Below are 121,896 nucleotides of genomic sequence, written 5' to 3'. Positions count from 1 at the left end.
AACCTGCTGAATCACAATGGTGGTCTAGCATCCTGTTTCATCCAAACCCTCGATGCCCAGCAAACTGGGCAGAGAGGCCAAGGCCTTCCCAGATGTTTCTTCCTGGCACTGATAATCAGCATCAGCACCCGGTTATTACACACTGGCCGTTTCTGCATGCACAGCTTACCACAGATTTTTCCAGTGGTCCAGGAAGAAACATTTTCTGTGAAATTGCTCTATACACCTCCTTCCCCCCCCCCCCATTGTGTTAGGTCCCTCCCCACTTTGTCTATTCAGTTGCATTTATTCCACACTGCTGCTGAAAACGTATTATTCCTGATGATGGCGGGACGTCATCTGGGACACAGAAGAACAACCTTTTTTTTTAATTTCACACAAGCACTCTAGTATTACTGCACAGTGACGTTTTCAAGCAGCAATTCAAAAATGTCTCAGCCTCCATTTCTGCTATTTATTTATTTAATTTTTTTGTCTTGCCCCCCCCTCTCCTTTTAGGTTCAAGGTGGTACCAACCCAAAATGGAGGCAAAAATATCTCCTTAGAGCAGGTGCCATTACCTAAAGGAACAGAAACATGTAGCACCCACACACACACACATTTTCCTGTTAAATTTGATCTTTACTGCAGCAGTCCCCAGTTACATGCAGCAATTACTCCTAGTGTTCTTTCCAACTGCCTTATCACTCTTTTGCAATTGTTCCCCCACTTCAGAATCATCCTCTGCCCTAATGTTACATTGCTAATTCAATATGAAAAAGATATATTTTTTAACAAAAATCCTTTGTGAAAATGGAGGAGCAAGAGGAGGAGAAAGTGGCTGAAGGGGATTTGGGCACCTATATGGGGTGTGGAGGGCCAGTTGTTTGGGTGGCTACCAATCTTGATCCTCCTTGATCTGAGATTGCAAATACCTTAGCAGACCAGGTGCTCGGGAGCAGCAGCAGCAGAAGGCCATTGCTTTCACATCCTGCTTGTGAGCGCCCAAAGGCACCTGGTGGGCCACTGCGAGTAGCAGAGTGCTGGACTAGATGGACTCTGGTCTGATCCAGCAGGCTCTTTCTTATTTCTAGTACTGTCCACTCTTAGGGTGAGATGACAGGTATATGTGAAATGGCTGTCCTTGACCCTCCATTCTTGTTTACATATTGCTAGATTACCAGGAAACCAGGCTGCACTGAAAAAGCTCTGAAATTTGATAGAGGTATGGGTGCTTGTAATAGTGAACACATTTTGTGACAGTATGTTTCTTCACTGTATGGAAAAACACTTACTTTTGCAGTCTTCAGCTGACTGCCAGCCACATTCATTGGATGACCTTTACTTTTACAAAAACAGGATGTTGTACTGCTCACTCCCCCCTCCCTCCCAAAAAAGGCCTGGCACAACTCAGGTGTGAAATAGGCAGTCTCTAACTTTAGATTGTTCTTTTACTAATTGGAAAGAAGCAAATGTTAACACCAGTGTTTAAAAAGGGAGATGGGAAAAGTACAGGCCACTGTGGAAAAGCAATAGCTATTAACGCACACACAAAAATAATGTTGTCTTAATCTGTTTTCTGGCCAAAGGTGGCTGTCTGGAACTGTATGTCATTAGGGTTGCCAACTACCTGGGTTTAAAAGAGATGTCCTGTCCCTTTAATAAAAGGTTAATGTGTTGTTAGGTATCAGGTGGTGCTACTTATCTGGATGCCATGAAAAGCTGCACATTTCTGTACATTAAGCCTCTGCTAAGGAGCAAAACATTTTGCTCCAGGCCAATGGGATTTGCCTGGGGAGAGCACAGTTTGATTTCCAGTTGTTCCAGGCCATAACTCCTGAGTGTTGAACTTCACAGTCTGATTAGCTTCAGATTACCTTATCGCATAGAGACTCTCCTCCATAACATTTCCTGGCAACGTGATTTTAATTATTTTAATTTAAGTATTCAAATAGCTCCAAAACTGTCAAGGGGGCAGAACTAACTTATTTCTTTATATTTTGTGACCTCATATACATTGCATGTGCTGCCACCTATTGGAAACTGTTGGACTTGCATGCTTTGTAGTAGAGATGCAAAAGACTATGAGGATGGCAGGCTATATTCCAAAGCAGGGGTCTGCAACCTGCGAATCTCCAGAGGTTTATGGATTACAAATCCCATCAGCCCCTGCCAGCATGGCCAATTGGCCATCCAGCCTCTCTTCCTGCCCTATGTTTTAATCACTGGTTTTACATTTTTATATACGTATTTTACTTTGCCTCCTTTTGGACACACAGCTTTAAGTGATGGTGGGGCTTGTGTGTGCCAGCAGAGTTACTCGAGGCAGAATGGTTGCAGCTGTGACACCAGACTCAGATGTGCCCACCCCCTTCAGGGATCAATGGTTACATCAGCAGAAGAGAACAGGCAGTTCCAATGGTGATGCGGGTGGAGGAATCCCTGAAGGGAAGCTACTAAGCGGTAGCAGTAGTGGAAGGTGACACTGGTGGAGGATCTTTCGTAGACAACGGCAGTACCCCTACAGCTAATCCTGGTTACTACAGCGCAGAATGCTAAGCCACTTCTGACCAAACTCCAAAACCCTATGATGAGACAATCCAAAATGAAAAAAAGATACAGTGCTCAAAAGATGGTACTCCCAGGTCAGATGGCACTCAATCAGCTACTGAGGAAGAGCGGATGACAAATAAGAGTAATGCTGTTCTTAATTATGTGACTGTACTAAAGCCAAAAGAACATTCAGTTGTTGACATGAATGGAAGTAAAAGGAAAGTCCAAAATGGTTTGACGCATATAATATGAACAACGGAACGTGAGAAGAATGTATCAAAGTAAGCTTGAAACTGTAAACTGTTTAAATATTTCAGTCATGGGAATGAATGAGCTAAAGTGGACTAGATTAGGATATTTTTAGTCAGAAAATTACCAAGTGTTTTACTTGAGGAATAACAAAAACAGAAGAAACAGAGTTGCTTTAATAGTGATGTGAGATGTAGCACAGGCTGTCAGGAGTTATAATGCACAGTCTGACCAAATAATGTCAATTAGACTTCAGGAAAAGACTATCAACATAACCATCATTCAAGTTTATACCCCAAATAGAGATGCTGATAAGAAAGAAATTGATCACACACCTCAATAAGATGATCATAATCATAGGTGAGAGGGATACTAAAGAAGGAAACAAAGCAGAACCAAGTATTGTTGCCAGATTTGGGCTAGGAGCATGAAATATAGGCAACCAAATAGATGATTGTATGTATGGACATCACTGGATAGCCAATACAGAAATCAAATAGATTGCATAATTGGAAGCAGAAGCTGGAGCAGCTCTAGTCTCTCTGCTAAAACAAGACCAGGAGCCAACTGTGATGAACTGTTAATATTGAAAATTAGATTAAAGCTGAAGAAAAACACCAGAACATTCATAGTGCCAAAACAGAATCTCAGACCCATTCCAAAAGAGTTTAAACACCATGGAAAGAACAGATTTGCATTCAAGTTCAAGAGAATGTAAACCAGAAGAACCATGGTTTGAAACTAGAGATTTTATCACGGAAGAATGCGCAAAGACTATTCCCGTAGCCCAAAGAAATGAAAGCCTTGATGGATGACTGAGGAATCTCTTAAAATGGCTAAAGATGAGAAGCAAAAGTAAAAAGTGACAATCAAAAGTCTATAGTTTTCCAGTTACTAGCATATAGAGATAGTCTATAATAACCAGTGAAAAGAAATAGAAGAGAACAACAACAAAAAGAAGAATGAGAGATCTATTCCATAAGACCAAAGAAATCAAAGAGAGATCCAAAGCACAGTTAGACATGCTGAAAGGTCAACATGGGCCAATTATGGAAGGAAGAGCTTACCTCTTCTCTGCCCCACCCTGGCATCAGGCACATGCCTGAAGTGTTCTTGCTTTCCACAAGGAAAGCTGAGAGCATAAACAGGAGGCGCATGGCAACTTCTTTGCACGTTGGTACAAGAAAGTTTGCCATGCACTCCCTGCATGCGGAAACTTCCTTGGACGTCAGTACACAGAAGTTTGCCATGCCAGACCTTAGATGCTTCCATGCTATGCAAAAGGGGAAGGTACACACCAAGGTGAAAATGAAGAAAACTTGTACCAACAGGCTACAATAATGATTTCAAAACATTAGTTCTCCCACTGGAGTAGCAATTTCCTTGTAAGTAACCAAAATAATTTTACAATTTTACAAACAGTAACAAAATGTTTTGGAAAAATTGTAACTAACTGGCCTCATTAAACTTCACAGCTGTTAAAGGCAGATCAGGGTTTTCCTAGGACATTTCGAGAGGCATGAGAATAAACCAATTGCAGAGCGTTGTCCTCCCTGATTGTAACCATTATAGTACTTTGAAAAACCCTGATCTGCCTTTAACAGCCGTGAAGTTTAACGAGGCCAGTTAGTTAATTATCTAGAATCTGGCTAGCTGTTATATTTATATTTAGATTACAGTGCCGTGCCGTTCTAACTTGTGTTTATATATATTACTCCAATGGGAGAATGTAAACAATTTTTCCAAAACATTTTGTCACTGTTTGTAAAACTGTAAAATTATTTTGGTTACTTACAAGGAAATTGCTACTCCAGTGGGAGAACTAATTCTTTGAAATCATTATTGTAGCCTGTTGGTACAAGTTTTCTTCATTTTCAGGCCTTAGATGCTGGCATGCAGTGGCTGCTGCGTAATCAGCCATGGAAATATAGTAACTCAACAGATAAATTAAAGAAAAGTTGGGAACCATACACGGAAGAACTATGCAGAAGAGATGAAAGGATGACAAATTCCTTCAAAGAATTTTTTTTAATGATAGGACATTTTGGAGGACATTAGTTCATAGAGTCCCCATCAGTTGGACGTGACTTGACAGCACTTACACACATGCATATTTTAGTTTGGATTTTAATGGTTTTAAGGATGTGTTTTCATAAAGTTTTGTTCTTATTCATTAGCCACCTTGAGGGCCCTGACTGGGTGAGAAGCTGGAATATAAATTGTGTAAATAAAGAATAAGTATTCCTTCAACAAAAAATAAGTATTGTGTGCAGGGCAGTGCTTCTGCTTCATACTGCCCAATCTAGCCTTTGTCCGCCCCTCTCCACCCCTGGGGGCACACTCACCTTGCTGCGCAGGAGGCCCCCGGTGGGCCGCTCTGGAGTGCTGTGTTCTGAAGAAGGCTTGGTCTTCTCCTTGTTATTGTTGGAATCGTTGTCCTTGATGATGTCATATTGTTTGCAAAAGAGCGCAATGACCGCTAGGATGTCACCAGAGAGGTGGGTGGGGGAGAAAAAGACAGCATCGCTTAACTACCTTGCCTGGCTAATTGTTACCTCCCCCCAATCATCTCTCTTCTCAGCCTCTTATCAGAGGATCCGCCATATTTGCGCCTGCCTGCAAACTTGGTGCCCTGTGCGCAAGAGGCTTCTAAACACCCGCTACGTGCTTTTTATAAAAAAACACAAGTTGTACTTCGAAATCAAAGTCATGCACAAAAACAGAAGTTCACCAAATTATACAGTATTTATTTTATATAAACTTCCAGTTTCTTCTACACCAAATATTAACCCTTTTAAACCCTTCACTTTCAGCACTTGATCATTAAGCATCAAAATGAAATTAAATCTTTAGCATCATTACTAATAAATGTCTCACTTTTCTCTATTAGATCTTAATTTAACAATTCTTAATCTTCAAAAACACTAGTCATCAATTTGTTGGGGGTTTTTCTTCTATTTTATCTAGACATTCTATCAAGGGTTTCCGGTGGTCCATGAACTTAAGTTCTTTACTTTAAGTAGCAAAGTTAACTTGGTCATTTCAGCCAATTCTAATACCTTGATTGCTTCAGCACCAGAAAAGCAGAAAAGTGAGTGATTGGATAGGCTGTGGCCCACTACAGTTAGGGTTGCCAACTCTGGCTTGAGAAATTCCTGAAGATCTGGGGGTGATAGCTGGGGAGTGTTGAGTTTGGGGGAGGGAAGGGAGCTTGGGATGTTATCCAAGATAGTCCCTTCTCTCCCGGTCTCCCAAGCTGCCACTCCCTTTGGGGAAGTTCATCTCTATAGTGTGGAGAACAGCTGTCCAGCTAACTCACCTGCCCACATGAGCAGCACCACCACAATGATGATAATCTCCCCTGTCTGCAACTGGCGTTCTTTGTCCAACCCCTCCACAGTGATGTCTCCTGTATGGATGCAAAGACACATGGCTGAGATGGAGCTAAGACTCGCTGAAGTTCACTTGTGAAACTTATTTACCATTCTGGTGCTCAGTTCTGAAGCTTGGAGGGGGACGGGGCACAAAATATTCACACACTTGGAAAAACAGCACCCCTCCCTCCCTCCCTCCCTTGTACTGACTAGCTGTCAAGGTCACTATCATCAACTGACCGGTATAGATTCTCCAGAATTTAAGGCACAGATCGTTCATGTCGCCTGTTACCTGATCCATGCCAAGAATCGAACCTGTGACCTTCTGCATGCCAAACAGATTCTCTGCCTCTGAGCCATGGTCCCTCCCTCATCTCCACCCTCTCCGTCATCTTGCTTGATTGCTGCCAGGTCATGATAGACCTGGCCCCAGGAGGAGGCAGTTCAAGATTTTATTCCCTATCAGGATGGGTCCAGGGATTAATAGGAGATATGCCATAGAGCAGTGGTTCTCAACCTTCCTAATGCCGGGACCCTTTAATACAGTTCCTCATGTTGTGGTGACCCCCAACCCTAACATTTATCCATTTTACAGATGGAGAACACTGATGCAGAGAGTCTTAGGTGACCCCTGAGAAAGGGTCGTTCGACCCCACAAAGGGGTCCCGACCTACAGGTTGAGAACCACTGCCATAGAGTGAGACGGATGTATTTACAGATACTGATCCACCACACTGAGAACCGCCTCAGAAGTCAAACTTACTGCATGCTCAAAGTAGGTCTCCAAAGAACAGCAGCCAGGTTGGGGAGGAGACAAAGGGGAAGGGGACAGAATCTTTTTTTTTCTGCTCTGCCTACCCTGGTTGGAGCTGTTAGATGGGAGGCGATCGCTCTGCTTCAGGGTGCGGAAATGGACTCTCTTGCTGGCTTGGCTTTCTCCATAGAGACCGACACTCTGTACTTGTATGATGTAGTCTGCATCCTCCGCCAGGTCCCACAGCACACAGGCCCGGTTCGTGGTGTTCACCTCTCGGATGAATCTTTGCATCTGTCCGTCTTGCCGCTGCCAGAACCAGGGAGGTGATCAGAGGGGCCAGCCAGGCTAGGGGCAAGCCACTCTCCATATGGAGAAAAGGAGCCACTCCTAGCCTTCCACCGGAGGCCTGGTTTGGGGGGATTTCTCCCAGGGATTTCAGGGTCCTGCCATGGAGAAATAGGGAGCCCAGAGAGGTAGGGGCCTAAAGGGCCAATGCTGTGCAAGCCAAAGACCAGTGACGCTCGTCTCAGACTTACCTGCTGTAAGATGGCATAGCCGATAATGACATCTCCCTCGGGGACATCCCAGGAGACAGTTGCTGAATTTGCTTTGAGCTGTGTGACAGTTACATTGACGGGGGGAGGAGGTCTATCTGCAACCAAGAAGAAAAGGCAGAGGAGGTCAGGGCAGGGAATGGAAAATTTTCAGGTACTTAGTAGGCACTCCAGATTTGACAAGACTTGAGATATGTCCCTCAATTCAAACTACACCAAGCAGTGGCGGGGCTACCAGGGGATTGGGGTGGTGCGCCATGCACCAGGCGCACGGCTTTGGGTCACGTGGGGGGCAGAAAATTCCCCCTACCCCTCCCTCTTCCCCCCTCATTGGTCAGCCCCTCAACTCACCCCCCCCCCCACGATGCCACAACACACACTTACTTTAACAAATGGAGCAGGCTAGAAAGGAGGCCTGCCTGTGTTCCCTTTCAGGCTGCAAACAGCCTGGTGGGAACTACATTCCCCAGGAGACTCTGGGAAATGTAGTTCCCACCAGGTCGACTGCAGCCCTGGAAAGGGCTGAAACAGGCTCTCTTCTCCAACTGCACTGCTCCTTTGCTTTAAAGAAACAGATCTTCTTGATGAGGGGGCCAAAAAGCCAGAGTGTGCACCGGATGCACTCTGGCCTAGCTACGTCTCTGATACCAAGTCTTGAGAATTGCCGATTCACAGTCTTGCCGCTGGAGCAAACCTCCAACTTGTGCCAATTGCTTGGCTTGGATCATGCACTCTGCCTTGCACTCAGAGGAGATGCGCAGTCAGGGCAAAAGCTGAACTCTGCCCGTTGAAGCAGAATGGAGCGTGTCCTCCTTGCTGCCTTTCAGGAACTGGTGATGCTCACCGTGCACGGGTGAGCACTTCATGGCCTTCCAAACCTGATAGGACTGAAGTATTATTCGTTTTCCTGCCCAGTGGATGAAGGGGAGTCTGGAGTTTGGATTGAATTTGAGCCTATGACACCAACCTGCTTCTCTCCGCCCCCTCTCTCTGCCATCTGGCTAGGGGAGATACACATGTAAATTGTGGACCTTCTCTTTATTATTATTATTACTATTGTTATTAATGCTGCTACTTGCACTGATAATAATAGCTTCATTTATAGTCTTATTTATTTGTTTGATTGATTGGTTTGTATCCCACAATTTCCTGATGAGATCAGGCTCAGGGCTGCTAACCGTGCAGTTATATAAAATTATATAAAACTGTAAAACCTACTCATATATTTGTATTAAATATTTTTTTAAAAACCTAAGCAACAAGGAATGGGGCACTAATCAATAAATTCCCTCTTTACACTGTTGTAACCCACCTAAAGGGGAAATCATCCTTCTGTGGGTGAAATTTTCTCAGAGACAATGCCATCATCGGGAGATGTATAACTCTAATAGGGTCCAGCAAGGGAGGGCAATTGATGTAAGACCATCTCAACCTTAGGCCTGGCAGAACATCTCTGTCTTACAGGCAGAACATCTCTGTCTTACAGGCAGAACTGAGGTAAATCCTACAGGGCTCTGGTCTCATTTGACAGAGTTAAGAACATAAGAACTAGCCTGCTGGATCAGACCAGAGTCCACCTAGTCCAGCACTCTGCTACTCGCAGTGGCCCACCAGGTGCCTTTGGGAGCTCACGTGCAGGATGTGAAAGCAATGGCCTTCTGCTGCTGCTGTTCCTGAGCACCTGGTCTGCTAAGGCCTTTGCAATCTCAGATCAAGGAGGTCAAGGAGGATCAAGTTCCACCAGGCTAGGCCCAAAAATTCCTGGCTCTGGTCAAGCACAGCTAGATCAGGGGTGAAGCCAGCAGGGGCTGATGGGAATTGTAGTCTATGACTATCTGAAGTGCCAGAGTTGGACACCCCTGAGCTAGATGTTTTTTGGGTCAGAGATTACCAATATGCTGTTTCCAGTAGAGCACAACAGTCTTTGGGGAGTGTTCATTGGGTGGTGCTGAAACTCAAGGGAGATTACCACAATTTTAAACACTGCAGCAAAAATAGTGTAATACAAAACTAACAGTGCAATAGCCAAGGTGATCTCTCCCCCCTCCCCAATTATTGTATGTTACTTGAGTCTCGATTGATGTGGAAGGTGAAGGAATTGATTAATTCTTAATGCAATTGCTCCCTTCTGTTGTGGGGATGCCAAACTGAGTTTTCAGCGTAGCTCTCAGAGTGGAATTAGGTCAGAAATCCCTGGAGGCCCTTGCGTGGCAAAATGACTTTTCACTATACTGTAAGATGCGTGTGTCTAAAGATGGGTTTATAAGCCTTATTAGAAAAGATCAATTTGTGTCCTCTTGGGGGGGGGGGGGAAGGTTACTGTAAATAGATTGCAGATGTTGGGTTTTAATCTCAGAAAAGCGTACAAGATGAATGAAATCAAATCAATGGTGACATCTCTTGCTCCAGCATTAAACAGGAGTGGTTTTGGTGAGTTTGCTCAGTTGCCATTTATGGCTTGATCTCCTCTAATTCCATTCCACAATATGTCTTGAATTTAACAGCACATCAATACAGGAACATAAGAACAAGCCTGCTGGATCAGACTAGAGTCCATCTAGTCCAGCACTCTGCTACTCACAGTGGCCCACCAGATGCCTTTGGGAGCTCACGTGCAGGATGTGAAAGCAATGGCCTTCTGCTGCTGCTCCCGAGCACCTGGTCTGCTAAGGCCTTTGCAATCTCAGATCAAGGAGGATCAAGATTGGTAGCCATACCAAGAAGAGCATTCGTGTTAGCTAGGCTGAACATGTTTCCATCTAGGGTCACCAAATGGCATTTTTGCAGGCATTCCTTAATCAGATAAAAGTTGTGAATGTGGGAATGGCCATACAGAGACTCTACAACACAGTTTGTTGCTCTGCTGTTGGGGTGATCTGAGGCAGAAATATTTAGGGCAACATTTCTCTTATAAATCCCATCTTTCCTCACAAATCTTAATTCAGTGGCTATTATCTGACAAAGATAATAAAAACACATTATTTAGTAGCTACATTTTTGTGAGTGGTAATCAATTGCAAAAGGGGTTAATTTTGGGGATTATATTAGCGTGATGCTCCTTGTGGCCTTTTGACTATTTAAGCAACATCAATATTTAAGTAAGTAAGTGAGAGTCTAATAAGCTGCTTGAATTTTTCAGACATTCATAGTGCATTCCTAAGCACAGTTACACTCTTCTAGCTCCACTGAAGTCAATGGACATAGAAAAGTATAGCTCTTTATAGGACTGTACTGTTGAGGTACAATTCTGTTCCCTTTATAGAAAAGTGAGGCATAAAAACCAACTCCTCAAGAAATTCAAAATGACATGTATGGATCTCTCCTCCATTTTATCAGTACAACAGTCCTGCAAGGCAAGTTAGGTTAAAATAGAGTGACTGGAGCACGGTCACTTACAGCACCATCTAAGCAGATCTGTGCAGAATCCTACTTAGATTTTTCAATTGTTTACTCCTAGGGAAGTGGTAAGGAGAAGAAGAAGAAGAAGAAGAAGAAGAAGAAGAAGAAGAAGAAGAAGAAGAAGAAGAAGAAGAAGAAGAAGAAGAAGAAGAAGAAGAAGAAGAAGAAGAAGAAGAAGAAGAAGAAGAAGAAGAAGAAGAAGAAGAAGAAGAAGAAGAAGAAGAAGAAGAAGAAGAAGAAGAAGAAGAAGAAGAGTTTGAATTTATACCCCACCTTTCTCTCCTGTAAAGAATGTAGGAGTGCAGAAACACATCTGGTTCACCAAGCCTCTGCCACTCGAATGGAGGAGTGGGGAATCAAACCTGGTTCTCCAGATTAGAATCCACCTGCTCCTAACCACTACACCATGATGGCTCTATTAGTGAGTTTCATGACTGAGTGGGATTTTGAACCCAGGCCTCCTTAATCACTAGTCCAATTGTCTAACCGTCACAATACACCGGCTCTGAAACACCTTTGACGCATAGTTCTAGCAGCTGGAAGCACAAATATACGTGAGACAGGCTCATCAATTGTTTCAGACCAGCAAGGGTCACAGAAGTACAGGCTGCTTTACCATGACCGAAGCGGAAGACTCAGATTATGGATGCCATTAAAGATGGCAGATTTTTTTCTAGTAAATTTCAACGTCTTTTAAAAAATAATTGGATGGCAATAGGGGTAGAGAAATAGAACTGCACACTGCATGCAAACTTCTTAGAACAAGGACACGTGAGGCTGCCTTTTACTGAATCAGGAGGACCTTTGACCCTACCTGGCACTGGCAAGGTCAGATGAAAATCTTCCCTATCATCTCCTACCTGAGTCTTTGTTAAACTTGAGGTGGCAGAGATTGGACATGGGACCTTCTGCTCCATCTGCAGGCAAAACAGATGCTGTACCATTGAACCAAAGACCCTCCCCTGGGGCTGTTCTGAAGCACAACACCATCTCCTAAATGCAACTGCAGAATGTGGAATGTGCATTTCCAATACCCTCCTGGAAATTTTTCCATTTTACCTCAGTTGGAGCCCATTGGATGCAAGGGGTGGTGTGGTGGGTTTGGGATAGGAACCTGGGAACCTGGACATGGGGTGGAAACGATCTCCTATGCCCAGTGGTGGGATCCAAAAAATTTAGTAACAGGTTCCCTCACCAGCCCCCCTCAGCAAAGGGGGCAGAGGCGTACCTAGGCAAACCTGAGACCTGGGCAAAACCTGAGTTGGATGCCCCCCCCATGGGCAGCCACCCCACCACGACCCCCCAAATTTTTTTTGCACCAGGTCATTTCTAAATCATCATCACATTATAGAAAATGCCCCAACTCACAAATCTGAACACAGCAATGGTGAAACACACAGGTTCTTTGATAGAGACTGGTGAGATAAAAGGTACGAAAGGCTGAGAATCAATGAATTGCAGAACCTGAAAGGGATTAACCCAGTTCAGGGAGCTACATTATTAGTCGCAATTGCTATATGGAACCTTCACGTTCAAAGGCAGTATGCCTCTCAGGGAGGCAAGGGCATGGAGATGGAAAAGCGGACCCAATTAGTAACCCTCTCTCGGCACACACAAATAATTAGTAACCCACTCTCGGGAACTGGTGAGAACCTGCTGGATCCCACCTCTGCCTATGCCAAATGGTTAGGGGTTGCTACACTGGAAAGTGGGAATAGTGACACGGAACAAGAGCATCTTGGCTGCACATTAGTACTACAAAGGATTCCCTCGGGATGCTCACTGTGACAGCACATGTTGTCTCTGGGGTACAACTGCATCTTTCAGGACCATCATCGATATGTCTGAATTTTAATTGTGTCCCTCTTCTGCTTGGTACTGGGCCAATCTGCAAAGAGAAGGGATGTTTGCCTGCCCTTTTATGCAAATGGGAACAAGTCGGGGAGCTCCTGAGGATAGTTTGGAACGGTTTGTGGTATGTGGAGGCGGGACTGCACATAAGTCGCCCGAAAACAAGAGTATGGAGAGACCTCTGAATATTTTATCAGCATCTGTTAAAAAGACAAACGACCAGTGATTTCACCCACTACAGAAACTGCCAAGGCATAGAATCAAAGCTTCTGGAAGCAAAATACTCATGCTTGTAAAAAGGAGTGGCTACCAAGGGAAATAAATGGTGGGGATTCATTCTTTGAGGCAGGGGCAGCATCAGTCTGGGAATCTTGAGCCAGTTACGCGGCTGTTCTAGGTAGTCTTGAGATGTCTCCTCCAGTTATGATAAGCAAGATTGATGCATGTGGACTGTTACTCAGGGGTTTGAAGGGAGCTATTGGGACAGGAGAGATAAAGAGGCCATGCTGGGCTTTGAAAGTCTTGATGAGGAATCTGTGCTAGATCTGGACATTTGGAGCTGCCTTACGGTGAGTCACACCATAGACAGGGCAAGGTCAGTATTGTCTACTGTGGCTGGCAGCTGCTCTCCAGTTCTTCAAGCAGAGGAATTTTCCCATCACCTACCACCCGATCCTTAAATCCAAATCCTTAATTTTTGTTCTGGGTACTTGTGGTGATACCTAACTGTATAACCAGAAGACACGGCAATTTAGTCTACAAGAAGGTGTATATATGTGCAGAAGTCAGACGCTTACGAAACACAACAGGCTGTTCCAGCAACAACTACATTTTGCTGGGGTTTGCATCATATTTACGAAGGAGTTTGGCACAACAGGCTAGGTGTTGCCAGTGCCTTTGCAGGGACTCCAGGTCCCCAGTGGGATGATCCAGGTGGCCACGTTCAAGTTTTGCTCTTCAGAATAAAACGAAGAGGCTTGGAATTCTCAGCTGAGCATGACAGAATAGCTGTTGGCTTAATACTGTGGAGCTCCTCTCCCCCAATATAATACTATTTTCTGTACAAAACATTGAGATGTGCTACTCTGAAGCAGGGCAGTTTCCACAGAGAGCCGCCCTGGGCAGGTCCTGTCCCTGTTTCAGCACCAGCCTTTTAATCACTGTTTTGGGGTGCTGTCTGGAAGCCCCCTGGCTCCCTGCTTATGAGGTATTAGCTCCCTAGAGATCCTAGTGTGGACATCAGGAAGTGAGCAGCCAGGCACTGTCCTTTCTGGCCCAGTTCCTTGCAAATCTGACAAGCTGCAAGTGCCGGTGGATCACCCAAAAGGGCAGAAGGGAGGCAACTGACTCCCTGACCTCCTGCCAGCCGAAGACGTTTCCTCCCGGGAACTGGAAGCCTGCCTGCCTGTGCACTCCCGGGTGCCCTGCAGGGCGTGAAGCTCCTGCGTGTCCCCGGCTGTGGCTGTAGCTGTGGGAAGATGTTCCACACTCAAGGGGAGGCTGTGGGAAGATGTTCCACACTCAAGAACTGGCAGCGGTCTTCTCTTGAGTCAGGCTTTTACGTTAATGAAATTGGCTGGGATGTTCACTCCTGCCGCTGGGAACAGAAAGGCAGGGAAGGTTTCTGCAGGGGAGGGGGAGTTTGGGGTAAGCCAAGGCTCCTGCTCACCCTGACTGGGGGGGGGGGGGGTTTGCTGGGTGGCTCCTGTAGTCCCAGTGACGCAGCCCCCGTTCTCACCTGCTCTGTGGCCCGGGCCAACCCGGCAGCCCCCACCCGCGCCCCCTCCTGCCTGCCCTTCTCCCCCTGCACCAATGGGTGGCTGGTCTCGGCCCGGCGGCTGGAGAGGGCAGCCGCTCCCAGCCGAGAGCCCCGTGGCCGCCGCCTGCCCTGCTGCGCCCGGGCTGGGGTCGGGGGGAGGCCGCGCGCGATCCCGAGCCGCGACTTACTTGCGCGCACGAGGCACAGGTCGCAGCTGACCAGCACCAGGACGGCGGCCGGGTTGAGGTACGCGGGCATCGGAGCCATGGCCGCGGCCAGACGCAGCTGCTCATCGAGCCGGGCGAGGCTTCGGGGGCTCTCAAGGCAAGGGGCGCGCTGGGCCGGGGGTGAGCGCCGCGCTCCCCTCGCCCGGAGAGGTGTCGCCGCCGGCGCCGGCGCCGCCGCCTCCGCTTCCTCGCCGTTCCTCCATCCAGGCGGGCAGCAGCCCCCGACGGCCCCGCGCCCGGACGGCCCAGCCCAGCCCAGCCGCTGCAGCCTGCAGAGCTCCCTGACCCCGGCCCGCTGGAAGGACTGGCCCGGCTGGCAGCGGCGGCAGCAGCAGCAGCGGCGCGTCCCGCAGCGCCAACCACGCCGGGGCCGCCGAGCCCCGCCCCGCCTGGCCACCGCCAAGCGGCCCGCCTCCTCCGGGTCCCCTCCCAGCCAAGGGCAGCCTCACCGATCCCCGACCCCGAGCAAAGAGGTTGGAATGGTCACGGCTCTGGGGGAAAGGAGCTGCCCCAGGACCAGCACGCGACGTCCCTTCCCGCGTGGGACTGAGCTGCCACCAGGGCGTGGGGGGGTGCACTGCAAGGGGCCACGTTCAACAGTCTGCTGCTTTCGTCGAAGGGTTTCCCGGCCTGCATCAGCGGGCTGTTGTGGGTCTTCCGGGCTCTGTGGCTGCGGTCTGGTAGGTCTCCCTCCTAACGTTTCGCTCGCATCTATGGTTGGCATCTTCAGGGGCATCCCAGGTAAGATGTGCAGGGAGGCAGATCTTTCCACGACATGCCTCTGAAAGTGCCGCCATAGACGTGGGTGATACATTAGGAGCTAAAACTACCAGACCGCAGCTACACAGCTCAGAAAACTCACAACAGCCAGGCTGCAGTGCTGACCCCAAGTCACACGTGGGACGGAGGGCCAGTCGGTGCTTCCAGTTCACCTTCCAAACAGTGCTTTCTCTCTCAGTCCTATGACCCGTTCCCCCTCCCTGCTCAGAGTAACCCTGCACTGCCCAGTGGGCTCAGGGACAGGGGCAACACCTCTGCAGGCTACCCCTGCGAAGTTGTGCTACCACTCGTTTTTGTAGCTGTTCAAAGAAGTTAACATACACTATGCTACTTGCAGGAGTAGGCTCAGGGTTGGGGCGGTGTACAGTTTAGTTTGGCCGCCACTAGCTCAGTGCTCATCAGATAAGCAGTAGATAATTGACACCCACCTTACCTTACTAGAGAGAAGGGTGGATTCTTCTGAGGCACATTTTTTTATTCCTGGTCTTCTCTTGGTTTCCTTTCAAGGGTCACCTCACCTCAAAAAACTTTGGCACAGAGCTCAGCCCCCCAACCAAGGTCTATAAACAGCATCACTGATCTTCCCCTTTCCTTGTTACCCTATAAGGGTGATGCTGGTGGAAGCAGGGAAAATGCAAGCAGTTGGGTAGAAGTTGGAATGGTCACTATAATCTCCCTCTAGAAACAATATAAAAAGTTTCCAATTAATCACTTTTATTCCATTTCTGAATATAACATAAGGAAGCAGATCTCCAACTCCCAAAATGACTATTTTTTAGGACCCACTTAAAAAATTAATCTATAATCCTTTCCCCCATCCCAACATAAAAAGCCGGAACCTCATATCAGTTAACACTGAACACATATTGTAGTTCATGTTTAGCATTTATAAATATATGGCATTACTAAGTAACAGGTAGTATTGCTTGGTGATTTTTGCACATTATGCAGAGGCCACAAATCTACCTCTCCATGCTCACCTTCCTCTTCCTCTTCCACCCTCTGTGTCAAACCCTACCTGCGACTGACCTAAAATCATCTGCTTGTCATGGTTTACAAATGTGCAAGTGTCTGTGAGTACACACACAGCTTCTTTGAGGATTATTGCTGTGAATGGATCCAAGGCAATTTGGGAAGCTGCATATTTTTTTCAGTGATGTTGTGCAGAAGGGGCAATGATACAGTATTTTATATTTCTTTATTCACGTCATGCAGAGCTTCCCTTTCTCACTAAGACCCATGGCAGATTACAAAATGTAGAAAGCAATTAAACAGTACAGGGCGTCCAATAAACAGGATAACAATTACTGCATTAGAAAACAATGCAAGTCAAAAACTGACCAAGGTGTGACATGGCAGTAAAAGCAAGGGGGTAAATATAATAGACTCTACAACAAACTGCAATCTCATTCCCTTATAAAACGACCCTATTGAACTTTTCCTTGGAAAAGCACCGGGTGGATATTACAAAAAATATTTTTTACAGTCAGAGTAGTTCAGCAGTGGAATCGGCTGACTCTGGCAGTCTTCAAGCAATGCCTGGACGAAAACTCATCCAGGATGCTGTAGGCTGACCCTGCATTGAGCAGGGGGTTGGACTAGATGGCCTTTGTGGCCCCTTCCAGCTGTATTACTCTACATTTCTATGATTCCCTGTGCTGGAATTCTGATCCCTGTTTTTATAAAAAGGCCTTCGTGAATCATATTTGGCACACTGTGTAGAATGTTAGGGGTGTGTGTGTGTGTGTGTGTGTGTGTGTGTGTGTGTGTGTGTGTGTGTGAGAGAGAGAGAGAGAGAAAGAGAGAGAGAGAGAGAGAGAGAGCGCTTCTGGCAAGCTATTCCACTGGGTGGAGCCACAACCTACACAGAGCTGGAGGACAGCACCTCACATTTGTGTCAGAATGGGAACTGGAACCTCTCCCCCTTCTGATATTCTAACCACACCATACTAGCTATGAACATTATTTCTCAGCCTTTCAGAACGATATATCTAATTTTAAAGTATGTCCCCTTTCTGCAGATACTTAAATCTGTTGATGGGGGTACAGTCATACTTAGGGTATGCAGAAAAAATACCCCTGAAAGGTTTTAATCACCCTGATTCATAGAAAAGTATTATCTGTGTAGAATGGTGTGGTTGGCTGTCAGGCCAGGCCACGGCAGTACATGCCGGTAACGGCTGCTGGGTTGGACTGCCACCTTGGAAGATTTATCGGGCTGCTTCAGGGGCGGGCACTCCGGCTCTCTGCTTCCTCCCCCCATGAGGGGGAGATGAGATCCCACTCAACAAGGGAGAGATGGCATCCCACCCATGGGTTTCATAGTCCCCCCCTACTTGTCATATTCTGCTTCTTGAATCCCTTCAGTCTAAAGGTTGTTATCAAGGATGAAGAAAACATAGCTGCCTGAATAGGAAGAAAATATCGTGAGAACATTTTACAACTCTCAAATGAGACAAAACAGAAACCAGCATCAGAAGAAATGAAGTGCTCAGCAGTAAAGGTTTTCCAAACTCCCAGGGACCAATTTGAAAGAACAGGAGCCACTTGTGAGTCTATTCTTTTGCAGGGAGGCACACATAGGAGTGTGTATCTTGATCTCAAACTGTTCAGGGCTTTCAGGGTAAGAAGAAGCAATTTGAATTGTGCTTGGAAATGAATTGACAGCCCATGTACTTTTAAAATGGGCAGGATAAGTGCTCCATAAGCAATGTCCACATAACTGTGTGGCTGCTGAGCCAGCTGTTCATATAACAGTCTGGCAGTTGAGCCAGCCAGGCCAAACAGTCATCGGAGACAACCCCAGAAACAGCACAGTAATCTCTGCGCTGTCAACCACGGCAAGGGCTTACTTTTCAGTGAAGGTGACAGCTAGCAAACCGATAAAGTTTGGAGGTGACATGGGATAGTGTCAGACTTGGACCTGGGGCAACTGAGTTCCAATCCAATCAGGTAACTTTGAGCCCCTCACACTCTTTCAAATCTAATCCACCTCACAAGATTGTTGTTGTGAGAAAAAATGAAGAAGAGGAGTTTGGATTTATATCCACGTTTCTCTCCTGTAAGAAGAGTTAAGGGGGCTTACAATCTCCTTTCCCTTCCCCCCTCTCCCACAACACCCTATAAGGTGGGTGGGGCTGAAACAGCTCTGAAGAGCTGTGACTGGTCCAAGGTCACCCAGCTGGCATGTGTTGGAGTGCACAAGCTAATCTGGTTCCCCAGATAACCCTCCAAAGCTCAAGTGGCAGAGTGGGGAATCAAACCCAGTTCTCCAGATTAGAGCACACCTGCTCTTAACCACTACACCATTGATGGGGAGAACAATGTAATAATGGACTCTGGGTCTCCACGGGGGAAAAAAAGAGGGGCATAAATAAGCATGATTTAGTTATAAGAATTAGAAACTGTTACTGTTACCGCTGTGGCTCGGGTAACAATAAGTGATTTCAGCTCAGCAACGTAATGAGGCGCAGGAAGCTGGCGTTCTTCAAAGCAAAGGATTTTATTCGGAGGTGAGAGTCACAGCTCAGGCAGGAGAATCGCACCTTGCAAACAAGTGCAAGAACTTTTTTTCACAAACATCAAAGGGGCAAAGGGGCAGGTAGAAAGGGGAGGTAAGGGGGCAAGTCCCTTACCAAACACCAATAAGAAAACAACAATACAAAAGGAAGATACAATTACAACTTTTGAATGGGATCACGAAATCCCGCTGTCAAATGTCTTCCGACAAGATCTCACAATGGTGCTGAAGGGAGAGCAGATAAGGTCCATTCAGGGAATCTGGGTGGGCTCGCTACCACACCCAGCTATCTCCTTTATCAGATGGCTGTTTCCTTCAGTTATGTCCTGAGGCTCCAACACCTCAACTCCGCAACAAAAGAGAGTTCAAATTGTCCAATGGTGGTCCCTGTATGTCCTCCAACGGCTGGGACCTTTGGGTGCTTCCAGCAGATTTTAATTTGCAAATCCAAAGGGGTCTTTGTCCTCGCTAAGGAGTGGGCTAGGTGTTGGTCTGAGCTGCATTCCAGGGCTGACTTCCTTGTCCCTTAATATCAGCTTCTACAGGCTACTGCTTTTAGCACAAATATCAAAATAACTTTTCTACACTTAAACATTAGGGAAAACAATACAATACAAGCACATAAGAATCTCCTAACTTAACAATAGCAAAATCTTAAGGTAACTGGGGAACCTAGTTAAACTAAAATCCTAAACAGCGGGCAAATCATAAATTCAACTCTAAGGGGGCTTCTGAACCACACAGGTCTCTGCGTCCCGACACGGAGCCAGTGCAGCCATGTAGCTTGACTTCAGGAAAATATTTTGACTATTTTCCTGGGCGGTAACATTACCCGCTGGCAGGGCAACAAGAAGTGATTTCAGTGATTTCAGCAATGAGTGGGCAGCAGTGAGCGAACGAAGACACCCCCGATGAAGGGTTTCTCCTGGAAAAAAGACCCCTCTGCAGCAGCATGGGGGTGTGCCATAGATCTGCAGTGGGAAGAGAAATTGTAAAAATCACCTTCTTTCCATCTATGAACATTTTCCACAAGATCCAAGCCATGATCTTCCCGCACTCCTGCAAGGAGCTGGACTGTGTAATTGGGATGCGTATTACATGTGAGCACAGCACACGAAACTGCCTTACACTGAGTAAAACTAGTTGTCTATTAAAGCCTGCACAGTCTACTTGACTCTACAGGGTCTCTCAAGTCTTTCCTACTCTTTTAACTGAAGGTGCCCGGGATGGAACTTGGGACCTCCTGCATGCAAAATAAATACTCACCATTGAGTCATTCCCCCTTCCCTGAAATCTCAGTTCCAGCCCTGCTGCTATTTGAGGCACAGCAGCCATGTGCTGTCCTTGACTCTGACATCCGCTAGAAGGTGAGGACACATGCCACCATCATGTGATGGCCCTTGACCCTGACCTGGTGCAAACAAACTTGTTTTGCTGTCTGTCCCAGGCTCGAGGGCGGGCACCCATGGGTAGATGATGGGCGCTGCATTTGAGCAGCATATCTGCCCTCAGCTCTCACACAAGCAGATGTATAGTGGTCAGCTCTGCCTTTATGAGAGGAGCCCTGTGAAGCGTGTCTGTCTTACCAGCTTTGACTGAGATAAACCAAGCCAACGAGCAAAACAAGAGGACGCCACATGTTGGAGACCTGTAAATTCCAGTCCCCCAATTCTGCTTTTTGCCAGTTGTTGGCATTTAAAATCCTTTTGCCAATCTTGTCCTGGGCTTCCGATCCCTGGCTACTCGATCTCTCCAGCATCTGGAATCCTGAGATGGGGGGGGGGGGGGGTTTCAAAGGAGAAGTAGGTGTATTGCCACCTGCCGGACCCAGAGACTCAAACAGCTGCGTGGGAAGCCTCCCATTCTCTTTCAGCCTACAGCTTTTCCACACTCTCCTTTATGGATGTGTTATGGAGTGCGGCTGCGCGGCTGTGCCCTGCGTGTCCGTTTCCTCTAGGAAAACCAGGAATGACGCAACCAGGCAGCTGTGTCCTCTGGGATCTGGTAAGGGCAGAGTTTGGGTCCCCATTGGAGATAAATAAAGGACTTCTGCCCACCAGTGGGCTGTAGAAAGACAGAGGAGCTTGAAATTTAACTGCGAAGGATTAATCATTACTGCAGAGACCTGATAAGGCTAGGGCAAAGGCAGCCTTTTGGAGCTCAGAGCTGCACTTGGCCACGAACTAGTATGAGGGGCACCAAGAAATATTCTCATGTTATTGACACACCAGACCCCGGCAAATGGGAGGTAAGAGCAAAAGGAGAGGCTTAAGGGGGGCTGGCTCATGCCTGCCACTGGAGACCACAAACCAGCATGTCTCAGACTGACTGGCCGACTGCGTCCGCAAAGGGCAAAATGGGAACAGTGTGATATGAAGGGAAGTGGGAGCTCGGTCAGCATTGCTCTGGTAAATGGGAGCCACTTGTTGCCAGTCTGTGAGGATGATCTATTGGGAGTGGTTTACCGCCATATATAGGAAAGATCACTGCTTCCCAAAACAGGGCCTTATGACATAATCGTAGAGGGGTATGTTTAATTGGAAACAAGTCTTAGTTTATTTTGACAGTCCTTCCAAGTAAGTGTATTGAAGATGGTGGTATTAGTCCTGCGTCCCATGTACCTGTCTGAAGGACCATCTGTCGTCCGTGTGAGGGGCTTTCAGTCTGTAGGAAAGCATATGTTTTGCATTCAGAAGAGAGCCTCAAATGTAACTTTGGGCGCATATCCAGTTCAAATGATGACCTTCCTTTGCCCAAGACCTTGGAGAGTGGCAGCCAGTCAAAGTAGACAATAGATGAACCAATGAATGGCCTGACTCTGTAGAAGGCCTCTTTGTTTTGGCATATGTCTATCAAACCATTGCCTAGAAGTTAATCTGGAATTGCTTTCCTTTTGCAGTTATTTTGCCTGTGCATGCAAGGAGTATTACCTTTCATACTTTTACACTATGGGAATTTCATAAACAACGTTTCATTAGATTAGCTATCTGTCTATTGGTTTCTCATTGAATGTCTTTCTCGTTAATTCCTTTTTATATATCCAAGGAAATGAAGTTGAACTCATGAAAGCTTATACTGGGATAAATTCAGCTAGTCTTAAAGGCGCCCCTTCATTTTACATTGAATTGGCAGTATAAGAATCCAACAAAAATTGTAAAGGAACAAGTGGAATCAATAGTGATGTGTCTCGAGGTTACGGAGCACTGTCATCGATGGGCTATGTGAGTTTGGGCATAGCTATGTAGAGGACAATTGGAATCTGATTCTACAGAACATGAAAGACAACTGGTTGCTTCTGCATGGAATGTTTTTTCTCCATTTTGGCTTCCAAACTGGAGCGCTTCTGTTTGTGACCATCCATACAACCTATCCCAAGTGTCCTCTTCCCACATGTTCACTGTCCACACTACACTCTTTCCTAAACCAGCCTTTGTGGGAAAATACAGTATTGCATTAGCACTCTGAGTCTGTCAGGAATGAATAGAGTACAAAAGTTGTGCTTACTTCATTTCCCCATCACTAGCCTCTCCTGGGTGCTATTTCCCCAACATTATCTCATGCTGTGCCAATGCAGTTTTAAAAAATGGGAACTGCTATTGTGCTATCGCACTATATGATCTATTTCCACTTATAATGCTATAGGGCAGTGGTGGCGAACCTTTGGCACTCCAGATGTTATGAACTACAATTCCCATCAGCCCCTGCCAGCATGGCCAATTGGCCATGCTGGCAGGGGCTGATGGGAATTGTAGCCCATAACATCTGGAGTGCCATAAGGGTCACTCCCTGCAAACCTATAGGGAACATATAAAGAGAAATAACAAAAGGGGGGGACCCAATGAAGTCCACTTACAGCAGCACAATGACCTCCTCCCCAACTGTAATTTGGATTAATTATGGAGCATGTCTGGAAGGGAAATGTCTAAAGAAAAGAGCAAAGTGTGCAAAATACTCCCATGTGTGTAAGCTCTGTCACTAATGCACACGATTTGCAGCAGCAGTGAAAGTAATGTGGAATTGCTGTTTTGGAAGCAGCTAACGCCTCCCTTGCTCTGCCCAAAACTTAAACAAGCTTGGAGGTCTTCTTCACATATTCAAAGCAGAAACCCCCAAAGGAAGGATGCTGCAGCATCTCTGAACTGACCCTGCAAAACTGAGTGCTTAAAACTGAAAATGAAATGTCACACACACACACACACACACACACACACACACACACACACACACACACACACACACACGCGCGTGCATACCCAAACTGCTAGTCACCTGGTCTTGCTGGAGGGAATGTTTTACTCTCCTATAATACCAGCCTATGTCTATATCACAAGCCTTAAATCTGAAAGCTTCAGAGGAATCCCAGGAGGGTGGGAAAGACAATTTGGAAATCCCCTGCAGGGTACTGTAAATATTCAAGAGCAGGAGCAGGGTAATTCTCCCCGTTTCCTGTATTTTCTTTTGCCTTTAAGTGACTCTCAGTGCTAAAAAAATATTCCTCCTGTTGCCTGCTCTGTCCTTATTAGATTGCTTTGTGTGTGGTGGGGGTGGGGAGACAGTCTTCTTTTCCTTTGGATTAATGTCAAGGTAAAAGTAGTTTCCTGCGCAAGCACCAGGTCATTACTGACCCAAGGGCTAACATCACATCATGACATTTACTAAGCAAACTATATTCATGGTGTGGTTTGCCATTGCCTTCCCCAGTTACCTCCAGCTGGGTACTATTTTCACCAACCTCAGAAGGGTGGAAGGCGGAGTCAACCTCGAGCCAGCTAACTGAAACTATCAGGATCAAACTGGGAGCAGAGTTCTGAATGCAGTATTGCAGCTTACTACTCTGTGGCATGGGTTAATGTACAAACTCCTATTTTCCTAGATACCTGGGGAAAGTTCCCAGAGTAAACAGAAAGTCCCAACTTGTCTTTGAGTGGCCTGATTTTGCTGCTTTCATAATTGGCATGACTATTACTATTATTAGCTGCAGTGATCCTAATGTTCTACCAGATTAACTGGCACACCTTCTCCCAATGAGTCCGGCCATCATCGTTTGGTGAAGGTGCTGGTGCGCCCCAGATTCAGTCTTGGGTGTAGATACGCCCCTTCGAATGCTGAAATAGAATCATAGGTGGATTCCGCATGGGCCAAAAACAGTGGTGTGGCCAAGCAGTTGTGAGAAATGGGTAGCAAACCTTTGCACACACGTTTTCACACTGCTGTATTTACAGCCATCTGCAGAATCTGCCATAGATTTGGAAGAGACTCATTTCTCCAGTGGTAACAAGACCACAAGGACCATCAAGCCCAGCCATGCAGAAACACATAATCACAAAATCAAAGCACTCCTGACATATTGATCATCCAGCCTCTGTGTAAAAACCTCCAAAGAAGGGTTTTTTCCCACCACTCTCGGACGCAGTGAATTCCACTGTCAAACAGCTCTGACGGTCAGAAAGTTCTTCCTAATGTTTAGATGGAATCTCTTTTCCTGCACCTTGAATCCATTACTCCGTGTCCTGGTCTCTGAGGCAGCAGGAAACAAGCTAGCTCCCTCTTCGACATAATATCCCTTCAAATATTTAAACATAACTATCATGTCCCCCCCTTAACCTTTGCTTCTCCAGACGAAACATCCCCAGCTCTGTAAGGTAGGCCAATTACAGCTATATACAAACAAATAATTTTAAAATAATAAAGGTGTTTTTTCCCCTAGAGAAGTGGCCCTGGGTTGTTATTTGCCCCAGTGAGGAAATGATAGCTCGTTAGAGTACATGGGGCCCCCAATGGGGCAGGGGCAATTTATTTGTGTTATGTGCCACCCTTTCCCTCATGGTATCAAGGTGACTTCCAACATATATTGCAAATAAATACAGTAAAAACAGATTAACATCTAATTTAAAATCTAATCTAAATAAGCCCCCTGAAACCTTTTCAGATCACTAAAATGGTGTGGTCCTCCTCCTGATCTAAATCAGGCCTATCTGGGCCAAAGATTAAGTTCCTTGCACAGAACTCACAATACATATTTGGTTGCATAGACTGCAGGATGACATGGGGGGGGGGGGGACATCATGTTGTTGGGCCCTGAAATCACCCGAGAGTGCCCTCCTCCCCATGGCTAACAGCCAAACCAGCTCTTTGAAAGCCAGGCAAACCCTTCCTCTCTGAAGTGCTTCAGACCAGGCTTTAAGAGTAGCAAAGGTTGAACTCTGGCTCATTTAAATGCTACACCAGGTCTTTTATGATAGGGTTGCTTTGTGAGTTATTTTTAAGGGATTCTCCCCATATCACTGGGTTTCTATTTTACTCCATTTGTTAGTACCAAAAAGCACACAGAAATGTATTCTTTGCAGATGACAGGAATCCAAATTCTACCACCCCCCTCTTTCTTGGCAGTTAATGTCAACAACCATTCAACTTAAGGCCCCTTCTGCACATGTGGAATAATGCACTTTCAATCCACTTTCAATGCACTTTGCATGTGCAGAAGGGGCCAAAGTGGTGATATCTTTTGAATTAGAAGGTTCACACACTGTCTAGCATATTTTCACCCTCGTCTCCTCCAAGAACAACAGCTTTCTATGCCTCATTTTATCTTCAACAACTCTGTGAGGTCGTTTAGGCTGAGAAAAAGTGACTGATCAAGAGTTATTCAGCAAGTGTAATGACAGAGTCAGGATCTTCTCGATCTTAGTCTGACTCACTGACTGCTATGTCACACCAGCTTTCATAGCCACCTCTGCTCATGGACCCAATGGCACTTGTGTTTAGACAGACATACACCATACAACCCTACCATACCCCTTCAGTGGCTGGGTGCAGGCTGGGCTGAATTCTATGAGGAGTCTTCACCCAACTCTGCCTCACCACACCACACACTCCAAGTTAGGTGGATCTCTGGATTGGTACTGGAGATTTAGATGTGGCACCCGATGCAAAATGCTGTGGACAAAAATTTCAGGGACTGCCATTTCAAGTGGTAAACATGATTGTTTGGAGTTGTCTGAAGCTTGGCATGTTGTTTCGGCAAGGGCAAGCTAACTGCTGTTGTGCGCCATCCTTCTGCCCAGTACTTTCCTCAGGCCCTGATCCACCTGTGACTTTAAAGCCTTTTGTCTTCTAGTTGGCCGGTTACGAGGCAGCCCTGCCGATCACAGAGAAGTCAAACCCCATCACACGAGAAATCGACAAAGCTGACCCTGCACAGATTGTCCAGCTCCTTAAGGACTGTGATGCTGAGATCTTCCAGGAAGAGGATGAGGCCTTGGTCAACTATAAGGTAACTCTTCCTGCCAAGCACCCCATGCCAGAGGGAGGATCAGGATGTGATCCACTGCTTAGATCTTGAGCAAGTTTAGACCGCCTTTTCTTGGAATCCTGTAACGTGTCCAGGTTTGCCAGCCTGCAATCCCCCTGGAGTTCCTGTAAAGATCACTTCCAACTTCCTCTGGAGATAAAGGCAACTTTGGAGGATAAACTCTATGGCATCACAGCCCTGTTCAGCTCCCTCCTCTCCCCAAACTCCACCCTCCACAGCCCCCCTCCCATCTCCAGGAATTTCTTCAATTGAAGTTGGCTCATCATCTGGCAGAGCTGATACACTGTGGATTAGTTTCAATTTGTGGCACCCCAGCTTATACAGATTTGTGGGTCTTTCCTATGTTGAAAAGGTGAAAGGAGGGTTGTCAGTACTGGGTCGAGAAATTGTTTGATATTAGGGTGAGGCACCTGGAGAGAGCAGTGTTTGGGGAGGGGAGGGACCCCAGCAGGATATAATGCAGGGGCAGAGTGAGGGGAAACTGTGTCCAGGGCATGGACGTGCATGCCTTGTGCCCCTGCCTTGGTGCCGCCCGCCTCCACCCCGGAATGTCCTGGTCATGTCCCCACTGCAGCGTGTACCTGGGGCGTTGTGCCACCCTATCCCGAAGGCGCTACGCCATTGGTATAATGTCATAGATTCCACCCTCCAAAGCAGTCATTTTCTCCAGTGGGACTGATCTCTCCAGTCTAGAGCTCAGTTGTGATTCACGGAGATCACCGAACTGCACGTGAAGGTAGGCAATGTTAGGTAGAAGCCCTATTGTGTGAGTTCTTTTTTTTGTAAGACACCATCCTATCCCCACAATCCTATACCCTGAACCAGAGAGAGATCTATCTGAACTCCATCAGGCATAGAGGTTTCGTTAAGGTATCTGTGTCCCTTCAGTGTGCTTCGTTAACAACCTCTGGCCTGGGCCTGAAATCAGGGTGAGCTCAATGTTGAGACATAAGGTGCTCAGGTCTTTATTGTGTCTTCCTCAGAGGCTGTACAGTGACTCAGTACTGAAGACCATGATGGACATCATTGCAAAAGTGCAAGAGATGCTGAAGGTATGGTAGGTGGATGTACACAGTGCTAGATCCAGTGCACACAGTACACAGGCTAGGCCCAGCAAAGTTTTTGCAGCCACTGTAATTGAATGCGCCTCCTTTCCCCAACAGAGTTCTTAAATTCAAAGTTTGGTGAGTTTAGTCTGTCTCTTAATCAGGGAAGTCCAGCTTCTGTACTCTTGCCCTGTACCCTGTTCTGCACTGATCGCAGCATCCACACAAACTGAGCTCTTCACGGAGTGATTTGCCAACATCTATCTTCTATCTGCTTATTCCACTTTCCACTTTTAGGCTGATGGTGGTCTGATGGGATTTTTTTTTTCATACAGTGGAAAGAACAGAACGAAGGTCATTTTTAAATTCTTTATTTATTTCTCCCATGATTGAAAAAGCTTGGTTGATTGAGACTGCGTCCTGATTGTGAGGCAGCGAGCTAAGTGAGACAGCAGGGATTCACAAAGCTCTGTTCTGTGCTGTAGGGCTAGCTTGTCTCTCTGAGCTTGGTCATTATATTCTCCCCTTGCAATACATACTTGGTGGGTACCTGGAGTAGGCCCCCCCTCCACATTTACACTTTGCAAATGCTTGTGCATTTTGGCAGACGATGTACAAAATGTCTGCCATTTGTAGACAATGGCAAGTGGCCAGGGCAGGATAGGGCAGGACACGCCCCAGAGGCAGGGTAGGACACACCTGAGAAGGCAGGACACACCCCAGAGGTGAGGCAGGACACGCCCCAGAGGCGAGGCAGCAGTTTCCTTGACAGCAAGCCCAGTGGACTGGGATTGAATGTGGGTGGGGAGTCCCTCTTTAACAGTGCTTTGTGCAGAGTTTGTGCAAAGGATCCAGGTGTCAAGATTGGACCAGGGAAGGAGGTTGGCCTCCATTCACCCTTTCTTCTCTTCCTTCCGCAGGAACCAGACAACACCCTCATTGTCCTGAGTGGTGGTGGCGCTTCTGGCCGGCTGGCATTCTTCATGGCTGTAAGTTCCCCCCTTTTTTCACCTCTTTCCCCTCCTCCCTCCTGTGTCTGTAAATAACAGGCTTTTAAAAAGTGCCTTAAAATAGACTGTACTAGGGGTCTCCAATGTACATGGGGAGCTACCAAGGGTAATTTGTACAACCTCTAGAAGATAGAGTTACCAACTGGCAGGTGATGGATGGAGATCTCTTGCTGTTACAGTGGATCTCCAGGCGACAGAGATCGGTTCCCCTGAAGAAAATGGCCATTTTAGAAGGTGGATTGTATGGCATTAATTCCCACCAAGGTCCCTCCCCTCCCCAAATCCCACCCTCCTCATGCCCCAGTCCCAAAATCTCCAGGTATTTCCTAACCTGAAGCCGGCATCCCTAACCAACAATCAGGTCATTTGTTGCCAAAAGGTATCACCCATACAGACTTCAACATGAGCTTAGTGGCTTACAGTGGGGACGCAGCAGGGGGGTGCCAAGACAAACAAGGACACGAGACGCAGTCACCCGTTCAGATCCGTTTATTTTAACCACCGCAAGAGTGCTCCATGAGACATTTTGTTCCAAATCAGCCTTCCACTGGAGTGGACTGTGTCTACTAATGCCACAGACAGGTGCCAATCAATTACGCCCGTACCATATCAGTCTTTTGCTGCGTTACTTGGTTATGCACTGCTTTGGATTTTGCAGCGGGAGGGTGTCCAGCTGTCAGATAGATCATGTCCCATCTAAGCACATGTTTCCAGCACCTTAGTCGGTTTGTGGACATTTACATATTACCACATTGGATACGGACGGGTACATTCAGTTTGCTCACGCTTAAAAGTACATACTTTTCTTTAGCAGTAGGCTTGGTTAGAGCGTCAGCTACATTGACTTGCTTGAATCCACATGCAGCTTAGTAGACCCACATTGCTTACCAAGTTCCTGCGTTACCTGTGTTCATATTTCGCCCTATGTACTTAGTTCTAGCCTTTAGATTCTCTGTCTCTGCTAGATGAATGGCTGTCTGAATCCTCCTAACCACGGGGATTGGCTGTTGTACTCTTCCCCTAACTCCCAGTAACAATGCTTTCCAACCAGATCAGTTAGATGTTTCCAGAGATGGCACAGAACCTCAACCTCAACCGGATCCAATTTAACTAGGGTCTGTCTATGGGACTGCCAGGATACTGGTACATTGGCATAAGTCACTGAGCCCTGTGCAGCTTTTTTTTTGGATTTCTCACCGTCAACCAAAGAGGCGTTATCTGTTGTTGCACTGAAAACCGCGTTACTCTGTTTCTCTGCTGACCCAGTGAAATCCAAGTTCAGCCAGTTACCATTCGGATGTCATTATCACAGGTCAGATATATCCAGTCCTTTCGCGTTGGCTTAGCAGCGTAGCCGGTAGCAATACTGGCCAAAGAAGCCAGGTCGAAGGTGGCGTCCAGTTCGCGATGAAGTAAGCTTCCTAATAGAGACCTGTATAGTTCTGGATCCTGCAGTTTCTGTATCGGATCCTTTACAAGACTCTACAGTCATCCGGTGTACTTGTAGTTCTCCTCTTGATCTAACTCCAGCTTTCTTGACTACTTAAGCTATTTTTCTTCTTCTGGCACATGAGAGAAGCCTTGATTCACTACTTGTTTAATGTCATACTGCCACCTAGGTAGTGGGATTTATTTCACCTAGATCTTTTCCACACAAGGTTCCACTGCAAGGTTCTTTGTAGATGTTTTCCTGCTGGTCAGTCTTAGTACATACACAAATATCATCAGCATACACCAGTACTTAGTTTCTCTATCCTGATGCTTGACCTCTGCACAGGCATCAGCCGGAGAGTCTGATAAAACCACCTCTTTCAGTTTGCATCTAAGCAGCGGTACCAGTTCCTCCCCAGATTGGATCAAGGCGATACAGGGGAGCGCTGCAGCTTATAAACCATGTTTGGGTCGCCAGCCTTCACCAACCAGCAGAAACCATATAGACGTTTGCCTTAGGTGGGCATTGGGTAAAGCACATTTGAAAATCCAGGAAATGCGGCATGCCACCTCAGCATCATATTTGCTTAGCTAGAACGGGACAGACCAGTAAAGAGACTCTGTAGGTCTGGCTGTAGGGAGGGCCCTTTCTCCTCCCTCCGGTTTTTGAGCCAGGCAACAATTCTTGCCTTATAAATCCAGCCTGGCTTAACCGGGCAGCTTAGTTTTTTTCTCTGCAAATACCCTTAGGGCGATTATTTTTTCTGGCCGGGGGGTGCAGTTGCCCACAAACCCGCATTTTGTTTAACAGGGTGCTATGTTTCCACCTCCATAGCTTCCCTCCCAGCCCTCTCTTTCTTCGGTAGAGGAGATAAAATCTCTGCATGGGAGGAATGGTTCAAGAGCAGAGTCTGACACACATAGAGCATTCTGGCTGTGACCCGTACCCGGTCAGGTGTAGGGTACACCCTTGTTTATCCTTTTGGATGCGGGGATAGTTAGATTTCCACCTCCTCCCCTTCTGATCTTCACTGGGGAGACGGTTTGTTTATTTCTCGGACGTTTCACACACTCTCTGGCGCTGACCTTGAACAGCGGCTGGCAAATACTGTCCATTAACTATTTCAGGCTCAATTGATAGGAGAGTAACGCCTTCTGTGTTTTAGGTGGATTTTCTCCCAGTTAGCATGCTTAACAAAATTAGCACTCCGGAGATGACAACCCGTCCAAAATGATGAAAGCAGAAATCCCCTTTGCGTCCAGTGGTTTCAAGAAACCAGCAAAGGTCAGGTTGCCATGGGTCACCTGTCTTTCTCTGCTGTAGGTGGCACCAACACATGAAACCTACCAAAATCCTCATATTTTGACAAGTCAGGATTTTTTATACAACAGGAAAAGCGAGTTTTGTTTCACTACAGAAGACCACATTCTGTTCAGCACATATGTGGCTGTATTTATTGCTTCTACCCAAATTATTCTGGCAAATCAGCATCTAACAAGCATACTTTCTTTCATATTTTTTAAAATTGGCTATTTTCTTTCCGATCGCGTTCCTCATGGAGCTCCCGATAAGGATTCGTTTTGCGGTGTTGGATTCCCCTTACTTTCCAGCCAGAGACTGAAATTGATTACCTGTCCATTCTCCCCTATCCGTCTACCGCGCGAATCCTTCAGCCCAGCTCCTTCTCTATCATTTCCACCCAGTTCTTGAACTTTGCGATACCTCAATATCGACTTTAGGAAAGGTAAAATTAGCGCACCTACTAAAAGTCGTCACACAGGAGAACCATTACGTTGCCAGCTTTTCCCCTGGCCCCAGGTTGAGGAGCAGTCCTGCTGAGATCCATATGATTGGTTAGAATTGGACGGACAGACTCCTCTGGAGTACTTCTAGCGGTTGAAGGATCGCCTTCACTTTGGTTCTACCACACACAGAGCCTCTCCAAAAAAACTTTGCAGGGTTTTACCTTCAGACCCTTTTGCCCTAGGTTGGCTAGTGCTCTGAAGTTCCTTGTATCCAAACTACCCGCGATGCATTAATAGTAAGATGCATTGGTCGCGGGGAGGAACATTAGACGCGACACGGTTTGCTACCTTCTCAGACATACAGACGGTACCATTATCACTGTATTCTAAATAAATACAAGCCATTTAACAATTTCCCTTACGCACACAACGTTTTTAGATATTGTACATGTTTGATCAATAGTAACAACCTTACCCATCCGTCATTTTAGCGGCGTGAGCCAAACAGAGGAAATCCCAGACAGAGCATAAAGGTTGTTTTAATGCTTAATCCCTTACAAAGCGGAGCCGATAAGCTGTTCCTTGCTTCTCCACAGGACTGGAGTCCCGTTTGCCAAACTACGTGTTTGATGTCACAGAATCACGTAGATCCTCTGTAAACAAGTGCTCACAGTTCCGATGTGCATAGAACAGGCAAGAAGTCAATGGAGCCAAGTTCCATCTCTTAATGTCCTTGTCAGTTACCGCGTGAAAACCAAAGAAACGGAGTGAAGGAAGGCAGAGTCCCTCTCCCAGGACCCTTCTTGTCTGTTTGGAAGAAGCCGATCCAGTCCAGCACTTTCCATGCTCTGGCTAAGTGGCCCGGGAGCTCCACGCGGTGGCGCCTGGTGGCACAGGCAGCGGAGCCCGCGTGAGGGCAGACTCTCAGGAGTTGTTTCCCCTCTGGGGCTCGGCAAGCGGCCTGGAATTCCCTCTGTAACAAGTCCAGCAACCCGAGGTGGCGTGGTCAGAGTCAAGGTGGCATCCATGACTGTCTGGGAGGCTGCTGACCAGCTGACTCCCACCAGATAGATCAGCAGCCCAAGTCAGCGGAGTAGGCTTTATGGCAGGAGTCCCTCAGCAAGAACAGACCACGATCAGCCAGCTCAGAGAATAGCGTTGCATTTTCTGTAGGTTATCAGAGGCCGGAGTCCGCCTTCCATTAGCCTGAGGTAGTGCAACTGTCTTGTGAAGTAGGACTTCCCTCCAAGCAGACTCACGCTGGTAGGCCTCTGGAGTAGGTTCCAGCATTCCAGGCCAGGCCCAGCTGCATCTTTGATATAGAGCGGTTGGGGGCTTTCTGCCAGGATGATGGATGCTCTTGCCCATCCTCAATCTTATCTCCAGCCTTGGAGGCTGCAGCGGGTAGGGGCTGACACAAGATCCACAGAATCCCTCCATGGAGATGGGCTTTCGTCTTCCAAGACACCCAGGTCACATGGATTTGTACTCTGTCAGCCTTTCCGAAGATAGGCAAGCAAAGAAGCAGCCATGGTGCAGCGGGAACTATTCCCTTGCAACAGCAAAACAGCTACTCGAGAGTTAAAGGGCAGAATCTGGGCCCATAACCTGTCGGAAGCAAGCCAGCTTACATGGGACCGCCTTAGGGGTGCAAGGGCAAACCGGGAACTGCAAGACCTGATCACCCGTTCAGATCCGTTTATTTACTAGCACCACCAGAGTGCTCCATGAGACACAGCTATTTCCAAACTCCTTCACCGTGGACTATGTCTACTAATGCATACAAACCAGGTGCCAATCCGATTACCCATTACCATATCAGTCTTTGCACACGTTGCTTGGTTATGCACCTGCACTGGTTACACACGGCACTGGGAGGGTGTCCAGCTGTCAAATGGATCACATGTCCCATCTAAGCACGCATTTCAGGCTGGTTAATACAAGTGGAGATGGTCCTTTGAGAACTCTGGAGCCAGTCCATGTAGGGCCCTGAAGGTCCAAACTAGCATTTAGAAATGAACCCATAAACAAATTGGAAGCCTATGCAATTGAAGTACCACTAAGTCAACATTGTCATGGCAGCCCATCCTATGGAGGCTTCTTGCAGAAGTATTCTGCACTGGACGTAGTTTTGGAACTGTCTTCCATGCCAGTTAATGGATCTGTCCTCTTCTGCTACCTAATAAACTGATTTCCAGTTTTGTCAACTTAGAAGGCTGAAATTACCTCAGATTTTATGCAATCATTTTTGTACACTATGCTACATCATCATTGCTCCTAAGCAGGGGTCTGCAACCAGTGGCTTTCCAGTTGTCCATGGACTACAATTCCCATCAGCCCCTGCCAGCAAATTGGCCATGCTGGCAGTGGCTGATGGGAATTGTAGTCCATGGACATCTGGAGAGCCACAGGTTGCAGATCCTTGCACTATAGCATTCTTCTTTCAATCATTATAATGCAAAAACAATACTGAAATCACCAGATCTCAAAAACTGATATATTGCCGCAGGTCTCATCCCGTGATATCAGTACAGTACAGTAAACCTTTATTAGGCATAAACCCGTGATATCACTTTTACTTGCACCCTTCCACAATATTTTATCAAACCGTGGCATTTTCAAGTTCTTTTTTCATCAACTATAATTCCCTCAAAAGGGAGTAATAACTTTTTTATCTGCAAATCCACAAAACAACATTACGTCTGATTTCCCATGCCTTTATTTTATGCTCCTGAAAGCTGTAGTTTGACAAATCCATCAATTATTTGCTCTCTGTAATTGAAACTCTTCAAGGGTCCCATTAGAATCATCAATTATTGGTGCAGTTTTATCATTTATTTATGCATTGATTATTACTGTGCCCTTCCTCCACGGGAGGCATACATTGTTCCCTTCTCCTCCATTTTTTCACACAATCCTGCAAGATAGTGTAACCTCAGCTTGTGGGTTCTGTGGGGCAGTACTAGGAAGGAGTTGCAAAGAACCAAATTTAAACAAAACAGTTTACTTCTCTTTACAAATAACATTAAACATCAACATTTAACATTACAATTCAAGGTCCTGTTCAGGTTGCATTTCAAGTCCTTCTATTTACAGTCTACTGATATTGCCAAGTCCAAATTCTTCTTTGCAAGTTGGCTGGCTCCTGAAGACTCCAAGGGCTTGATGAACAGGTTGCAACATGATGAAGGTCTCCAGGAGAACTCTCACCCATTACAACCACAAAAGAAAACCCTTAACAAGGTGTTAAGGGCTTATAGAGATCAAGGTCCGAGTCTGGTAGCCTTGTCTTCTGCAAAGAGCTCTTTCAGCCTTTCTGCTGCTCTGAGTCTCCACCCCCTTACTGGGTCAACCCATTCTGGGCCAACCCATTCTGGGCATGGGGGTTACAATAGCTCAGAGAAAATGACTGGCCTAAGTCTTCAGAGTAAACTTTGTGGCAGATTAGGGAGCTGAACCAAACTGTCCTCAGTCCTAGTCCAACACTGTGACCCCTACAACGCCCTGGCTGTGTAAGTTACCTTTGCATTAGTGAAAGGTCAGCCGGTGGTAGTGTCAGTGGTTTATTGCCTTCACAAAAAATGTGCTGGGAAAATGCCTTTCTGTACATTCAAAAATTGGATTTGTAAGCCATTTTGAGCCATGAAAGAAAGGTGGGGTGTAAATATTTATCTAAATACATTCTTGAAAGACAAGATGAGTGTACAGGAGTGTAGGGAGCTGCCAGAGAATTGCTACCTTCCATGAAAACATTTTGAATTGTAGCCTCTTAGTCAGGGGAGTACATAAGAACATAAGAACTAGCCTGCTGGATCAGACCAGAGTCCATCTAGTCCAGCACTCTGCTACTCGCAGTGGCCCACCAGGTCCCTTTGGGAGCTCACATGCAGAATGTGAAAGCAATGGCCTTCTGCTGCTGCTGTTCCCGAGCACCTGGTCTGCTAAGGCATTTGCAATCTCAGATCAAGAAGGATCAAGATTGGTAGCCATAGATCGACTTCTCCTCCATAAATCTGTCCAAGCCCCTTTTAAAGCTATCCAGGTTAGTGGCCATCACCACCACCTGTGGCAGCATATTCCAAACACCAATCACACGTTGCGTGAAGAAGTGTTTCCTTTTATTAGTCCTAATTCTTCCCCCTAGCATTTTCAATGAATGCCCCCTGGTTCTAGTATTGTGGGAAGTGTAGCTGGGCTTCTCATTGTCTGTCTACTTTCTCTCCCAGGTGTCCTTTAACAAGCTTCTGAAGGGCCTGGGGCAGCCACCACAATATACATACATCATTGCTGGGGGAGACAGGTGAGAGTGTTTCGCAATGGGGGCTGAGAAAAATGGTCACTTTGGTGGTTGGGGGTTGCTAATTCAGTATGTGGAGTCTGTGGTACCCCCATTTGAGGATGTGGCCCTGCCAGCTGAATAAGGGATTCCATTTTGTGTGTGATGGGGTTGACGGGGTTCTTGGCTGTGGAATTCCACATCTGAGGGATCGTAATAAAAGCCCTCACAACCACCTTTTTCTCATAGGGCTCTTGTAGCATCACATGAGGGGACGGAGGACAGTGCGCTCCTGGGCATAGAAGATCTGAACAAGGTAAGACTGTCAGTGGTGGGATCCAAAAATTTTAGTAACAGGTTCCCATGGTGGTGGGATTCAAACTGTGGCATAGCGCCAATGGGGCTGGGCGGGGCACGATGGGGGCATGGCCGGGCATTCCAGGGGTGGGGCATTCCTGGGCTGGGCTTTGGCAAGGACGCAGCCGCTGCGCCGGACCTTGGGCAGGAAACAAATGCACGCAGGCACAGGCTGCCACGCACGCCGGTGCACCTCCTGCTAGACTGCTTCAAGTTCTGTGCGCTACTGCTGAGAGGAGGGGAGTAACTAAGGCAAAAATCATATGGCAAAATCACCAATTAGTAACCCCCTCTCAGCACACACAAATAATTAGTAACCTACTCTCGGGAACCTGTGAGAACCTGCTGGATCCCACCTCTGAAGACTGTTGAGATGAATTGTGTGTGTAAGGCAAAGTGTGGCCTACCAGCATCTAGACCTTACTAGTCCTGATCCCTAGAAGTGGCATACAGATAAGCCTGTCTGATGTGCAGATTCTGACCAAGAGAACCCTGATGGTAACCTCATGGATGCCTACTGCCTTCCCCAGGCAGAATAGACCAGATCCGCACTGTAAAGCTATGTAGCGCTCAAGGCCCCAACAAGCAAAGACCTGTTTTCAGAAAGGCAGAAGTAATTGGGCCAAAGTTACTATGCACAAATTGTGCAAATAGTAGAAGAGCAGCCTACACTGACCAGGATAGCCCAGGTTAACTCGACCTCATCAGATCTTGGAAGTTAAGCAGGGTTGACCTTGGTTAGTGTTTGATATGAGACCACTAAGGAATACCAGAGTCGCTATGCAGAGCCAGGCAATTGGCAACCTGTCTCTGAACATCTCTTGCTTTGAAAACCCTATGGGGTTGACATAACTTAGCTGTGTCCCCTTCCACACATACAGAATAATTCACTTTCAATCCACTTTCAATGCACTTTGCAGCTGGATTTTACTGTGCAAAGTAGCAAAATCCACTTGCAAATAATTTGTGAAAGTGGATTGAAAGTGCATTATTCTGCATGTGCGGAAGTGGCCTGAGACTTGACAGGGAAAAATGGTTAGGAGAGGCTGTGGCTCAGTTGGTGGAGCATCTAAATCCCAGGTTCAACCCCCGACAGCTCCAATTTTTTTTTAAAAAAAGGATCAGAAAGTCGATGTTGTATATGATTTCTGCTTGTGACCCTGGAGAGCTGCTGCCAGTCTGAGTAGACCAGGGGTCTGCAACCTGTGGCTCTCCAGATGTTCATGGACTACAATTCCCATCAGGGGCTGATGGGATTTGTAGTCCATGAACACCTGGAGAGCCGCAGGTTGTGACAATATTGCCTTTGATGAACCAAAGATCTGATTCAGCATAAGGCAGTTTTCATGTGATCATTGCCTTAACATTCCCAGTAATAATATGTAGGATTGCTTACCATACCACCCACCAGGTACACAACACAATGATGGAGATTTAAGTGTCAGGGAGTTCCATGCTCACTTTCCCACCACCCTGTGCAGCAAAAATGGTGGGTGCTCTGTCCCTGGAATGTGGTGGAGAGACAAGAAAGGCAGGCAGATGCTTTCTTGCAGCAAGGAGTGATGTACACACTGCTCCCTTTTCTCATTCTAATCTGGAGAATCAAGTTCAATCCCCACTCCTGCACATGAGCCATGACTTTGAACTGCAGGCTCTGCCCTGGGTGGGTCCAGCTTTATCCTGCCTATGCATCTTTGGAGGTGGAGCTTTGGAAGTGGAGCCAGCAGGATAAAACTGGACCCAGCCAGGGCAGAGCCTGCTTTAAATTGCAAGCTTTGGAGGTGGAATCTGCAGTTTAAAGCTGAGCTGGCCAATCCCAGTCTTAAACTATGCTCCCTGCCCCCGCCCCCTGAACTCCACATGGAGTTGGTGGGGTGCGCAGTTCAGTGCTGGGCAGTGCTTGTCCTGGGAGTCATCTTGAGTAGATATCCCCCTGGTGGTGGACTCTAATTTGGTGAATTGGGTTTGTTTCTCTGTTCCTCTACATGAAGCCTGCTGGGTGACCTTGGGCTAGTCACAGTTCTCTCAGAACTCTCTCAGCCCCATCTACCCCACAGGGTGCCTGTTGTGGGAGGGGAAGGGGAAGCTTATGCCACTCTGAGATTCCTTTCAGTAGAGAAAAGGGGATATAAAAACCAATTCTTTTTCCTTTTCTCATGCAGGTCTGCGAAGGGAAGAAAAAAGTCATTTTCTTTGGGATTTCCTGCGGTTTGTCTGTGAGTGATTCATTCAGGACTTGGGAGGAAGGAGGTGCTGTCGAGGGCTCCTAATGAGTGCCAGGAGGAGTGGGAAGGAATCCCCAATCTCTGGAGGAATGTAGGGAGCATAAAGAACAGATAAAGAACAGGATCCTTTATGAACTGGTGTGGCACATCATGAAATGATGTGGTGTCTCACTGGCTTGGTTTGGCTTATGACAGGCCCCCTATGTGGCTGGACAACTGGACTTCTGCATGAACAACCTGGACATTTTTGTTCCAGTGCTGGTGGGATTCAATCCAGTCTCAATGGCCAGGTAAGAAGATAGAGAACAATGGGGACAATGGCTTAGAAGTCGAAGTGCCCAGTCTGTCAGCATGGGTTGAGGTCTTTCTAAATCCTGGCACCCAAGGCCAGACTTGGCATAGAACAGTGGTTCTCCACCTTCCTAATGCTGCGACCCTTTAATACAGTTCCTCATGTAGTGGTGACCCCCAACCCTAACATTTATCCATTTTATAGATGGAGAACACTGATGCAGAGAGTCTTAGGCGACCCCTGTGAAAGGGTCGTTCGACCCCCAAAGGGGTCGTGACCCACAGTTTGAGAACCACTGGCATAGAAGGTTTGCTCAACAGGTCCCTTTAACCTGGAAGAGGTGGAGTCTGCAAACCCAAGACTTTTGTCACATGGCCTCTTATCTACTTGGTCTCCAGATCTCACAAGGAGACTGGTAACCCTAGTCTTTCTCAAGATGAGGGGAAGCCACACTGCCCAACAGACCAAAAGGGGGTTTGCGGGGGACACAGCCTCCTTTCAGCCAGCCTGGTTGGCTGTCTGCCTGAAAAGTCTGACAACATTTTAATATGCATTTCATTTCCCCAACCTAGCTCATGGATATGAAGTGCCGTGTTCAAATATTTACTGCATTTATAACTTGCCTTTCTCTCTAAAGGGGAATCAAAGCAGCCCCAATGTCTTCTCCTCCATTTCATCCTCACAATAACCTAAATCTAAATCACAAGCCTTTATTGGCATAAAATAAACATACAAAATCAGCATACAAAATTTGCCCATTATTGCTCACAATTATAGACACTGGTACTAAAATACTAAATACTAAAATATATACATGGTCCTTCTGTAACTATAGAACATTCCTTCAGCTAAGTTAACTCACTTAAACGTCATCGGATACTGACAGAAGCTAGAAAAATTACTGCTGGCTATATGTGGTCATAATACATAGACTATTTGGATTTGGAGTATTCAATCTAGACTTACGTCTATTATTGTTACTTGCTGGGAAATTTTGCTACATTCTCTACACACACTGTGGGATCCATGCTTGTTCAAAAGAAACTTGCTTATAGGTATCTTAAAGAGCATCAAGTTAGATTGTTATACAGAAATGGGATGGGAAGTGCAGATTGTGACAGCATTCCTTGATTTTTGCAGAACCTTTACACAATGAAAGAGGGTATGATCGAGTGTCTCCACCTGACCCATATTGCATGGACATAGCCTCCTCTGTTTATCAATTTGTTGAGATCTGCCATAGAGCAGCATAGAAGGCATTAGATTGAATCTGGCCAGTGTTAAAGCTCTTCTTAATTTAGGGTTGGTGATCCACTGTAAATAATTGGCCATGTGTCCTTGTTCAATTGGAATAAGCAGGGTCAGGGGGGAACACGTTTTCCTCGCAGCTGTTATCATATCCCGATACTCTTGTTCTAATAGCTTAGTTTTCAAGCAGCTATATGCTTCTGATAGGGAAAGAGGGATTAGGTTAAGTTGGGGTTGCCAATCTCCAAGGGAGGGCTGGAGATCTCCCAGACTTACAACTGATCTTCATGCGTCAGAAATCAGTTCCCATGGAGAAAATGGCTGCTTGGGGAGAAAGACCAAAGTAATTACACCAATGCGTACTTATACTCACAAAATGAGTAATATTTAAACCAATAATAAATTGGAATACAATTGTATCTATGTTTTCCCAGTAACAACTCAAGATATTGTCAGTATAGTTCAACAGGTAAGCATGTAGGCTATTTGGCTACAAAACCTCCGGATTTGGTTTTTATCATAAAACCTCTGGATTTGGTTTTTATTTTGATGATTCTTTTTCAAGCTGTTCTGTTCTGTGCAAAATCAAATATCAACATATATTCAATACACAGATCCCACTTGTTTTTACAGTTTTCAAAATAAAAGTCAAATCCCATAAACACTTACATAACTCATACAAGATTTTTTCTCTAGGAGTAAACCTATTATCCTAAGGTGGACATTATTATGGCATTACACCTCACTGAGGTTCTTCCCTTCCCCAAACCACGCCTTCTGCAGTTTCCACCCTCAAATCTCCATACATTTCCCAACAGAATTCGTGACTCTGAACTGAGAGTTCATGACTGATGGCCTGGCCCAAGTCACTCAGTAAGCTTAACTGGCACAGTTGGGAACCTGGATCTCTCAGATACTCATCTGAAGTTCTAAACACTACATCATACAGGTTCTCATCATACAGGTGCCCCGTTTTTGCCCTTCTACACCTGGGTAACCCTCCTATGGAGGGGTCCAGCCCAGTGGTGGGATCCAAAAATTTTAGTAACAGGTTCCCATGGTGGTGGGATTCAAACTGTGGTGTAGCGCCAATGGGGCTGGGCAGGGCACAATGGGGGTGTGGCCGGGCATTCCGGGGCAGGGCATTCCTGGGCGGGGCTGTGGCAAGGACCCAGCCGCTGCGCTGGTCCTTGGGTGGGAAACGAATGCATGCAGGCGCAGGCTGCCATGCACGCCGGTGCACCTCCTGCTAGACTGCTTCAAGTTCTGCGCGCTACTGCTGAGAGGAGGGGCGTAACTAAGGCAAAAATCACGTGGCAAAATCATCCATTAGTAACCCCCTCTCGGCACACACAAATAATTAGTAACCTACTCTCGGGAACCTGTGAGAACTTGCTGGATCCCACCTCTGGTCCAGCCGTTCCCCTCTTTTTGGGGGAGGGTTTTTAAAAATGGGTTTACCGGGTGCCTTTTATCGTATTAATCGCTGTTTTAATGGAATTTTAGCAAGTTTTTAATGAATATCTAAATGGATGGAGCCTATGTAATTTGTTGTGTATTTGTATGGTTTGCTCCCCAATCTAGTATTGTGTTGATTTATTTGTACACCGCCCGGAGCCCCTTGGGGATAGCGCGGTATAAAAATCCAAATAATAAATTAAAAAATTAAATAAATTTTAAAATCTGAGGTACGTCTCATAAAAGCTGAGGTGTATGGCCATGGTGTGAGGAGAGCCTCCTTGAAAAGATGTCAGATTGTGGCCTAGTCCAGCCAGGCTATGATCCAAAGGGCCTCAGTAGAGCATTATGACAAGATCTAGGGCAAAAGGCCATTGTCTCCTCTTGCCTCTCACCCCTTCTCGTCCCACATCTCCCTACAGGAATGAGAAGATAGAAGACTTTCACTCCACCTTCCGGCAGGTGGCCGAGCGGATGGAGAAGCTTCAGGAATCGCACAAGGCCTTCATCCTCAACCCAGCTGTTGGGGTAGGTGATGAGTGAATGTGCAGAAGCGCTTCCTGCTGTGGGCTTCCATACATGCTAGTTTTGGACAGGGAAAGTGACATCTGCCAATATCTGCATTGGTTTCAAATCTTCAGACAGGTAACAGAGATTGGCATTTGTGGGGAAAACTTGGCAGGCCTTGTAACGTTTCCACCCCCAGCATCTGCCAGTCCACCCTCAGTTCCGGCTCTGGCAATCAGCTCTTTACCCAAGTGAGAGAGGCCCAGCCATGCTTAGAAGCTAGGAGGGAAGTTGTTTTGGTTGAGGGAAGCCCATTCTTTGCAATAGAAATCTCTCACTGCTCCCCAACTCTCTCCCTCAAGAGCTTTGGAGCCTTTCCCCTTGGGGTCACTATCTTCCATCTTTGTCCCCTCACCAGTAATGCTAGGAGGAGCTTCAAATGGGGGCAGTTTCAGTAACTTTATCTGCAGCAAGGCAAACAGGGAGGAATCCAATCCTTTACCTCTTAATCAAGTACAAGCTTTATTCCGTCAGCATAACAGAACTGATGATAGCTATAATTGATGCAGAGACTAACAAAAGAAATGATAGCAAGGCTTCTACCCACTCTTACTTGGAAATCTATAGGCCCTGGCATCTGCTCTCCCCTTCTGCCCAGAGTAAGCAGATGGGAGTATGTCTGAGGAGGATGCTACTGCTTTCATTCACCTGGATGTGCTCACCCATCATCACCCGTCACCCATAGACAAAGAAAGAACACCATCTTTTCAATTCTTCCCTTACCCCATGTATGTAGCACAGTCCTGGCCAATCTGGGTTCTGACTGCACAGGCCCAGCAGAACTCAATAACCGGGTGCTTTGACATGTGAAAACCTCTGGTGCTGGGAGAAATGAGGATCTCCCAGCCTCCCTGGTGCGACAAACATTTGCCCATCTCAATGTATCTCTCAGTTGAGAGGTCTTGCCCTCATCCCGCCCCAGGCATGATCTGTTTCACTGCTCTTATTACGTTCACCTTCATCCCATCCTTCCTCCAAGGAGCTCAGGGGAGGCATGCGTTGTAGTTGCCTGCTCCGTCCAATACTCGCAACAATCTTGTGAGGTAGGTTAGGTGGAGGAATACTGACCTCAAGAGACCAATGGTTGAACTCAATATTAGACACCCTCATGTGTTCAGAGAACCAGGGAGGGGTGTCTTCATCAGCTGCTCTTTCTTCCTTTCTCAGCCTGAAGGTATCACTGGCTCCTCGCGGATGAAGGGCGGCAGCGCCACAAAAATTATTCTGGAGACTCTGCTTCTGACAGCTCACAAGACGGTTTCCAAGGACAGCGAGGTCTCAGAGAAGTGAGCAGGCACTGTCCAGGAGCCCCTCATAGCAGAAGACAGTAGTTTAACCTGCTGCAGGGTTGCCGAATCCATGTTGGAAAATCCTTGGAAATTTGGGGGTGGAATTTGGGAAGGGCAGAGTTTGGGGAGCGGACAGAGCTCAACAGGGACGTGATGCCACACAGGCCACTATCCAAAGCTGGCATTTTCTCCAGGGGAAGTGATTTCTGTAGGCTGGAGATCTGTAGTAATTATGGGAGATTGCCAGCCACTATCTGAAGTCTGACAATCCTAGGTGCCTCCCTTGAAAAACTGCTCAGCCTCCTGTCATTTCCCAGGTGCCTTCTGGAGATTCTACGCACCTATGAACGGGCCCACAAAGTCACCTATAGCCAGAGCAAGAAGATCGCAGCTCTGGTGAAGCAAGCAGGCACCAGGTGAGCCTGGGATGTGCAAAGGGATTCTTGCCCTCCTCCCAATGGGGCCAGGAACATCTCCATATCAAATAGAACCTCCTGCTAATCTGGCTGAATCCACATACGTGGGCAACATAGTGGAGTGCTTAGAGTGCACGATGAGGATCTGGGAGACTTCACAGGGCTGTTGTTGTTGCATAGAATGGAGGAGGGGAGAAGGGTGCTTCAGGTCCCCACTGCAGAGAAAAACGGGTCTAAAAATCTAAATAAATAAATACCTCCCTCTTTCTCCCACAGTCTGCAGAAGAAGGCCTATGTGTATATGGTAGGATGGCACACACTGGGTATCATTGCCATCATGGATGGAGCAGAATGCATCCCCACCTTTGGGGCAGGTGAGACCCACCAGCCAAGGGAAGAGAGGCTGCATAATAGGAATGGCAGCTGTGGGTAGGGCCCTGGTGGCATATCTTTGGTGGCATATCTGTGTTACGTAAAATGGGCCAAAAACAGGGTGGGATAGGGTGTGAATGGGGAGAGCTTGCCATGAAAAGATGCCCATGGTGGGAGTGAGGGGCTAGGGCATCCCTTCATTTATGCAGGTTAAGAGCTCACGTCCTTGTTTGTCAATTTGTGGCACAGACATCAATGATGTACGGGGCTTCCTTATCGGGGATTACAGTGAAATGTTTAACAAGGAGGCTGACCTCATAGCACAGGTGAGTGGCCCAAGGAGAATGAGTGATAGGGCAACTAACAGGGGAAGGGGCTCCAATCCCATCTTCTCTTTATGCTTTAGCTTTATTGGGAAGCGACTGGATACGCTTCCTTCCAGGAGCTCCTGAAAGGAAGCATAGCAGTTCCTATCTCCTAATTTTGCACTTTCCCTTGCTAAAGTTCTCCAGAGCTTGAGGCCTCTTTTCAAGTCTCTTGAGTCAGGGGGAATGACTCTTTGTGGCAGGGGAAAGTATTGCCATCCATAGCTCAGATCTGTGGGATCCAGCCCATATGGTTCCGATTCTTGGGCTATTACTCATCACGGAATGTGATGCCTAGACCAAATAGAGAACCCTCTGCTTGGTGCGTTACTTGTGCCAGTGTGTCACACACAATGTCAGGGGTGTTTTGACAGCTTTCGTCTGACGTTTCCTTGGCAGGGACCAAAATTTGCTTTCTCTGAAGAAGATTTTGTGAAAACAATCCTCCCAACATTGACGGAGCTCGACACTGTCCTCTTCCTTTTCACGGTAGATGGTGAGCTCTGATGGGGCCTGGGTAACAGGGCAAGAGGAGCTGGAGGTGGAAAGACAGAGGGATCTCTGGGATTTCAGCAGCCACTGAGGGGCTGGTAACTCAGTGGCAGGGCACAAGCTTGATATGCCAAAGGTCCCAGATTTGGTTCTCAGGTATCAGGGCTAGGAAAAGCTCTCTTTAGAGAACTGCTGCTGGTTGGTACAAGTGATATTGGGTTTGATTCAGAAGAAACCCACAAAGTCTCCCGATTGTTCTTTTTGGAACCTTTCAAAATTTAGGCAGTTCATAGGTGTCCCTAGCTCACCTTTTATTAGGGTTGCCAACCTCCAGGGGGGTCCTGGAGATCTCCAGAGTTCCCTTGGAGCAAATGGCTGTTCTGGAGTGTGAACCATCTTGCATTATACCCTGCTGATATCCCTCCCTTTCCCGAATCCTGCTTTCCCCAGTCTCCTCCCCCAAATCTCCAGGAATTGGCCAGTTCGAAGTTGGCAACCCTAACTTCTGTTTATTCAAGGCTTGGTACAAGGGGGCTCCCACCCTCCCTGTTTCTCACCTGCAGATGATCTTGTTGAGGTGGAGAAGCTGGCAGTTCAGGTGAAGGAGAGGACGTCAAACATGCACGCGGTTTGCCATGCCACAGTTGGGCAATACCTGCCGGTAAGAAGCCCAAAAGGTTTCCTTTAAGATGGTTTGTGTCCAGCAGGCCTTGTTTTTTTAGGGGATGGTTGGGTAGGGTGTGGAGGATCCAAACTCAACTCACTACAAAATGTAACATAGTATGACCCTCAGATTGCAGCGGTTGGGAATGACGTATCTCTCCCTTGGACCTAAGAGAACTATTGTTTGTCAGACTAGGCAACACCAACCTGGATGGAACAACTCCGACCTGGTCTGATTCTCTGTAGGGCCACTGCCAATGTTCATGCTTTGGATCAGTGGCTGAGCATCGTTTTTGCATAAAGAAAGGCCCAGCTTTGCCTGCTACAGAACCTCAGACAACAGATATCAGCAAAGACTCCAGTGGTGTAGTGAAATAGAGTGTTAGCCTGGGATCTAGACTATCCAAGTTTGAATCCTTACTCTGCCATGGAAACTCACTGGGTGACTCCAGGCCAGTCGCACATCCTCAGTCTGACCTACCTCACAGGTAGGGTGAGGGTAAAACAGGAGAGGATACTGCCTTTAAGTCCCCATTGGTGAGAAAATGTAAATGGTGTAATGTATTGTCGAAGGCTTTCAGGGCCCGGAACACCCACCAGAACCAGTAAAATGGTGTAAAATCAAAGAATCATAGAGTTGGAAGATACCCCAAAGGCCATCAAGTCCAACCCCCTGCCATGCAGGGACACACAGTCAAAGCACTCCTGACAGGTGGCCATCCAGCCTCTGTTTAAAAACCTCCAAAGAAGAAGATTCCACCACACTCCGAGGTAGTGCATTCCATTGCCGAAAAGCTCTTACTGTCAGGAAGTTTTTCCTGATGTTTAGGTGGAATCCCTTTTCTTGGACCCATTCCTCCTAATCCTAGTCTCTGGAGCAGCAGGAAAAGCAAGCTTGCTCCCTCACCAACATGACATCCCTTCAAATATCTAAACATGGCTATCATGTCACCTCTTAACCTTCTCTTCACCAAACTAAACATACCCAGCTCCCTCGTAGGGCATGGGACTCCAGACCTGTTGCTAATCAGAATAGATAGCCCTGGGGTTAGATAGGCCAATGGTATCAAGGAGCTTTGTATGGCCATGATTTCTCTGCCCACAAAGATGACACCACTGTTCAAGGATCAGGGCAAAGAGAAGCCACTCTTCTTGGTCAAAACCTCTGGGCAAATGCACGTGCTCAACACGCTCCCCTGACCCTTCTGCCACTCGTTTTAGAGCTCGGTCTTGAAGCTGAGGAGCTCTTTTGTCTTTCTCCACTCCTCCTCCCCTCCTCTGCCCCACAGGCCTCTCTTAAGAAGCTCTTCCCCTCCATCATCAGCATCATGTGGCCTATCTTGTTCCTAGAATACGAAGGGAATTTCATCCAGGTAATCCAAGCAGCAGGATCAGTGGGCATTGGTGGGTGGGAGAAAGATGTTCTGGGCCCAAAGGCGTCAGCTGTTTGGCTCAGTTATAGCAGGGCTTCTTACGGCTTCCTGGAGCTGCCAAGAAAGGGGCCCTGCCTAGGGCTGTTTCGCAGTGAGACTGAACACCACCGTTCCCTCACAGCCTGCTGTTCCCCATTTCCCCAACTCATTCTTCTTCTGTTTCTCGGCTCTGCACAGAGATTCCAAAGGGAACTGAGCACCAAGTGGATTCTGAACACGGTTAGCACCGGGGCCCATGTGCTGAAAGGCAAGGTCTTCCGCAATTACATGGTGGATCAGAAAGTCAGCAACTCCAAACTCTTTGGAAGAGCTGTCAGCATCCTGCAGGTATCAACTGGGAGACCAGGGGCGTATTGCTCAGGGGGACATATGGGGTCAAATGTCCCCAGGCTGCAGCCATTTAGTCACGTGGGGGGGCGGAAAATCGCCCCCACACCCCTCCTTCTTTGAGATGACCTGGTGCAAAAAAGTTTTTGGTCATGGCGGGGTGGGAGGGCCGAAAACTCAGATTTTGCACTGGGCTACATTTCCCCTAGATACGCCTCTGTGGGATTCTGCGCAGTGTAGCTTGAGCCATCCTGCACAATCAATTGGGGTGGCAGCTTGATTTGTACCATGTTCTAAGGAGGACTGTCCCAGCCACTTTGTCATTCTGTGTCATGGAAGGATGAGACGGGACCCTTCAGATAAGAAAAAAGCTCTGGAAAAAGCATCTTCCTCCATTTCCTGCAGCTGACCCTGTGGGTCCAATTGTCCATATTCATTTATTTCACACATTTGAATCCCACTCTCTTCTTCTTCTGAGGGCCAAGCTACGTGTTACAATTTTGACATGTTTATTTCTTTGTCTATTAGATGTTTAGGCTGCCCTTAACCCCTCGAAATGTGCTCGGGGTGGTTCGCAACATTCAATACACAATAACACAGAAAATAAAACAATATATACATCCACAGGTTTAAAACCAGTTTCCAGGTTGGGTGCCATACCGACAGCAATAAGACCCCAACAGAAGTGAGGGGGTAGAGGAAGTGAGGCCAGCCAAGACAGATAACTTTGCTGCCCTCAGCCTGTGGAACTGACATACGGATTCCCCAACCTGACGTTGAATCAGTCAGTTACACATCACAGTGAGAGTTCCCTATTGGGAACTCAGGCCCCAAGCTTGTGGGGCTCTGATTTGTCCTCTTGACCTCAACACAGCTTTAGTCTCACCTCCCAGCCCCATTTTCCTAACCTGAAATGGCCTTGGGGGGACCCTGGGTTCCCAGTAGGGCATTCCCAGATGATGTGTGGCTGATTCAAACTTAGGATGGGGAATGCAGACATGGCACATTGAATACTAACACGTAGTTTGGCCCTTGACAGCAAGTGGGAGATGGTTATCCTCATAACAAGCCTGCGAGAATTAAACAGACAGGGCTTGGCCCAAGAATGTTCAGGTCTCCCTGAAGTCCAAGGGCCGGTTACCCCACACAGGGTCTATGACGGTTGCGGGGAGACAAGGGTCCTCTCTCAACTGGTCCCAGTGGCAGGGAGTCGCTTCTTTTGCTAGCGTCTGACAGCCGTCCCTCCTGCCAGAGTCTCACAGGACACTCACAGGCCAAGTGCTTGGAAGTGCTGCTGCAGGTGATTTATGATCCTGAGCCTCTCTCTGAAGCGATCCGTGGTGCTGAAGTCTCCAAGCACATTGCTGTGGCAACGGAGAAGACCAGGGTAAGGATCTCCCTTCCTCCCTTTCTCAGAGAGGCACATGCAGACATGGACTGGAACCTCTTGCCAGGTCCATCCTTGTAATGTCCACCCGCTCTTGCACCTCCCAGTCCAACTGGTGCTGACCTCTTCCCCAGCTCCACATCTAATTCCTAGTCCCTCCCCTTGGGCTGGCTCGTCACTTATAGCCCAATTCACTTTATTGTCTGAGAACTGGAACGGACCAAACAGAGAATCCAGCCCTAAGGAGAGCATCTCTTTCCTCCGCCAGGTTGTCCCCACCGCTCTGCTCTGCCTTCTGCGCAACTGCTCGGCCCAGGAGGCCCACCTCCGCCTTGATGCTGCGACCACCATACGTGGTGCCCTTGATGCTGCACTAAACGCACCAGGACGCAAACGAGGGGCTAGCAAAGCAGATCCTGACGAGAACAGCACATAGGAGTGACTGTCAGCCTCTGTGGGTCCTAATGAGAAGTGGGGGGGGGGCAGCTGACCCTGATACTGCTCCAAAGTGCTGCACTGGGTGGGCAAACTGTCTTCCAGCCAGAAATGATCAGGAGAGGCTGCTTCTGGCCTTTCTTTCCTTTTCCCCACCTAGTGCTGCCTCTCTTCTCCCAGCCAGAGGAAGAGGCAAGAGCGTGTCTTGCAGGGAGAACGGCATCTTGGGTAGGGGCCTATTCTGTGGAGAGGGGAGTCTTGAAGCAGTTAAGGGGTTAAGGGATGCCTGATGGTTTGAACCATCCCAGAATCCTCTCTCTGCTAGGAAATTAGGCTGTTCCTGAAATTCCCTTCCCTCTTTGGTATAGCAGAGATCGATCCATGCAACTGATGGATTGCTGCTGTTCATTGCTCTGCCAGGGTGGAAGTAGCTGGGATTCAGAAAATCCTTTGCAGTCTCCCTCCTTAGAGGCAGATTTTTCCTTCGGTTCTTCCTGTTTTTTAGGAATGGGTGGGGAGGAGGGGTTTATGTCCTGCAATCTTCTCACTTTTTGTAATAAAACATGTGTCCATATTCTGATGCATTCTGTCCTAACTGGGTGTGGGAGAAGGCAGAGGGTCAATTTCCTGGAAAATCCCAGACAGGCACAATATTCCCCACCTGGTTCGGGGCACAGAGCGTCATCCTCATTCTCCACGAGCCCTCAGTGCCTCACATGGCAATAGAGTGTCTCTGTTTGGCCTGATGTGACTTCACAGTGGGAAGTTCTCAGAGCTGTAGAGAGGGAGGTTAGGTGCCAGATACCAGGAGACAGTAGCATTAGCAGTATCCTTTGCCATCCCCTGCCCTCTTTGCGCCCTGCTAGCATCACTGACTGTCTGCAGTTGCTGGGCTGGGGCAATGAGCACTGTGCTTGTAGACAAGATGGCCTGGACAGGCAGCGTGCCTTGAAGTTAATCACCATCTCCCTTCTTGCTTGGCCAAAACTCTCCCTCACCCATTTCATGCCAGGCTGCCTTCTCAGGAACCAGATCAGCAGGAGAGCCTCTATACCACCTCACTATTACCAAATTGTTGAGCTAGGCAGCCTTGCTAGGTAGCAAGGGGAATATTCAAGTTAGACCCAGCGTTGCTAGCACCTGCCACACAAATGAGAATGGTGAGCAGATCATCTGAAGGCCCCGGGTTCAGTCCCCAACATCTCCAGTTGAAAGGATCAACTGCTGGAGATCCTGAAGAACAGACAGTAGTCCCTCAAATAGGTCAATTATTAGACTCAGTGTAAGGCCCCTTCATGTCTGTTCATCCTTGTGATTTATGTATCAATTCATTGTTTAGAACTTTCTAACTCACCTTCCTGTCACTGGGACTCAATAGCAGATTGCAATATTAACTTAAAAACCTGAATATAATCATAATAAAAACACAGCAGTAGTTCTACAACAGCAGGCAACAACAGATCCCTAATATAGACAAAACCGTCTGCAAGAACAGCTTTCATAGGAGCACTTGCCTAAATAACTCCATCTTTGACATGACACTTCTAAAAGAAGCAGCAAGGAGGCTGCCTTTCTTCCATGAAGGAATGGACTCAAGCTGTTTGAGTTGGTCCCCAAGAAGTCAGAAGGTCCCTGAAGCCATCCCAATTCTCTGCCTGGTAACTTCCCACATTTCCCAGGGGTTAGTTCCCTGCTGCCACCAATTACTTTGATGCTACCTCTTGTTGGATGGAGTAATACCTCTAGGATTCTGTACCTGCACTGACATTTAGAGATTCTATCTAGTCCAAGGGTGTCCAACTCTGGGGCTTCAGGTGTTCATGGACTACAATTCCCATCAGCATGTGTGGAGTTTTCTGTGCAGGCAGGTGCAGGTGCAGTGACTTCATCAGGGGTGTCCAACTCGGGTCTCAGATGTTCATGGACTACAATTCCCATCAGCTCCTGCTGGCATGGCCAACTGAATTCCCCAGATAAGCCTCCACAGCAGCAGTGGCATAGTGATTAAGAGTAGGTGTACTCTAATCTGGAGGAACTGGGTTTGATTCCCTGCTCTGCCACTTCAGCTGTGGAGGATTATCTGCGGAATTCAGATTAGCCTGTCCACCCCAACACATGCCAGCTGGGTAACTTTGGGTTAGTCACAGTTCTTCTGAGCTCTCTCAGCCCCACCTACCTCACAGGGTGTTTGTTGTGAGGGGGAAGGGAAAGGAGTTTGTAAGCCCCTTTGAGTCTCCTTACAGGAGAGAAAAGAGGGATATAAATCCAATTCTTCTTCTACTACCACTCCACCATTAATATCCAGTGTTATGTTTGGTTCTGTGTTTTGTACCCACTGAAACGTCTGAATTGTCCTCAAGGGTACTCCCATGGAGAACATGCTATCACAGGCCCTTTATGAATGCAGTACTTACCCAGAGACTGCTTGCTCTGCAGTGGGATCTGCCCATGTTTCTTAGTTTACACATGAGTAAGTGCCCCATTGATTCCTACACATCTAGTCGCCATTTTGCCTGCTCCCTGCTTCCAGGTCGTCTTGGCAACCTCAATTTCAGGCGGAGGCATACTGCCTTTTGAGGGGTGGGAATAGCGCCTGTCTATAGCCATCTTGTGTTTGTGTGGAGCTGATTAGTGATTGTCTTGATTCTAGTGTTTTTCAACATTGGTAGCCAAGTTTTGTTTATTTTCATGGTTTCTTCCTTTCTGTTGAAATTGTCCATTTCAACAGAATTTAACAATTTCAACAGAAAGGAAGAAACCATGAAAATGAACAAAACTTGGCTACCAATGTTGAAAAACACTAGTGTTGAAAAACATTAATCAAGCTCCACACAAACACAAGATGACTATAGACAGTAAACACTCAAAGGGAACAAAGGCCAGGCTACTTCTATTCAGATGCCCTCACCTATTGACCTTGCTATCTTCATTGTTACTCACATGCTAATGGGTGGATCCCACTCAACACATGTAAATCTAGCTTGCTAATTGCACCCTTTACTTGTTAACAGACAATGGTTCTTTCTCCCACCCTGGATACTCCAACAGGTATATATACTCCACTTGCTTTTCTACTATCAGATCCTCTGAAGATGCTAACCACAGATGCAAGTGAAACATCAGGAGAGAATGCTGCTAGAACACAGCCATACAGCCCAGAAACCACACAGCACCTCAGTGATTCCAACTGTGAAAGCCTTTGACAATACAGTTATAACATCATTCGCAGGCCATACAAAATTATCAACTTAAAAATTAGCCTGCTATATTTGGTCAAACAACTTACGCCTAACGTGGTGGCTGGAACTGCTTCTCTTTGGTGAGGCGTGTGATGTTAGCTGGTATTGATGATGTTGCTACTCACAACTGCTTTTCCAGGTTTGCATTTCAAGTCCCACCTGCGGTTGCCTTGGCAAGGTCAGACCAAATGATTTCGTGGGCTTTAGCCTACGGGCCGGACGTTCCCCACTCCTGGTCTACAAGAATCCCACTAGTATACAAAATGCTGGGCAAGGAGACAATGCTCTCCTTTCAATTTGCCTTTGGATCACATTCAGGGAGAAAGGACACACTAATTGATTTGTATATTGTGTGCCCTCTGTGGGTGCACGCACAGCGGCATGAATTAAGGGGCATACTGCCTCAGTTTAGATGGTGAGGATCACAAAGGATAAGTGTGGTTCCTGTCCTGGGAAATCTGCAGTAGGATTTATATTTTCTTTTCCTTTTACCAATATAGTTGCTAGGGTTGCTCTGTCAAGGAAAAGGCAACTGTAACCCTTTCCTCCTGTGATTTTCTCAGTGGAAAGAGCCACCACAAAATTGCTTTTAGCCCTGCTGGCCATCCAAACAAAGAAAATCTAGGGTACTTGTAAAAGCAACTCCTGGGTAGTTTTGTCCAGCAATAAGACAAGGGGATGAAGGGATTGTACACATTCTCTTTCTTGCTCCCTACACCATCTCCTCCTTCGAAAAGCAATCCTGTAATCTCAACCACAAGAGATTCTCTGGCTGAAAAACCTGACCTTGGAGAAACTGAACTTCACAGCGTTGGCATGCTCCTGCATCTGCTGCGTTGCCAGGGATGCTTTTAGGCAGCATCCCCTTCGCTGCCATTCCTTTCCAACACAGACTCTTTGTACCTCTGCAGCATAGCTTGTACAAGGGGTCTGCTGGTTTATGTTGCTCAACAACAGGTAGAAGTGGATTTTAAAAAAAAGAATGGCAACAGTGGAGAAAGTCTGAATATCTGGAAACAACTCCTGATATGGGCTCGATCCAGGTCAATGGTGACAATCTTAAGAAAACAGATGCATTTCAGTACCTCGGCTCCATCTTACAGAGTGATGGCAGCATTGATGGTGAACTACGGGCGAGAGTCAATGAGACATGGCTGAGGTGGCAGGGAGTCACTGGTGTTCTTTGCGATAAGAAAATGCCTGTACACCTGAAGTCGAAAAACTACAAGACCATGGTCTGCCCCGTAAGGCTCTATGGGTCAGAGTGCTGGCCCATAACGAAAGCAGCTGAGAAACGACTCCATGTCATGGAAACGCGCATGACTCGCTGGACATTGGGTGTATCCCTCCTCGACCACATCACCAACGACAGGGTCCGAAAACAATTTGGCATCATGCCTATCGAGGCAAAAATGAGAGAGAGGCACCTGCGTGGATTTGACCATGTCCGACGAGCAGCCCCGGACACTGTCACCAGCACTGCCTATCACATTGAGGTTGCTGGTCGACGGCCACGCAAATGGCCAAAGCAATGATGGCAAGATACCATCAATGCAGATCTGAAAATTACATGCCTGCAACCAGACATCGCGTTCAATCGAGAGGAGTGGCGTTTAAAAATCCAAGCAGTGGACCCTGCAGAAGAAGGAGGAGGAGGAGGAGGAGGAGGGGAGGAGGGGGGGAGGAGGAGGGGGAGGAGGAGGTAACAATGAAGAAAGTAGAGGCTATTGTAACATTCTGCTTTCTTTTGTTATAATAACCCTCTCTTTTTGGATAGAAGACTGGGAAATAGAGTGGCAGCTACCTAAGTTGTGGCTTGAATTTGCCAACCAGTGTGCGCTGGCCAGGACCAACAGTTTCTGTGAATATTTCAGGGTACATTCATGTGAACTGAAAGAAGAATGCTGGGAATCTTTTTGTACAACCCTCAGGTCAAACCAGTCTAAGTAGTATTCATTAAAAGCCACCCTAAGCCCACAAGAAGAAAGGTGGCGTATATACTGAATTAAATAAACAGACAGACCTGTCTCTGCAACTGTACTAACACAAAAAGGCTTTTTACTAAATGCAGAAGCAACACAATCTGTCTCGCCATATAATCCGCCTGGGTTCCTGCGTAGGCAGAAGTTCCTTAAGGAAAACCTATGAAGCATCACTCACAATTAGCACCCAATTCTGCTTGCTGTTGAAACCTGTGGGCTCTTAAACCAAACTGCCCTGTCAAGTACTCCAGCCAAATTCTACTGGCAGATCAGCAGATTAATGTACTGAATATCACTGCAGCTAATATGAAGTATCTGGCCCTGTGCCAATCCTCAACAAGCAAAAAATTTAAAAAATGGGGACACCCAGTATACAGATTAGGTCAACGATAAATTAACCCCCTCCTTGCACCCCACCAGATTCTGTCTTATCAGCACATGTGTTCCTGGAGAAGCAAGGAATGTTGAGAGAGCAGATAAGTATTATTTAAGGCAGGGGCGGGGGCGGAACCAGCTTGCTCAAATGCTGCAGCAGAGAATCTGGAAGGGGGAAGTTTCAGGGGATAGGGCAGTGGTGGCGAACCTATGGCACGGGTGCCAGAGGTGGCACTCAGAGCCTCTCTGTGGGAACGCGCAGAGTCTCCCCCCCTCCCAATCTAGGCTGGTTTGGGCCGCTGGGCTCAATTATTAGCATTAAACCTAAGACCTTGTTTTGGGGTAGCAGTGTAGGTAACCCTATTAAGCGCTGTTAAACCCCACTGATTTTCATGCAAAGAACTAAAGCGCAATGCTTTACCTGGGAGTAAGCTTGGTTGCTGGCAATGGGGCTTACTTCTGAGTCATGATTCACCCGTTGGAAGAGTTGCACGGTTGCTTCAAAGCAAAGCCACCGACTTCCACCAAGCTTACTCCCAAGTAACGCACGCCTCGGAGCCAACTGTTTTTTATAAACTAAAACCTCAGTATTCAGGTTAAATTGCTGTGTTGGCACTTTGCGATAAATAAGTGGGTTTTGGGTTGCAATTTGGGCACTCGGTCTCGAAAAGGTTCGCCACCACTGGGATAGGGCGAGATTTGTAGCCTTCCTTCATGGGCCCCCTCAGTCACACACCCTGCCAACACAGATATTTCAAATTCAACCACAAGTCCTTGCCTCATCAGAAAGTCAGTGGTCAAAGCACTGAAGTAGGAGAAAGACTTGTGTTCAAATCGCCACTTTGACATGGAATTTACTGGATGATTTTTGTGCTGCTCACTCTATCAGACTAACTGACCCTACCCCACAGAAAGGAAAAGTGTTGTTATAACTACCTAAATATATAAGATTTCTTAGGCTGGAAGAAAGTGGTAGGATGCAAACCAGTACAGGTAGGTATACAACAACTGAACAGTTGTACCACACAAGCACAAGGAATGTGACATGACTGTTTTCTGTTGCCTCATTCTAGGGCTGCCATCTCCAGATTGGGAAATGTATGGAGATTTGGGGCTGGAGCCTAGGGAGGGCAGGGTTTGGGTAGGGAAGGAACCTCAGGGAGTTGTAATGCCATACAGACTGTTCCCTGAGGTTGAGGGTGGGCGGCAGCAAACCGGGGGCATGCTGGCTGCCCCCCCCCCCCAATTGCTGCTCCCTCCTTGGCTCAAGTGGGCTGCGGAGGGCAGGGGGCGCCTGGAGCAGGTGTTGTCCCGGGGCGCCATTTCCCCCACCCCATACGCCTCTGCATACAGTCTGCCCTTCAAAGCAGCCATTTTCTCCAGGGGAACGAATCTCTGTCATCTGGAAGAAAGAAGGCCAAATAGCCTGCACAAAAGGCTGGCAACAGCATTTGGGACCTGGTCAGTCATTTGCTGAAGTTCTCTGCTGAAAGAGAGCACTTTTACCAGATCTAAATTTAGTTTAAGGGCTTATCTGGATGTCATTATAATTCCAAAAGATCTCCAGGAGCTGCCTGGACATTGGAAATCCTAGCTCATTCCCATATACCACTGCTCACGGCAAAAGTTTGTCTCCAGCATCACCTATTCCCCTCAGTCCTTGAAGTGACACTCATCCTAAGCCCTTAAGCAAATGACTGACCAGGTCCCAAATGCTGTTGCCAGCCTTTTGTGCAGGCTATTTGGCCTTCTTTCTTCCAGTCTTCCCAGCAACTGCACTGTAAACCTGGCCCCTGTGGTTGCCAACCTCCTGGTAGAGCTTCAAGGTCTCCTAGAATTACAGAGATCTGTTTCCTTGGAGAAAAATGTCTGATTTAGAGGGTACTCTGTGACTGTATACCTGGCTCAGGTCCCTTGCCTCATCAAACCCTCCTCTCCCTAGATCCCACCCCCAATTTCCAGGAATTTCCCAAACCAGAGTTGATAACAGTACTGTGGTGTCTCAGGATTCTTGAACCTTGGCTTCTGCTGGCTGGCATTTTCTTCACCTGTTTGGAAAAAAACTAACAATTAAAAAAATCATTAGTAGACTTCTGGAAAGTCCTGCAGAAGACAACACCCAGGTTCTCTGAAAGAGAAGGCCTCAACAAAACCTAGCATGCTGAAAGTAGGGATATAAACAGGTCTGGAGAAAAATATCCTATCTCTTTAAAAGAGGCTTTATGTGTGGAAATGGGCAGGTTGAAGCTTTCTGTGGCATGAAGGTAAATATCATCCTATGAAGCCTAAAGGGACAGGACATTTTTTCCCTTCCAGGACAGATCCTTTCAACCCTAACTGGAAGGATAAATATAAAACCTTCTGACAAACTGAAGAACTGCCAGATATATATTGATATAATATATTAAGACTGTGCCCAGCCCTTGAACCTTACTTCAGATAGTGTTGTTTACAACAGATGACTTCTTTATTACAATCAATAGTTAGGCATGCTGAGGCAGCCATTTTGTGAACAAGCTCCAGAAATCCCTTGTATACCGGAAACGGAAACTTCAACAGATTTTATGAAGATAGTAACCTTTCTGTCACAGGAAACTTTGCCAACTCTGGCTTGGAACATTCCTGGAGATTTGGAATAGAGTTTAGGAAGGGGAGGGAGCTTAGCAGGATATGATGTCGTGAGGTCACCTTCCAAAGCAGTCATTTTCTCCAGAACTGATCTCTGCTATCTGGAGGTCAGTTGTATTTTTGGGACATCTTCAGGATTCACCTAATTACAACTGATTTCCAGACTACAGAGATCAGTTCTCCTGGAGAAAATGGTTGCTTTGGAGTGCAGAACCTGCTGAGACTCTTCCCTAAATCCAACCCTCTCTAAGCTCCATTTTCAACTTTCAGGAATTTCCCAACTTGGAGCTGGCAACAACCCTAATCACCAACGATAGGTTGGGGAACAGTAGAGCCATTGTGGTGCAGCAAGTAGAGCCTTGGACAAGACCCAGGTTCGAATCTCTATGCTGAAACGTCCATTGGGTGCCTACCTTAAAAGTGTAAGGATAAAATGGAGCAGGAGAGGGGGAAGTTGTGAACTGTTTTGGGTCCCCATTGAGGTTGCCAAGTTTTATGCAAGTTCCTCTAACTGTCCTTTAGTATCAGTCTGATCTGCAGCGAATATCACGTGATGTTATTGACGACCATGCCACAGCTTCAGCTGCCCATTTTCATATATTAAATCTCCACTAAAAGGACAGAACACTTGGCTCCTGGCCAGTTGGCAACCCTGTTCCCCGCAGGATGAAACCATCTAAATACATCACAATAAAAATGTCCTCATACTCCAGTATGTCCCCAGGCAGGTCTCCCTTCCTTCCTTCCTTCCTTCCTTCCTTCCTTCCTTCCTTCCTTCCTTCCTTCCTTCCTTCCTTCCTTCCTTCCTTCCTTCCTTCCTTCCTTCCTTCCTTCCTTCCTTCCTTCTTTTCCCTTCCTGCCTGGTTGGCGGTCTATCTCTTTTTCTGTTAAATCTCTTTTTTCCTGTTAAGTCTAATTTTCCCACCACTCTTACAGCTGCTTGTGCAATAGGGGGAAAATGCTCATAGCAAACCCCGAGTTCCGCCTCCTCCTCCCTCCTCCTCCTCCTCCTCCTCCTCCACCCTTTCCCGCTGCCCAGGCAACAGGGACGCACAGAGGACTTTGGAGCTTAGAGGAAAGCTGAACGAAGAGGCAACGTGCAGGTATGCCACCCCTCTCCACCTTCCCACTTCCACCAGCATCGAGCTTGTCACTGGTCACCCATCTCCCTTCCCCCAGCTTCTGCCCTCTGGGATCTCCATCTGTCCAAGATGCCCCTCCTTTGAACCTTCTTTTTAAAACTCTCGAAGGTGATCCTCAACCATGTGGTCTTCACCAAACGTCCTTGCCCGTATAGCCCCTGACGGTTCTGGTGGCAATGGCCTCTCAGCTTCCATGACTCTGGCAATGTCAACATGGGCCCGAAAGGAATATGTGCAAATATTTGAAATGTTGCCCAATTTCCAGTTTTGTCATGCAGATTTTGGATTCCACATGGCATACTGTGAGCAGGAACGCCCACCCATCCCTCTGACATTTGTAAATTTAGATGCTGGCTTCTCTGGCACATTTCAGTTCTGGCTGATGTTGGATACGAAATTGGATAAGCTGTCAGAAATGTCAGATACTAAACATCATTGTTAGTGTCAGAAGGATAAACTGCAAGTCTGTGACAGTAGAAAACAAAAGATCCAGAGGTTGATTAGGGCATGAGCTTTCGTGAAATAGAATCCACTTGCAAGCTACAACATTCTTGCAGATCCTAAACTGGACATCCTGCAAAGAATATAATTTCAGCACTGAGTATGAGCATGGGGAAGTCTTTTCCCTAGAGCAGGGGTCTGCAACCTGTGGCTCTCCAGATGTTCATGGACTACAATTCCCATCAGCCCCTGCCAGCATAGCCAATTGGCGAAGGCAGTGGCAATTGGCGAAGGCCGTGGCAATCCACCCGGCAAACATGGTCTGCCTAGTTACAGGGGTCTGCAACCTGTGGCTCTCCAGATGTTCGTGGACTACAAATCCCATCAGCCCCTGCCAGCATGGCCAATTGGCCATGAACATCTGGAGAGCCACAGCCAATTGGCCATGCTGGCAGGGCTGATGGGAATTGTAGTCCATGAACATCTGGAGTGCCATAGGTTCGCCACCACGGGTATATACTGTATATGTTTTCTCTCTCAGTCTAAGTAAAGTTCTCCTAATGTTTTTGTGAACTTCTGAGGTAAAACAGCTGGTCTATTGAGAGATAAACTATTCTAATTTGACATGCCGCACAATCCACATTTCTGCTTGCTACTTTGCTTGACAGGTTTATATATATACCAAATATACCTGTTGCCCTTCACTTATCTGGTGAACCACATGTGTTTCCTCACTCCTACATTCCTGCTGGGTGACCTTGGGCTAGTCACAGATCTCTGAGAACTCTCTCAGCCCCACTACCTCACAAGGTGTCTGTTGTGGGGAGAGGAAGGGAAAGGAGCTTGTAAGCCACCTTGAGTCTCCTTACATGAGAGAAAAGCGGGGTATAAATCCAAACTACTACTACTCTTCTTCTCCTTCTCCTCCTCCTCCCCATGCATGGCGGACTTTGATCTGGTGAGCCGGGTTTCACTCCCCACTCTTCCACATGAAGCCTGCTGTGTGACCTCGTGCTAGCCACAGTTCTCTCTGAACTCTCTCATCCACTTCACAAGGTACCTGTTGTGGGTAGAGGAAAAGTTTCTAAGCTAAGTTTCTAAGCCGCTTTGAGACTCCTTACAGTTGAGAAAAGCAGGGTATAAATCCAAACTCTTCAGCTGTTCTTCTTTTTCACCTCTCCAGGCCTCCCAATGCCTCCTAAGCGAGGAAAGAAGAAGCAACCAGCCAGGAAGGAACCCACAGTCACAAGAGATGTCGCTGAGGATGTTGTGCCCAGCCAGGAGGCTGCCCGGCTGCTCCAAGACTATGAGCGCATCTGCCAAGAACTGGAAGACTTGAAAGTGCAGCGGGCAGAACTGCGGGAGCAGAACGACTTTCTGGAGCAGGAGGACCAGCAAGTTCGGTCTGAGAGCCTGGAATTCACAAGCTATCTGGCCAAACGGGCCCAGAAGCGCCGGGATGCTGTGGTCTCCCTCAGTGAGGAGAACCGGCAGATGCTGCTGGAGGTCCGGCAGCAACAGCAGGAGGTGCTTGCCCATTTCCAGGAGCAGGAGGCTGCTCTGCGGGGTGAGCTGCTGCACAAGGAAGCAGAACTCACTCGACTGGGTTCAGAGCTGGAGGGTTTGGGGGAAGTCCGGGCCCTGCAACAGGAGCAGGAGGCCCGTATTCAGGAACTCCAGAGTGAGCTGGCAGCTGCCAGGAAACAACAGGTCGACCGCATCCAGGAAACCAAGGCCCACTTCTTGCAGCAGAAGGCGGCCTATGAGAAAGAGGCCCAGCAGCAAGTGGAGAGCTTGACTCAACAGGCACGAGAGATGGCAAAGCTGTGCCAGCAGGAACACAGTGAGGCGGTGAAACAACAGAATCAGGAACTGCAGCAGGAGCTGCAGGTGTTGGTCCAAAGGGCGAACGAGCTTCGGAAGCACAAGCAACGGCTTCAGGAAAAATCCCAGCGATTGCAACAAGAACATCGCTGCCTGCAAGAGATAGCCCTTTTGCGCCGCCGCCGTAGGCACCAGGACGATATTTCACAGGGGAGCAACAAAACCTAGCCAGGTTGCCAGGACAACCTGAGACACAACAGAAGGGTTTGCTAAGATCATGTAGATGGTCCACAGGAGAGTTCCCCAAGTGGAACTAGCCTCCACCCTGTCCTTATGTGGCTGAATCACTCCAATCCAGACTGAGTCATTGAAGAAGATAGAATCAGTTCCCAGGCCCCTAAAAGCAGCAGGGAACCAAAAGATTGGTAGCGGAGATGAATATGGCCACTTGATATGTTTATGAGTCTGTTCTTGTGGATAGGCACCACCCTTTTCTTGCCATGGAAATATGAATATTTTACCAGACTGGGACTGCTACACAGAGGAAGACAAATGGCAAACCACCCCCGCTCGTCTTTTGTCTGGAACACTCCCTGGATGGGGTCTCCATGAGCTGGCTGTGACTCAACAGTGCATTCTTATCTTCTTATATAGCCTGTGTTTCTAAAGGATAAGTCAAGATCTGCTGAGGCGTGAGAGATTCAAAACAGAAAAGCAAGTATTTCTCCACACAACACATAGTTAAACTGTGGAGCTCCCTTCCCCAGGATGTGGTGATGGCTGCCAACTTAGAAGGCTTTGAGAAGGAGCAGACGTGTTCATGGAGGATAGGGCTGTACATGGCTACTAATCAAAACAGATGCTGCTCATGATGCAGACCTATTCTCTCCAATATCAGGAGCATGGATAATGCAGCCGGATAACACTGCTGCAGTTGTCTTGTTTGTGGGTTTCCTAAAGGCACCTCATTGGCCACTGTGTGAACAGACTGCTGGACTTGATGGGCCTTGGTCTGATCCAACATGGCTTTTCTTATGTCCTTACGATTAAGTCAGATGCTTTTATTCAGACTTCACATGAAACCTGTCAGGGGATTGCTATCTAGGTGATTGAGATACATTCCCGGAACTGTGCAACTGCTTAAAATAACAAATTGCTGCTGCTAGAAAGATGTATGTAACCAGCCTGCTGTATGTATCCACTGCCATCTGTGCATTCTTTCCTTGATCTTTACTTTATGGCTTCACATGCTTTGTAGACAACTAGGCTTCCCCTGGTTCTCCTGTCCCATGGAAACTATGTTACATCCATCTCATAGGGCAGGAAGCCAGGTGGCTTTCTTTTGCTATCTGCCACCAACCTTGGGGCGCCTTAGCTCCACCAAATAGTGTTTTTTACAAACTCTTGGGAAAACGAGAGGGGGAGTTCTCTAGGGGGGATAAAGGGGACTGTGAATGCCAGCATCACAACTGGTTTTGCCAAGAGTGGTGCTTCGATGCCTATTCAATAAATGCTACTGATCAATACTTCAGAGTCCGTTTATTGGCTTACGGTTACAAGACCTAACAAAATCATAAGTAAGACCAGGTATGGTTAATAAACCAAGTTCAGATTCCACCTTCAGATCCTGGTTTGATGGACCTTAACTTACCATAGTTACTGGAATGGTCCATATGTAGACAGTCACACTGATTGAATCAGAAAGACTGTGGTTTTGCACAGTGTTTGAACTGGGGTTATAAGAGATGGGTTACTCAAATAGAAGGACATGAATAGACAGACCCATCTCTGATAGCGGATTACCACTGGAATGAGCTGCCTGGAAAAAAAGGGCAACTGCCTTGGAGCAGCAGTGGCGTAGGAGGTTAAGAGCTCGTGAGATTCCCAGCTCTGCCTCCTGAGCTGTGGAGGCTTATCTGGGGATTCAGATTAGCCTGTACACTCCCACACACACCAGCTGGGTGACCTTGGGCTAGTCACAGCTTCTCGGAGCTCTCTCAGCCCCACCCACCTCCCAGGGTGTTTGTTGTGAGGGGGAAAGGGCAAGGAGATTGTAAGCCCCTTTGAGTCTCCTACAGGAGAGAAAGGGGGGATATAAATCCAAACTCTTCTACTTCTTGGTTTGAGGTTTTCCAGCAAGGCTGGGCACATGCCTCTCATGGATGCTTTAAGGTCACAAATAAGCGGGATAGATCCCTTATTATTCCATTGTGTGAACATTGTGGCTATTTGTCTCTGTTGCTATGTTGGTTATATATGATTTAATGTTCACCCTGTCACTTTAATATATGCACATTAATTTGCACCTCTTGGTTTTTTTGGTTTTTGCCTTTTGCCTAGTAGGTTTCTTTCTGTTTCATTTCTGTTTCCGTTTACTGCTACCCTATTGTTTGTTGTTGCTTTTAGAATTCCCTCTCTGCCATGGAAGCTTGCTGGAGACCTTGGACAAATCAAAAACTCCCCGCCTAACCTACTTCTCAAGTTTGTTGTGAGGGTAAGACAGAGGTGGAAAAAATATTGAAAGTCACTTTGGGTCCCCATTGGGCAGAATGGTGAGGTATAAATGAAGTCAATATATAATCATTTTGGCAGGATTCATGGGCAAGAGCAGGAAAGGTGCTCCTCCACTGGCAGATTTATTTCATATATTCACTCATTACCTAATTGCAACCTGGAAATGAGGCAACTGTCAACTATAATTTAAATGTAATCTATAACAAATAACATCAAATGAAATAACCTGAATCAGAATGGATAACACTGCTAAAATCCGTGGAATACTGATGTGTGTGATGTTACCAATTTGTTCTAAATTTGCTATTCTCAGTTTAACACATGGAGTGAGAAAGCCTTTTACCTTAGTCCTAAAATAAACCGAGGTGTGAATTTTGTCTCCACATCGACTTTGGGAACACTATTAACAACAGCGTTCATTCTATTTTTATAAAGCATCAGATAATTAGTCTTGCAAGGTCAGTATAGCCTATTCTGACCAGAGAGCCAGTGTGGTGTAGTGGTTAAGTATAGTAGACTCTAATCTGGTAAACTGGGTTTGATTCCCTGCTTCTCTACATGAAGCCTGCTGGGTGACCTTGGACTTGTCACAGTTCTCTCAGAACTCCTTCAGCCCTACCTACCTGTAGTGGTGGGGATGGGGAAAGAAGGGAAGGTGTTTGTAAGCTACTTCAAGATTCCTTACAGTTGAGAGAAGCAGGGTATACATCCAAACTGTCCTTCTGTTCTGTCAGCAGCTCTCCTGGGCCTGCCCTGTCACCAGTTACCAGATCCTTTTCAACTAGAGGTAACAAGAATTGAACTTTGGACTTTCTGCAAACAAAGCAGATACTCTAACACTGAGCTCTAATAGTGTAGTGGTTAAGAGCAGGTGGATTCAAATCTGGAGAACAAGATTTGATTCCTCACTCTTCCACATGAGCAGCTGGACTCTAATCTAGTGAAACAGATATGTTTCCACACTCCTACATTGCTGCTGGGTGACCTTGGGCTAATCACAGTTCTTCGGAACTCTCTCAGTCCCACCTACCTCACAAGGTGTCTGTTGTGGGGAGAGAAAGGGAAAGGAGCTTGTAAGCCACCTTGAGTGTACTTATAACCCAAACTCTTCTTTTTCTACTCCTGCAAGAATAAGGGGTGTTTTACCCTTGCAATCAATCTCTTATCCTGACCTTTGCTCATTTAGGCACTCTGGAGGGCAGTTGAAAACAGACAAAAACAGGAAATGATAAATTGAAAATGAAATGAAGCTTTTGTTACACTGTGTTATTAATAAGTGGGGGAGTCATCTTTTAAATGCTGTGCAACAATGTTGCACAGCAGAAATAAAAGGCTCTTTGGTGTAAAAGACCGTTTATTCAGACATCTTAGAAAGCTCAAGTACACGCAGTGGCAGGAATAAGATCTCCCGCCAGAAACACAGGTTATAACTCTGTCCATCCCATCCCCCCTCCCGGATTCCCATGGGAACGGAGGTCTCATCTCCCTCGCAGAGATAAGGTCTCCGCCGAAGAAGCTGGCCCATCGCCCGGGCTGTGGAATGTACTCAAGGTTAGGCGGCTGCCCTTCTCATCAACACCATTGAATCCTTTACACTCTGCCTCCCTTAAAGAAGACCCCTCCCCCCCGGTTTATCTTGGAAAGGCGCCGTGGAAAGCAGAAATAAGTGAGGTGGAAGCGTCCAATATTTTAGGAATAAACTCCATTGATTATACCCAGAGGAATATCCCACCCAAAGAGACCAAATATTGTAAGCCAGCGTTTGCGATTAAATAGCCAGAGTCCAGGATGGCGTCCAATTTTAAGAATAATGCTTGTGGCCATCAATAATAGTCGGTTGGGAATTACGCCTCCGGCGGGTCGTTACCAGGCATGTCAGGAAACGGAGCCTCCCTTTGAGTAAACTGGAATGGAAGACAGGATGAATGTTACTAAGAGAGTTAGGCAAATCCAATCGGGCAGTGACATCATTAATCACTTTAGTAATCTGAAAAGGTCCTACTTAATCTTTTGCCTAGTTTGGAAAATTTATGCACGCCTCTGAGATTTTGGTAGACAAATACACCCAAGCGCCCACACTAGAGGGAAATCCGAGCGGTGCTTATCCGCTTGCAGCTTTTGGGAGTCCTTAGCCTGTTGTAAGGCAGTCTGGACCGATTTCCACCCTCGGCTAAGGATGAAATCCATTGTTGAAACTCTGGAGGATCCAATGCTTCCGGGCGGTAGTTGCGCAACGGTGGGAAGGAGCCACCAGACACAATTTCAAAGGGGTTTTTTGTACTGCTATGAACCGCATTGTTATAGGCGTACTCCGCAAACGGAATGAGCTCGCACCAATTGTCTTGGTGGTAGTTGGTGTAACAACGTAAATACTGCTCTAGGGTTCTGTTTGTTCTCTCCGACTCACCGCCACTTTGAACGTAGGGCGGCAACCGCTGGGGCGGCCCCTAACAACCCTAGAAAAGCTTTCCAGAACTTTGAAATGAATTGAGGGCCGCGGTCGGAGACCACCTTAACGGGGGCGGAGTGTAGACGGTAAATATGCTGATTGAACAGACGAGCCAACTTAGGAGCGGAGGGGATGGAAGCACATGGAATGAAATGGGCTTGTTTAGAAAATAAGTCCACCACCACCCACAAGACCGTGTTGCCATGACTTTCTGGCAAATCTGTAATAAAATCCATGGAGATGACTTCCCAGGGCTGGAGGCCACCGAGAGGTTTCAACAGACCATGGGGCTTTCCCGAAACGGTCTTGGCTTCTGCACAAACAGAGCAACCTTTAATATACGTCTCAATGTCCTTGCGCATCGCCACCAGAATTGACGGCGGGCCAAATGCAGAGTTTTTAGAAAGCCAAAATGTCCAGCCGAGCGGGCATCGTGGCAGGCCTCGAGAACCTGCTTGCGGAGGGAGGGAGGCACATACCAACAATCCCACCGCCGCCAAACGCCATTCTCCAAACGCTAACTGGGAGTCGCCTTCCTCCGCCGAGGCTCGCGTCGCCCCGCCTCCTCAAGTTCACGTGAGGAAAGGAGAGACCAGGCTGGGAATGGGCGGAGAAGGAGGAGTGGATGTCTGAGATCGGGTGACAGCCAGCCCCAATTGGGAGGGGAGAGAACAGTGCGTGGAATGTCCCGTAAGCCGGCTCCACCCTCCTCGGGTAGGCGCCGAGAGCGCATCAGCCAGTTTATTGGTTTTTTCCGGGGAAAAAATGGACCGTGAAAGAGAAACGAGAAAAGAAATCGGCCCAACAAAGTTGCTTTATGGACATCTTGAGGGGTGGAGAGGGCGCAAGTTCTTGTGATCCGACCAAACTTGAAAGGGGTGTTTAGCCCCCTCCAGACAGTGGCGCCAGGTGGAAGAGGCTACTTTAATGGCCGCAGTCTCTTTATCCCCACAGTCCAGTTGGAGTTCAGCACCAGAGAATTTCTTTGATAAATAAGCACACGGAACCAGCCTATCATCTTTATTTCTCTGCAACAGGGCTGCTCCAAGCGCTTTGTCCGAGGCATCCACGTGAACCACAAACGGGAGATCTGGGTCAGGGTGCTTTAGGATAGGTTCGTAGGTAAAGGCCGACTTGAAGAGCTGAAAGGCTGTTTGACACTCTTCAGACCAGGAAAGGGGGGCCCCGGGCTTGGCGGACAGTGGATCTTTACCCTTAGTGCGCAAGAGGTCTGTGAGAGGGAGAGTCAGCTCAGCGAATTGGGGTATAAAGTCACGATAGAAATTAGCAAAACCTAGAAAAGATTGGAGTTCTTTTCGGTTGGTGGGGGCTGGCCATTGGAGGACTGCATCAATCTTAGCAGGATCCATTTGCAGGCCCTCGGGCGAGATTCGGTAACCCAAATAGTCAATAGAGGTTTGATGGAAACAGCACTTGGAAAGTTTGGCAAAGAGGGAGTTGTTGAGCAAGCGTTTCAATACTTCCCGAACCAATGCTTCATGCTCTTCCATGGTTTGTGAATAAATTAAAACGTCATCTAAGTATACCACTACTCCCTTGTACAATAAATCATGGAGAAATTCGTTGATAAGGGCCATAAAAGCCCCGGGGGCCCCACTTAACCCGAATGGCATTATTAAGTATTCAAACTGTCCAAACTTTGTGTTAAATGCAGTCAAGTGTTCATAGCCTTCAGCAATTCTGACCCTGTAGTAAGCTTCTCTCAAGTCCAACTTAGTAAAGATGCGTCCTTTGCCCAATGCGTCTAAAAGGTCCTTGATCAAAGGCAACGGGTATTTATTGGACAGGGAGACTGCATTGAGACCTCGGTAATCTGTGCAGAGCCGTAAAGACCCATCTTTTTTTTTTTACAAACAAAACAGGAGCAGCATGTGTGTGTTTGGTAGCCCGCCGTATGAACCCATGGAAGGTTCTTGTCTAAGAAGGCACGAAGTTCCTTCTCCTCATTGGGACTCATACGGTAGATTCTACCTTTGGGCAGTTGCACCCCTGGCTGTATTACGATTTTGCAGTCAGTGTCTCTATGGGGTGGCAACTGATCGCATTCTTGCTCCTGAAATACCCTGGCTAGATCTTGGTACGCCGGTGGGATGCCAACAGAATCGGGAGCAATCGCTGATGAAGCCAGGGGTGTGTGTGTCAGGAGAAGTCGAGTTTTCCCCCCAATTCATGTGTTCCCCGCAGGGAGGGTCAGTGAATTCCAAGATCCTTTCTTTCCAAAGGAATTTTGGTTCATGTAACAACAACCATGGCATGCCCAGAACTATGGAGTGTTTGGCCACAACAGAATAAAACTAATTTTCTCCCAATGGTCGGCGAGCCGGAGAACCGGTTGCGTTTTGAACTGGGCCGGTCCTTCGCTCCCGAGGACTGCCGTCCATTTGGGTGAAGGGTATGGGCTTAGCCAGGGGGATTTGGTCTAGACCTAGCTCCTCCGCCACCTGGGGCCGCATTAAACAATGGGAGCAGCCAGAATCCACAAGGGCTGAGGCTATAATACGAGTATGCTTAGCGGGGTTGGCCAGAAACGCTTGGATTGTAATGGGAGCGCTGCCTTCACTCACCGCGTCTGAACCCATGTCCATTGGGGCTGAAGAAAGGCAAACTGCTGCGTCCCCCTCCTCCGGATTCGCCGATGACTGCTTTAGATGAGCCCGTTGGGGGCGGCCCAGATTTGCGCGGTGGCTTGGCAGATGGGGTGCGCGCGGCCGGAGTGGTTGGCTTCTGTTTTTTCGGGCAGTTGGTGGCTAGGTGACCGGGACCTCCGAGTAAAGACACAATCCCATCCGGCGACGGCGCTCGGAGGTGGTCTCGGTAGGAGCTGCTGCTGGACTTGGCTTGGTGGACGAGTGGCCGGCTTCGGGCAGTGGGCGGCCTCCGGCACGAAAGCGTACTCCAAGCGAGACGCTACTTGCCAGGATCCCAATGTAATCCAATCAGCAATAGATGCGGGGACCCGAATTAAAAACACTGTTTCACGCAGCTTGCTGTCGACAGCATCTGAGAAGTATTCGCATTTCATGCGCTCAGGCTACTCTGGAGGGAGTCGAGCAGCCGCCGCATCGAAATTCACGGCAAATTCTGCAAACGAGCGGTTGCCTTGCTGGATAGTTTTGATGGTGCGGATAGCTTCATTTTCCGCACCTGGATCTTGGAAGCGAGCCCTCAAGGCTTGGAGGAATGCGGGCATCGTGCGAGAATCTTCATCTTGCAGGTTCAAAAGAGTCACAAACCAGTCGGCTGCTGCCCCATCCAGGACTGAGCCGATGTCCCGTATTTTCTCGCGCTCAGACCGGTATAAATCATCATAGTCCTCCATGTGGGCATCGAGTTGCAAGATGAAGTAGGGAAGTTTGGAAGCGGTCCCATCGAAACGGGCAGGTATTGGAGGTCTGTAGTAACCCCTTTCCACGGGCCGCCTTACAGCCCGCAGGGGCGGCGATTCGCGCAGGTTGAGGGGCTGAGGCTGCGCAGTTGCGCAGGGGGGGCCGGAATCGGTGGAGGTATCAGCGCCCGGTGCCGCTGGTGTTCCGGTGGGGAGCCGGTCCTTGGAAGGTGGCTGGACCCAGCAGCGTCGCCCCTCGGCCGCCGTCTGTACCCGTGACAGCGTAAACTCCAACTTGGGTTGCCCTGGTCTGCTGCTTCCTCAGTTCCCTCTCCAAGGCAGCCAGCTCTCTCTCCTTGCGAGTCAATGCATCCTGGTGCGCATGCAAAGCTGCTTTCTCTCGTGCTAATTTAGCCAGGTCGTCCCGTTGAACAGCTGCAGGTAAGTTCACTTTGAGTCGCGCAAGGCCTGAACACTCTCACGTTTGGCGCTGTAAGTTCAGTTTGGAGTGTTCCAGGACTTTATCATGGACTGATAGATTCTGGCGCATATTGCCGTTGGAAGCGCATCCTTGGCACGGTCCAATTGAGATGGACTTCTTTGCGCTGCTGCTCCCGGTCTCTCTGCAGGTTTTCACGCTCTTGCTGCAGCTGTTCTCGTTCCTCTTCCCATAGCTGGCGTTCACGGGCCCATGCTTCTTGGGCATCTCGTAGTGAAGCCCACTTCCTCATCCCAGCTCTCTTTCGATGGGAGAGGGAACAGATCCGCTGGGAGGGCAGGCTTTCTCCGGACTCCTCGTCGTCTGGGCGTGAGGCATCGTGCCCACGGTGGCTCCACGGGCATCTCCGGTGCCGCCCGGCTGGTCCGGGATCAGGGGGGTCCGGTCGGAAGACGGTACGGATACCCCTCCCAATCCCTGGTATAGTCCCAGTGTCACCGGGTGGTCTTCGGACGGGCCCCAGTGCTGTGCCACGGGTGGTTCTTTGGGAGCATCACCAAAATACGAGTCCAGGAATGCGTTCAATGGACTCCTGGGTTGCCGCATGAAAGGTGGTCAGGCCCGTCTCCTCCGTGACAGGTTGCATCTGAGGTTTGTAATCCATACGAAAACGGGTAGATATCCGATCCACAGGCGCTCGATCCATAGACAGCGCCCCAAACGACTCATGTAAATCCCCATGGTCGTCTTCACGTCCCTCGTTCCAGCGAAGTAAAGGAAGACTCGTGCTGATACGAGGACGGGAAAGAGTCACCAGCGAGACCCGTTCTCCCGCCGGTTCCTCCAGATCCAGAAGGGACAGGTCGGAGCCCTCTTTGGGGGCTACCGCACCTTCCCCAGAAACATCCAACCTCTCCATGCCGAGGCACCAGAGGTCCACTGCACTAGGAATATAGGTGATTTTAGGATTCCTGCCACAATGTAAGGAATTCCATAGAAGCAGAAATAAAAGGCTCTTTGGTGTAAAAGACCGTTTATTCAGACATCTTAGAAAGCTCAAGTACACGCAGTGGCAGGAATAAGATCTCCCGCCAGAAACACAGGTTATAACTCTGTCCATCCCATCCCCCCTCCCGGATTCCCATGGGAACGGAGGTCTCATCTCCCTCGCAGAGATAAGGTCTCCGCCGAAGAAGCTGGCCCATCGCCCGGGCTGTGGAATGTACTCAAGGTTAGGCGGCTGCCCTTCTCATCAACACCATTGAATCCTTTACAATACACCTATTCTCAAAGAAAAAGGATTGCTGGTAAGGGCAGAGAAAAGACCCAACAGAGGACTTAAACATACCTAACTGTTGTGTATGCTGTGATGGTATTGAGACTAAATGTCAGGCATACAGAAGAAGAGTTTGGATTTATATCCAGTGGTGGGATTCAACAGGTTTGCACCACTTCAGCAGAACCGGTTGTTAAAATGGTGCTTGTAAACAATCAGTTGTTACATTATTTGAATCCCACCACCGGAACCAGTAGTTAAATTATTTGAATCCCACCACTGTTTATACCCCACATTTCTCTTCTGTAAGGAGTCTCAAAGCAGCTTGCAAACTTTTTCCCTTGCTCTCCCACAACAGACATTTTACGAGGCAGGTGGGGCTGAAAGTTCTGAGAGAACTGTGACTGGCCCAAGGTCACCCAGCAGACTTCATGAGGAGGTTCAGGGAAACAAAATCCTGTTCACTAGTTAAGAGTCCGCAGCTCATGTGGAGGAGTGTGGAATCAAACCCATTTCTCCAGATTAGAGTCCACCACTCTTAACCACTGTACCACACTGGGCCCTGTTCAGACTGGGATCACAGCACCCATGGTGAGGGTCTTAAGCCTTCTCTACACATCCAAGGTATCTTCCCAGCCTGAAACATCTGTAGGGTTCCATTATTTGCCCATTAGGGCAGCGGTTCTCAAACCTTCCTAATGCCACGACCCTTCAATACAGTTCCTCATGTTGTGGTGACCCCCAACCCTAACATTTATCCATTTTACAGATGGAGAACACTGATGCAGAGAACAACCCTGTGAAAAGGTTGTTCGACCCCCAAAGAGGTCCCGACCTCCAGGTTGAGAACCACTGCATTAGGGAAACTTATATATAGCCTATCAGCTACATGGACATTTTCTCAACAGAGCAATCAGCAGTTTTAGTTTTTTTAATGCTAAAACTGGAGCTGTATTGTGTCTGGAATTTATCAGGTGATCTAATATATCTTCCGGAATTAATTTCTGGGACAAATGAGTCAGTTAGGCCTTATGCTTTATGAGTCAGCCTGGCAATTTATTGCACTGCTTTGTCTCCTTGAATAAATATTAAAGAAAATATCTAGAAAATGCAAATTTTATGCATGTATCTGAGTATTGATCCAAAATAGTAATTTTGTGAGGAAAAGGTAATTTATATACACTTTGATTAGTCATTCAGTACCATTTGGAATACTGGAAGGGACGCTTAGATATCTTAAAGGACATTTAACAGCAACCATGATGAGCTTGTACAGGAAAATGCTCACTGCCACTAAAATTCTTAATGGCACTTATCAAAGATACCACCACTTAAAAGGATGGCTCATTAAGATCAGAGATCCAGCAGAAATGGCAATGCTGACTGAATATTCAGCTAAGAAACTGGACGGGGCAGAGAAGGAATCGGAGACTTTTCTACTGTTCTGCAAATCTTTTATTGATTTGTCAAAAAGGTACAATCTAAAATTGTATACTTAGAATGTGTTTCATATTGATGTGGTTATGACTGGGAGTGCTACGGTCTTAACAAACAAGAAACTACTCCTGGGCAGCACACCCCCAGATGCCCCTCCGAAAGCTCATAATGGCAGGATGATAAGACAGTGCTATTCCCTGCCTCTGAACAAGGACCTGTCAGCTGACAGGTACGACAGCCACTGCTAGGTCAGCTTTTGCAAATTTCATTGCCACCACTCTCCTGCCCGTGTACCAAGTCTGTAGCAATAAAGGTCATTAATTCTCCACTGTACAACCAAAGACATGCTGAACAGTCCAGATAAGACTTACACTGTAGTTTTGGAAAAGCAGCCTCACTGGGTACTTGAGTTATAGGATGGCAAAGATGAAGGGAGAGTTTTACCCCCAAGACCAACAAGAAACAACATAGATGGGGAACTATTTGTTGCCTGTGAAGGTGGAATTACTCCTATCTTTTTTGCTGCTCCGTCCTGTACAATATGGTCCAGAATGCAAAGCAGTTGTCCATCCCCTCTGCTATTCATGCAGCCTGGGTTTGAGAAACCACGGGCACAAGAACAGAAGATTAGACCAGTGGTCCATCTAGACCAGCATACTGTTTTGCACAGCAGCCAATTAGTTGCTTTGGAAGGCCACCAGAGAGCACACAGAGGCTAAGGTCTTCTCTGATACACTGTGCTCAGAGGGTTATCAGAGGTTTATTACCACTGAATATGAAGATTTCCTTTACTAATCACATGGCTAGTGGCCATTGAAAGAGAACATGGTTTCCCTGCCCCTGTATCTCTTTGCACCAGTGGTGGGATTCAAATAATTTAACAACCGGTTCCTGTTATGAGGGCAGCAGCAGTAGCCAGTGGTTGAGGAGGGAGGCAGCAGCCCTCTGGTCCATTCCCCCCCACCAGCGTTTCCCGGCTCTGCAAGCCTCCTCCCCACACTGGGCTCCAAGGCGCTAAAAGCCCTGTCGCTCCCCGCGAGGAGGGGAAACGACAGGGCTTTTAACAACCAGTTCACTTGAACCGGGCCAAATTGGCTGAATCCCACCACTGCTTTGCACCCTCTGGTCCTCCCCTACTCCATGCGAACCAAATCCAAACTGAAGCCCTGCCAATACCCCTCATCTTTCCATGCCCACCCCCATCCCTGTGATCCAGTATTAGAAAAAGAAGCATTTTATCCAATTAACAAGTCAACAGCTGAAGGGCTTCACAGTTGCAGAGAAGCCACGGAAGGAAGTACTCTCCCTTATGACCGCGCTTGTCATTCAAGGAGCCAACAAAGTCAACCAGTAGCCAGAGTACTTTGGGGGAGGAGAGGAAAAAATAAATGCTGTGCATGTTGGCTTAGAAGTGAATCCCACAGACTTCAATGGGGCTCATACCTATCTAACTGTCCGGAGGATTGCAGCATGAGTCTCTGAGACAACTAATGAAGCCGAACGTGATCTGGGGAGCAGGCAACACAGAATCACTTGCTGGCTTCTCTTTTTGATGCCCTGGCCTCTCCACTGGGCCCCAGTGCCAGGCTTCCGGGAAGCGGCCGGCTCTGTCACTTCCTCTCGAGGGTTGCTGCCGGACCTTATTTCCTCCCCTTTTTGTGTCCTGGTTTTACAGGGTGGGCATCATCCTCTTCACTGCTTTCACTGCCTGCAAGGTGAGAGCGGCCTGTCCTCCCTCTCTGCTGACTCTGCTCTGCGCCTGCCCTGGGGGACTTCTTAGTCTTCGGCCGCCTCTTGCAGCTGCGGCTTGTGAGATTCTTCTTGCGCTGCCTCTTCTGCTCCGTTCCTTTCTGCTGCAGCTTCATCAACTTCTCGAAGCTCTTGGTGGTGTTGGTGTTAACGTCGAACCAGTCCTGAGAGGAGGACACACAACACAGGACAGCGTTTTGTGTGAGGGTGTGGAAGGGGGGCGAGCAGAGCAAACACATTTGATTCGCAGCTGTTCTTAGTGAGCGGCCATTATCTACTCAACTGGAGCCAAGCCCTCTGTTGGGGAGGGGAGGATATTAGTTGAAAACAGAAACACCTACCTCTTCCTTGGCAGCTCCATTTAAAAAGAATCTCATGCAGCAAGGAATGGGGAAAATGCCTGGCTGCTGAGACCCTGTATAGCCCATGGCAGTTAGAACTAATAATCTAAGTCAGGGGTCTGCAACCTGCGGCTCTCCAGGTGTTCATGGACTACAAATCCCATCAGCCTCTGCCAGGGGCAGATGGGAATTGTAGTCCATGAACATCTGGAGAGCTGCAGGTTAGTGAAGGTAACACCAAGCCAGGTAGTGGCAGTACAACGAAATACAAATACAAATACAATTCACCCCCCTGCTGCATACAAAAAGACAACCAATTAAATAGTTATGAAATTTATAATAAAGTGTCACTGTGCAATTAAAAACAACAATAGCCTACTAGCTAAACTATTCAAATTACAATAGAACTCAAAACACATGAAGAAAAGCACATCTCTGTTCAAGACAACTTCTCTTAATATTCAAATCTTATTATAAACAACTCTTGTTTACTTTTGGACTAATTATACCTGATTCTCAACGTCTTGTTCATAATGAGATTTGAATATTAAGAGAAGTTGTCTTAAACTGAGATGTGCTTTTCTTCCTGTGTTTTGAGTTCTATTGTAATTTGAATACTTTAGATAGGTTATTATTGTTTCTAATTGCACTGTGACACTTTATTATAAATTTCAGAACTGATAGTCTAACTAACTGACCTAAGGCCAGACTTGGCACATGGTGGCCTCACATTTCTTCCCAAAGTAGGAAGGATGTGTGAACAAGGATTGGGGGAAAGGTTCACTCCAGTACACCATATTTCTCACCTCGGAATGCACCGTGTTAATGTGGTATTTGACTCCACTCTCAGACACAAACTCCTTTTCACACAGCAGACACTTGTATTTTCCAGCCTCAAATTCACCCTACAGTTGGAGGGGAAAGAAATAATTTTTGTAACTTTCCTAGCAGCAAACCTAAACTGAGACAAGAGGCGGCAGCCAGCACTTTCCGGATTGCTTCTCAAGTTAGGTCATTGGCTCTGTCTATGGTGGGAGGTGAGGAGGCCAAGGCAGAAGACCCATTCCCCAACACACAGCATGCTGAACTACACCCAACCTTAAAGGAAGAACTGGTACACCTACCAGAGTACAATTCCCCAGGTGGGCTTTCAGTCCTGAGATGCTGCTGTAGACACACTCACAACCCTAGAGCAGAATTAGAAAAAGGCAAAAGGGAATCAGTCACCACTCCAGCATGGCTCAAGGCCGAAAGCCAACAGGTCTGTGGGCCAATGGCTGCAAGTAAGGAGGGTTGCCGAATTGCTAGAAGCTATAAAAAGGCTGAAGATCTTGGCCAGCAGCTGCACTAATTGAAGCTGGAAACTACAGAGTTCCTATTTCAGAAAATTTGAGCTGGAAATGGAACTTGAAGGAAGATCCATTGGCAGCCCCTGCCTGTCACTTTAGGGGTTTCAACCCTAACCCCCTCCTTCTCTTACAACATGGCAGTAAGAAAATGACAGCTATAGTGTCACTAGAAAGGGAATAGGTAGCCCTGGCTGTAGAGAGAGAACAATTTTGGATTTATACCCCCCTTCTCTCCTGTAAGGAGACTCAAAGGGGCTTATAATCTCCTTTCCCCCCCCTTCCCAAACAAACACCCTGTGAGGTGGGTGGGGCTGAGAGAGCTCTGAAGAGCGGTGACTAGCCCAAGCTCACTCAGCTGGCATGTGCTGGAGTCTACAGGCTAATCTAGTTCCCCAGATAAACCTCCACAGCTCAAGTGGCAGAGCGGGGAATCAAACCCAGTTCTCCAGATTAGAGTTCACCTGCTCTTAACCACTACGCCACTGCTGCTCTCAGCAGACTAAACATCCCAGCAAGCCAGCTAACATCAGAAAGTGGACAGTTCCACTGTGTGCTCCCTAAACCAAGCAAGGTCTTCCATTGTTACCTGGTTGGGGCAGTGGATCCGTCGGTACATCTTTATCTCTGTTTTCCACTTGCACAGAACCTCTTGGCTAACAGCAGGCAGCCCTGGCCGAGTGTACTTCAGCTGAAACCAGAGAGAGTAGATCCAGAAGGAAGAGTGAACAGCAGCAACTGGAAAGTCCTGGAGACACCTGCAAATACCAGTCTATGCAGGCAGCCTCCATCTAACATGGTTACACTGTCTGTCTGTAAAGAGCCTCCTCCCTTGGTCATAATGATCTGTTGTTGCCAGAGATGTTCCCTGCCCAGTTAAGGGAGCCGTGATCATGGAGACACAGCCAAATCCAACAACCCCCTCAGAATGCCAAGAAACTCAGTCCTAATGAAGCCCATTAAGATTTCACAATGGAAAAAAACTAACATACCCAAGCCTGCAAATGGCCCTAAAAGTCAACCTGCAGCCTAGATACGACTTCCCAGCAGAAGCGGAAGTCTAGAATCTAGAGCAGGGGTCTGCCAACTGTGGACCTCCAGATGTTCATGGACTACAATTCCCATCAGCCCTGCCACTTGGCTATGCCCAGAGAATGCCACTCAATCCCTTCTTGCACCTTCCGGTCATCAGGAACAAGATCCTGCAGGACTTTCCTCTTTGGCCACTCCTTGGCCAGCTCCTCATTGGCCAGCTCATGCAAGTAATAGGCAGCCACCTTGGCAGATTTCCTTTGTACCCTGCCTCCTCCATGTGGTTCAGTGTCAGCATCCTTCTGGTGAGCAGGCCTCGCTTCTTCATGGAGAAAAGTCACCTGGCAAGAAGGACCAAGAAAGACTGTGCAGTCACCATTCTGCCTACCTGTGCCATGATAATCCGAAGAAGAAGAGGAGGAGGAGGAGGAAGAGAAGGAGTTTGGATTTATATCCCAGCTTTCTCGCCTGTAAGGAGACTCAGGGTGGCTTACAAGCTCCTTTCCCTTCCTCTCCCCACAACAGACACCTTGTCAGGTAGGTGGGGCTGAGAGAGTTCCAAAGAACTGTGACTAGCCAGGGTCATCCAGCAGGAATGCAGGAGTGCGGAAACACATCTGGTTCACCAGATAAGCCTCTGCCACTCAGGTGGAGGAGTGGGGAATCAAACCCTGTTCTCCAGATTAGACTCCACCTGCTCTTAACCACTACACCACACTGGCAGCAGCCCTCTCAGGGGAAGCAGCAGCCCTCTCAGGCCAACCTCACTAAGGAAGCAGGGGACAGAAGCATCCTTTCCTGCCTTCCCTTCCATCTGATTGAAGCTCTTTTGATGAAACATCCTGAGCAGACATAAACCCGACAGAAGCATTCTACTCTGGTGGCATAGCTGAGCTTTGCACCTTCCCTCCTTCCTAATTCTGCAAGCTCTGCAACCCTGCCAGGGGTAACAGACACTCCCCACAGAAGACCTGCCTTTTTGAAACAGGGAAGAGCAGACAAAGGGAAGAATGCTCACGTGTACGCATGTTTCCTAGCCAGTGCCCTTGATCACTGTAGTGACTCACCGGTCCGTGTTCAGACTTCAAGTGGTAAACGAGGCCCGCCTTCGATTTGTAACCCTTGCCGCAATGGTGGCACTTGAGAGTCAGCTTCTCCAGCTCGGCAGCTGCCTTCCCACACTTCTGGGCATGGTAGAGGTAGCCCATGACGCTGCTGAAGCTGCCTGTGCAGCCCTGGGGAGGCAGACAAAAGCGCACGGAACCACCGTTCAGAGAGCTATTGGGTTCAGACGGCAGAAAGAGTCCTTGCAATTCCTGCCCCTCTGAAACTGGTCATCAGTCAGGGAAAGCGAGTGTAAAGACTCTGTTTGTTACAGCGAGGAAGCCATCCTGCACTCTGGTGGCCTTCATGGTGCAGGTCTGGGAAGGAACCTCAATGGTGAGAGCCAAATGCTCCTCCCTCTCCAAATCAAACAGAGAAAGAATTCCTCTAGCCCTGGGGTCTCCAACCTGTGGCTCTCCAGATGCTCATACACTACAATTCCCATCAGCCCCTGCCAGCATAATTGTAGTCTATGAACATCTGGAGAGCCACAGGTTGCAGACCCCTGCTAGTCTAGCCAGAGTGATGCTGAGAGTCTTTTCCTCATCACAAATGCACATCTCCACCCAGGTAACCCAGAGCCAGCAACAGGATCCAAATGCAGGCCCAGGTGTAAGCTTCCACTCACCTCTTTCTTGCACTTCAGCTTCCCCATTTGCTTGAGCACTGTCCGCAGGCGATCTCTCTCGCTCTGTTCATCCAGCTGGTCCCCTGCCTTTACCACGGGCTGTGTGTAAAGCAGGGAAGGAAAAGGGTGACACTGGGCTATTGTCTCTAGGGAATGTCTCCGGATTATAGTACCACACCTGAAGGAGAACTTACTCAGGAGGACTTATTCTTAGAGCAGAAACTTGGGGTCCTCATTATGACAGACTAAAAGATGGCTGCGAATGTATTTGGTTTACAGCACTAATTGCTTCAGTTTTTGCAACCTGCAATGAAGCGAGGCTGTTGGTTGATGTGTAACATCTATCTTACCAGGCTATTGTGGTCTGCCATTATGTGGTACTTCATTCCTGCAACAGACCGCAGCTGCTTCCCACAGTGGTGACATGTGAAGTCCTCCTGGGAATGATACAACACATTAGCATATGACCCAGCCTGCAGGAAGTGCTTGAATCAGATCTTATTACTAATTTTTTCTCTGAATTCAAGTTGTGAAGATCCCCAAGTAACTGGGCCTTTCCTTTTTCTTTCAATCTCTTGTCTGTCCTCCACCCACCCACAGAAGAAACATTTTACAAACTGCCTTTCTTTATTCCACAATAAGGAACAGAGAGAGCTGGAAATATTGTGTAGAAAGCCCTGTGCCCAAACTATGCCAGAATTTGAAGGAGAAAGCCTGTGTTCTTTTGTACATTCTGTATAAACAACCTGGCATCAACAGTTTCTCACTCCTGTAGGATGAGATGAAACAATCTCCTGGGGCTATAAAAACTCAGCTGCAACTGCCCCGCTGCAGAAGCTCAGCTTTCCTGCCTTGGGTTAGGGCAGGGGTAGGGAACCTGCGGCTCTCCAGATGTTCAGGAACTACAATTCCCATCAGTTTCCTACCAGCATGGGCTGACATTGGGCCATGCTGGACAGAAGGCTGATGGGAAACTGTAGTTCCTGGAACATCTGGAGAGCCGCAGTGTGTCTCCCTGACCCCTGTTGAGAGCACTTAGGTGTCCAAACTCGGGTTGTTCTCCAGGATGTTAGTGGACCACATAGTTCTATAATCCCCTGCCAGCATGATGCTGGCAGAGGATGATGGGAACTGTACTCCATAACATCTGGAGGGCTGCAAGTTTGACACCTATGGGTTAGGAGAATATGGTCTGGACTGGAGGAAGCGGGCTTTCCATTGACTCACCTTATGGCAGTTGGTCATGTGCTTTTTCAGTCCTTCAACTGTCTTCCTCACTACACATCTGCAGGTCGGGCAAGTGACACGGCCCTTATCCAGAATCTCCAACTGCCACCGTTCCTCTGGAGTGCCTGCCAGAAAACGGGAGATTCCAGTTTTTCAGGGTACCCTGGAGAGGATCCACACAAACTCTCCTTTTTAAGAGAGGAACATGGGATGCTCTACATCACAATCAGGGGGATATGGGTGTTCTAACAAGGAGCTTTAACTATGTATACATTCTCTAACTAGAGTTCTCCTTGTGAGATACTACAAAATAAGATTGGCTCCAGATGCAGCTGAGGTCTCCACCTTCATGTACTAATAACAACAATACTAATTCCCATTTGATAGTGTGTTCAGAGTTCCAAGTACTTCACATGCTGTCCTTAGACCAGAGGTGTCCAACTCTGGCACCCCAGATGTTCATGGACTACAATTCCCATCAGTCCCTGCCAGCATGGTCAATTGGGCATGCTGGTAGGGACTGATGGGAATTGTAGTCCATGAACATCTGGGGTGCCAGAGTTGGACACCCCTGCCTTAGACGGTATTATGTAAAAGTAGACCCTGTGCAAGGACTGGGTCATTACTGACCTAAGGGTGATGTCACATCACGTTGACTAGGCAGGCTACGTTTATAGGTTTGCCATAGCTTTCCCCAGTTGTCTGCACTTCACCACCAGCAAGCTGGGTACTCATTTTACCGACCTCGGAAGGATGGAGTCAACCTTGAGCGGGTTACCTGAAACCAACTTCCGTCAGGATTGAACTTCAGTTGTGAGCACAGCTTTGACTGCAGTACGGCAGCTCCCCACTCTGCGCCATGGGGCTCCTCAGGCCAGTATTACTATACCAATATGATGGAAAGATGATTGAGGCCAGGAGAGAATGGCTTGCTTAAGTTCATGGCAGAGGTGCAGTTCAGGCTAGAAACCTGCCAGATCACATCTCGTTCTCGTAGTCACTGCACTATGCTAGCTCCCATAGTTACACACTCGAGGGGGTTCCTCTGCAATCACCTATGAACCTTCTGGAGCTGTGCCCACAAAGGAGACCAGAGGCATGGCTGTTCCTTTAGTCCCAGTGAAGCCTGGAGAACATCACCAAGGACCAAAGCTTAATATTGCATCTCCAACCACGGGGTTGTACAGCAACCAGTCCCCTGTGCTTTACCTGCTGCGTATGTTGGTGGGTCTTTTTTAACACATCGGCTTTTGGGTTTGAGATGAGGCTGTTTCCTCGCTTGCTCCTGTTTTCCTGGCACAGACAGAAGCAGTTGTGAGAGCTTGGCATGGATACCAGGACCTTCTCCATATGGCCAAAGCACCCCACCCCAATTCTTTGACCAACCACAGGGAGTGTCCAAAGCCCAGAAAAATACAAAAAGATCCACCCCGTGTGGGATTAACCTCCAAAGAAATGTAGTTTTGCACACGGTGAACATGTGCAAATACCCGCCTGTAAATGAAATTGCCTTATACTGAACCACGAGGAAAGGCGTGCTATGCATTTTAATAAATAATCAAATAAAAATGGGCCACTGGTCGATGAAAGTCAGCATTGTCTACTCAGGCTGGCAGCAGTTCTCCGGGATCTTTCATATCACTTGCAACCTGATTCTTAACTGGAGATGCCAGGGAATGAACCTGGGATGTTTTGCATGCTAAGCAGGTGCTCCACCACTGAGCCTTGATTCCTCCCAACCCAGGAAGCTCACAAGATACCATACAAATAGAGAAGCACAGGCAGGAAACTGTGAAAAGAGCAGCTCTTGCCAGCACAGGATCTTCTGTCCCTCTTCCCACAGAAAGGAAGCAAAGGATATATGGCAAATCGGGGAAGAAAATCCAGAATTAGTGTGCTCACCAGATCCTTTACGTTTCTTCCCAGAAAATTCCTCACATTCTTCATTGCCATCTTGTTCCAGCCTGTGCTTTCCCTTGGAGACAGGGTCTCCACCTGAAGCCACAAGAGAAAGAGGCCATGGAATTCCAGAATGCAGAAGAAAATGCACGCACCGAGACCAGCAGCATCTTCACCCAATGGCAAGGTTACTGGGGTCTTGCTTCATGGGAAGCAGGTAAACATCCAAAAGCAGCGTAGGGCTTTGTTGGCAATAGTCCTCTTATGTACTGGCAATACTACTAAGAGACATGCTCATCCATACGCAGAATACAGCAGACACAAGCAAAAAGCACGCTCTCCCCTGCCCCCATCTTCAGGATGTATATGAATGTGTAGAATGGCAGGAATAGTTAATGAATGGAAGGCCTCTCAGGTAACCCAGCCCAAAAGAAAAAAACATTCAGTGCTTGCTTCCTTTGAAAGATCTTTTTTAATAAAACCCGCACATTGTCAAAGTCGCTCAGAGCAGCATGTGTGGTTCTCCCCTTCACTATTATATCCACACAATTTTACAAGTTCGGCAAGGCTGAGTTAAAATAACTGGCCCAAGATTATCTAACTGTTCTTCATGGCCAAGCAAATACCTCAACTCCAAATGTTGCTGTCCTGGTCTGAGAATGAGAGAAGATAATAGCTTAGACCACAGAACAGACTGATTCCTGAAGACTTCATAGAATAGGAACTGATCATAAACTTACTAGGTAAATGTTATTACTCAAGCACGTTATCTCATATTTAACCCAGTTAAGTCTTCCAAATCCCTGAAATGCTGTTGGGAATGGCAGCTACAGACCTGGAGATAATGAGAGTCTTTTTTTTTATCTAAAACTGTAAAAGAAAATTAAGGTTGATGCATTCCATCTAGTCTAGTGAATGTTTTCAAGTTCTTATACACTTAATAAAGGTCCCCAAGAAATGAAAACTGTCTGGCATCTTAAACAAGAAAGTTCAAGTTACACTCTAATTCTAACTGGATGCACTGTTGAAATAAATGGAGTATCTTTTCAACTTGCGGAGTGCACGGTTTTCTGATAACAAGAAGCCCTCCTCCAATACCTTTCTTCTCCACAGTCTTTAGGGCGGCCTTTATTCCCCTCATCTCCAGCCAGTAGGTTGGCTTGCGAATGGCTCCATTGCTCCCAGATTCTAGGTTCTCACTGCCCGGTCCTTTGGAAGAGGCTGAAGAAGAATCATTGGAAGATTCCTCATATTTGTTTTCAGAACTCTGCAAGCCTGCGCTGAACTCCTCTGACTCCTTGGCCCTGAGAAAAGAAGGCATTTACAGAATGTTGTCCCTGTCCAAGCAGGCTGTTGGGCATCCCAAGGCTCCTGACAGCCTGAAAAGGACACTTCCTGACAAGTGGACAGGGAGAATGTTTTCCCTGTCCCACACTATTAGAACTTGGGACCACATGATTAAGTTGATGGAAGAGGATGTCATAGTGAAGGTGCCACTGGTGAATGGAGTCCTTTGGGAGGGAATCCTCTTCCCAATGCTAATTAACATCCATATGTAACTCACCCAGTTAGTCTGGAATTTCTGGCTGGGTTGTCATTAATATGCGGATGACACCCAGCTATATCTGATGATGGAGGGCTGGTTGGACACTGTCATAGATATATTGGCCAGGTGTATGGTGGCTCTGGTGAAATAGTTGAAGCAGAATCGACTGAAATTCAGTCCATCAGAGGTCTTATGGCTGGGTTAGGGAAAATCAGGACTGGAACACCAGCTGTTTAAATTGGACATGGTGGAACTAACTCCTACACCCACAGTCAAGAGCCAGGGTGTGACTTGGGATACATCCCTTTCTATGGAGACCCAGGGCACAAATATAGCCAGAGTGGCATTTTTTCATCTCTGTCAGGCTAAGTAGTTGGTGTCCTAACTGTCTTTTCCTGATCAAGCCACTGTGGTTGATGCAATGGTCACCTACAGACTAGACTATAACTTACTCTACGCCCTTGACACTGTTCCAAAAAACTCAGTTGGTACAGGATGCAATGGCAAGAATCCTTATAGGGATGCTTTTAAGATCTCACGTTCACCATGTACTATGCCAGCTACACCAGCTACCAATTGAATACTGGGTCAGGTTCAAGGTTTTGGTGTTAATCTAGCGGGGAAGAGACTCTGAACCAAGCTTACCTTCGGGCGCCCGGCGCTCGCTTGCCTCTGTGTCGTCTGCAGAGGGACTCTGGTCCGGGACCCTAGTGGAGGGGACAAACAGAAGGCGGAATATGATGGGGGGCCGGAGGGAGGCAGCTATTCAGGCAGCCTCCTCGTTTGGCAGCGCCAGAAAAGCGAGACCCAGCCCCCTTGGGAAGTTCCCACACCAGGCCATCGGGGCAGAGCCTCTCCTGCTGTGGGGGGGGGGGGGTGACAGCCTCGCCTCCGTTATCTAGTTAACCCCTCTCACCAAGGTACTGCCGCCCCCCTGGCTACGCATGCTTGACAGCGCCCTCTGAAGACGTCATCACTACGCGAGTGACCCAATACCTAGACTTCCGGTCAAAACCTAAGCGGCTGTTGACCTCGATTCTCTCTGACGTCGACCTCTCTCTCTCAGCATCTCGATGGCGAGAGCCTTCCCCCGCCCACTCTAAAACCGGAAGTTCCCGTAAGGGCGTATGGAAATCGTAACGAAGGGCTCTCCTCTCTATGCTCCCGGGAAGGATGGAACGTCTCCATTTCCGGAAGCCGACGGGAAAACCGTGGCAAAATGGCTGCGGCGGCAGCTGGTGTTAGTTCGCCGGTCTGTATCTTGGTGTTGGGCATGGCTGGTTCCGGCAAGACGGCGCTCGTGCAGGTGATCAGTCGGGCCTTCGCGCGCCCAGGAGGGATGGGAAGCTGATGCTGTGTTCGCCTCTTTTCCGTGGCTTTGGGCTGGGTGGATGAAGGGGCTGGTCCAGGCTGTCCCTGAATGAACTATCGGCAGGGAACTTTTCAAGCTATTTCCCGCTCTACTTTTTTATGACTCATCAACTTTATGCCAGATCCAACCAGCCCAGTTAGGTTTAGCAGTCGGTCTTTGCACTGCAGGTAACTCTAACTGTCCTCTAGATACTGGGGCATTTAGGCTCAACAACCACCGTGCCCGCAGTTTCCCAAGCAAGGATGCTGAAACAAGTCTGCTAAGTATCAGGGCATTATGAGCAGGAAAAATGGAAGAGCCTCTGGCACCAGACAACTTTGGCCAGAACTCAGCAGCTTGAGTGATAGCTTGCCATTCAAATGTTTGCTGAAAGTTTCTTAATAGGAAAAAAAAAGCACAGCTCGGTCAGTATTACTGGGCAGAAGCAGAACTTTGACATTTCAGAAGAGAAGGCTTATAAATGGAGACAGTCCCATAAAAAAGAAGTCGTCTGGTCATTCTCCTGTATACATGAGGGCATAGAAATTATTTTATGTTCTTTTGCCCTCACTTCACTTTTTCATGTAAATGCTCTCTCACCTGTCAGGGAATATTTGAGGGAAGGCAACATATGAAAGTCAGTGAGTGACAAGACTAAACCCCTATCCTGTGAGGATCTTTGATGATTTTTGGTTGGGGTTATGAGGCTTTGTTAGCAAGACTAACCTCTCCTCCTGCTGATGCATGTTTGGTTTCCCGCAGAGGCTCACTGCTTACCTGCACAGCAAGAATTCCCCTCCGTATGTCATCAATCTGGACCCTGCGGTCCATGAGCTCCCTTTCCCTGCAAATATTGGTGAGTTTAATTTCCCATCAAATGAGGTTGAAAATTGATGTGTTGTTGATACTGATGTTAAATGTGACAGAATTGTGCATCTGACTGGCACAGTTCATGGTATTTTACTCAGTTGCTGAGGGTTGAAGAATTTTGTTATACTTGCTGGGTACAGATAATTAAAAATAATGTATGGGGCAACTATAATGGGATCAAACAAGGGACACCACAGTCGTTATTAATATCTTTTTGTTCTGATTGGGGTTAGTGACCTGGTGCAGTTTATGAATGGGAGCCACAGATTTAGATGTCCCACTAAGGCAATACAGTTGAAATCAGAGAGATGAGATAAAGTGTTTCTGAATTCTGAGCCAGTGTGGTATAGTGAGGGATTAGAGTGTCCGATTAGGATATGGAAGACTTGGGCTGTAATCCTCACTTTGCTATGGAAACTTGCTGTGTTACAAAATGAGGAATAATTGAAAGGCTAGAAGAATGTTGTTGTTATAGGCATTCTTTTTGGGGGCGTGGGTTGGTAGTTTGAAAAGGTAGTTTGCAAAAAAACCCAGCTGGGAATAAATTTCAGTGGCCTTGGCTGTCCTGTCACCTATTGTAATAGCTGCCACCCTCTGGATGACAGCAAGCTGTTTTTACTTTCTACTGATAGCAGCAAATATGTGAAGCATATTATTCTTGAACCTAGTAACCTGAAATCTCTAAAACTAAAACTTTAAAGTGAGAAACTCCCAAACAAGAACAAGGCTTTCGAGTTGGTCTGTGTGAGACAGACGTGATATATGTCCATACCAGATAATTTATGAAGATCATGAATTACACTTACAGAGATTGCCGATTGAGAGAGACTTCAGAATGGATTTGTGCTTGGGCATAAATATGTAGCTATTTCTTTGTCAGTTGAGGTGGTGTGAAGCTTTCCAGGCAGTATTTGGAGGTGGTGCAGCTGCAAGACTGAAAGGGAAGCAGTGTGGGAAGAATGGGGGAAAGAAGTGAACAGGGGAGAAGGGAGTGGCTTTGTCATTGAGGTGTGCAGAGGGAGCCAAGGAATGATATGCTGCCTCAAAGAAAGGTTTTTTTGTGGTGAGAGAAGTCAGCAAAAACTTATCTTGGGACTCCTGGGCCAAGCAGTTGTGTGGTGTTTATAACAAGGGTTGCATTAGCTTCCAAAACAGCCTGATTAGATGATGATCACAGTAACTTGCTTTTCTGTTTTGTCTAGATATTCGAGATACTGTGAAGTACAAAGAAGTCATGAAGCAATATCCTTGCCTCATCAGGCTAATTTGTTGGACTGCAAGAACGACCAATGATCATCTGGGCAGAGAGGGGGTTGACTTGTGAGCAGATCCAACTAGGCATGATGGAATGGGCTTGGGATTACAGTAGGCTAAATTAGTTTGGTTAAGGATTTTGCTGGTTATCCTAGGTGTGGGTGTGGTTGGAAGGGAGGCTGCTTGTCTGCCTGGCAGTTTCTGATCATACACTTGGCACTGCTGGTACCTAGATAATATCCCGCTGAAAGGTAGAGTGTTGACTGTTATCAGGATACCATCCAAAGATGGAGCCTTGTAGACAAGCTGTTTAGTACAGTGCCTGGCAACCTTTAGCAACTGTGCTGAGGAAAGGATGCCAGAGCATCACTGGGGGCAAATTGTGCATCTCTCTCCTCCTCCCTCCCCCCCCCGCCCCGAGTTTCTTAATTGCTAGGGTACCTGAATAAGAGGGTTTCTGGCCTTCCAGCCCATTCTTGGGGCCAGCCTGGGCTTTCCCTGGCTGAAGAAGGGGAGCTGGGTGGATCATATCTATTTATTTTTAATTTATAGGCTGCCTGTTCCCATATGGTTTCAGGGTGGCTTACAACAGTTGGTTAGCATAAAAGCTATTGAAATGATAAAATGATAAAAAATGATAAAAAATGATAAAAAATAATAGATTGTACACCACCGTGGATTGAGATGGTTTAGCTTCTTATTTATTTTGAAAAGAATGCATGCCATCTCTTCAGGAAGAAAGCTTACAAAATTTTAAAAAGTAAAACAAAATGTTAAAGATAGTGATTAAAAATCCAGCCTAGCATTTAAAAATGTGATAAGTGTGTGTGGCGTGTCTGTGGTTTGTCAGGTTGCTCAGAGTCCCTTTTTAGCTGGGAGTTCTAATTCAACAGCAAATCCTTTTGTTTAATTGTGTGTGGCAATTCATGAAAAACTCCTGAGTTCTTCCGCAAACAGCTTAGGATGGTGGCACTGAGAAGTGGGGTTTGTAAATTGATGTTTGGATATCTAAGTCTTAGATACCTGGATATTTTTTGGTGAAGAAGTCCTGCTTTAGAGAGAGACAGCAGCTAGATTGTGTTAGTCTTTAACTTCCTGCCACTCATAAGAAATTTGTTTGAACCAAGCCTGATAATTTTTTTGGAGACGCTCTGGGCCCAAAATGTTTGAAGTGAGTTTTTCTGAACAAGGCACAGATATGGGTTGGGTCCAAATGGTGGCATCATGACATCCCTCAATCTTTTTGCTACACGATTTGATCAGGTATGTAGAGGTTTTTTTATTTGGATGCTGATATCACTATGTGGCGGGTAGATTTGTAGTTGCTTGATATTCTATTTGGGCTGATTAATGATTAGCCAATGGTGGGTCCTTAACGTTCTAGGCCAGTTAATTGTTAAGACTCAGGGTGGGTTAAATGTTAAGCAGATAAACGTACAGAGTGGACTGAAATAAACGTTTGGCACTGCATACCACTGACATTGGGAAAACAATCGCTGTCCAAACTCCAACTGTATTATGTTTTCTGGCTATTATTGATTTTATCAAAAGTTTGTGTGTCAAACCACCATTCTAGATCATAGTTGGTGGAGAAATGACAAAGAAATAAATTTAAGTAACTAAGATTATGCATAAAGACAAGGCCTCTTTTAATTGGTTCTTCTCTTTCTAACCAGGTGATGAAATTTATTGAAAAGCGGCAGAGTGCATCTCAGTGAGTAAAGAAGAGACCCTGGCATGGGATTAGTGGGTAGGAACACTAGAGCAGAGCGGGGAATGGCTTTGTCTTAAGCAGAGCTGCCTAAAATGGATGAACTTGTGTCCTCCATTTCTCACCTGGGGTCTGACCCTACTGATGGGACATAGGTTGGGATGTTTATTTATTTATTTATTAGGCTCCCCTTCCCCAGTTGGGCTCCTTGTGGCATACAACATTAATTAAAACATCCATAAGTCAATACAATTCCACAATATATTCCGCAGCCATTCATTCCTCACGGGACACCATGAAAATTAAGCTCCATACCTTAAAAACCACATTCAAGCAAATAGAGGGAAAGAAAAAAAGGGAAGGGAACATGGGGTGGTGGGAGTGAGAGAGAAGAAAAGGGACAAGGAGGGAAGGCCAGTTGGATGGGTGCTGCTGCTGTCCTCAACCACAAACCTCGCAAAGCAAAATGTTCCAGCTGAAGCAGATTCCCGAGAAATCTCCAATTTGGCCTTGTTCTCTTTCTCAGGTCAGTTTTGGACTGGAATAGACAGGGAAATTATTGTTTCTCTCAGTTCTCTACAGCAGTTCTCTCAGTTCTCTACACCATGTAGTTTGTCTGCTTTGAAGTATCTTGGTTCATTTAGAACAGGAATGTTTCTTCCAGGATGTTCAGGAATGCTAATTCCCATCAGCCTCTGTCAGCATGGCCAATTGGCCATGCTGGTAGGGGCTGATGGGAATTGTAGTTCCTGAACATCTGGAGAGCCGCAGGTTCCCTACCCCTGCTCTAGAAGATCCAGGAAGAGTTAAAAAAGATCTGCTCTAGACTTGCTTTTTTTTTTAAAGCATTCATTTCATAGAATTTATCTGTGTTGCTAAGTTGGTAGCATCATTTAAAGTCTGTTCAGTTTTTGTAACACGGGTCTGCAACCTGCAACTCTCCAGATGTTCATGGACTACTATTCCCAATTGGCCATGCTGGCAAGGGCTGATGGAAATTATAGCTCATGAACATCTGGAGAGCCACAGGCTGCAGACCCCTGCCATAACATAATAAAACTTGGTAACAAGCTGAGGGGGAAAGTAGCTTCAGATATTTTTCATTACTCAAAAGAAGCTTTCAATAACTAAAAGGTAGGTACCTTGTTTCCCCGAAAATAAGACAGGGTCTTATATTAATTTATTTTCAGGGGATGTCTTATTTTTTCCCCATGATTTTGGGCTTATTTTTTCCCCATGATTTTGCACCCCACACATGACCAGATCAGCTGTGCCAGGGAATCTGTAACTAGGGCTCATTTTTGGAGTAGGGCTTATATTTCAAGCATCCTCCAAAAATCCCCAAAAATCATGCTAGGGCTTATTTTCGAGAAACAGGGTATGTGACCCCTCTTCTACAGGTAGAAGCTATGTTGGTACAGTGTCCCACCCCTGGTGTTTGTGGTTTTTTTTATTATTATTGGGTGGGAAAACCAATTATTTTTCTTGTAGGTATGTCCTGATTGACACACCTGGGCAGATTGAGGTATTCACTTGGTCAGCCTCAGGTACCATCATCACCGAAGCCCTGGTTAGTATATGATACGCAGTTTTAATTAGAAGGGAGGGGTTGTGGGGGGATGTGCAGATCTGCCTCACTTCCTGTACGAAATCCCCATCTAGGCATCATCTTTCCCATCCTTGGTGGTTTATGTGATGGACACCTCTCGCAGCACCAACCCTGTGACTTTCATGTCCAACATGCTGTATGCTTGCAGGTAAGAGCTCTGTCTGAGTTAGAGTGCTAAAAGTTGCCTGTTCCTCCTTTAGCAATTTGTCTGCTGCTAAATTTATTGGGCTCTGCAGCTGTTGTGCTGTGATCATATTTGATGAGTGGTGGACAATCCAGCATTGGCCTGGGTGGTATGAGGCATTTTTCTCTTTCTTTGGAGGTTTCTAAACAGAGGTTTTTTTAACAGGGAGGGAGTTGGCCTCTATTACACTGGGTGGAACTGGATGCTGGACTAGATGGACAACCCGTCTGATGCATCAGAGCACTTCTTATTTGTTGTTCAAATAAAAGTGGTTGATAATTGGTTCCTGGTCTATCTAACCTCGGACTCTCCAGTCTGATTCTCTTAATTGTCCAGGGTGTCTTCTCAGTGCTGCCCGGCTCCCCTGGAGATGGTCATAGCAGGCCCAGTTCCCTGGCAGAGCCTAGGCAGTGAAACAATCTCTCTCAGCTGCCTTCTGCCTGTTGGGCCGTGATCGTGTGTCTTAAAAAACCTTCCTTGCTTGTTTGTGATGGAAATCCCTACTTGGAAGGGGAGACTGAGTCTTCTCCAGTTACCTGACCAATGTCTGTTCTTTTCAGCATCCTGTACAAAACAAAGCTCCCGTTTATCGTTGCCATGAATAAGGTGAGTGAAATGGTCTTAGTAGTCTATGATTTTTCCAGATCCACAATGTTTCCCCCCCAATCCTGCTTCTAATCCAGGGGTCTGCAACCTGTGGCTCTCCAGATGTTCATGGACAATTGGCCATGCTGGCAGGGGCTGGTGGGAATGGTAGTCCTTGAACATCTGCAGAGCCACAGGTTGCAGACCCCTGTTCTGATCAGTCTCCAGCATGACGTGGTGGTTAAGGGAACTGGGCAGATTCTGATTTGGTGAACTGGGTTTGTTTTCCCCTCTCTTCTGCATTCAGCCTGTCCCAACAAAATGGACCGACTCAGTGAAAAGTTTTCCAAATGCTCTGTGCCTGCTCTGGATTGTCCCCTTTCACTTACATGCTTTTGGCAGGGGAAGGGCATTTAACATTTTGAGGTCTCCTTATACAGCAACCATGCCCCAAGGCAAGGTGGAATTAACATATTTCAGTTATTTGTCTTCCCTGCTCTGAAGCTGAGAGGAGTTGCCCATCGACTGGCCCTTGACCAACCTGAAAGGATCAGACAGTTGTGGGGGTTCCACCAGTCCCAGTTCAGGTCCTGGTAGCTGAGGTCGTGCTAGTTCAGCATAATGTTGTACCTACACTCCTAGAGCAGCAGCAGATTTCTAAGCAAGGCCAAGGATGTGCATTTAGCCACCAGGCATTCTTGTTTTTTCCCATGACTCAGACGGACATCATCGACCATAGCTTTGCCGTGGAATGGATGCAGGACTTTGAAGTCTTCCAAGATGCTCTGAACCAGGAAGCCAGCTATGCCAGCAATTTAACCCGCTCCATGAGCCTGGTGTTGGACGAGTTCTATAGCTCGCTCAAGGTGGGTACTGCATAGCCCTTCCCCTCCTGGCTTTTTGGTTGCTTGCTTTCGCATGGAAACCTTGAAACTGAAGTTAAGAGCTTCAAATAATATGTGTACATGAATTTGACACACAGATGCTAATAGAAGTTCATGAAATTTATAACAAGCAATACTGTCAGCCTTCTCAAGGAAATTCCCCACCGCACCCCTCCAAATTTATTTTATTTATTTTATTTTCAAATTTCTTATTCTGCCTTTCCCTCAAGGGGCTTAGGGTGGCAACAACATTTTTAAAATAGGCACAATAAAATCTTATTACATAAATTAAAACACTGCTAAAAACTAAATCCAGATGGCGACTTACAAAATTCAGTATTCCCTCCCCTCTCCTGCCCCTGGGAAGCCGACGTAACTGTTAACCCGGCTGACCATTAGGGAAAGCCCGGTGGAATAGCTCCGTTTTACAGGCCCTGCAGAAACTATTTTATGTCCTTCAGGGCCCTGATCTCAGTTGGCAGCATATTCCACCAGGCAGTAGCCAGGGCCAAAAAGGCCCTGGTCCTTGTTGAGGCCAGCCGGATGGTTTTCGGGCCAGGGATTTCCAGGAGGTTACCCTCCAAAGAGCAGAGGGACCTGTTAGGGCAGTATGGAAAGAGACGGTCCCTGAGGTATGTGGATCCAAGACCACTCGTGGCCTTAAAAGTTAAAACCAATACCTTGAAGATAACTTGGTACTCGATAGGCAGCCAGTGCAGATGGAAGAGAACAGATGTAATATAGTCCCTACTGGAGGCCCCAACTAGGAGCCTTGCGGCTGCATGCTAAACAAGTTTTAACTTCCAGATTAGGGCAGGCCAGCGTAGAGCAAGTTACAATAATCTATTCCACCATTTCTTTACTGTGTTATAGTAGTTCTTTAGAATGACTTTGAACTAGGTGATTATGTGAAATCTTGAAGGACTCTTGGCCTTCAAAGTGGGCAGCCTCAGTTCAGATCGGCCCCATATTGGGTGAGCTTCGGCACCTATCCTTCATCCAGTCAATGAAATTATTGTGTTATCTTCTGGGTCGGGGGGAAGGTTGCTGCTGATTTGTACACGAAGCACTTAGTGTGCTACAAGCACATTAGCAACACAGCAGAATGTGCGACTCACAAGCACCTCTTTAGTTCCAAGAGTGAGCTTAGGGAATCTGCTCCAAGTTTTCACCCCTGCATCAACCCTCATAGAAATAAATACATTTCTTTTATAGGTGGTTGGTGTTTCTGCTATTCAGGGGACTGGGATGGAAGAATTTTTTGAAAAAGTATCCAGTGCAGTTGAAGAATATGAAAGGTGAGGTGGACTTCTTCAGAAAACAAGGATACCGGCTGTTGTGAATTTTCTGGGCTATGTCGCTGTGGTCTGGTAGTTTTTGCCCCTAACATTTTGCCTGCATCTATGGCTGGCATTTTCAGAGGCATGTCATGGTAAGATTTTCCTCTATGACGAAAGGATAGTCTGAGGCAGAGTACTGCACAGGTGGCAATTCCGGTATACTTGGGAGTACTTGAGTTTCAAGATAGACTGCACTGAGCGTAAGGCTGGCCAAACTGTCTTGACTATTGGGTGGTGATCCACACTTCCAGTCCCTGTTTCCAACTCAGCAGTTCTGTAGGAGATTGCTGAATCTTATAGGTCAGTGGCTAAATGGTTGCCATAACCAAGTCTCTGGCTGAGTTTCCTAAATGTGGCCTCTTGGTGCTCCTTCTACTAAGGAAGGTGACCAGAATAGTCGGCCTTTGATAGGCTGTGCAATGAACTTTTGTGCACATTGCTGTATAGATATGGGTTCATAGAGGAAAAAAATCTACAGAAAATCTTAGTGTTTAGGCAACAAAGCACTGACTGCCATTTCTGTCTCCCCTCCCTCCAGGGAATATCGCCCAGAATATGAGCGCCTAAGGAAGAAAATGGTAAGTGCCTGGCTTCATACCCCTTGTGTTGACTGTGGTCTGCTGCCTCCAGCTGTGCCAGCCTCTTTCTCCCTGGCCACATGGTGATGTATGCTTGCTATTCTTAATTTGTCTTTGGGTGGTAATGCCCAGTTGGGCTATCACTTGATATTGGGAGAGGGAGAAGAGAAATCCAGGAACAGAGTTGGGTGGGGGCGGGTTGCAGGTCTAAAGCAAGAGGCTGGTATTAGTTAAAAACACACACACACACCTCTCCTTCTATCAATGGAAATCCTCCACAGGATCCAATCCTGGGCATCCAAAATTGGACTTGCTGCTTACTTTCTCCCTCTGCCTCCCAGGACCATTCATCCTCTCATTGTTGGCATGTGTCTCTATGTCAGGGATGCACCTAGGTGATTGAGGTGCATTCCTAACCCCATGTAATGGCTACATAAAATATGGACGGTGATTGTATCTGGGTGATTGAGATGCTTTCCTGTCAATGTAACTGCTTTCAAATATATGTACTTAGCCTGCTATATGTTACCACCGCTGCAATGGGACATTCTTTCCTTGGGTCTTTTGTCTCTGGTTTCACACGCTTGGTAGATAACTAGGCTTATCCCTGACACTGTCTGCTCTCATGGGAACCAGGATGTTTCCAATTTCTTGGTAAGAGTAGGAGTCCAGGTGGCTTTATCTCTATCTGTCACTGACCTTGGGGAGCTTAGGCGCTCAAGCAGAGGTGGGATCCAACCAGTTCTCTAGAAGTGGTTACTAATTTTTTTCTGAGTGCCGAGAAGGGGTTACTAAAGCAACCTTCCTGCCCAATAGGGACTGGAGGTGCGCGTGTGCGGCGCCGCCACTGTTTGAATCCCCCCACCATCGGAACCTGTTATTAAAATTTTTGGATCCCACCACTGCTCTCAAGTAACTCTCAGATTCTTTGGGAAAATGGGAGGGGGGACTGTTTCTGAATAAAGGGGATAGCAAAAGCCAGGTTCGCCAGAACTGGCTTCGTGCGCGCTGGGTGCTTCGTTGCCTTTCCAATAAATGCTGCTGATCAACAATCCAGAATCCGTTTACTGATTCAAGGCTCGAGACCTGACACTCTATCCCTTTGGCCTTTGATCAGCCCACCTATTCCATCATGGAGGTCGAGCAAGCCTTTGCCTAGGAACTTTTCCTGAGGGAATGTTTAGGCAGGAGCAGGCCCTTTACGTGACTGAGTTCTGACTGCAGTTGCAGTGTGCCCACTAGCTCAGTTGCAGGACGAATTCCTAGCTCAAAGGAAATGCCCACAAAGAAATGATCCAGTGAAGCACGTTCAGCTGTAAGCATTTCAATCCCATCAAGGTGTTGTTGGGCACAATTCTCTTTATTTGTTCTTGTGCGGATTTAATGACTTGCAAAGTTAAAGCATTATGCACCGCTATCCCCTCCCTCTTTTTTTATTTGGAAAGTCGTCCCCTGTGGAAGCCGTACTTGACACATGTCTTCTCTAAGATTTTTTCCCTGCTTTTACTACCAACTGTAAGATTGTAAGGTAGTAACTGTACTTCAGCCGTTGGATACCCTCCATGTAACCTGAAGGTAGACTTGGGCTGTTGTGTTAATGGGAGTGATCTTGTGTGAATTGCAGGAGAGAGCTGAGAGCCAGCGGCAGCGTGAACAGCTGGACCGCTTGCAGCAAGACATGGGCCCTGTCCCTATGGAGAACAGCCCAGCTGGCTCAGGTAAGAAGCAGCTTAGGTCACAGACCTGAAGGCATTTTTGCCCAGGCTTGCTTTGACAAACTGAGCTGCTGCTGCTGTTGTTGTTGTTGTTTGTTTGGGATGGCAGAAGGTGATGGGCTAATTCCATTCCGTCTGATAAGGCCAGCTGAGCAGTGCCGATGTGGGGGGGCACTCCAATCATAGAGTTGGGAGGGGTCATACAGATCATCTAGTCCAGGGGTGTCCAACTCATTGGTCATGCCAGCAGGGGCTGAGGGGAGTTGTAGTCCATGAACATCTTAAGCACCAGAATTGGACACCCCTGATCTAGTCCAACCCCCTGCCAATGTGATATCTGCCTAACATTCCTGACAAGTGGTTGTCCAGGTGCTGCTTGTAGAGTGCCAGAGAGGGGGAGGTCACTACCTCCTTAGGGAGCTGATTCTGTCATAAAACCTAACCCCAGCTTCCCTCACCCCGACTCCCAGACCAGCAGCTGTAGAGATGCTAGCCAAATGCCTGGATGAAGAGAAAAGTCTTTGCCAATTGCCTAAACCTATAAAGGGTAAGTGCCCAGTGACTCTCCCAGGAGGGATTATTTCAGAGCGCTCATGGAAAGCTCTCATGGGCACCTCAACACCCACCCCACACTTTAGCAGGGGAAGGTACCACCAGAGGTGCCTTCCCTCGGAACCTCAGTACCCAGTCAGGTACATATAGGTCCAGGCACTCCTTCAAGTAGGCAGGGCATAGCCCTTCAGGACTTTGTACATTAACATCAATACCTTGAATGGGCCCAGGAGCAAATTGGAAACCAGTGCAGTTCCTTAAGGACTGGTGTAATGTGTGTCCAGCCAGATGTACTGGTTAACATCCTAGCTGTCACATACTTCACCAGTTCCAGATTTCAGACTGGCTTTAAGGGAAGCCCTACTTATAGCAGTTCAATCGAGAGGTTACCAGAGCATGTAACACTGTGACCAGGTCCCCTTTGTCCAAAAATGGGTGAAGGTGGTAAACCAGATGGAACTGCTGGAAGGCCCTTCAGTTCACCTCCTGAACCGCAAAAGACAGTGATGAATCCAGGAGCACCCAGTCCTTGTAGGGCAATACCACTCCATCAAAAACTGAGTACCCCATGATCTCTTGGAGAGAACATCCTTCTTGTTTGGATCCAGTCTTAGTTTGTTGGACACCCCTATAGGTCCAGCACATGGAGCACTTTTCCTGACTTGGATGAAATGGAGAGATAGAGCTGGGTGTTTGCATAGTGATGGCATTTGACTCCAAATCCCTCACCCAGCTGCTTCATGCTGAACAACGTAGGGGACAGGATTGAGTCCTGGGCAACCCCACAGCTCCCAGTACTGCGAGCATGAGTCCTCCCATGGTATATTCTGGAACTGACCCCAAAGGTGGTAGGAAACCACTGTAACACGATGCACCCTAACCCCATTCCCCAGAGCTGATCCAGCAAAATGCTATAGTCTGTGGCTGGGGTGTCCAACTCTGGTGCTTCAGATGTTCATGAACTACAATTCCCATCAGCCCCTGCTGGCATGGCTGATGGGAATTGTAGTCCACAAACATCTGAAGTGTCAGAGTTGGACACCCCTGACCTATGGTATCAAAAGCCACTGAGAGATCAAGGAGAATCAACAGGGTAGTATTCCCCCATCTATCTCCCGATAAAGGTAATCCATTAGGCCCGTGGTGGCGAACCTTTGGCACTCCAGATATGATGGACTACAATTCCCATCAACCCCTGCCAGCATGGCCAATTGGCCATGCTGTCAGGGGCAGATGGGAATTGTAGTCCATAACATCTGGAGTGCCAAAGGTTCGCCACCACTGCTAGGCCAACCAAGGCTGTTTTCATTCTGCAACCTCACCTGAAACCAGATTGACATGCGTTCAGAAAATCAGTTTCTTCCACAGAAGCTTCCAGTTGAAGTGCTCCAGTACCTTGGGATGCTGGCCACTGGGTGATAATTGCACAGCACCATAGAGTTCAAAGAGGAACCGTTCAAAAGGGGGCGGACCACCAACTCTTTCAGAAGCCCTGGCACTACCCCCTCTATCAAAGAGGCATATAGCCCCTCCTAAACCCACAGGGCCAGCCCCCATGCAGTTTCTATCCAGTCTCCTTAGAGAGTTCCCTAGAGGTCCATCTGTCTTTTCTGTGCTGGGCCAGCAGCAGCTGTGCTTAAGCTGTTGGTCCCAGAAGCAAGAGACACACTGCAAGACAGGGGTGTCAGTAACCGTCAGCCCCGTAGGGCCAGGGGCAAAGTGAGCAACTGCTTCCTTGTTTCTTCCAGGGGCAACAAATGAGTCAACATCGGGCCCTTCGGCGTTGATCCTGACACGAGGAACTGTGGAGGATGAAGCCCCAGAGAGTGATACAGATGACATAGACCATCAGGGTGAGGAAGAATGTGCTACATGTGGAAATCTGGTAGCTGAGGGCTTCTGGCAGGGCTCTGTGGGAGAAACCCAGTGTGGCTGTCCCTTAGGTGTTTTTGGGCAACTGCATTTATTTCCAGAGCTACTTGCAGTGGAGTGCTTTTCCTTTTGGCTGGACCAGAGAGGCAGAGGGGGGAATGGAATGGCAGGGTGGTACATATATTGGCTGCCAGTTACGAATAGTTTATCACTGTGTATAGATCATTGCACTATCTTGGTGTTTCTGAAACCTACAAAGAATTGTTTTTGCCTTACTTTTCGATACTGTCAGTGGAGTGGCCTCACAGTTGCTTACAGCAGAATTCTAAAATGGAGGGCTCAGTTATATTTGCAGCTTCTTTAATAACAGCGTTCCTACAATGCTGAGTCATAGTCACGTGATGCTGTCCCAGCAATCAGATTGTGCCTCTGCCAGTCCCAAATGGCTTCTGGAGCAGCAGAATCCGACTTCTGCCTGATGATGCTTCCTGGCTCCATTTTTGGTTTCACAAAATGGAGGCACTTAAGGGCTGTGTTTTAATGAGCCAAGGTTGCATTATGGTCTGCGGATGATGGCAGCACAGCCACTGGCTGCTTAGTGACTCTTACATAGGGTCATGCTCAGGAGTGGGTTCCTCCTTATTGGGGTGGGAGGCGTGCTGTCCTCTTGACATTCAGTTCTTCCCGTGGAAGGTAGGTGTGGGTTTGAGCGTGGCCCCTTCTCCCTTGACCTGCTCCTACTTACCACTAGGTGTCAGTGAGATGAGGCAGAAGGGAAGGCTGTTTTTCCACCTCCTTCTCTGTTCCCTGCTGCTCTCTACAAGGATGTTCTTGGCCCTAAAGTTGTCAGTAGGATCTACCTGCTCAGTGTTTCTGTTTCCTTTTGTTTCAGAGACAGAGGAAAGCCATGAAGAGCCATCCTTCAGGACCTTCTTGCAGGAGGCCAAACAGCGCTATTCAGCCAGAAGCAGCCACTAGGGGGGAGGAGGAGGAGGAGGCCAGAACGTGTGGATTCAAGAACATGAAGATGCTGCAGTTGGATGCTGCAACTGGATTTCTTCCTCCGAAGAACAGGCACTGTTGGCTTTGTGGAAATTTTTCTGCCGGCTGCATAGGGTTGTGTTCAAAATGCTTTTCTTTAGAGGAGAAGCTGAGCCGGAGTCTTGGGTGTTCAGCACGATTCTCCTTACTCGGCCCTTGGCTTCTTTTGGACAAATGCAGGCAGCCGGTTTTTCACTCTTTTTTGAGGGGAAGGACAAAACAGCCGGACGAAAACTCCCCATTCAGCAGGTTCACCGGCAGTTCTGTAGATAGAGCCCAAACCAGTGTTTCAGCAGTGACTGAGGAGCGAAATGTACCTTTTCCCCCCCAGGTCCACGCGATTTCAGTTTTCTGCATGGCGATTTTATTTGTCTTTTGTAAGTTGTCATTATAAAATGTATATTTTCCTGTTAAATACTGGCAGTCGGCTGCCTGCTTCTTTGAACCGGGTAAACAGCCCTGCATCTTCCTGCCACATCAGAAGCATCTGCCCCAAATCACAGGCTGGCACACAAAAAAGCCAGTGGCAGGAGGGGGCACTGCCCGGGCCCTTTCTGTGTGGAGAGCAGAAAGCAGCATCCAGATAATCTTCCTTTCTTTGTGGAAAGGTCATGTTTCTAGCCCTCATGGATGCCTTGAAAGTGTGTGGAAATCAGCTGGGGGCCATCCTGACCCCATGTCTCTCAAGGCTTTTCTTGGTGTATATCAAAAGCAGGATAAGCAAAGAGATCCCAACATGCCTCATTTATACACGACTTCAACTTCAGCTTTGTTGCACCAATTGTTGCGTGTGGTTGTTGGGTTTGGTATTTTTTGAGCTTACAGATTTGCATAGAAGCTCTCCCCACTGCCTTAGGATAATAGCAGCTGGTCATGGTCTTTCTTACCGTAGAGAGTTCAGTATAAGGGTCCGTTACTCCAATCAATGTTTGAGACTCATGATTGGTTCAAGAGCTTTATTGAACTGTGTCAGAGCCTGGGCTTCAAAAAGCCAGAGCTGGTGCTCTGCCCTTTGCAGCTAGTATATATCTTCAGACATTACCCATTCAGGTGTTCCCACTCTCCCATCGACACCCACAATTGCCCGCGTGAGGAAAGGGTAGTGTGAATACAGCATTGTTATGAGTTTGCCCAAGGCCAGCAACAGACATACTCCCTTCTCCAGGAAATGGAAGAAGGGGGGAGGTTTGCATACTTCACTACTTACAAGCAAGCCATAGAAGAACAGAAAGGCCCTCAGGCCGCAGATAGCAGCAAGTGCAGGTGTGACCTTGCCTCTAGCCCTGCGATGCCAGCACAAGCTGGGCCTGACATTCAGGAGCGAGGACTGTCAGCCTTTATGGGATCTTCAGAGATGTTCCCATTCTGTGAGGTGGATGCTGCAAAGTAGGATCCCTGGAGGGTGGACTTGGAATCTGATCTAAGAGGTGTTGCCTCTTTCCTCCCAACTTCAGTCTTAGTACCTGAAACTGGATAAATTTAACACAAAGATCAAGGAGCCCTGGAGTGTGCAGAGTCCTCAGAACTTGGGGTAAATTCTGCCACCAGCCTGTTTTGGGTGGAAAGCCATCTGTATGCAGACAGATGAAGTGAAAAGCACCCCTAAAGTATAGCGATGTAATGGCAGGTTGGGGCAACTTCAAGGACAAAGCCAAAATTTCATCCTCCAAGCAGAAGGGAGAGTATCAAAATACATTTAATTTTAAGCACGGATGAGTTTATTTGCTTCCGAAGTGGGTCATCAAGCAGGTGGAAGCAGCTAATAAGAATGGACATTTGTTAATGAGGTTGCAACTTTCCAAGCCATAGTATGCATTTCTCACTGCTCATAATGCTTGCTGGGGTAGTGAATCCATCCCCCTTGCCCTGCTTGCTGAAGCTAACTCGAGATTACTGTCAGGGCTCACGTGGCAAGAGCTGCCGCTACTTCCACAGAACAGTCTGTGCTGGGAAATGTGGGTCAGAGGTCTGCCTGTCCCAAGGAGCAGTGTCAGAACAGGCACATGTTTTGGTTATTTTTAAAAGGAGCTCATTTAGAATCGTGCCAGAATGCAGTGTGTTGCTCCCTGTATCATTAGTGTTCAGAGATGCTGCTCATAAGTCATGACCCACTTACAATCCAAGCTTTATGGGGGGTCCCTGCTCGGTTGCAACTGATCCTGGCTTTCTACTGTCCTGAGACTAGTTGAGATTAGTCAGAAGATACCTACGGTTATAATGAGCCCAGTCTGTCTGGAGCAATGCTTTAATTGATTGACCGTCACTGGGGCAGCTCAGAACATGTGTTTGTGCTTGTGAAAAGGAGCCGCCAGAGGAATGGGGGTTTGGGGTGACCACAAGAATCTGGCTAAAAATCTGTCTAGCTGACCAGGAGACAGATCCATTAAGTACCTCCATTTCCCTGAACCACATGTGAAGCTGCTTCAGACAGTGTCCAACCATTGGTCCATTTAGCCTGGGCCTGTCTCTGTTTGACTGGCAGTGGGGTCAACAGACCATTTGAGCAGTGAGAGACATTTTCCACACCTTCCCTCCTTTCAGCCAGAATGCAGCTTTTCACAACGGGAACCTTCTGCTTGTATGGGAAGTCTTCTGCCACTGAGCTGCATCCCTTCTGTTTGTCCTTATGGTTTGCTGTTCTTCCAAGAGGGGAAACAAGATCTGATGGTTGACCGTGAGAAACTGAAGCTGCAGTCAGTGTCAGGGGATGGAGAAGGCTCCTTCCATCACGTTCTGCTTGTGAACATTGTGAGGACCTCTGGAAAGGGGCAACCACCAAGAAATAATGCAGGACTAGATGGACCCTTCGGATGACCCACCAAGACAAAAGTGGGGATGAAGGAGCTTTCCCTGGACTTTTAGGAGGTGGACAGCATGGATCAAAGTAGTAACTCCAGTAGATCCCAGATGCTTTTTTGAGTTTCAGCTGCCCTGGTTGGTCTTGAGGAATCTCACCTTGTTTTAGCAGTTCCACTTGTGTGGAGGGCACCTCCTATTCCCTATGCTATGAAGCTTCCTGTTTGTCATGGACTGGACCTGCGGTTGCCAACTCTGGGTTGGCAAACTCTTGGAGATTTGGAGAATTTGGGAAGGAGATGTTATGTCATAGCTGGGATGTTATATTATAGCATCTGCCTCCAAATCATTTTTTTCTCCTGGCGAAGTAGCATCTGAAGCATGGAGATCAGTTGTAATTCTGGGGAAACTCCAGACCCCAGCTGTAGGTTGGCAACCATAGCATGACCAGGAACCTCTTGATGCAGCAAGCCTCCTTTGACCCAAGCTGACTACGTTCCCTGATAGTTTGACAGCAGCTGTGACCATTAAAGAGTTCCCAACAGCTCCTCCCCATCACTTTGACCTCACACATAGTAGTTTTTATGACAGCAGGGACATTGATCTGTTTTGCTTCTTACCAACCAAGGTGTTGTCATGGATGTCTGGCTCCATTCATCTGGCTTTCATGGCTCAGCATCAGACCTGTGTGGTCTCAGTCCTCTGCTATCCAACTCTTTTGCTTTGTACTTGTGGCCATGCATGCAGTCCTGCCATCTGGAGATGTTACAGTGTGGCATAGTGGTTAAGAGCAGGTGGATTCTAATCTGGAGAACTGGGTTTGATTCCCCACTCCACCTGAGTGATGGAGGCTTATCTGGTGAACCAGATGTGTTTCCACACTCCTACATTCCTGCTGGGTGACCTTGAGCTAGTCACAGTTCTTCGGCACTCTCTTAGCCCCACCTGCCTCACCAGGTGTCTGTTGTAGGGAGAGGAAGGGAAAGGAGCTTGTAAGCCACTTTGAGTCTCCTTACAGGAGAGAAAGGCGGGGTATAAATCCAAATGCCACCTCCTCCTCCTTTTTTCATTGGTCCCTGGCACAAGGTGGCAGAGACTTGGCTTCAGGAATAAGTAGAAGAGTTTGAAGGGAAGAGTTTGGATTTATACCTCATTTTTCTCTACCTTTAAGGAGTCTCGGAGCAGCTTACTTACAAACCCCTTCCCTTCCTCTCCCCACAACAGACATCTTGTGAGGCAGGTGGGCCTGAGAGAGTTCTGAGAAAACTGACTAGCCGAGGTCATTCAGCAGGCTTCATGTGGAGGAGTGGGGAAATAAACCTCACTCACCAGATTAGAGTCCACAGCTCTTAACCACTACATCATGCTGGCTTTGCCACTAGTCAATCTGTGTGGAGGAGTCTGTGCTTATGCAAAGTAACACTCCTCAATGTGGCTTCCACCGACTCTGGAACACAAGGTTAAACTGTGCTTGGAGGTGTCTCCCCTACCCTTCAAACGAAAAGATAGTACTCATTTACCCTCTGCTGAGGTATCGGTTACACTAAAATTAATCTTCACTATTAATGCAGTGACTAACTCTTTTTTTTTTGCTCCAGCTCTTAGCCTTCTAAGGGATCTTTATGTCCTGTCTGGGGATAGACATTTGATCAACTGCTGATTTTTGTATTTTCAGTGGGATGCTTCTATTTTTTGCTACTTCCTCCTAGAAGGTCAAGAGTATAACCTGACACCGGCATAATTTTAAATCTACTCAGCTTTTCACACAAGAGGCTCACAAAATAAGGCCTGAGCCATTCTCTCCGCACAGCCTCCAACTGGAAATGCATGAGGCAGCACTTACTGGGGTTGGTTCCCTTTGGAGAAGACAGCATTGGAGACTTAGAAGTCTCAGGTGCATGCATAGCACAAAAGAATGCAAGGAGACACTCTTAGGAGCTTTCCGCACTACAGAAGGGAGCTAAGGTCAACTCGGTTCCCTTCAGTGGGGGGCAATTCCAGGCTGTCCGCACAGCAACTTACTTGGCCCCCTGGAACCGAGCTAAGTGGGAGGGATCATCTTGGTGCCTGTTTCGCTCCTCGATTGTGATTGGAGCTTGTGTTACCACGGGATACGGGAGCGTTCTTTTTTTAACAGTTTTTACAGTTTACAGTTTACGACTCTCCCGTTCTGCCCATGCCACAAAAGCGGCTCCTGATTGGTTGAACGGATGAGGTGTCGTTTCGATGCATCCGCACTTCGAAGCTTTGAAGCGGTATCGACCTTGTTCCAGCAGAAAGGTGCAGTTCATAACTGCGACATGGATGTCGCAGTTCTGAGGGGGCGGGGAACTGAGACAAAACAACGTTGAGCTCAGTTGCAGTGCGGACACACTGAGGTGAACCTAGATAGAAACCAGTACAACTCTGTCAGTGCGGAAAGCCCCTTATAGAGCAGCAGATCCACACAGAGAGTGAGTGTGTTGATCCCAAATAACTTCATGCAGCTCATGCCCACTGCCATCACCTGAACTTCAAAGGACAGCGATGAATCCAGGAACATCCCCAGATCCTGCACCTGATTTTTCCGGGACAATAAAACCCCATCCTGAACCGTGTGTCCAGTGATCTCATGGACTTGGGAGCCCGAATCACAGAGAACCTTTGTCTTCTCAGGATTCAGCCTTAGTTTGCTGTCCTCATCCAGCCCATAACTGCTCCCAGAAAATAGTCTAGACAAGGAAGCTGTCCCTGACTCTAATGAAATGGAGAGAGAGAACTGGGTGTCATCTGCATATTGATGACACATGATTCCAAATACCCTGATGACCTTTCCCAGCAGCTTCATGTAGATATTAAACAGTTTAGGGAACAGGACTGAGCCTTGGGGAACCCCACAAGAGAGCTCCTAGGACTATGAGCACGAGTCCCCTAACACTATCTTCTGGAACCAACCCCAGAGGAGAATCACTGTAACACAGTGCCGCCCAAACCCATTCCCCAAAGGAAGTCCAGCAAAATACCATGGTCTATAGCATAGGTGTCAAACTCGTGGCCCTCCAGATGTTATGGACTACAGTTCCCATCATCCCCTGCCAGCATCCTGTTGACAGGGGATGATGGGAACTGTAGTCCATAACATCTGGAGGGCTGCAAGTTTGACACCTGTGGTCTATAGCATCAAAAGCTGCTGACAGACCCAGGAGAATCGACAGGGCAGAATTCCCCCTGTCTATCTCCCAATAAAAATCATCTGTCAGGACAACCAAAGCCTGCCTCCCCCCTCCAATAGGTTTTATCAACCAGGATGGACAAGGGTCCAGAGGACTAGTAGTAGTCCAGATCTCTGCAAGCAACTTGTCCATGTCCTTGGACCTCTAAAGCTGAAATTGTTCCTGAAAGTTCTCTGGACACCTCCACCAGACATTGTTCAATGGTGGAGTCCAATCCCATGTGCATCTGTGTGACTTCATACCAAAAATGCACAGCAAAGTCATCACAATAGATTCTGGGGTACCCTGGCTTTTGGCTTCCAAGTGGAGGACAGCAAGCCATTAACTACCCTAAATAACTCTGCTGGACAGCTACTTGCAGAGAAATAAACCTTTGCTGCCACCGCCACTGTCTCTCATCCCTGCAGTGGGGGACTGACATTTGAAGCCCAAACATCACCTGGTAATGATCTGCCCCCGGGCACCATTTCCTGCAGGTATGCCACTGGAGCTGGGTAAGTGCCGGTTCCTGCCAGCTTGCCACCCAGCTCTCTTCGATGCACACCAGGTCAGCCCTCTCATCCAGGATCCAGATGAGGACAGATTTATTCTGGACTGACCTGGCATTCACAAGCTGGATGAGATGCACTCCAGCACAGAGAAGAGGTAGAGCGCTCAAGGGGACATGTGGGGTCACATGTCCCTGGGTGCATGCCAGCTGGTCACGTGGGGGGACGGAGAACCGCCCCCCAGACCTCTTCCCTTCAACTCCACCCTGCCAGGCTGCTCCTTCAGACAGCGGAGCCTCCACCGGCTCAAAGAGCAGCCTGGCAAGGCCAGGCTAAGGGGCAGCCCGTGGCAGGTTCCCACCAGCTAAGGTAAGTGGGGCACCGGGCAGTGGGGGGGGGGGGCAGCTGGAGCAGGTGTTGCCCTGGGCGCCATTTCCCTTTCTACGCCTCTGGGGCAGAGCAGAAGGGCTGATAGCATACAAACATCTAGGACCCCTTCTCTGCACCCCAAAACCATAATGTCCCCTACCCATCAGCACTAGAATATGGTTTCCATCCCCCCTTCCTCCCTACTCAGGCACAGGCCACCCACCCAGCCAACCCCCTGACCTCAGATACTCTGAGTCTGCCCCCCAGATTAGACACCACCTCAGACCACAGTAGCTGGCAGGTGGGTCAGGCCCTCCGTCTTTCTCTCGAAAGGTGGATCCTTCCTGTCTCCCACTCAGGATTACAGTCCACTCTCCCAAGGCTGTCCTCTCATCCCTGCCCTGTGCACCACCACACCCAGCCACAGAGGCGAGGGGAGCAGATCAGGGGGTCACCCTGTTACCGCCAGGAAAATAAACAAAATATTTTCCTGAGTCAGGTTGCCTGATTACACGGGCTCCATGCTAGGGTGCAGATACTTGTGTGTCTCAGAAGCCTTCATAAAACTTGCAAAGGTTGCAAATATATGAATTGTGTCAATGATATATGGTTTCCCTCTTGTTTATGCCCTTTCAAGATGTAATAAAAGCCCCTCTTTAGTTGAATTTATGATGTGCCTGCTGTTTAGGATTTTAGTTTGACTAGGTTCTCCAGTTAGTTTAAGGTTCTGCTATCGTTAGGTTTAGGAAAGCCTTGCCTATAAGTATATGTGTTTATCCCTTTAAGGTTTCCCTAATGTTTAAGTTTAGAAATGTTATTTTTTAAATTTGTGTCTGATAGCATAAGCAGTGGCCTGAAAGGTTTGATATTAAGGGACAAGAAAGTTGGCTCTGGAATGCAGCTTAGACCAACGCCCAGCCAACTCCTCAACAAGGACAAAGACCCTCTTTGGACTTGCAAATTGGATCTACTGTTAAGCCAGTAACTCCAAAGGCCCCCAGCAGCCAGGTTTTCAGAAGACGATGCAGGTAGGACCACCATTGGACGAGTTTGAACTTTTTTCTTTTGTTGGTAAATAAATGTGAGGCGGGAGCCTCAGGGTATCACTAAAGGGAAATAGCTGGAGTGCGGTAGCGAGCCCACCTGGATTTTATGAATGGACCTTTATCTTGCCTCTCTCCTTCAGCACCACATTGTGAGGATCACCATCAAGGGAGAGACGTACTCTTGACAGCGGGATGTTGTAATCCCATTCAGAAGTTGTAACTGTATCTCGCTTTTGTGTTGTTTGTTTTCCTATTGGTGTTTGGTGAGGGACTTGCCCCCTCACCTCCCCTTTTCCCTGCCCCTTTGCCCCTTTGAAGTTTGGGAATAAAAGTTCTTGCACGGGGTTGCAAGAGCACGATTCTCCTGCCCGAGCTGTGACCATCACCTGCAAATAAAATCCTTTTGCTTTGAAGAACGTCAGTCTCCTGTGCCTCATTACATTGCTGAGCTGAAATCACTTATTGTTACCCAAGCAGCAGCGGTAACAACCCCTCTGTATCCAATGGCTGGCCAAAAACACTCCCCCAATCTCCCAAAAAACTGCCTACACCACCCTACCCCATCCCTCCAGCCGATTACAAATAAAAGCAGAGTGGCCCACCCCGTCCCCACCGGTCCTCTCATGCTGCCAGCCCGAGAACAAGAGTGCCTCTTGTAGGCCCAGGGAGTTGAACTGCCCCACCCCTGCAGCCGATGCAATTAGTCAGGGATGAGTAGATTGTGTTTTTGGCTGATAGTTGTTAATCTTTTACATGTCCCTGTGCAATTAGATATCAATGCAGCAAGTCAGCAGTATACTTCAAAGTTCAACCATTTACTTGGATAGCAGAGAAAGAAGTAGCAGGTTTTGGGTCATGACTCATGAACACGTGAGGGAATGTTGAGGCCCCCTCTCCAGTCCCCTCTCAGATGGGAAGCACGGGAGATCTTTGATGAGACTATGGGGAAAGGATCGCTTTGGTACGCCCTGCCAAGGGAACTGCTGATCGAGGGATGATGCTCATCACATAGTACTCTCAAAGATTACCTCCACTTACCTGTCCTGCAAAAAGATTCAAGTGTGGCTGTTGGGACTTACCGAACAATATATAGTCAGAGAGATACTTAAGTAGCAGAGATTGCGCAGTGGCAAAAATAAAAATATGCAGAGATGCTGAGTTTGCTTTTAGAAAGAAAGTTTACTAGCTTAAAATAAGGGAAGGGTTACATTACATGAGTGAAAAACAAGAAATCCTATACTAGCAAAATACACAGTTAAGACTACATCTTGTCTCTGTCTAACTACAGCAAGGAATGGTCTGCTCAAACAGAGTTAATTTTATAACCTCTAGTGTAAGCAATGGCGATCTGCTGACCAATAGCTGATCAATAGACCTGGCCATAAATAGTGACCTAAACAGCTGCTTTATATACAGTTAACCCCTTGGTAACTGGATTTTGTGAGACACTTGCAATTACCAACAGTGACCCTGCAGGCTCCCTGTCCATTTTTTAAAATGCAGAATCACAAGGAGGAGGCAAATTTATTTTCTTTAAGTAAGTTTCAACATTTCTATGACCTTGATACATCTATATGTACTGGGATCTTTATTTCCTAAATATTCATATAACTGCGCCTTTTGCAAGTCCAAATTAGTTGGCATTATGGTAGACTAATTTTAAACAATTGCTCACAGTAATCTGTGCTTTCTGAAGCTGAAGAGTTTAGGAAAAGGTTTGGCTTAGTTCCCCACTTGTGCTTTGATTAATTTATTGACATGTTCGTAGCAATTGACAGATGTTTAGTCATGTGGCCCAGGAACCGCCGGCAGTGATTGGCCAGTAAATGACTTGTTGCCAAGAGAATCATTATCTCAGGCCTGTATCTCACAGTGTCAAAACATTTATTTGCAAATTAAAGTTAGGCAACAGTTGTTCAGTTGTGGTTGCACATAGTTCCCAGTCTGGGAATGGCCCGCCTTCATGTCCCTGCTTTAGGAAGCGCCAGAGAAATCTGAAGCGAGATGCTAGCATGAAACCATACAGGATGCCACGCAACATCTCTTTTGAAGAACAACAGTTGGCACGCTCTGTACTTCCTGACAGACATCCACCATTCAGTTGTATGAGGAGTTGTTTAGCAATGAAGACCCACCCCTGGGAATAGGGAGGACATGTGCTTACACTACATACAACCCAGGTAAGTTGCTCTTACGTTTACAGGTTGAGTAGTATGCTGAAGGAGTGCCAACAAGGTGTAGTGTCAGACTAGGATCTTGGAAAGTCATGTCCAAAACTTTATTTGGCAAGGGAAAATTGCTGGATGACCTTGGACCAGTCGCCCTCTCAGCCTTGATACTATGTCACAGAATCCACTGTCCAAAACATCCATTTTCTCCAGGGGAAATGATTTCTGTAGTCTAGGGATGAGCTGTAATTCCAGGGTCCCACCTGGAAGCTGGCATTCCTAAGGAGAACTGATCTCTACTATCTGGAGTATGCTGCGCATCTGTGTGCAAATTCTTTTAGTCCTTGCTGAACTCACAGAAAAGGAGCTACACAACCCTCCACACCACACAGAGGAGCAACCACAAGAAGCTCCCTTTATTTAGCAGGGTGACAATCCAGCAGCACAGGGTAACAGGAGACTTGGGAAACAGAAAAGGACAAATGCAGGCTACCCATGGAAAAGACTGTCACCCTAATCATGTGCGTTGATCATTGTTTGACCTGCCTTCAAGTTTCTAAACTGTTTTCCCCTCCCCTATTTTAAGTTACAGTTTGTGTTGTGAAAATTTCAATTTAAAGATTATAGTTTCCAGATGTTTTCCTAATCCAATTTCATTGCATGAATGGATAGCTGCCCAAATAAATTTTTTACAACAATTCTGACTGGGATATATTGTGTTTTTATCAGCAGTAGTTTAATCAAAGGTGCTGAAAGCTAGCATGGTGTAATGGTTAACAACGGCAGCCTCTAATCGGGGAATTGGGTTTGATTCCCTGTTCTTCCACATGGTGCCTGATAGGTGATCTTGGGCCAGTCACAGTTCTCTCAGAACTCTCTCAGTGCCACCTACCTCTCAAGGTGCCTGTTGTGGGGAGGGGAAGGGAAGGTGATTATAAGCCACCTTTAGACTCCTTAAGGCTGAGAAAAGGGGGGTATAAAAACCAACTCTTCTTCATAATATAACTACAAATATATATGCAATCCACCTTCAGTGAGAAATGTGGGTTATATAAACAACGCAAACAAATAAAAATAATAATTTATTTACTTTATTTACTAGTGCCACAAGGGTTCTTTGTTTGCCTGGGCTTTTGATGGGCTGTGAACAGGCCACATTTGGGGGCATTTGGAGTTCATTGTCTTATTTTGTTTTAACTTGTAACCGTTTAACTTTTACTGTAACTGTAAGCCAAGAGGAAAGGCGGGGTATAAACATTTCAGTGAATAAATACGTTTATACCCCTATCTTTCTCTCTGAAGGAGACTCAAAGTGCCAGGCATCATTTTCCTCCCCTCTATTTTATCCTCACAGCAACCCTGTGAGGTAGGTTCGGCAGAGTGTGACAAGGTCAGCCAGAAAGCTTTGATGGCAGAGGGGAGTTTGGAACTTGGGTCTCCCAGATCCTTATCTGACGCTAAAGCCCCCAGGAAACCTGCCGAAACAGAGGCAGAAACCTCTGAAGATCAGTGCTAGGGAGGCAGCATCAAGGGAAGGCCTCTCTGCTTCGTTAGTTGGTCCTCCAGGGCAACTTGCTGGCCCGGTGTGTGCCAGAGGACGCTGGTCGCAGGCAGCGTAGTGTGATTCCAACTTCCCTGGCATTTGGGCGCCTATCCAGTCAGTGCCAAGCCGAGGCTGAGAGGGGCGGACACTGAGGCAGGAGCCAAAGACTCCGCAGCATCCAGATGTGGCCGGGCCACTTCCAGCGCTGGGCAACAGCTGGTTTCCAGGCCGGTCCTTTGCTGGCGCGCACCAGTGGCCCACGTGTGCGCCGCCCGGGCTGCATTGCGGCTCCATCTGCTGCCCGGAGCAACCCCGAGCAACGATGCCCAGGCAAAGCAGGTGAGGAGCCGAGCTGGGACGGGGAGGGGAAGGGGGGGCTGTCGGCAGAGAGTTGGGTGCTGCCGCCGCCGCCCTTCCCAGCTGGCAGCCCCCTTCCGCAGGGAGGTGGTGGCGCAGCGCCGTCCTGATAAACCGGAGGGAGCAGGCGAAAGAGGGCTCCTCGTTTGCTGGGCTGGCCGGACTGGCGAAGCCCATATAGGATGGGGAGGGGGGGGTCTATCCGTCCTCGGTGGCCGCCCCTTCCTCGCTGTTGCGTGCCTGTGCCCTTCTTTCTTGGCGAGCGCCGCTGGTTCTTGTTGTTCCGTGTCCAGGGTAGGGATTTCCGCAGTTGGAAACAAGAAGTCCCTAAGGAAAACCAAATGATGCGCGGGGGTGGGGGGTAGGGGGTGCTCCTGGGTTTCCCGGGCCCCCTTCGTTCGCCCACCGCCAAGTCCACACCCACCATTGCCCCAGAGTCTCTCTCCCAGGGAGGGCAGCCTTTCCCTTCGGTCCCTGAGGCCACCTGAAAACAGCCCACTGGAAAGACCATTTCTCTTGTGGTGGATCTAGAACGGGTTTTTTCCCTTCTGATTGTGGAGCTTGTCTTCCATCCATCTTTCTTTGTAACTCTCCCCCCCCCCGCCCCCCACCATGAATTTAATCAAAACCTAATGGATGTAAAGGTCGGTGCATCTGCAGAATTGGACTTTGATTCCCACAGTCTTAAGCCAAAGTAGTTGTGTGTAAGTAAAGAACAGAAAGAGACACTGGGAAGAATAATATCAATGTACAAAGGGATGCTGTCATCATCATCATCATCATTGTGTACTGTCTAGTCACAACTGACTCATTGCACCCTAGGACTGTGGGGTTTGGGGGCAAGAGATGAGCAGAGGGGAGAGATGATAAAGGTCTATAAAATTATGTCTTCCTTGGCGGTCTCCAATCCAAATGTTGGCTATGGTTGACCCTGCTTGACTTAACTTTCAAGTTCTGATGAGATCAGCTGGGCTGGGCTATTAGGCTGCTACTAGGTGCTACTTGGAGACATTTCTAAGAAGGAATTTGCTTCTTCGAACATTGTTATAAGACACAGAGATGATAATTCCATTGAACCATGACTTCAGTAAGCGCTCTATATCCCATGCTCGCTTATATCCTCCATCTTGAGATCTGAAATTTAGCCCCATTCCTCTGTTTTTAACCAATCCAGCTGCTTGTCCTAGGACTGCTAAAATAATTCCATTCCAACCCCATCAAAAGGTACAGTTCCTTAAAACCCACTGAAACAAAAGAGAACAGTGTGCAAGCTTTTGAGTTCTCCAGAACTCTCATCAGGCTGGATATTAAAAAAATAAACATTGCTTCAAGCCTCTTGTTTGCAACAACTAATGCAGAAGAAGACCTGGGAGGTCTGAATAGAAGAAGTAGGGCTGTTATGAGGCATTTATTAGATTGGCCACACAGGAAGAAGATGTGCAACCCATGGCATCCTTCAACTGAAAACATGAAAGCTGGAGATGGATGAAATACCTTTCCAATACCAATCAGAACACACAGGTCCCTTAAAAGGTTGGGGGACAGAGGGAAAATTGTATTAACAATGGTGGAGATTAATTTTAGATGATGTACTGGGTGATACCAATTCTAAGTAGGTCTACTCAGAAGTGAGTCCCATTTTAGTAGGAAAACATTCTTTAGATTGCAGCCTTAGCTAAAATTTTGCCTTTTAGAAATCCAAATATGTAATGCCAACAGGCTTGCTTGCTTGCTTGCTTGCTTGCTTTTCCTGAAATGTAATATATCCATAAGCTTGAATCAAATTTTGTGTATACCCAAATTAGTTCATCTTATGTAATAGGTTGCCTTATTTCCCCAGGATTATCCTTGTCGTTATCTATTTCCCTTGACTGAATTTCATTTAAAGCATCAGCAACCACTGCATTGTCATTATTAAAAACTTCAAAAAAAATCCAGAACCATGCTATCTTTTTGTATAATTTGTGTCTGCTTTCTTGCAAAACAACTCTGGGAGATAGGATGCTATTATTCCCATTTTACAGAAAAGATAGAATGCAAAATGGTCAAGGCTGCATACAAAATCTGTGACATAGGATTCCCGACAGTTCTGTGTATGAGAAGTAAAGGGGGCGGGGCCTGCATTTGGAATCCAGCAAACAGCTCTGGTCACCCCATGAGCAAAAGGTTATGTTACAGATCTGAAAAAGATACAGAAAGCAGCAATCAAAATGATCTAAGGATTAGTGCACATTCTTTTGGAGGAAAGACTTTTTATTTATTTATTTTTTGTTTCAAGTGGGTTGGATCCAGACTAAATTGGCAATTTCTGCCAATTCCCCTTTCCTGCTACAGACTTCCCTGAAGACCTTCCTCCGGATTCTCTGTTTCCCAGGAGCAGCATTTTATAGAGATCACAGAAGCGCAGGTGGATGGGGGAGGCAGAAAATTTCTGTTCTGCCACTGGGAAATTTAGTCTGGAACGAACCCAGTCATGAGAGAGGTCTACAACCTTGCAATAATGCTAAGAGAATGGACGGAGAAATTTCTTTCCCAAAGGAATTTATGGGCAATAGATTCGAGACAGGGTCTCAGATTCAAGGAAATCAGATCCAAGTATGTGAATCTTACTCCTTTACATTTACCCCATCTCCCCGATTTAATTAGATTACACTACTTGTTGGACAATCCTGATCCTTCTCTCTGTATGATAGTGGCAGACTTTCTCCTGGAAATTACTAAACGCCAGTAGATTTCCTTCGACCTAACATTTATTTCCTGTATTGTATGTGCTTTTTAATCCATTTTTTATTATTGTTGTACTGTTGTCTATGCCAATAAAGGCTCGCTAATAATGATTCAAGACAGGTGAGGAGAAACATTGCACACAGCTAACGTATGGAATTAACAGCCACTAGTTTAGACAGCTTTGGAGAGGAATCAGGCAAAACTCTCAGTGCCTAGATGTCTCTGAAATAAACTGATGGCCCAGCTGGGTTTTGGTCTGATTCAGCATGGCTCTTATAAGCCTTTCACAGCCTAAGAAGTGTATTATACAGATATACCATCAGTGGCTGTTTCACATAGCAAATGCCATAGGGCGATCTAAGGAAAACATAGCCTGGTGCAAAATCTGGGTTTTCTGCCCCCTCCCCCCCATATGGGCTGCTGCCCTCCCCCTCCCACAGCATTTTTTTGCACCAGGTCATCTCAAAGTCACCATCACATTATAGAACATGCCCCAACTCACAAATCTGAACACAGTCAGTGTATGGACACAGGGGAAAGAGGAGGGGTGGGGGCGATTTTCTGCCCTCCCACAGGACTAAATAGCTGCAGCCCGGGGACATTTGACCCCATATGCCCCTCTGGAAGGTACGCCCCTACCATAGGGTCATTCCTCTCATATTGCCATCTCTCCACAGATCAGTGGACCCTCGGCTCTGCCTGCGTCTTCCCCGGCGGTGGGGAAGGGGATGCGTCTGGCTGAGCTTCATTTTGCTGTGCCTTGCCATGATCTACTTGATCTGCCTGCAGTTGGGGCTTGTGCTGCATTCAGGACCACATCTTCGGGGGGCCTCCATTTCCATGGCAACAGTTTTCCGGGACATCCAAACAAACCATGCAAGAAACAGGACTCTGGCCCTCCTCCCTGCTGGGTCTGGCAGCCAGAAATTTGGCTCTGCCCTGCGGACTGCATCCTGGGGCTCCTTCTTCTCCAGAGGTAGGAGCTTCTGGCAACGTCTCGTGGAGGTGCTCATTGGGTCCCGGCGACACCGAAGGTATTCCCAGTCCATCCTCCCAGCCCAGCCATTGCCCTGGCCTGTATGGCAAAAGGAGCTCTCATCTCAGGTGCTGGGCCCACGTCTCCAGCAGGTCTTCCGAAACTACCAAGCTATGAACAAGTACCACGTGCCCCCGGATGTTGGGCCACGGCCAGGGGTCCCACGCTTGACTGGGATGGAGCTCCTGTGCCGCCTCAAAGGCCGTGTGGATGTGACAACACTAGTGGGGGATGAGGGCCCCTTTGCGGCCCCTGAGTGGACTGGAGTGCTGCCTCAGAGGAGCCTGGCTGAGGACCTGGGGCCCCTGGAGAGGTGTGCGGTGGTGAGTTCAGCCGGCTCCATGTTGGGATCTCAGCTGGGCAAGGAGATAGGTGAGTATGCAAGAAGTAACAACAAATTATTCCCCCTGTGGCTGTCTCTAAGTGTTATATCCAAGGAACTGAAATAGTTAATTTCGACCAATAAGCTTTCCCTTGTCCTTATGGACTTATACCTAAGAACATAAGAACTAGCCTGCTGGATCAGACCAGAGTCCATCTAGTCCAGCACTCTGCTACTCGCAGTGGCCCACCAGGTGCCTTTGGGAGCTCACATGCAGGATGTGAAAGCAATGGCCTTCTGCTGCTGCTCCCGAGCACCTGGTCTGCTAAGGCATTTGCAATCTCAGATCAAGGAAGATCAAGATTGGTAGCCATAGATCGACTTCTCCTCCATAAATCTGTCCAAGCCCTTTTTAAAGCTATCCAGGTTAGTGGCCATCACCACCTCCTGTGGCAGCATATTCCAAACACCAATCACACATTGCGTGAAGAAGTGTTTCCTTTTATTAGTCCTAACTCTTCCCCCCAGCATTTTCAATGAATGCCCCCTGGTTCTAGTATTGTGAGAAAGAGAGAAAAATTTCTCTCTGTCAACATTTTCTAACCCGTGCATAATTTTATAGACTTCAGTCATATCCCCCCTCAGACATCTCCTCTCCAAACTGAAGAGTCCCAAACGCTGCAGCCTCTCCTCATAAGGAAGGTGCTCCAATCCTTGGCTATGTCCATTGAACCTGGCTATGTCCATTGAACTCAGTGGGCTCAGAAGGGTGTAAGTCTGCTTACTATTCCATTGCTGAATACACAGCTTTTCTCTCAGTAGCTTCCCAAATGTATGGTTGCCGTAGTCTGTTCATTTTGCTTAACTGTAAGTAGTGAATGAAGGTCTGGAAATCTCCAGAATTGGTATTGTGAAAGGAGACATAGGGTGCCAGTTATGGGTTGAGAATGTACGGGTACCAGGGTTTGAAGAGGAGAGGGACCTCAGTGGATTATGAAGCCATAGAGTCTACCTTCCAAAGCACCCCTTTTCTCCAGGGAAGCTGATCTCAGTAGTCTAGACATCAATTGTAATACGGGGAGATCTCCAGGCTTTCCCTGGAGGCCTGCAACTCTGGTAGATGAAGAGAATGCTGTGGATGTAGCATACCTTGATTTACCAAGGTTTTTGACAGGATGTCCCATGATATTCTTGCATGAAATGTACATCTAGCAGCCAAACCAACCTGCTCTCCAACACAACTCTTTTTCATTTGAGCAGAGACATATGGCCTACTACCTCCATACTTTAACGAACCCACGCGCAAGGAGAGCCCTTACCATTGTGCGATTTAACGTTATGCCCTCTGCCCTATCAAAGGGTAGGTTCAGCAATTTAGAAAAATTTGCAAGGCTATGCAGTTGCAGACTTAATGTGGTTGAAACCCTGACTCACCAACTCTTGCACTGCACCAGATTTGATAACATCAGATCTAAATATACCAACTTACATTTTTCCCCCCAATCTGGGCTGCCTGATCTGACTAGGTTATCTCTATTGTTAAACAACTCGGACCCTGGTCTTTGTGAAGAGGTCGCCAATTTCATTGTGGAGATAGTTGAGAGTTTTCAGTAGAACGTACTTGTTGTGCTCCCCGTGGGGCCTTTTTATCTATCATGTATTCATGCATTTGCTCCTGATTTATGTATTTGTTTCTGACTATGCCAATAAAGGCTTATGTATGTATGTATATTCTTGCATGTAAGCTGGAAAGATGTGGACTAGAGACAATGCAACTGTTAGAGGGATTTGTAATTGGTTAACTGGCCGAACATAAAGAGTGCTAATCAATGGCTCATTTTCATCCTGGAGCAGTGGTGTATCTGCCTGGGGACAAGGGGTAACCCCTGTCCCCGGGCACAACCAATCTGGTCACGCGACGGGGGCACAAAATTGGCCCCCACATGATAATGTTAATGATATTTTAAGGTTCAAGGCGGTGTACAACGTAATTCAACAGCAATAACATAACAGCAATAATCATATCGGCAAAACAATAAACAATATTTCAAATATCAAAACATCAATAATCAGAACATAATGAACATAACATTTCATAACAACAATATAATAACATCAGCACAGCAATATAAACCACAATATAATCGTAACATCATACAACAGACATCAATAAACATGGCAACAATATGCATAACATCATAAATATCATAATCATAACTCCATGAATATAACTCATAAACATAGCATTATAACAATAAGTGTAGCATTGTAAACATAACTTTATGAGCAACAGTGAACATAGCATTATAAAGCAACAGACACAAATAATACAACATCATAATCTCTAAACAAAATTAATAACAACCTGCATGCTTAATCAATCATAGATAAACAGTAATAAAGCGAGATGGCAACTTTCCCTCCTGTAGTATCAACTACAGAGAACACCATGGCCTAAGGACTAACCCCTAACAATGTATTGTAGAAGGCTTTCACGACCGGATTCAACTGGTTGTGGTGGTTTTTCCGGGCTGTGTGGCCGTGATCTGGTAGAATCAAAACCAGGTACAATAAAATGGGGGGGGGGGTGGTGGATTAAAAACAGCCAGTAGGAAAAAGTTTAATTCTGCAGAATGCCACAAAACAGTTTTAATGCAGTGAGAAAACTAAGTGAAACAGCTTCTAAAAGCACAGTTTGGGTGCCACCACCTAAAAACTCTGTCATGTATGTTTCCACCCATCACAAGGTCTCAGCATCTGCGCAGGTTTATATTAGAGAAGGTGGTCCCATGGTATTTAAAGGGGTCATGGCCCCAACATGTTATAGGGGAGCAATCCTGCATTGTGGCCCCAACCCAAGATTATGGGTTGAATCTGGGAACAAACTGGCAAGCAGTAAATGGATTAAAACAGGTGCAATGTAATGCTGGCAGCAAGCCCCAGACTGCAATTGAGCAGCTGCATTGTAGAATAATGGAAGTTTCCAAGAACTTTTCAAAGACAAACCCACGTTGAGTGCATTAACAATAGCCAAGTCTAGTAATTACTATGATTGTGCTCAGATTTTAATAGGAAACTGGTGGCGCATCTACAGAACCATAATTTCTGTTTACTACTTCCAGCACATGTGAAGCCTGGGGGTGTAGGGAGTAGAAAGAACGCTCCCCAAGATCAGCTCAGGGTTTGCAACCCAGGCCTGATGCTGGAGCTATATAGGCAGCCTGCTGTTCGCTCATTCGGTTTTCTGACATTGGGGCCTGACCCCAGCCCACGTGAAATGATGGTCGTTTGCCCGAACTTTTATTGCCTGAAGTGAGAAAGTATAGAGGGTTATGGCATTCTGCATATGCTCTGAGCCACTCTTTTAAAAAATCATCTGAGTACCTGCTATGGCACTGATCCTTGGCATGGAGATAGGGTTGCCAGCTCTGAGTTGGCGAATTCCTGGAGATTTTGGGGGTGGAGCCCGGGAGAGAGGTCAGCGAGGTATAATGCCATAGAGACCCAAATGTAGTCATTTTCCCCCGGGGAATTGATTTCTATTGTCTTCAGATCAGTTGGAATTCCAGGAGGTCTCTAGCATTCCGACACAGGTATACATGCAAACTCCTCTTCTTCTAATTGGAGAACAAGTAATTAGGCTTAGCTAAGTACATATTGAATCCTGCCCTGCTTGATGGGTATACAAATAAGACCTACCCCAAAAATAAACTCTAGCATGATTTTTTGGGATTTTTGGAGGATGCTTGAAATATAAGCCCTACTCCAAAAATAAGCCCTAGTTACAGATTCCCTGATGCAGTTGATTTGGTCATGTGAGGGGTACAAAATCATGGAAAAAAATAAGGTATCTCCTGAAAATAAGCCCTAATTCATCTTTTGGAATAAAAATTGTTCCAAAACCTGGCTTATTTTTAGGGAAAGGGTATGTGTACAGTGTGTTCATGTGTGGATCAGTTTTGTCTAGCTGAGCTCTAAGACTGCTAATGAAGTATGTGAGTGGAGTTTACTTTGCCTTCCGGTTACTTTGCCTTCCTTCACCTGCCACCAGAAAAGGGAATTTTAAGGTACATATCGAGGTGTGTACCCTTAATGTTTTAGGATTGAGGTTTGCTGAGTTGGAGATCTGCCTAACCCAGGGATGTCCAACTCTGGCGCTTCAGATGTTCATGGACTACAATTCCCATCAGCCCCTGCCATGCCACAGGGGCTGATGGGAATTGTAGTTCATGAACATTTGAAGCACTGGAGTTGGACACCACTGGCCTAACCTCTTTACCTCACACTCTGATTTTTCTCCTCCTGCCAGACTCCCATGATGCTGTTCTTCGCTTCAATGGAGCTCCAACCATGGGCTATGAGCACGACGTGGGCACAAAAACCACCCTCCGCCTTGTGAACTCACAGGTATACCGTGAGGAGTGGCAGCACCAGAAGTAGAAGGGTTCATGTGGAGGGAAGGTAGACATAAGAAGAAATTAGATCTATCTATGTGCAGGTCTGCAGGTTGGAGATTTGTAAATCACCACCACACCCTCTTTGCAGAAATTTTGTAGTCACAGTTGTTGTGTTGCTTAATTGTTAACTGCAATTGCCATGTTTTGAATTTTTAGATTTGAATTTGATTAGGAAAGTGCAGTTTGTCTCCGACCCAGACTGGTACGGTAGAGACAATGGTGTCAGGCGTTGCAGGGGGATGGTGTCAGGATTTCCAAAACACTTATTTTATTTTTATTTCTTTAAGTAGATCTCTGTCCCACTTTTTGGCCAATTTGAACCACAGGCGAGCTCACTCCCATTTAAAACATAGTAAACCAATCAACATAATTTCAACAAAATAACTGGAAGACAACAAATGAAATGATACCAAGTGTGGAGCACAAATATATTTAGATAATGGCAGTGTAGGGCCAGCAGCAGGGAAACCTGGGTAAAAAAATCTTCACTCAGCGATGAGTTTACTAGGTGATTTTGGGCCAGTCACACTCAGCCTATCCTACCTCACAGGGAGGTGAGGAAAGTGTACATTGTCCTGAGCTCCTTAGAGGAAGTACAGGGTAGAATTGGGGAAAATAACAGTACAAAGAATCAAAATATTCTTAAACTGAACAAGCAAGAGCTCAAACTATATCCTGGGAGCCATCAGCCTTTGGACCATCTGAACAGTTCTGTCTCTCCTGCACAGGAGCTGAACTTCTGTGAGTTTCAGCTGAGCTTGCGGAACTTAGAGCCTCTTGAACATATTGCAACCCTCCAAATATGCATTGTGATTTGCAAAGTGTTCATGGACTCGTTTTTGCGATCTGACCCAGGCAGCAACAGCAGGAAGTTTACAATGGGCCGGTGTGGACTACGATCGGCTAGTTGGACCATCAGTTTTGTAGGACTGTTTTGAACCAGCATTCAATGAGTACTGGATACCCAAAACAAGATCTACCCACAGGCTCTTCCTCACCTACCACCCTGCCTCTGCTCTGTGTGCATATTGGCTGCCTCTTTTCAAAGCAGAGGTAGTTGCTCTTTCTTCAACATCTGGGATTTTGCCAGGGCACTGCTTCATTTGCCCGTAGGATTGAGCCAGCCTTGTGCTCAACCTTCTTCTTTTTGTATCTAAATGCCTGTCCAGTGGGGCCTGGTTTTTTTTCCAGCCTAGAAGCTTTTGTGAATCAAAAAAACTCAACTTTGTCAGGTATTTCATCAACAGCTGACAAAGTGACTTTTGACTCACTATGTACTGGAAAATATTGCTGGTCTTGAAGGTGCTATAGAACTTGCATTTTGTTCTGCTACTACAGACTAAAACACGGCTACTCTCCTGAAACTATTTGCATTTAAACGGTTTGCTTTTGACTTAGAATCGCACATTTTCTGACTCATACTTTCGCCCGCAGCTGATGGCCTCCCCTGAGCAGCATTTTCTGGATGGCCTCCTCTATGCCCAGGGAGTCTTAGTCGCTTGGGATCCAGCCCCTTACCCAGGAGAGTTACAGGAGGTGAGCTTTGGTATGTCTATGTTGTTTGGGATGCTATAGCAGCAGAGCGGGATGCGTGAAACTGCCTTACACTGAGTCACACCACTGATCTATCACAGTCAGTATTGTTTACTCTGACTGATAGCAGCCCTCCAAGGTCTCAGGCAGAGGTCTTTCCCATTATCTGCTTCCAGATCTTGTTAGCTGGGGATGTCTTTTGCATGCAAAGCAGATGCTCAACCACACAGCCTTGACCCCTCAAGAGTAGGATTGCCAGTTCTGATTTTGGAAATCCCTGGAGATTTTGGGAGCGGAGCCTGAAGAGGGTGGGATTTGGGAACGGGAGGGATTTCAGTGGGGCACAAGACCATAGAGTTCACCTTCCAAAGCAGCCAATTGGTCCAGGTGAACTGCTCTCTGTCACCTGAAGATCATTTGTAATAGCAGATCTGCAGCCATCACTTGGAGGTAGACAACAGTATTAGAGAGACACACACCATTCCAGTGAGTCCTCACCTTCACCTAGGAGATCAAGCTGCATTAAGTGGACTTGAAAAGAGCCTGTAAATAAAGTGGGTAACATACTGTTTACAAAGACAGTCTAGATTGGGGCTTTTGACCCTTCAGATCTTACAGGTGAAAAGATACCTAAGAAAACCTAGCTTTAGCGAACAAAATTTGCCTAAATTGCTTAACTTTCGGAGCCACCGTTGACTTCCAATTACAGCTGGCAGACAGCCCTGCACAAAGTAAAGCATTGTGCCCCCCTACACACCATGGTTGAGCTTTGGGTCTATTCATGGAGTTTGTTCCAGCAACAGGAGTTTGTTGCATATTGTTCAGAAGGATTCCTTTGATCCACAGCAGAAACTTTATGGAAGGCACAAGGGACTGCCATTCATGCTTGCCACTGACGGAAAGGAAATATCTACCTTCGTTTGGTTCAAATCCCCATTCATTGTGGCTGAATTTTCCCTTTGCAAACTCTTCAGTTATTTGATTAACTTAATTAGGTATTCATATATCACTGGGGGGAGGCAGTTTACCAACCATTAAAAATCCACAAATGTACCAATAACATTTGAAAAGACACAGGCCCAATACAATATCCGCAATCTTCACTGAGGTGAGGGTCCCAACTCCAACTTGGGAAATTCCTGGAGATTTTTTTTTTGGGGTGGGGGGGATGACTGCATATGGC

At 47.2% G+C, this 121,896-nt stretch overlaps 7 protein-coding genes across 9 annotated transcripts in view; 5 read left to right on the top strand and 2 right to left on the bottom strand.

The window, feature by feature from the left end:
- Nucleotides 1–3,223: 3,223 nt before the first annotated feature.
- Nucleotides 3,224–14,871, bottom strand: FNDC4 (fibronectin type III domain containing 4). The gene is made up of 6 exons (XM_048515570.1): nucleotides 14,664–14,871; nucleotides 7,449–7,564; nucleotides 7,014–7,218; nucleotides 6,101–6,190; nucleotides 5,127–5,260; nucleotides 3,224–3,617 (listed from the first exon to the last, which is right to left on the bottom strand). The coding sequence occupies exons 1-6, from the start codon at nucleotides 14,740–14,742 to the stop codon at nucleotides 3,609–3,611; spliced, it is 633 nt and encodes a 210-aa protein (XP_048371527.1). The 5' UTR covers nucleotides 14,743–14,871; the 3' UTR covers nucleotides 3,224–3,608.
- A 6,305-nt stretch (nucleotides 14,872–21,176) lies between these two features.
- Nucleotides 21,177–49,723, top strand: GCKR (glucokinase regulator). Of its 2 annotated transcripts, none has more exons than XM_048507646.1 (19): nucleotides 21,177–21,250; nucleotides 26,120–26,275; nucleotides 27,298–27,366; nucleotides 28,281–28,349; nucleotides 35,774–35,847; nucleotides 36,073–36,139; nucleotides 38,343–38,396; nucleotides 38,601–38,695; nucleotides 41,826–41,931; nucleotides 43,138–43,256; nucleotides 43,577–43,675; nucleotides 43,952–44,049; nucleotides 44,297–44,373; nucleotides 44,812–44,908; nucleotides 45,468–45,565; nucleotides 46,857–46,940; nucleotides 47,178–47,327; nucleotides 48,580–48,714; nucleotides 48,983–49,723. In XM_048507646.1, the coding sequence occupies exons 1-19, from the start codon at nucleotides 21,191–21,193 to the stop codon at nucleotides 49,148–49,150; spliced, it is 1,875 nt and encodes a 624-aa protein (XP_048363603.1). In that variant the 5' UTR covers nucleotides 21,177–21,190; the 3' UTR covers nucleotides 49,151–49,723. The 2 variants fall into 2 exon arrangements, with proteins under 2 accessions (XP_048363603.1, XP_048363593.1); XM_048507636.1 differs by having other exon boundaries at nucleotides 45,423–45,565.
- Nucleotides 49,724–52,576: 2,853 nt separating this feature from the next.
- Nucleotides 52,577–58,677, top strand: LOC125437153. The gene is given in 4 exon segments (XM_048504553.1): nucleotides 52,577–52,658; nucleotides 53,370–54,025; nucleotides 57,644–57,724; nucleotides 58,624–58,677. Coding segments are annotated over 4 exon segments (873 nt in total).
- On the top strand, nucleotides 58,414–62,651 carry LOC125439013 (coiled-coil domain-containing protein 166-like). The gene is made up of 2 exons (XM_048507835.1): nucleotides 58,414–58,476; nucleotides 60,140–62,651. The coding sequence occupies exon 2, from the start codon at nucleotides 60,148–60,150 to the stop codon at nucleotides 61,006–61,008; it is 861 nt and encodes a 286-aa protein (XP_048363792.1). The 5' UTR covers nucleotides 58,414–58,476; nucleotides 60,140–60,147; the 3' UTR covers nucleotides 61,009–62,651.
- A 9,590-nt stretch (nucleotides 62,652–72,241) lies between these two features.
- Nucleotides 72,242–84,230, bottom strand: ZNF512 (zinc finger protein 512). Of its 2 annotated transcripts, none has more exons than XM_048515519.1 (14): nucleotides 84,110–84,230; nucleotides 83,759–83,820; nucleotides 82,666–82,871; nucleotides 81,571–81,663; nucleotides 80,878–80,961; nucleotides 79,669–79,793; nucleotides 78,792–78,878; nucleotides 78,442–78,540; nucleotides 77,777–77,944; nucleotides 76,856–77,050; nucleotides 76,267–76,368; nucleotides 75,456–75,518; nucleotides 75,138–75,236; nucleotides 72,242–74,154 (listed from the first exon to the last, which is right to left on the bottom strand). In XM_048515519.1, exons 3-14 carry the CDS (start codon nucleotides 82,706–82,708, stop codon nucleotides 73,882–73,884), a joined length of 1,431 nt encoding a protein of 476 aa, XP_048371476.1. In that variant the 5' UTR covers nucleotides 82,709–82,871; nucleotides 83,759–83,820; nucleotides 84,110–84,230; the 3' UTR covers nucleotides 72,242–73,881. The 2 variants fall into 2 exon arrangements, with proteins under 2 accessions (XP_048371476.1, XP_048371466.1); XM_048515509.1 differs by having other exon boundaries at nucleotides 84,030–84,183.
- GPN1 (GPN-loop GTPase 1) lies at nucleotides 84,134–99,074 on the top strand. The gene is made up of 14 exons (XM_048515532.1): nucleotides 84,134–84,419; nucleotides 85,227–85,320; nucleotides 86,537–86,576; nucleotides 87,785–87,851; nucleotides 88,265–88,302; nucleotides 89,791–89,869; nucleotides 89,962–90,056; nucleotides 90,653–90,698; nucleotides 91,397–91,543; nucleotides 92,777–92,859; nucleotides 93,440–93,479; nucleotides 95,104–95,197; nucleotides 97,495–97,599; nucleotides 98,511–99,074. Exons 1-14 carry the CDS (start codon nucleotides 84,333–84,335, stop codon nucleotides 98,594–98,596), a joined length of 1,101 nt encoding a protein of 366 aa, XP_048371489.1. The 5' UTR covers nucleotides 84,134–84,332; the 3' UTR covers nucleotides 98,597–99,074.
- Nucleotides 99,075–110,167: 11,093 nt separating this feature from the next.
- Nucleotides 110,168–121,896, top strand: part of LOC125438026 (beta-galactoside alpha-2,6-sialyltransferase 1-like) — a 15,020-nt gene continuing 3,291 nt past the window's right edge. The window contains exons 1-4 of the mRNA XM_048506211.1: nucleotides 110,168–110,620; nucleotides 114,043–114,773; nucleotides 119,033–119,130; nucleotides 120,615–120,716. Coding sequence (XP_048362168.1) covers nucleotides 110,604–110,620; nucleotides 114,043–114,773; nucleotides 119,033–119,130; nucleotides 120,615–120,716 — 948 coding nt within the window. The 5' untranslated portion in view covers nucleotides 110,168–110,603. The remainder of the gene's footprint in view (nucleotides 110,621–114,042; nucleotides 114,774–119,032; nucleotides 119,131–120,614; nucleotides 120,717–121,896) is intronic.

The sequence above is a fragment of the Sphaerodactylus townsendi genome, linkage group LG01 (genome assembly GCF_021028975.2).
Source record: "Sphaerodactylus townsendi isolate TG3544 linkage group LG01, MPM_Stown_v2.3, whole genome shotgun sequence".
Classification (NCBI taxonomy): domain Eukaryota; kingdom Metazoa; phylum Chordata; class Lepidosauria; order Squamata; family Sphaerodactylidae; genus Sphaerodactylus; species Sphaerodactylus townsendi.
The sequence above is the reverse complement of the archived record's forward strand: the minus strand, read 5'-3'. Positions and strand labels throughout refer to the sequence as shown.

What these genes read in the sequence shown, in the direction of transcription:
- FNDC4 (XM_048515570.1), bottom strand. Translation starts at nt 14,742, where the DNA reads ATGGCTCCGATGCCCGCGTACCTCAACCCGGCCGCCGTCCTGGTGCTG. An exon ending in CCTGTGCCTCGTGCGCGCAA is followed by an intron (nt 7,565 to 14,663) that starts GTAAGTCGCGGC and finishes TCTTGGTTGCAG; the next exon opens with ATAGACCTCCTCCCCCCGTC. An exon ending in GCTATGCCATCTTACAGCAG is followed by an intron (nt 7,219 to 7,448) that starts GTAAGTCTGAGA and finishes TGGTTCTGGCAG; the next exon opens with CGGCAAGACGGACAGATGCA.
- GCKR (XM_048507636.1), top strand. Translation starts at nt 21,191, where the DNA reads ATGAGGGGCACCAAGAAATATTCTCATGTTATTGACACACCAGACCCC. An exon ending in GCATAGAAGATCTGAACAAG is followed by an intron (nt 36,140 to 38,342) that starts GTAAGACTGTCA and finishes TTTCTCATGCAG; the next exon opens with GTCTGCGAAGGGAAGAAAAA. An exon ending in CTTCCTTTTCACGGTAGATG is followed by an intron (nt 44,909 to 45,422) that starts GTGAGCTCTGAT and finishes TGTTTATTCAAG; the next exon opens with GCTTGGTACAAGGGGGCTCC.
- LOC125439013 (XM_048507835.1), top strand. Translation starts at nt 60,148, where the DNA reads ATGCCTCCTAAGCGAGGAAAGAAGAAGCAACCAGCCAGGAAGGAACCC.
- ZNF512 (XM_048515509.1), bottom strand. Translation starts at nt 84,059, where the DNA reads ATGCGTAGCCAGGGGGGCGGCAGTACCTTG. An exon ending in TGGCAGACCACAATAGCCTG is followed by an intron (nt 78,541 to 78,791) that starts GTAAGATAGATG and finishes CTTTACACACAG; the next exon opens with CCCGTGGTAAAGGCAGGGGA. An exon ending in ACCTGGGGAATTGTACTCTG is followed by an intron (nt 75,237 to 75,455) that starts GTAGGTGTACCA and finishes CTCCAACTGTAG; the next exon opens with GGTGAATTTGAGGCTGGAAA.
- GPN1 (XM_048515532.1), top strand. Translation starts at nt 84,333, where the DNA reads ATGGCTGCGGCGGCAGCTGGTGTTAGTTCGCCGGTCTGTATCTTGGTG. An exon ending in AACATGCTGTATGCTTGCAG is followed by an intron (nt 90,057 to 90,652) that starts GTAAGAGCTCTG and finishes TGTTCTTTTCAG; the next exon opens with CATCCTGTACAAAACAAAGC. An exon ending in AGCGCCTAAGGAAGAAAATG is followed by an intron (nt 93,480 to 95,103) that starts GTAAGTGCCTGG and finishes TGTGAATTGCAG; the next exon opens with GAGAGAGCTGAGAGCCAGCG.